This window comes from Photinus pyralis, unplaced genomic scaffold, assembly GCF_008802855.1.
Source record: "Photinus pyralis isolate 1611_PpyrPB1 unplaced genomic scaffold, Ppyr1.3 Ppyr1.4_LG6, whole genome shotgun sequence".
NCBI classification, from domain to species: Eukaryota; Metazoa; Arthropoda; class Insecta; order Coleoptera; family Lampyridae; genus Photinus; species Photinus pyralis.
Window position 1 is genome coordinate 14974066 of NW_022170663.1, and position 135519 is coordinate 15109584.

Sequence of the window (135519 nt, forward strand, 5' to 3'; positions counted from 1 at the left end):
ACTTACCACAGTGCGAAATCACAGAAGGTTACCCATATTAAAAATCTACCATGCATAAATAACATATATAAAACCCCTTAAGTGTTATGACAATTACCAGCAGCTATCACTGGTCCCCACCCTAATAAAGGAAACAAATAATTTCCAACAAGAAAAATATGTGACACACAAATAAATGTACTTGATTATGCCAGTGACGCTATTCAATAGGTATGTTAATTAAGTGAACTCAAAATCGTTACATTTAACCGGCTATGCCAGGTTCCAATATTAATTACACAACCAACAATCTCCCAGTATCTTACTTGAGATACGAAGGACTTCAACTAATTACTAACAAGTCGGGTTAAGCCAACAGCTAAATAGAATCTATCAGATTCTCTGCTAGTAATAATTTACGTGAAATTCCAAACCTCGCATCAAAAGTAACGTTTTCCAGAGGTGTCACCAGCATGTACACGAAACAACCAACAATCCACTTATCTGTGCGGGTCCTCGCCTATCGGTAAACTCGAAGGGATCGCAATGGGACGGTAACGGTGAACAGCAAAATCGGCAACGATGTCTCGGAGCTGTCTCCGACCAGAACGATCAAGTTCTCGGACAGGTGTCGCGGTCGAACTTGGTACACGACGATTCCACCCAGTTAACGGCTTCCCTCAATTACAGCCATGCATAACATTCCTCCGACGTTACGACAAATAACCCTCCATGCGGTACAGACAATCACAGTTAAACAGGTCTCCCCGGAACTCGAACTCGAACAGTTTTACATATCCTTCGCAGCTCACATCCAATACCCAAATCTCCAGTCTGATTACACGAGACCCACGACTGTTCCCACGCCGATAAGTGACAAAACAAATACTAGATTCACGTGGTAATGTAGATCCGTCACCAAATCCGCTGCAAATATACCCCGTATGAAATAACGAAATGACCACAAAAGAGTAAGGAATGACTCTTACCTTCGACCTGAAGCGGATGATCAAAATAAATGCCGATAAACGCCTTGTTGCATAAAACCCGGCCAAGCCGCGTGCTAGACCAAAGCACCAATTAAGTGGATATCAATTAAATCCCGCTAAACGGCATCGAGACAACTCCCCAAATATCCAATTCCAATATCCAAACGGATGCCTCAATGAACACAATTAATTCCAACTTTTAAATGCGCAACATTACTTTTCGGCGTGCTAACACAAAATGCACTCAGATCGCCATTTCCTTGTCCCACCACCGGCTTTTTAATCGTAAACAAACCCCATGGTAACGGAATAGGGACTCCAAGCGGTAAAAAGAGAAATTACCTCACGGTGGCCAAATCTATACACGACACAATCCATACTGCCTAAAGATATAACTGGCCGTTACAATACCACTGAACCTACTTCTAGCTCATGGGGGATCTTGTAATGCTTTGGAATCTGTTACGTTCCCTATTTCTATTAAACGTAACACTTTTGAAATTGATATATTAGTCATGCCCGATGTACATGACGTATCGATATTCGCGATCGCTTTTTGGAAATTGATTGACTTTGTTTCTGATTTTGGAACCGGATAATGGAAATATGATAACTCTACATTCATCTTCAATCAACTGAAATTCAGTCTTTTTAATCATGTTTTAAGTTCGTCTTATTTGGGTTGTATTAATCTTGTGGAACATTACATTTGTACATCGACTGAGTCTATTAGTAGCGATATTACCTTTTTTCTCCTGTACTTCGTCAAGTAGCTAATGGTGAATTAAATTCGATGCTTAAATTAGAGACGCGGAACCGTCTAATATCCCATGGTCGTATCCGACGGTCCTTGTAAAATATAAGGATAACAGCTATAGACTTTGTGTTGACTATCGCAAGGTTAATGCAGTGACAGGAAAGACGCATACCTGTTGCCTTACATTAGTGCAATTTTAGACCGCTTAAAGTCTAACTGTTGCACGGAATGGATTAGGAGGACTCCACAATTTCCACTGCAAGCAGCAGATTTGCCAAGACCGTTCAATCGTAAAATAAAAATTCTAAGTAGAAAAGTTTTATACCTTGATCAGGCGCTTAGATTGCTTAATTTAATAAAAGAAAATGAAAGCAAATTTGAACATCTATATCCCCATAGATAAATTTTTATGAGATGTACCCCAAAGTGAAAGTTCGATTAGGTCGAATTTGGTTTTTGAAGTTGGGCAATCCGCGACGCTTTTCCAATGAAAACTTGCATGTAAAGGCTGATCGGCTAACTTTATTTTAAACTGTGTGCATAAACTTCCTTTTAAATTCAACACCGAAAAGAAATTTACGACCGGAGTCACCGATACGTTTACTTCAAATATTTGTATTTCAAAGGCTTTTCAGTTTTCAGTATCGAGAATGGTCGCTCTAAATTAAATAAACGATTTTCTCTTGTAGCGGTTCAGTGAGAAGTTCGAATTGCTTCGGGCTTCGCAATTTTTCAAATACAGAATGTGGGAAAACGCAATTCAGAAAATTCAATTTGTCAGAACTCGAATAGCCGATTTGCTGCTTTTAATATAAAGCAGAAGAAACATTAGCTGCAGATGTTTTTTGTGCTTCATTGCAACTTGCTTTTAAATTACTAAATTTATCGTATGTTTCAAGGCTTCAGGAACCGTAGATTTTGTATATGCGGCGCCATTTGCAGCTTGCTTGAAATTCAGCTGATTTAATTTTCTTCGAAATTTCTCTGTTTACAAACCCCATCATACCAATCCGATTGGAAATATTCTCTACGTTGGCTATTCCAACCGAAAGCGTAGGTGGCTTCTCTGCATCTATTATCTCTATTTTACATTATTTACACGTTTTAGGATAATGCTTTGAATTTTATTTATTTAGTACTTACGCGTGTTCTGTATTGTACCTCTTTCTCCCTGAGTGCTAACTTAAATTTAGTTACAAATTCCATAAGTGGATCCCATGTATCGTCGTAAAGTCTATTATACTGTGCTGTGCCCAAAATAAGGATCTCCGAAACCATAGAAGATACGGATACGGTCGCCAAATTAGAGAAAAGGTGCACGATTAAACTATCATTCTTTGAAGAAAACGAGAAAGTTCCGATTATTTCCGAAGATATGTCAGAAAAACCGCAATTTGTCGATTTGTTTTTTTTTGTTCTGGTGTTATTTGAACAGATATACAACTAAATAAAGATACATTGTCACTTTTTGAGCTCTACAAGGCACAGTTGAGAGACTTTCAATACCAACTTTTAGTTTCGGAGAAATCATCTTCAACTTTATTCGTTTACATATACCATCAACCTGCATTACTTCGCTGTGTCGCTTAATAATGTAATAAACCCCAAAAGGTGATCCAAAAAAGTGGCAGAACACCTCGGTTGGGTGTCCGGGGTCATTGGAGGCAAAAAGAAGCAATAAAGTGTTTTTTAATATTTTTTGTATCTGTTCGAATAAATTCAGAAACAAATAATAACGAAATCGGTAAATTTCGGTTTTTCTGAAATAACTTCGGAAGTAATCGGAATTTTATGTTTTTTTCAAGTATGATAAAAACTTTTTAATTGCGCATATTTTCTCTAATATACCCATCGTCGTATCTTCTATGGATCCCCATGATAGGATAGGATACCACTTTTTGAAACTTTTTGAACAATACCGGACGGACATTTCTGTCGTTCCTACTCGTAGTTTCAATCAGTCAGTAACGCCGATTGTGACCAACTTAATTAACCATAACTGTGAATGTTACCTTTTAATTATTGAATATAAAACGTTGTGTTAGGGTCACCCCTGTAACGCCAACTTGATTTTATTTTAAAACTGCACTTGCTCTATATATACAGGGTGTCCCTAAAAGGTCTGTACAACGCGCTACCAGGGGTTCTTGGTATCAAAATAGGACGATTTAACCCAACTTACCTCTATCCAAAAGTGCTTCGGTAAGACGCTATCTACCGCCAAAGATTTAAAAAAAAAATCGTTATTTTTATTTTATCGGAAAATGGTTTTGCCGATTAAAATGAAATTCGGGATGTGAATGTCTAATGTAAAAACAATCGCATGTATGGTGCATGCCATTCATCATGCCTAAATTTTTTTTTTCGTAAACCATCACAGATAGCGATATTCATCAAGAGACAAAAAATGCTTGCAAGTAAACTGTCTATCAGTGTCTAAAAATTCAATACCGTCAAAATAGTAGTTAAAAAGTTTTAGACCTCTTCAGATGTGGATGGTCAGTATTTTACCACCTACATAGCAACTTCAATCAAAACGATGATATCACAAAGACCCTTTTTACATTAGACATTCACATCCCGAATTTCATTTTAATCGGCAAAACCATTTTCCGATCAAATAAAAATAACGATTTTTTTTTAATCTTTGGCGGTAGATAGCGCCTTACCGAGGCACTTTTGGATAGAGGTAAGTTGGGTTAAATCGTCCTATTTTGATACCAAGAACCCCTGGTAGCGCGTTGTACAGACCTTTTAGGGACACCTTGTATACAAGCTAATAATATCTCGCATATAGGATTCTTTGCAAATATCTCGCCAGGTGTCTGTCATTAACACGGAATCAGTTAAATAATTATGAATTGTGGGGACTTTTATAGAAGGGCATACAAACGAGCCAACAGGTACATAGGGTAAGAACTACATTATCCGTGCTTAACAAATTATATTCTTTTAATGCACTGACAGGGAAAAAGGCATTTACATCGTAATTAATTTTTAATTGTAATTTTTGGATTGTGCCTCATCCAACAGTAATGGTCTTGGAATTACTTAGTAAGTTTCTTTGTCAAGCACACGAAACTATAGGTAATAAGTAAATGTGAAAAACTAATTACTTAATTACTTTTAACAATCAGCACCAATTTACAATAACAGTCGCTTTATTTCGAAGTGATTGTGAAAAAGGTCAATAAGCATAATAAAAGGTCAATTTACTCAATGGACTTTTTATTAAACAAATAATTTACTTAAGCGACGCTACGTTTACCGTTTGAAGGCAAAATTTATTTTTATGATTACATTAATGCATTTTTTTTGCCGTCGGTTTTGCCCTTTTGCTAAATGAGTTTCCCAGTGGCGGTGACAGCGGTGTGTCACGGTCGGTAAATTACCATACATTGCCATTGTGTTTACGGTAACCAGCACGCAACTATGGCGACGCCACGGGTCGTTGCCTACCCCTGTCCATGTATTATCCTACACGCCTCTTTCGTAGATGTTCAACCACAGGACATTTATATAGACATTGCTTGTGTATATTTACAACTCCAATAATTAAGCACGGTTACAATTTCCCCCCAATTCAAATTAATCATCAATTCCAAAGCTAATTTATTTCAAACGCACGCAACATGCTTCTATTCTAAGGAAATTTCCGCAAAAAATGGAACGATAAGGTTAGTGGTATAAAATAAATAGTTTGAGATTTAGCAATTTTAAAGGAAATTATTCATGCACTTCGTGTAAAATGTCTCAAAACGAGCAGTAACCTCTTGAAAAGTTTAAAACCTCATGACGAGCATTTTTAACTTTCGAACTTCTCTCCTTCATACATATGAAACACCAACGTTAAAACTTTATTCTTTTTCTAAAAGCGTCAGAATTCAAAACAAAGTTTCAATGGAATTATTGGTTCGCTACTGTTTTTCTTGTCCATAAAACTCAAAACAAAATATTTGTTAGCGCTTCGTGATGTATTTTAAAGGAGTAGTTTTTCAGATTCTACTTCTTGTAACGTTCCTAAAGTTTCGAGAACTATTCTTCGGTTCGCCATATTCTTGTTTATTAATCTAATGTTGTTTACAGCACCTGTCGTTCAATAATTCAAATATTAAAATGCTAGTATCACTTATATTTAGTATGTGGTGGTAGGTACACGATAAATTCAGTGATCATACTAATTTGATAGGTTTTGCATTATACAATTATAGAATGAAACCCATGATTAGCTGAACTTATAATTAAATAAATGACATAAAGGGAATGTCGTCAACAAATACATAGCGTTCAAAAATGAGTGACCGTCGAGTCCACTTCCAAAGGCAACTCGACAGTCACTCATTCTTGATCGCCCAATACGCGTGTGTGCGCCTTTCTAAAGTATAGGTTACCATGACTCTATGTCAAACCATTGACGTACAATCTCCTAAAATTCTTTCGTTTCATAATAACAGACAGTAAGAAGTGTTATTATCGGACGAAATTTAATTAACGCACGTGTTCTTATCGCTGTTATAAGGGATAACCGTTACGGTGTGCCCGGTTTGGTGTTCCTTCGAAGTTGATGTTATCATTTTTTATTGTGATTGGCGGTTGATTCGAAAAATCTCGAGCAAAGAGATTATCTTATGGTGTAGTGGAAGTGATTTTTTCTTAAATATTGAAATCGACGTAAAATCGAAGCTGCTGCTGCTGCTAGCTATTAGCTTCCGCGACGTCTTTTTCGAAATAAAGTGTGCACAAGAAATTAAACAATCTTAGGTAATAAAAAAATTAAGTTAACGTCAAATGAAGTAAGTACTAAAAGTTTGTGGAAAGCTTTTAAAACGGTTTGTTCGTTTTCAGAAAGAGATCGAGTAAGTAAACAAATCAGTTGTCTGCTTAGTGAAAGTTTTATTATCGATTACCTTCGTGCAGAGTAAGCTTTTCTTTCATGCAGGGATTTTGTTTTAATTGTTCCATGTGTTTCGAAATAAATTTTTGTTACTGTTTATTCGAATCCTTTATGCGACCTGAATAGAGTTTTCACGTACAGATTTTTTTATTGGTGCCCAAGTTACTTTGGATGTGAATCAAAATTTCTGTAAAAAATTCTTTGGAATTTTCGGAAGTTGATCGAAGCCACCGACTCCCTTAAATTGAGAAGTTTCAAGTCAGTATTACTATTTTTTTATAGCAGATGCCGGATATGTACGAGAAGAGATTATAAAATTCTAAATTCCAATTTATTTGATCATATTAATTATTTGGTTTCGTATTGACTAATTGACAGTTAGTGTAGTGGAGGAACTGTGGTCAAAGAAAGGAATATAACGAAACTGTCATTGGTCTTAATCGAGTCCGGAGTTTATTGCAACAAAGCATTGAGCGAAATTCATTCCCAAGAGACCAAGAATGACGTTATGAATAGTACAGACGAGTATGATGGGTAATAAAACCAAAACTATATAACAATTAATAGATCCTGATGATCATACCGTTGAGTAGGTCATGGTGTCAACCTAATACGAAATATCTAAGGTCTCGTTGCTGCAGTCAGACCGAATGCTGCCATGCCACCCCTTAAGATCGTACGCGTAGATTACAGACGGATGTTTTTATACTGATTTAGGAAAAGAAATCATGTGATTGACAGCTAAAAATGAATTCCATTGGATGTTGGTGGGGGGGGGGGGGGGTTAATTGGTAGAAAACTTCGCATCGTCAGGAGTTGATAATTTTTTTTGTACATTCTTGTAAGAGGGTGTTGTAAAGTTCCTCCGTTAGATGTCACCTGCTGCCGTCTCCATCCTTTGTCAGTCAGTGAAACCCCTTCTTTGTCTCCTATAAAAGCATGAATCAAACAAAATCATAGTACCATACGAATGTGTAGAATGCAAAAAGTAGAAAGAATTCGAAAAATATTAAGAATTTCAAGAGTTCCGTGTATACTGTTTCATTTTCCAACTATGTATACTGATTAAATCTAGTTATTAGATTGTAAATTGTGTAAATGTGTAAATTTGTTGTGTATAGAATTGTTATTTACAAATAAAAATGATATATGATATTGGTTATCGCTATCGTGTCGGCAAAATTCAATTGTGCTACAACCTTAGTTGTTTGTCTATTACTATTACTATCCTTAAAACTCCCGAATTGAAATTCTTCAACCATTGATACCTTACGGGGCACTTTCGATGACATATTGTTCTCGAACTTCCAATTCTTAAATATTTTTAAGTTATCTATACGCTTTATTGCATGTCTCTTTATTCGCACGTTTACCTGTGGCAAAACAGAGAATCCACCTTGACTCTCTATATTTTGAATGCATATTTCAAAGCAAACATTTCAATATATACATTCTTTTATTCTGTCAAGATATATTCTATCCATTTTAAGGAAACGTCTAACAAAAGAAACAAAGAAACTTTCCGTCCATCAAATCATTTGGTATTAATGTTGACTCGGAGCAGAAAAGACGTATACGTTACATAATGCCTTTATTGTGGCATCTAAACGTTCAAAATGAGTTGCAACTTCGGTTCAATACCTTCCGTGACTTGAGCATTTTCACTTAATTATATGTTTACGCCGTTTATCATTACGTTATTGTGCAGGGCAGATGACTTCACGAATTTCGAACATCCGCCGGTTACACGAATTAATTAAAATTATAGTACGTCTGAGACCGTGCTTTTTTTGTAAGATATGTTCAAGTATTGCACTTGGATCTTATTTAACTATCGCCTGGAAACCCTTTTAAACTGAAATAAATTTCGGTTGCCTTAAAGTACACTATTGGGAGTTTCTTTAATCCAAACCTTAACTAAGTAGCTCAGCAAACGTATTAGTTATGCACATACAAATTTGCAAACTAATTTAGCACCTTTGGCTTATAAGAAACTTAGTCTGTGTTAAGTACCTGCTGGGTTAAGAACGAGACCGCGACCTAAGTCCTTTATCGTAGCATAATTTTTTCGTCAGTTTTTCGTTTTTTTTTTTATTAAGTTATACGGAAATGTAAGCTCGGAAACGTAAGCTTTTAAAACAGTGTAGCGAATAGATTTATTTGAAAGCATTAAGTAGGTATTTCGGGGTCATGAGTTTATTTATGGCAATGAGGGATAACTCGCACAAACATAGTCTAGTGAGTTATGGTGCACCTGGTTTAATCCCTGATATCATCTCTGTTCTAGTAAGAGACGCCTGTGGGTAGACAACTAACATAGCTTTAAACAAGGGATGGTAAAACTTTCGATTTCTGTGTGGGAAGCACCTGATGCACACAAGTTAAACTTTTTGAGTTTTATTAACAGTCGCAGGTTATCAAAATTTATTAAAGTCCAATTTGTTTCTTGTCAACACTGGATTTTACACTAAAAAATAAAGTCCATTTGTAGTTATTTATCATGGACAGTTTTTGTAGAAAATAGAACAAAACGAAAAGTTCTGCAGCTATTCATTTAACTAGTAGCATAGAGGAAATACAAGTAGTTAGATTTGATTTGGGTAGAAAGAAAATGCTGTTATGCTATAAAATAACACGGTGTAAAACAAGAAAGGTGTATGGACTCTAAAGACAAGGTGAAACCATTTTATGGTTGATGCAATATACAGGATGCGTTTTCTAAAGTGTTACAAGACGATATTTCGAGTTTTCTAATTTTTTCTTTTCTTAAATTTAGGGGTGGAATAGTAACTTTGAACATTTTAAATGAAATCATGCACTTTTGTCTTTAAAATTCGAATCTACCTACATCAAAAACCCAGTATGTGCTAGTATTTTTAGCGTATTTTTGGACAAAAACACACTATTATATTCGTTATGGCTGGCTGGCTGTCTGATGTAGTGTAGATGTGCAGGCTCTAGTCTATTTTGAGTTAGATTACTTGTGAGATCGATAATTTAAGAAATTAATTTCGATATGGTTTTTGTAGGTGCTATAATTTTACCTTTAGATAGCGCTACCAGTATAACAACTTAATTATTAGTGCATTTTTTTAAAGAAATAGTTAGACTTCAAAACGCTGTTATATTCGTTATGGCTGGCTGGCTGGCTGACCGGCTGAGATCTCAGTAATTACAATTACTAAAGACTTTAAATTTTCATTCGTAAACAGGCACGCGACAAACAAACAAACTATCCCAGAATTACCTACTACTAAATTAAATTAACCTTGAAAAAACTCAATGTTTATCAAACAACACAAAGATAAATATTACAATTTTTACATTATAGAAGTATATAGAACTATATGCGTGTGTGTAGAGCTCCCTGGTCACCTCCATTATACAGGTCCCATTTTTTATGGTATGGAGTTGGTTGGTACATGGTGTACAGACAGTTATTGCCCCTGTCCGAAGATGCCTTTAAACGGAAAATTAAAAAATTATTAATCAGAGATCGAAATTTAACATAATTTAACATTATTCTATTATTGTTTTGTTTTTTTTTCTTTCCTTTGTTGGTAGGTAGTTACTTAGTAGATTTGTGCTTGTTTTCAATCAAAATTGAACTCTACTAATTGTTTTATTTCGTAGAATCTATGTGTACAAATATATTCTTTATGTGTCTAGGGGTACAGGGGGAAGAACAGGTAACCTACTGGTTTATCTGACCCTGAACCTATTGGTTATGGCGTAGGAACCATTTTTTTTTTCCTAATCAATAAAATCCATTATTATTATTATATTTAATATTTTTTTTTTTTTTTAGGTATGGCTTCGACTACTTGGGTCTTCTCGCCATTCATACACATACCTTCCAAGTAAAAAGTAAGTATTTTAGAACTTTATATTTTTATACATTGCTGTATATCCCTATTGCTTTCAGGAACTTTAGCACATTCTTCAAGTTTGGTATTTCGTTAAGGTTGCTTCTAACATCTTCCTTTAGGTTAAACCTATCACGCTGATTTACATACTTAACACAATCACAGCTTACATGCTTCACAGAGAGATCAACATTACACGCATTGCATCGCGGCCTGGGATCACCCGTCAAAAGATATTGGTGCGTGACATTTGTGTGGCCTATTCTTAACCGATGTATCTTTATTTGTTCATCTCTACGAAAATCTTTCAGGTATAGTTTTTCCTTCACCGATAGTTTAACATGTGATAGGGATGTACTTTGTCTTTCCCATTTACCTTGCCAGATTTCTATTATTTTTTGTTTAAGGTGACATTGTACGTCCGTCATTTTGACATGCTCCTCATCAATTCGTGGACCTGTTATTGCAATTTTCGCTGCTCTATCAACCATTTCATTTCCATTAATGCCAGAATGTCCAGGTACCCAAACAAAAACAGGTCTGGCATTATGCTCACTCAGGTCCACCAAACAACCTTGGCATAAACGAACCAGAGGATCTCTCGTGTATATATCTTTTACAGCATTTATGGCATTTAAGGAGTCGCTAACAATCAAATATGTTTTATTTGTAGGTTCTACGGGAATGTGTACCAGAGCCTTCCATAATGCAAACTGTTCCGCAGTATACACCGAGGTTATAGGGTTTTATTTGTGTAGTTGTTAGCGATCTTCTCAAATAGACGTAAGTATTGTGGCTTTGTTGCTAAATTTCTGTTTAGATTCTTAAGGTCTAATTTTACTTTAATTTTAGGTATCAACCACGGGTAGCAATTGTACTGGTTTTTCTGCACTAGGTGAGGTATTGTTTCGTGTAGTTCCCCCAGGAGCTCTTTAAACCGTATCCCGAGCGGTCGTGGGATAGTTGGCCTGGCGTCAAAAACATTTCCGTCTGGAAATAGGAAAACATTGTTCGGGTGAGTGGGATCTGATTTTATTTAAACCATATAATTGATCATCAGCTGTTGTCTTCGCGTATCCAATGGAGGCAAGTTCGATTCACAATAAAGACTGTGTATAGGAGTGGTAGGAAACGCGCCTAAACAATACTTTATTCCAGTATTATGCACCCTATCTAATAGTAATAGCGACGATTTACGGGCTGATGCATATACAATCGCTCCATAGTCGATTTGCGACATAACTAAGGCCCGGTATACGTTTATTAGCATTTGCACCTCAGCACCCCATTTGGTACGCGATAATACCTTGATGATATTCATGGTTTTCATACATTTTGTTTTCAGGTGTTCAATATGCGCGTTCCACGTTAGTTTGCTATCAAACGTCAATCCCAGAAATTTTGTCGCTGTCACACACGCAACTGGTCTATTTCCGATATAGAGTGACGGATCATAATGTGGTCTGCGCAATTTACAAAAATGAACGCATTTAGTTTTTTCCCTGGAAAATTGGTATCCGATTTCACTTCCATTGCGCACAATGTTGTTGATCGCATTTTGCAGTTTAACGTTTATCTGGCCTACAGTGGCCCCGGAGCAATATATCGCCAAGTCATCAACATATAGAGCCCGAGAAACACCAGGCTCCACTCCGTACGCAATCTCGTTAATTGCAATCAAAAACAGTGTACAGCTCAGCGTGGAGCCTTGCGGTACACCGTTTTCCAGTCGTTGAACTTTTGACAAAGTGTTTCCTATCCGCACCCGGAAATATCTATCGGTCATAAACGATTTAATAAATTTAGGTAAGTTACCCCTCGCACCGTATTTGTGCAATTTATTTAATATTCCATGCCTCCAGGTCATATCGTAGGCTCCCTTTATATCAAAAAATACCGCTACGAGGTGTTGTCGTTTCCTGTGAGCTTCCCTTATCGAGTTCTCTAATTCGACTAGATGGTCTATTGTCGATCGGCCTTTTCTAAAACCTGCTTGGTAAGGCGCTATCAAGTTGTTCTTCTCAAGGTAAAATTGAAGCCTTTTGTTTACGATTTTTTCCAAAAGTTTACCTAAGCAGCAAGTCAAACTTATTGGTCGATAACTTGCGGCGTGTAATGGATTCTTTCCGGGTTTATGTATTGGAATTATAGTAGCCATCTTCCATTGTTCCGGATATACGCTGTGGCGCCATACGTCATTAAATAGCTCTAGTATAGATGACCTTATTTGAGTTGTGAGATGGACTAACATTTCGTTACTTACTTCATCAGGACCTGGAGCAGTGTTCTTAAGTTCTCCAATGGCTGAGTTTAACTCATCCATGGTAAAAGGAACATTATACTCGAGATCATGATCCGTATCAAAGTCGAGAAGCACTTCACGTTCCGTTTTGTGTAGTGCAAATTGCAGGCTATAATTATCGTTGCTACTTGTGCTAGCAAAATGGCACGCAAGTAGGTCAGAAATCTCAGTTTCATCGTCAAGAACATCGCCGTTTTCTCTTTTAAGAAAACTTATTTGCTGATAACCAGCACCTCCCGATATAGCTTTTATCTTGCGCCACACCTGCTGTGTATCTTGTGCTGATGTTATTGTTGATGTGTACTGATTCCAGCTATTTCTTTTGCTCTCCAACACAATACGTCTGCTCACTGCTCTGGCTCTTTTAAACTCGATATGATTAGCGATAGACGGTTCCCTCTGGTAGCGTCTGAAAGCCACTTTTTTATTTTTTATTGCATTTTTTACTTCGGGACTCCACCATGGTAATGGTCGTTTAATCTGTTTATCACCTGTTTTGGGAATGCTAACTTCGGCTGCTTGTTTTATACATGTTGTTATTGTCTCGACGTTTACAGGATCGGGTGCAACAAGACGACTGGAGAATAGGTTCCAGTTTGCCCTACTCATTATCCATTTCTTATATGTAGTCTTTTCCATTTCCGGAACATCCGTTTGAATTAGAATCGGGAAATGGTCGCTATTATGTAGATCGCTTATTACCTCCCACTTGAGATGAGGACTTAGACTGGTAGTGACTAGAGTAAGGTCAATCGCCGAAAAGTTATTTGACCTAGCAATGTGATGTGTAGGTGACCCAGTGTTGAGTATAATCACATCATTTCTAGTTATCCAACCTTCCAGAATTCGCCCTTTACTACTCGTATATTCGGATCCCCACATCGGGTTATGGGCATTGAAGTCTCCCGTAATCATAAAAGGTTTTGGTAGTTGATTCACTAGCTGGTTGAATTCTTCAATTGTCCAATTAGCATCCGGTAGATAAACATTACAAATAGTTATTCGCCATGGTAGAATTAACTTTACAGCAACAGCCTGAAGACTTGTATTAAGTTGAACATTTTCATATATAACATTGTTGCGCAAGACTATTAACACTCCCCCACTACTTCTTTGTTCATTAATACCATCTCGCCGTTCTACTTTGAAACCATTCAACGTATAGGGCTGATTGTGACCGAGATGGGTTTCTTGAACGCAAAAACACATCGGGTTATGTTCGTGCAATAGCATTTTGAGATCACTGTAGCGAGTTATTATACCTCTGCAGTTCCATTGTATGATTTTGTTATTATCCATTGTTAAGATAGTTTATATAACAAAAATATCACAGATGTTAATAATAATCACTAAAATGCTCACAAACACATAAAATAATTTTTTTTTTTTTATCACAGATTTTTATATCACAGTCACTGTACAATTTAGATTATCACGAATTGATTTATTTTACGATATCACAGTTTGAATCACTACTTATTTCCGTTTCGTTAGTCACCGATTGCTTACTGGCTTCCGGTTGACTACTGACTACCAACTGGCTATTGGCCTTCCTTGGTCGGCCCTTTTGCCACCCTTTTTTCTTCTTTGGGTTTTTAGCATTTTCTAAAGTCTTATATAGTAAATATTGAATGTGTACAAATATTTTATATATGAAAGTTGTTTAACATTTGATTTCCCATAAGGCAGCATCCAGTTATTTTTATTTCAGAAAACAAATGAGTAATGAATAACAATTGATTTTTTTTAAATGGTAGTGCACCTTTTCATTAGGCTCATCTCATTTGATAGAGATTTTTTTTCTCTTTTATTATTATTATTATTATTATTATCCCTCTCTTGTTTTGGGCCCTCAACAGGCATGCGCCCAATTACAGAGTGACCCGTATAATGCTATTTAGAGGTGCCTCTGCAGAAGGTCTTAAAGTTGGTCTATACTACTCCGGTATTTACCTTACGAATTAGGAAAACTGCAGGAAAACCTAATTCGGAGTAGCCGGTAGAATGCTCGGAACTGGTCTAAGGTAATTTCCATCTCCGCCACAGATGAAAAATTCACCTCACCCAGGTTCGAACACTCGACCTCCGGATTTATAACCCAATGCTCTACCACTGAGCCATAAATCCGATGATGTAACATGTTAGTATCTTGGTTAGTACCCTAATATAAGAAAATTTTTCAAAAAAACTTATTATAATTACATCAATAACATTAATCTAGACAAATTACATTTTGATCGCTCATAATAAGGCAGCATTCAGTTGTTATTATTTCAGAAACCAAATGAGTAACAATTGAATTTTTTTAAATAGCAGTGCACCTTTTCATTGGACTCTTTTCGACGATGTAACATGTTAGTACCCTAATACAAGAACATTAAAAAAAAAAGTATTATAATCACATTAATAACATTATTCTAGATATCCTACATCAACATAAAACAAATGATATTTACCGAGATTTATACTATTTCCATACATAATGTATAATGTGTTTCAACAGCAAGGCTGTCCCGTATCACTGACATCCTCCAACCATTGTCTTCAACATATAAACAATTAATTTTCTAATTCAAATGTGTCTGTACTACTCGTATAATATATTGTTGGGTAAAGTTATGTAATATCATTGAATAATAAATCTGAAACCATTGAATAATAACTCTGAATTATTATTCAATGTTAATATGGACGATCGATGGTTAATTTTTCTTATAGTAGCCGCATTCTAATTTGGTCATTTTCTTGAAAAAAAGAAAAGATAAGGGACAATTCTTAAAATTGTATTAAAGGGACTGCAAATTTCATGTTTTCGTCTAAAGATAGATTAAAAATATCTAAGAGTAACGGTGAAAACCGCAAGTCGCTACCCCGTTTCGTTATTAAATGGCAAGGTGTCGAATGTAAAAAACGGTCGTTGTGACGTCATCCCGACAAATGGGTCGGTGGCGCGCTATAGCAATATATGAATTCGATGACGTTTGACGTGTTAATTTGAGACTAGTAGTCAGTGATCTGCATTATTTTCAAAAATGCTTAACTTTGTGTTTTCCGCTGCAACAATAATTTGAAAAATGCCAATGTTACATTGCAAATTTTCCCCGAGAAAAGAAGGAGCCGTGTCGAAATAACGTCTGGAAAAGTAGAAAAAACCGCTGAATCATAATATAGTCACGTCGTTTGCAGTGTCCACTTTAAAGATGATAATTTTTTTTGGAAGATACAAGAAGAAAAGGACCCTGTGCCTCAGCATAAAGTTTTGAGAAGCTTGACAATACTGCAATCCCTTCTTTACATCTCACAGGAAACAAAGGTCCTAATAAAGCTATAAAATAAAATGATTGCTTATTGTGGGTAAACGATCAACTTCGTAGTGGAGAAACCGCAGTTCAACATCAAACATATGCCACAATCAAACAGAAGAACTGAATCAAATGGAACCAATACAGCTTACTGAAAGCATAGGTATCCAATCTGAGCTGGGTACAGAAATTTATTACAAATATTCAAATTTATCTGAGGATATATGTTCGGATGATACTTCAGTAAGGTTTTCTTGATTTTTTCAAAGGAAAGCGAACTAGAATATGAAAGAACTGACGCGTTTGGACTGCTTGGATCCGTGCCGCCGCACCCATGATGTCGGGATGACGTCACATGTTCTGTCTTTCAAACTTTCATCGTTAATAATTTGAAAACTACTCATCGTAGAAAACTCCGGTTTGAAATTTTGTTCTTAGATTTTCTTCTACAATTTTTTCAAAGGATTGAAAGCGAACACTCTGTAGTTTAATCTGGGTAGGATATTCTGACGAAAATACATAACGTAATAAAAAATTTTGCAAATAATTGAAATTGGTTTGATTGAAAACGGTCATCTTTTAGGAGGACTGAAAAATAAAATAATAAAATCTTTGATAAACGTCTGTAACCGATAACAAATAGAAACGGCGCAAAACATTAAATCTGAATCGACAGTCAGCACATCGGAATTATTAACAAAATGATAATGAATGTAACTTCAGGCATCAATTCCACTGAATTATTTTCATTCATAACTTTTAAATAATTAAAAGTTTACTACACTAATAATAATTCCAACCAGTAAAACAATTTTCCTTAATCCTTCGAGATCTGCAATGAAAACCCGTTCATTGTTTTACACCTTTATAATTATGCCCTACCGATGCGTCTCCCTTTAAGTTATATCGAAAAATATGTATAAGAGAACGTATTAATATGCATAACATGCATACAGGTGGTCTATATGCAATTGAATTGTAAAGTCGACGGTATTTTACTGTAGTTTAGCGGATTTAATTGTAAGAATGATTTATAGTCAGACTGTGACATCCCCATCGCCGTTCCATTGTGAACCAGCGGTAGATTCATGAATTACACCCCTATTCTCCACAACCGTGTAATGGTATATATGGTATATAAAGGTTCTAGCGGCAGGGTTGAGGTTATTTATTGTATTTATTATTATAATATCTGTATAATAACCTAAAACGCAAGAAATATTGCCGCGCCTGAGCGCGCGCGTGCAGTAGCTGTCATTTATTATTTTCGATTATCTTTTACGATTACGACAACCTTTCCTATTTTGATTTCTTTTTCCTTGTTTCGTCTGCTGTGTCTGAGCAGATGTTTCTCTAATTAAATATGGGTTATAAATGGCGGCCGACGTCTTCTTTCTCTTGTGTACAAGCATTAGCGTTTATCACTCGGTATTAAGCTAATCCTTATAAATTAGAAAAACATGTGTAAATATTGTGGGGATTAAATAATGATTACACATTCTGTGACATTCCAACACATGCCCGAATAGATAACTGGTTATATTTCTCACGGATTTGTACAGTATTCTGAAAAAAAATTTTAAGGGTTATGCGCACCGGTTTGCCTTTAGTCGCTTTAATTATAAAATGTGTCATCGTCGAGCACGTAGCAATGACATACCCTTTTCCCTTGTCATACTTATCAGAGCTATACTATGACTTCGTGGAAGTATTTTGACTCTAGGGGTAGGCGTGGAAGTGAAAAGAGCAATGAAATTTTTACATAGAAGATTTTAAGCAAACACGGATACCACTTAGGTACAAATAATAACAAGTTAAAAGTCATTATGCAAACATATATGACGAGAGAGTATTTTCCTCCTAATAATATTAATGTTAGGTATCTCTTTCAAATGAGCCGCCTATCGTCGAAGTCTATACAGTTTAATGAAAAATAGTGGAGCGTATAGAAAAAGAAACAAATTTTGAAATGAGCATTAGTTTTACTTTTATTGGAAGTGTCTACATAATATGAAACTTTTTTTAATGCTTTCGTAAATAGCATTGAACATTGTCTAGATTAGAAATTTGATTGAATACCTTCATAAATAAAAAATACAGCATGCGTAGACGGTAATTTTGAAACCGGTATTAGTTTCAGTTTAATTCAAAGTGCCTACATGTGATATTTCATTTAACTGCTTTAATAAATAAGAAAGTTGCCATTGCGCATGCGCAAAACCAAATTTTAAAATTGGTGTTATATTTGCTTGTAGTGCAAGTGCGTATGTATTAAATTTCATTTAAATGTTTCCGTAAATAAGAAAGTTGGCATTGCGCATGCCCAAAACCTAATGTTGCAACTGGTGGTAGGTTTGTCTTTATTCCAAATGGCTATGTATAACATTTCATTTAAATGCTTTCATAAATAAGAAAGTTGGCATTGCGCATGCGCAAAACATTTTCAAAATGTCGTTAATTTTACTTATATTCGTTGTTGAGTTGTAATTTTATATGCATATTTTGTAACTAGGTATTAAGTATTTAGGGATAAATCACTTTGTTAGTCACGTAAGGAGTAGATGAAACGTCATGTTATCTTAGCACCTTCCGCGAATTCTGTCAGACAATCTCAATAGTTTCAGGAATGGCCTTTCTGAGAAGGTTCTCAGTAGGGATTTCAGTTTACTCAGTTCTTCAGAATTCAGTAATCCTGATGGACTTATTCAATAAGAAAGAACCCATTAACTTTAAGTCATTTTCTTTGTAGCACAGTTCGTAGTATTATTTATTGAGGTGCATATCAGTCACTTCAATTGTTAACAGTCTTTTTAAGCAAGTTTTGTCATATTAACGAGCAGTCGTGTTTCAACTCTAATGTAAGAAACTTCAATAAAGGTTAACCAGTTCATCAATTTGGTTTTAACTAACTTAAAAAATCTTAAGTTACAACGTTCGTAGTGTTTACGTATAAAGTTTCATTTAAATATCTTCATAAATAAAAAAGTTAGCATTGCACATGTGTTAAACCAAATTTTTAACACTGCGCATGCGCAAAACCAAAAAATATCAGTACACACGGAATCCATGTATATTTCTTGATATGTGAGTTTTCTTCCACGTATTTGATGGTGTACCCTCTACCTGACGAGAATGCTAGGACTGTAGAAAGCACCATCCGTCAGAATTACCTCACTGCTCAGGAATCATCTTACATATTCATCTACACCTCTGCAATCATGTCTTGGGTGCAATCGCCAGTATGTTTTAATTCGAATATAAGTCCAAATGAAGTGGGTTTTCAGCGAGCGATCGAGTACGGTCTTATTTACGAGCGCGTTCGCAGTTGGATTCATTTTTGAGAGTTGCCCAATTTCTTTGTAAATATTTCCAAGAGAATGGAATAATTTTGGTTATTATTATAGCGTCGTAGTTTGCCTCATCGTAGCCTACAACGTAGTTAATATTTGTATGAATAGTTGTCGTGTACATTAATTTGTTTTGAAGACCAAGGCCGCACTATATTTTACCTACGGAGGAATAGTAGTGTAGCCGATTTTTGCTAATAGTTATGATTTGTGCAAAAGGGCGTTTTTTAAGGCGCCTCCAGATCGTCTATTTCCAACCAACAATTCACTAGTAACGTTTTAGAAACTAAGTGTACGGCGACAAGTTGAATTTGTCGAAAATCTTTTCTGCTGTCCTCGTTTTGGAAATCATCTTGTCACAAATCGGCCATAACAACTAATTTTTAGCGCATTTTTGAAAAAAATACGCTATTATATTCGTTATGGCTGGCAAGCCGGCTGTCCGCGTGAGATCTCCACAACTACAATAGCTAGAGAATTCAAAATTTCACTAAAAGCTTTCTGCTATAGTGTAGATGTGCAGGCACTAGTTTATTTTAAGTTAGATTACTTGTGAGATCGATAATTGAAGAAAATAATTTCGATATGGGTTTCGGAGGTGCTATAATTTTACCGTTAGATAGCGCTACCAGTATAAAAACATTATTTACTTTCTGATTTGTTTTACAAAATGAAGACGTACCTACCGTCAATTGAAATTAAATAAAATTAATTATTTAACGCAGCCAAAATTACTCGTGAGGTCGATAATTTTAAACTTCGCTAATAAAATACTGACCTGCATTACCAAAAATGCGCTTTAATCATGCATATGCTGATTTACAGCTTGTTTAAATTAAAATTGCGAATGCGTTTAAAACAAGTTTAATAATTAACTAGAATAATTTGAGCGTTTTCTGTTTATGAAGCTAAGGTTACGTGGGGTGGAGAATTATAGAAACCCCACACATTGTACCATTTTCGTTTGGAAATTGCTATCCATATACACTATGTCCAAGACAAGGATATCTCTCATGGGGACTTCGGAAACCATAGAAGAGGCGGCGATGGTTAAATTAGAGAAAAAATGACCAGCTAAAGTGTTATTATCATAATTTAAAGAAAACTCCCATGTTTCCCAGAAGAATCGAAATTTGCTGATTTCTTTATTATCAGATACAACAGAAACTGCCTTATTGCCACCTTTTGAGCTCTACAAGATACCGTTGAGAGATTTTAAATACAATGTTTCGTTTCAGAGAAATCATCAACTTTATTCTTTTATATGGCCCGTAAAAAACATTCTGTATTGAGTGACATTTTTTATTACGAATACAACGATGTAGGGCACATACAAAAAAAAAGTGGAAACTGTTGATTTCAACATGATGGCGCACCCGTGCACAACGCCCTAATCGTGCAAGAATAGCATCGCAACAAATTTCCTGGAAAGTGGACAATACTCCTCATTCTCCTTCATCAAATTAGTCGTAATGTTGATCAACAAAAAATCCCGTTATCGGACGTCCATTGTAATACCTCATAGCTTTGGGGTCACTGTCTAGGGTTGCAATGCGGCGGCTTTGGGTGCGAATGACGTTTGCCACTTTTCCGCATTTATTTTGCTTGTCATGTGGGTTTGATGTTAACAGAAATTTTTCTTCCGGTTCGCTCTTGCCATTCGGCAATATTGGGAAACAAATAATACCCTATTTCCACAGTAGGGAGAATACCTCCTTCTCAAGCGTTTTGTCAGAAGTAAAAATTGTCCAGTTCAAGCATTGTACCGAAATGAACCCTCCTCATGAAGATCGTATAGTAAATACTTGATATCTTCTTCGAAGGATTCCATTGTTTTTTATTTCGACCACAAAGTTGTAGATAAAATTTCTTATTTTGGGATAACTGGCTTTTCCAGAATGGTTATTTATCAAATCATCGGATTTTAAATACGAAAAGGTAAAAAGTGGTTTGTGTTACTATTAGGAACATAGTAGAAAAAAGTTTCTTCACCAAACATTTTGTTAAGTATTCTTTGGGTACACACCTGCCGTGACATTCCATCGCTCTTTATATGCAAAACTGTTCCCAAACTCAAGTGCCTTCCCACGCCAACCGGTGCTGCTTACACTAGGGTTGACCCAGTGGCGTCTGGCACTGCATCCATGTTGGTGTCGCAACCTCTTCTTGTCTATCGGTAAGAATACTAGGATTCTGTAACCGGTCCGTGCATAATGAAGCAGGAGACCAAATTTCATTATCACAGTACAGCCGATTCTGATTGAAAGCCGTGACCAGAACGCCTCGCTATGGAATTGAAATAGCGTCGTAGTGTATTTAAATGTATGCTCATATCCACTCTAGTCAACTCACCCATCTACTTGCAATTTATATCAAATCGGCGTTAGTGGACACCGAGTGCCAGTAGAATTTAGACTGCCTTAAACTTCTTAACATATTAAGGTATTTCATTACGCAGTCGCTTTGTTTTTTTAGGAAATAGTTACAATTAATCAAGGTCTTAACTTGTTTACTGGAAGCGTAGCTGAGGCAGGAATTTCGATTCTGATTTGATGCATTGCGATTTGTTGTTACATTAAAATATCGATCACTTGATATGACAGTAGTTTGACAAATATCAATGCATACCAGTATGAATGTCTGGTAAGATGAGTTCTGCGACCTGACGATGACTGTCGTTAACCCATTTGCTTTCCAGGGTCCTTCCGCTTCAAACCCGTATAAGTATGAATATTTCCTATGAATGCGAAGTGTATTTCTGCGAATGACTGTCGTTAACCCATTTGCTTTCCAGGGTCCTTCCGCTTCAAACCCGTATAAGTATGTATACGGGTTATTTATGAAACTCGGTGATGATGCGATAACTGTAATAAAGGATAAGGAAGTTACTGAATGCAGTTCCAAAATTTCAGAATCTATGTAACATGACAATCAAACTTCATCAAAAGTAAAGGTAATATGGATTAGAGCCACTGTTGAGCACTATTGTCAACACAATAACGGCGAAGCGAAGTGGTATCATTAAGAATTACATTCATGATTCAAACGGTTTATATAAATTGTTGTGTAAAGCAACCCTGCACTAGCCACGTCTTTAGATCCACACTTAATTAACAATATACGCATGACCAGCAAATAATTCTTCGCTTGCCGATTTTCTCAGAAATGCAAATGGTGGTTTTTAAGAAAAATTTCTTGTTGACGATTTAAAAGCTGACAGTTCCTGAACAGAAAAAGACATTTTATTGTGAAACTGGGGCACTATTTGGACTTTTTAATTATATTCTCACTTGATTCACAATACGCCGAATTTATTATATTTGTTTCATCATTCGTGTTGCTGCAATGCTAAACGTTAAGGAAAGTAATTACTTTGCAAGCGCGACGATTTTAAAAGGACCTTTCAACCTGATTCATTTCGGGCTGCAGAACGGTAAATATTGAATTCCTGACATTCTGTGTTTATAATTTATACCTACTTAAAAATTGTTTTATGGGGGCGAGCTTTTGCATATTTTATCTAACGATTATTTAGGTTTTTGTCGGCGAAGGTACTTATCAGTTTCGCGTTTGATGCTGAAAGTTATTGTAAAGTTTAACACCAACAGCTGTCTCTAGGTATCTGTAGGTTGTTTATACACCGTTTCCGTAATTGGAAAAACAGGCATCAAGACTGTAGTGTAACTTTCCCACTTTGCATAAGGAGTATTCGAGTAGTGGTAAAGTTTAGTCATTAGCGTTTCTTCAAATAACAGTTTTCCTTTCATAGTTCTACAGCAACATTAGAGGTCTTTGGAGTCGTGGTAATAATTACAGAGCTTGAAGTAGACGTTCGCCAAATATTTATTACTCGCCATAAATAGTCACAAGTGGATTCTGTCACTGAAGTGAGAAAGTCATTATCCGAGGTGTACTACCTAATCTTACCCAAATTGTCAATACATGGCACATAAAAAACGAGTCATTTATTGGAAATGTAAGAGACCTTATAAACAACTGGCAAAAGTTATATAACGCTTTGTCCTTCCAAAAGTGTACTACTGTATTGTATGCGATGTCGTTAGTTTTCCTTTTTCAGATTGCGTTAGTGGCGGAAACAAGCATCCTCGTTCCAGTCACCTAATAACCAGTACTGCTATAAACTTGTCACGGTCTGCAACCCCAGTTTCTGGAGACATTCGAGCTTAAAGATGATATTTCACTACGAGCTTAGCGGATGCGATTTAACCATACGCTTGTGATTTCGGTACAGGGTAACATAAGCCGCACAAAGTTGCAAAACAAAAACACCGAAGTGTCCTTTTCTGGACGATTGACACACGCATAGTTGTCAACAACGAATTGCTGAAACTAAATCTATTAGTTAGAAAGATTCAAATCTTCAACTTCATATTGGATAGGACAATTGTAAATGTAGCAATTTAGGGCCATTAAGGGATTTCAACTCAATCCAAGTGAGCTGTGAAGGTAGACCCAAGTGGCTAGATTTACTGATTTATCGCTTTAGATAGCTTCATAGTAACGCAGAGGTCGAATTCGCGTTGTAACGTACTAGGACGTTTGTAATACATACTAACAATTCGGAAAGAGTATTAGCAATTGCGCCCTTTGCAATTGCAACGTTACACTTTGAAGCAGGTGTCACCCACGTCGATACTTTAAATTTTCGATAAGCTTGAAAACTTTATCAATTTTACTCATTCTGGCACAAGTATGATGTGCATACAAATTAGCGTATTATTGTGTTGCCGCAGTTCGCAAGAAAACATAAACTTGGTAGTACAGTGCCACGTTGCTGTGTTCCCAGCATTATCGTCGTAAACGGGGGTATTATGCAACATTTGCATCTATGTTTCGTAGAGCGAAAACAAGAGCAATCAAAGCAGATGAAGTAACACTGGCACGTCGTTAAAGGCGAATGGAATCGATTAATTAAAAAAATCAAAAAATCAAACTTCATTAAGCATTGCTCCTTTTTAAAGCGAACAGTAGTTTCTTTTGTAACTTATCAGTTTAACTTTCCATAAGAATAATAAATAGAGCAATTTTATACAAACACACCTTATACATAACAAAATTGAACTCATATAGGAAATACCTTTATTTTAAAAGATAAGACAATCCAAAAGAAATTTAAGATTCCTTTTGAATGAGTTCAAACATAATTCTTTTAGAAATGGATCTACAGTGTGGGCGTAAATTGTCATCGATAATACAAAATCGAAACAGTTCGATGTATCTGGGGTACCCCAAGGAACTTATGTTGGTCCTCCACTTTGTTTGACATTCATCAATGATAATATGATATCTCATCAATTCTATCGCCAGATCACTTCCTTTTTACTAAAGATCTAAAACTCGGAGGCCAATTGAGAACGTTCATGATGCTTCAACATGATCTGGTACAACTGGAAAAATTAGTAGCTGCAATAATGATCTGCAATTAAATCGATATCATCAAGTGTTAAGTTATTTGCCGTTGATAACAAATTACTATTTGTGTGGTGAACGACTGTTATCATAATACAATTCGGTTTCTTAAACCTCCTTTCTCTTCTGATTTGTGCTTGGGGATAGTTCCAAGGTGGAGAGTTCTCTTCGGCTGCATATTTACCAACAGGTTTCCTTTTATTATGTTTGCACGTTGAGCGTTGTCTTACGAGTATTGTGTTGGGAAACCCAAGGATACTATATAATATAATGATTGCTCGATCCCTATACTTGTAATGTTGCCCGAATTTAAGTCATATGTGACGTCACCAACGGACCTGGCTGTCAGAATTGACAGTTATAATTTGTTAAGTTGTCAACGTTTTTGCATTAGCGTTATAACTGTGTATATGTGTTCCCTATATTGCAACAAAAATGCATGAACGCCGGCGTGCAGTATTGGACTGTAATAACAATTTGGGGTAGTATTCACATTTTACACTCAACTGGCGCTCATTTTAGCCAGTGTCAAGAAGAACGTCGAGAAATCGTTATTTTAAGATGGACAAAGTTGAAATAAACTTATTTAGCTGCAATTTCCATGGATGATGAAGAGTAAAAAAACCAAAAACGCAGGATGAAATGGGTTCACGATATTTTGAAAACCGAAGGAGAATTTGTAGATGATGAATGACAAGTGTTTCTAATATAAATACCTACCTATAACATCCATTTGGACGTATTAGACCCCTTCTTAGCAGGCGTTTTTTGAAGCGGCTGGTAGCTTGACCCCTTCACACGGTGCGATTTGCAGCGCCACAAGTAGCACGAAGCGCTTTTCAGAAGCGCCTTCACGCAACAAAAGCGCACGTACCAAGAAGGTACGTCGTTTTTTAAAAAATGGTGTCTGGTTTGAGGAGAGTTGATTTACTTGTGCCTTAGTAAAGAGCGTAGGTACATATTTTTGTACTGATATTTTGTATATAAAGCTAAGTTTGTTATTACTGATATGTGGGGGTTGTAGTTCGACCGTTGAAGGAAGGCGAAGCTCTATTAGACTAAACATTTCATATTGTGTGGTAAAAACCATTGTAGCACGGTGTGGCAAACTCCAAAATTATAACAGAAATTGTACAGAAGAGACTTATAAATTTCAGTTCTTACTCATCTGACATTTCCGCATAACCGTATCTTTTTTTCGAAGAAAATTTCCACTCCTCGCAGCGTTTCAAAAACGCCTCGTGAGAAGGAGCTCTTAGAATCTTACATAATATAAAATACAAATGACAGTGGTGCACAAATCTAAAAATCAAAGCATGCAGTGCGTCTGGGTCCGCCAGTGACGTCACTACACGCGGCGAAAAAATTCAGTGATCGAGCAATCCTTATATTATATAGTATCCTTGGGGAAACCATTGTGCATTCTGTCCGGTAATTTTTATGCGATCATTGTTGAATTGGGGGGTTTTAATTGGGCGTTTAATTCGCTAAGAGTTTTGAGTCAAGCTTAATCAACACTTTGGAATATCGGGGAGTAAGTATCTATATAGTTGTGTGGATTCGTTATTTACTTTTGAAGAAAATTTTATTTGATATTCACGAAAATAAACCAATATTTCTTTCGTTAATTTGATTTCACTGTTATTTCCCTTGTATCTTCTCGGTTTATACAGGGAAAGTAAAGTATTTAAAGAAGTTGGGTGGCGCTCAACTCGATGGTAAGTGTAACGAGGTACCGACGATTATATACCCTCAACAAATCGATCGCTGTGGAAGATCTCAAGCGTTAAAGTTTTCCATCTCTGAGGTAGTTGGCCGTTTATGCGCTCAACCTAATCCTACCGTTACCTATACATCATCAAAATTCGCCGTATGTTCCAAAGTGCGTTTATCTACGACCGGATATGATTCAGCTGTGCCGTACGTCTATATCTCATGAATCTCAGCTAAATGACAGCCACCTAACCACATCACACAATTGAAAAAATCGCATGACCCGTCCTGTTACTTTCAACTTACGGAAATAAAAGCACTTAATTAATTTGGATAATTAGAAAACCGATTGCAATTCTAAGGTCTCGAATAATGAATGGCATCTTTGATTGGCAATTCAAATTACGGTCACTCATTCATCTAGAGTTATTAGGACCGCAGAATTTAATTTCGCGTATTTAAAGCTACCACTATTCTTCTTATGTACCTCTATAGTTTTGTAAATTATGGCTATCAAAACTTTCATTCGCGCGTTTAAAACTTTCAGTATTGTTTGTATTTACCGTAATATTTTTAAGTGGCAAATTATCCTTTGTAAATGAGGGTCGCCAAAACTTTAATTAGCGTGTTTAAACTTTTTTCATTTGTTTTACACGTACTTCGCTACTGTATTAATACAACATTTCAAAAGTAATACATGCTCTCGATTATTAGGGTGTCACACTAATATATAAAACCACCCTGCACTAATTTACAGGTATTTACGGAACCCATCCTTTGACGCAATCACGGCTCTAAAACAACCCCGCGTTGCGTAGCTTTCTCTCTATTCTGCAAAGCAAACAAGATGTTTCCTTTAACCTGAGACAATCAGACCGTATCCCATGACTCACCGGCGCCTTAAGTTTTTATACGCATTTGAAAAGTGAGGGCCGTATTTCAGGACTAAGTACTTGCCCACGTAAAATCACCAGAAATATTGAAGAAATCCTGCCAAATAACGAAACAACTTTTTATATAGGTTAAGTAGTATACTCGTTAGATTCGTTGAAAGCACCTTTTTTTTAATATACGCCATAACCGACTATGTCAACACCCGTGGTTCATGAACTAGGTGCCCACTTGCTCTCTAACCTGAATACCATGTGTTAGAACGGCAAAGATGTATAACCTCATACGCCATATTAATATAAGGCCTAAGTCAATATGCGAACTTGCTAATTTTACCGACTGGACTACTACTTTCTTGTGTACTTTGTAGCGTGTGGTTGGTTTAGGATTAAAAAAGTAAATTTTCTGATTTATGTATTGGGATATAGGGAAAATCCACATTTGTACCAATTCCTTTTGGTTTAAAGGAGTATGCGAGTCAAGTTCAGAAAAAGGGGTCCCTTTTCAGAGATGCTAATGGGCGAGAGATTCTTGTTTGGGTTCACGAGTCGTGGGTGCGTTAAAAATTAGATTTCGAAGAGGAATCCTACTGTTTTTAATCAGTTTTTCATCTCCTCACCAGCATACTTCGGAGGGCATGTAAAGCTGGCGGTCCCGGCAGTCATACCACGACTGTCGTTAAGTCACGCAGACTGCTGTTGACCCATAGGTACGATACGACACAATACTGTTTTATTACAAATTGTTTTTCATGAACCATTTGAAACGTTGAAATTGAATGTTTAGCGAAGTTATAAGGGCAGGTGCGTAGTAGCGAGGACTCCTAAAATTCGTGTTCGTGACAAATTGCAAGTTACCCGGAATATTATGCGTGTACAGATAGTTCATATTAATATTCGTAAGCGACAGTAAAAATCAATTTATTGGGGGTGACGGCTTTACACCTCAAGAATTAGAAATAAATCTTTGTGTTTACCGGCATACGATGAAGATTAATTTATGCATCTTGCTCGTAACAAAACTTGGTGATAAAATAGGCAAGAATACAATGGAAAAGTGGCATTTTATCTCTGTCCATAAGTAACCACGATCTTTAGCATTACGTTCTCGAACTTTGAAGGTAGTTTGATTGTATTCGGCATTCATATGAATTTTGCTTCCGTCAAAATTGATATTCATCACGATGATAACGTACAGGGACGGTGCAGGAGGTTTTCCTGTACCGTACAGGAGCGATCTGTTGCCATATTTAAAAAAAAACTACATTTTTTCCAATTCGTAGCAGAAAAGAATTTTACCCACGTCAATAACTGTAAGTTATTCTAGGTTTTTTTAATTGTATAGAATAGTGGTCGATTATTTTTAGGATTTTGCATATTGGTTTTGTTTGACGTAATTTTAATTTTTCCTGAAGGAATCGGCCCATGGGAATGATTTGACCATTTCATAAATGTCCACTAAATGACTGTGGTCTTAACAATGTTTTACTTTAAAAAGAACAAGGAGGTAGTTTTATAGCAGATTAGCCTGCACCAATAAAATTTTGTTAAATTAAAATTAAATCGAAGAAGCTAAGTCAAGAGGTAGTTATCACAGAATGTTGATTATTATGAAGGGATGTATTTTTTTAAATTACGGCAATCGTCGTGCAAATCCTAAATGAAAATACGATGTTAAGTACCTAGGTACGTTGACGTTCTAATGGAGAGAACATGCAAAGTGAATGTCATTGGAATTTCTGTGTTAGCTCTTGTAATTTGCGGGAAATAGTGACATTTCGAGATCACAATACCATAAAGAAAGTAATGAAAGAACATTGAAAGTGTCTCCAATGGACAACAATAAGCAGCTTATTATTGAAAATGGATACTTTTACGAGTCACTGAATTGTTTAATTCATCGCACAGATTGCCACACATCAGTTGGTATTGTTTGTTAACTCATCCACGAATTTAAAACATAAACACGAAGGTGCTTAATTAGAGAAGGGAATTACCGAACGTTTTGTATATTTTCAGAAGTGTACTTAAAACGAAATTACAGCTCGCACACAAAGAAATGAGATACCATTCAATTTAATGTTAATTTAAGCGCTGGTACAACATTGAATGGACCTGCCACGTCACGTTTTTGTTGTTCAATGTTGATCATTATATAAGCAGCGAAAAGTTAGTTCGCGATCATTTTAATTACCCGTATTCTGTGGGTGTAGTAAAAAGTTACGTTTAAATTCTCGGTTTGTCTTACTAATTAGTTTCAGAACTCTTCGTAATCATTACTTCCACATCTCATTAAGGGCAATTATTAATACGATCTCCGCATCGTTCACTACTTGAATGGATTTCCATCAAACGCACATCGTTTGATAAAAGGCGACCCCAAACTGTTCACAATTTTCTTCTAACAGAAAATTAAGGTCTTTTCATCAGTTCCGTTGTAGTTAGGGAAAAGAAATAAAACAGCATAATCACAACACCTAAACGTCTTTGAAGTACGGCATGTGTAACAAAAAGTTAACTTGTCTACACCAACTTTGAACGAAATTGTAAATGGGTGTTTAGTTGTGGAATATTCCGAGCAGGAAAGCACGTGTCAAAGTAGAATTTTTACTTGAACAGCTCAAAGGTTTTCGTTTTGTACGCCTTTTCGCTGCACCGATCACGGTGAAATTGAATAAATGACAGCGGCGATATCGGCGCACATATATTTCATCGTTAAGTTTCTAGCTTCGATACTGATAAATACTACTTAGTTTGCAAAGTTGAATAAAATGGATAACTTTTCTACTTCCACAGAATTCAGTACATCGCCTTGCCACAATTCAGGCTTGTTTTAAAATGTGATCCGAAAATAATAGATTTTCTATTAGGTATAACTACAACCTTTATATTATGTAATGTGCTGACGTCGGTCACCTAAATAATTATGCAGTTTTGAATTTGAGAGACACAGTAAGGTTTAAAAAAAACCTATAATGGTTTCATACTTGAAAACAATAGGTTTTAGAAATTCGATTGTTCCTGTATTAAAATGTTAAACAGGGGCTGCCGTCGCCTACTGCGTCTTAATGTGAACCGATTTTTTTTAAAGAACCGTATTCATGTTGTACAGTTTTAATGCTAATAGATCTTAATTATGGCCACAGGTCATGCCTCCACACAACTAAAGATTCGTAAAGAAAGCACAGTTATTCCGGATTCAAACTTGATGATCGATAGGACATTTAAGCGTTTATAGTAGTAAAAAGTAAAATCATCAATGAAGTTTACAAGTCTTGGTGCAAGGTTATTTCTTTTCATTTAGCACTGATTAATTAAATAAAAGATATAATGCTTTGATTCTATGATTTAGAAAATTTGCGAAAGTATGAATATGTATCGTTTATACGGTAACGCCACAGAATCTTACGATTAACCGGCTGACGCGAAACGTTCGAAGCCTTTAACTAAGATGTGCGCAACGCAATAGTAGCAGGTCACGCAGTCCACAAGTGTCAGGCACCGTTCAAAAAAGAGTCAGGGAAACGATTAGGTCTGGCGTTAACGGCGGTAGACAATATGGACATCAAGCCCCGCCGAGTCTACGTAACAGACCGATCTTCCAAAATACAAACAGCCTACAGGGTGCCCAACTTTCGAGCTAAATCTAGGAAAATACGAGTGTTGTCCAGAAAGTAGCAGACGTTTTGAAATAAAAAATGTTGAACTTGTAAAGAGAATCTATTATTGTATACATTTGGGGACTACACTCTTGGGCTATTTATCAACACAAGCGCCATTCAAATGGAGGCACTTATCATAGCGTGGCGCAAGTCTTTTGATTCCAACTTTTATAAATCCGCCGCCTAATAAAGTCTATATAAAAGATTTTTTACAGTGATATGAGATCTCATTATGCGCGTTGTTTTTACTTCCTGTCAAACTGAAAAATTTATTAAATGCTTTGTATACCACCCACAGATTTTTCTAAATAAGTCAACATTTTCTATTAGATATAATCTTGTAACGGAAACCCGCTGCGGGTTTAAATTATTGTTAGATTTTTTAGTTGGATTATAGTACGAGTGTGTAAAATTGCATGTGTACCGCTTTATACAAATAGTGGACGCGAGTCGGTTTAATTGCGATAAGCAAGCTTGTTTAGAATGGGCGGGTTTTCAGCAGAGACAGCAGTGAACCGACCAGCTTTGTTGCTTCCCTTCTCCATAGCCAAGTGAAGAGAAATAGATAAGAATGGGCTCGCGATTGGTAGGAAAGGCACCCCGGGCGCGAACTTTGTGTGTGTTCCGTTTTAAGCTCGCGCGACAAGATAAAGGAAAAGGAGGTGACAGTCACGCATCGAATACTTGAGAGGTACAGGTTTGTTTCTACTCGAAAATTTTGGAGAAAGAAACGTTTAGGAAAAACGCGAAAAAACGAATTTAAATTCAATGGGGGGGGGGGGGGAGCGTGGTTAATCGACTACCATTGAAGCCGCGGAAATCATTAATTAATAAGTAAATTATTAATAGGAACTAGAAACCCTGGTTGAATGCAGTCGAAATAAATAAAAAGTTCATTTCTCGATGATTTCTATACAACAAAACGTAATCGTATGAGCGAGGTTCGAAAAATTAATTTTCAAGAAGGTAGTGATATCTTTTTGATTTGTATAAAAAATTGTCATTGGTTCTTTTTTAGAAATTGCATTAAGTTCTTTTTTTGAAGTACTCTTGATGTTCTTCTATTGCTTTAAATTACTTCCTCTTTTTTGGTTAGCCATAAGGTATATTTTTGTGTAAATACTTACGACACGAGGTCGGAAAATGTTGCAAATCCCTCGAGGCGTCATAATAGCCGTCGAGCTAAATACGGTATTTTAACCACGACAAAAATGGATCAAATAAATTAGTGTGCTACGACGTCATCTTTGCAGTAAATGAATCGATCGAAAATTGGAACTGTTGTTTTTAATTTTGATAATATATTAGTCAACCGGAAAGAATACGTAATAAAAACAATAAGAATGATAGATCTAATCACAAAAATAAAAATAAAAAATTAAAGTTAACTTTGCACTAGAGCCCTTGAATTGCTGTTCAAATTGACCTATAATACGAAATGTACTAAAAAATATCCCTGTCAAATATATTGATGGAGTTATATTATGTAATAAAAAAAGATGGTACTTGATTCGTATGAAGCACTTTAATGTTGGTCAAAGAATAGGTAATCATTAGGTGCATTTGCATATTCGAAATGTATTATTTGGAACAATGAAAAATAAAATTTTGTATGTACCTCAGGCATTACTCCATATTTAACCCTCGGGCGACTTACAATCCCTCGGGCTCTGTCGCCCTCGACATAAATATCGCCTTAATGCCCTTGATGCATAAATATCAATTATAAACGCTGTTTATCAGGGACTGTCTCTGGCTGTTTATTGACCAAAAATACATTGAATCACCTATTCATTTCATTAATGTCAGAATTTCTCAGGAACTGCTTTTCATTGCTCAATAATTACTTTCGTTAGTAAAATGTTCGTTGTAACAACGAATCTGAAGGGGGAACTCCTTGCAAAACATTCATAATGACAAAACTTCGTCCGTAGGCACCAGTGAACCCATTAGATACACTAACAACGTATTTAATTGTTAGTACAATTCGTTTTACATACATTTTTCTTTCTAATGACGAAAACAACTACTTATTGAATAAAATTATAATTATACGCTCATTGATATAGGCAAGTACAGTGAAAACAACAATAAATAATTTATTTTCCTTGTTGGCTATCGATTTCGACATCTAGGTCATCAACGGGCCTTGCCACAAATTTATATATTAATATTGGCTTAAAGAATGAATCTAAATATGTTACTGTAAATAATGATGTCTATTCCCCCCCAAGGGAAGCACCTTGTCGTGGTGGGGGGGCTCAGTAGCCACTGTTGCCAGCAGTGGTGAAGCGAAGCTGTCCCAGGTCGTTTGTATCGTTTTTTTTGGTGGTTCTGGTCCCTCTGTCTTTTGTTTCATGTAAAAATCCCAGTAGCGTCTGTTCCATAGTGGGCGGCTGCTGGGTCGGCGTCTGTTCTCCATGTTAGGAGCGGCCGAATTAGTTGCTGGCAGTAGCATAAAAATGCAATCCTTTTTTTTGTAAAATGGAAAAACTTTTAAGCCCTTCAGGGCGACCACATTTTACTGCTCAGGGGTTCGGATTGTCCCCAGAGCCGGCAGGGAGCGAGGCGGAGCGGGCAGGCCTCACCCGGTCGATATTAAGCGGCTGCTCGGCGTCGTTGGCAGGCGACCAGGCCTCGACGCATGTAAATGCTCCTGGAAGAGAATACATGGCCAATGAGAAGGTGGATGAAGTGCCCCGGTTCTTGGTCATTAAAAGAAAGGAAGGCGATTTTACATCTGTAAGTCCCTTCCTGATAAGTAAGGTTTTGTATGGCATTGTTGGTCAAGTAAAAGACGTTAAGAAGATGAAAGGAGATCTTTTGGTTGAAACTGTATCACAGAAGCAGTCGAGATTACTTTGTAACTGTACGCGATTTAGCGATTTTGAAGTTGAGGTAGTACCCCATGGGATGCTTAACTCGTCAAAGGGAGTGGTTTTCTGTCGCGATCTTTTGAATTGCTCTATTGAGGAAATAAAAGATAATCTAAGTAGTCAAGGTGTAGTGGACGTTAGGAGGATTAGGACAAGGAGGGATGGAGTGTTTATAGACACTGCAAACCATATACTTACCTTCAATACCCCGAGATTACCATGGACAATCCAAGCGGCGTTTTACCCCTTGCAGGTGCGTCCGTATATACCAAATCCACTTAGATGTTTTAATTGCCAAAGATTCGGACATTCTGCTGTAAATTGTAAGCATGATAAGAGATGCGTATGCGGAAAACCTGTACACGAAGGATCTACCTGCGGAGAACCCATCGAATGTCCAAACTGCAAAGGGCCGCATAAAGCGGTCACTAAAACATGTCCAGTGTTCAAGATGGAAATGAAAATACAGGAGGTGAAGGTGATACAAAAGCTGTCGTACTCGGAAGCAAAAAAGAAAGTTGGGACAGTGAATCCCAGCACATCTTTTGCACAGGTTGCTTCAGTACCAACGTCAGTTCCCGTACAACCTGTCGGTCCTGAAATTAGAAAAATAATTAAGGAAGAAATGGAGGCATTAATGAGAATACTCACCACAAACCGATTAATTGTACAACCTCCCCCAAATGTTGTAGAAGTTCCCATATCAATTCCCGGGAACAGCGTTAATGTTTTCTCGGACCCTACTACGGCGTCAGAGGTAGAGGGTATGGACGCAGAGACGCGGGGGTCTAAACGTAAGACGTCTCCCGCTTTGTCTCGATCTAGGGAATCGAGTGTCACATCCGTAGATGATGATAAAGTTACTGAGGCAAAGCAACAGAGGAAGAGGAAAGGGTGGCCGAAAGGCAAACCCAGGAAACCCCGCAATTCGGGGCCAAGAGGGTCTTGTAGCAATTAATTTGTGATACAATCTGTGATATCCTAGTTATCTGTTCATTTTATTTGTAATAGTCCCATATACATTGTTATTTGTTATTTATTTATGTTATTTATCTCACCGTGATTGTCTTTTTATACAAAAATCTTCGAAAGGGGTACAAAAATTATACAATGGAATTGTAGAGGACTATCCAACAACTTAAATGAACTAAAACTACTTATACAAAGGCACACACCATTGTGTGTTGCCATTCAGGAAACACATTTAAAACCTGGAACAAAGTACAATGTTAAAAATTTCAGTTTAATTAGAAAGGATTTCTACTCACCTGCAAGAGCCTGTGGAGGAGTAGCATTTCTCATTCACAAAGGAACACCTTATAAACAAGTTAAATTAGATACAACTTACCAGGCTGTAGCCGTTAAACTTGAAATTAGTAGATCGTGTACACTTTGTAATATTTACACTCCCAATACAAATTATGATGTCGAAGAAATTCGAAAAATTATTGGGCAGCTTCCACCACCATTTATTCTTGTTGGGGATTTTAATTCCCACAACACCGTTTGGGGCTCCAGATCAAATGATGCTAGAGGGAAAGAACTGTTGGACCTGATTGAAAATAGTAACTTAAGCTTACTAAATGATGGCTCCGCTACATTTTTCAATGCAGGATCAGGCACATTTGACTCCATCGATGTATCAGTATGTTCACCAGGTATACATACTAGCCTGAAATGGGAGGTGGAAGATGATCTACATCATAGTGACCATTTTCCCATTATTATCACAGTCAGGGGTCACAATCTTCCAATAAAAACGATAGCTAAATATAAAATCCAAGTAGCAAATTGGGAACTCTTCACACAAGTCCTCGTCCCTCCTAATCAAGACAATCTAAATGTTAAAACCATTACCTCTTCCATCATAAACGCTGCTGACGCCAGCATACCTAAATCTAAACCTGGCAATAGGCGAAAGATGGTAATAGTTACCGGAAAATTCTAAGTGAACAAAAGCTTAACATAGGATGGGACCGTTGCAGAATTTATGATGCTGTGACAACTAGAAGATGCTACAAATGCAATGGGTTCGGACATAAGGCAACTGACTGTAGCAAAACTACTACCTGCCCCAAATGTGCGGGAGACCATGACCTAGCGAGCTGTAAAGCTTCGGACGCGGAAATCAAATGCAGTAACTGTGCCAACGCCGTTGAGAAACTAAAAATGAAACTGGATGTACAGCACCCGGCCTGGAGTGTTGATTGCCCAGTCTACAAAAAACGACTCGATCAAGAAAGAAGCAGAATTGATTTTTTAGGCCATCCCCAACACTAATCAAGCAAGGAAATAGGTACGGATCAACGCTCTCAATCTATTATCAGAACGTAAGTGGAATGCGAACGAAAGCGCAATCTTTCAAAAATAAATTGGCAATTACAAATTACGACATTATTCTACTGACTGAGACCTGGTTAACGGAAAATTTTCATGACGCTGAGTATTTAAACAATCAATATGCGGTCTTTCGCAATGACCGTAATTACGAAGAAATGAAGTGCACCATGGGAGGCGGAGTTTTAATCGCAGTCAAGACCGATTTGAATGCTGAAAAATTGGAATTTCAAAGTGATCTAAATGAAATATGGGTCAAACTTAAAATTAATAATACTTCATACATTATTGGTGTTGTCTACTTTCAACCGAAATCTGGTATTGATAAGTACGTGAGTTTTACCAAAAGTTTAGAAACAATTGAAAACATGTTGCATTCATCGGAAGTGTTAATAGCAGGCGATTTTAACCTACCACAAATTGTTGACGCCACGTATAATTTCGAAAACGCGAGTGCTAAATGCAAAGTAATTAAAAATATAGCTTCGATGTACAACTTAAAACTCATTAATACGGTTAAACTTAAAAACTGCAATAATAGAACCCTTGACCTAATTTTAACTAACTTAAACGCGGAAATTAAATCTGCTGTCGACTCACTGGATAAAATTAATCCACTTCATCCTGCACTAGAAATAGTCTACAAAGTCCATAGACCAGCTAAGCGAATTACCAAATTAACCAACTTCAATTTCAAAAAAGCAGATTTTCTTAAAATGTACGTCCTTTTTCGCGATATCAATTGGAAGGAGTCTCTTATCCTGAAGAATTTCAAATCGGTAGATGATGCAGTAACTAGCTTTAATCAAACGGTAATGAACATTTTCGATGAATGTGTCCCCAAAGTGACAATTAGGAGTGCCAATAAGTATCCTAGCTGGTTTAATATAGACATTATTAAGAAAATCAAACAGAAAAATAAGTTTCGGTTACAGGGCCCATCGGAAGACTTCATTGAAGCCAGAAAAGAACTCAAAAGAATGATCCACATTGCTCATAAGAGGTACATTAATCAAATTGAAATGGATCTGCGGAAGAATTCCAATAAATTCTGGAACTACATCAAGTCGTTGAGGAAGAATAGTCAACTACTTGGAGTTTTTGAGTACAAAGACACCTCGTTAACGGACGCCAGAAGCATTGCGGACGCCTTTGCATCCTTCTTCGAGTCAGTCTACACTATGGAGAGGAACGATGACCGGAAGATGACGTGGAATCGGACCTGGTGCTATCCAAATTGCACTTGACTCAGTTACATGAATCCGAGATACTGGAAGCAATTAAAAAATTGAAACAGAGGTCGGCTATAGGCGAAGATGGAATCCCACCCTACATCGTGAAAGCATGTGCATCTTTATTGCTAACCCCCTTACTACATCTATTTAATTTAGCTTTGCAAACATGTACATTCCCTGAAGCTTGGAAATGCACCAGAATAACACCAATTCACAAAAGTGGAAGCCGAAAATTAGTTGAGAATTATCGCCCAATTGCAATTATACCAGCAATAGCGAAAATTTTCGAAAGAGTGATCTATACTAGACTTTATTCCCATCTCAGCAGTATAATTGCAGATCAGCAGCACGGTTTCACGCGGAACAGATCAACGATTACAAATTTAATGCAGTTTACGCATTTCTCAGCAGGAGCCTTGGATGAGAGAGCCCAGGTGGACTGTGTTTATACAGATTTTGCGAAGGCATTTGATACAGTATCCCATCAAGTCTTGCTCCGTAAACTTGTTTTAAATTGCGTAAGTAATCCGACCGTCAAATTCTTAAAATCATATTTATCTCTCCGTAAAACAAGAGTGAAATTCAATGGTGTGAATTCAGCCGAATTTTATCCCTCATCAGGCGTTCCCCAGGGAACACTTCTTGGTCCTTTTCTGTTTCTCTTATACATAAATGATTTACCGCGAGTGATAAAAAACTCGAAAGCACTACTATTTGCGGACGACCTAAAACTTTTTAATAAAGTCCAATCCCCAAGTGACTGTTTAAATATTCAAGAGGACATTAACTCAGTAATTAAGTGGTGTATCAAAAATAAACTAAAACTAAATATCAATAAGTGTAAAGTCCTTACTTTTACTAGATCGAAAAATCCCTTACTTTTTGACTATAAGATGAATGGAAAGGTCTTACTACGAGTCACCTCCGTTAAGGACCTGGGCGTGTTTTTCAATACCAACCTTAACTTTAACTTACACATTGAATACCTAACAAATTAGTGTTACAAACTTCTTGGTTTCGTTATCAGGCATACACTCAATTTCACGAATATACAGACAATGCTAACCTTATATAATGCGTTTATTAGATCCAAGCTTGAGTATGCTGCATATATCTGGTCTCCTCAAACTCTCAAATACTCAGACATGATCGAAAAAGTGCAGAAAAAGTTCATCCGAGTAATGTTTTTTAGGTCAACCCAAAATTATCCACATTTGATCTCTTACGATACCCAGCTTAATTACTTAAATAGTACTTTCGGCTTAGATATAACGAGGTTAGAAACCCGACGGTACATTGCCTCCACAATTTTTGTCTTCAAAATTTTACACAACTTGTTATACTCTTCCGAATTACTTCAAGAAATTAAGCTTAAGGTACCATTTGTTAAGCTAAGGCAAATTAATACTATTTTTGTAGTTAACAACACAACTTCCCCACTTATTAAGATCTTGATCGCTTTAAATAAGTTATCCTCAGTTAATGATATCGACTTTTTTCACGATCCCCGAAATTCAATAATAAATAAAATTAGATCCTAGTCCTAATATTTGTTCAGAGCCCCAGTGCCATGTAATTGGAATTTTTATTCTGTATGGTTTCTGGTTAAATAAATAAATAAATAAATAAATAAATAAATAAATAAAGAAACGTCGTGGAACATCATCCGAGAGTTCTTCAACCGACCAAATGTTCCTACATGCTTGAGCCCGCTACCGCCATCACCGGCCAGGGCGCACCAGATCATCCGCCGGGTGCACATTCCGATAACTGACATGTCAGTTCCCTACCATTACATCAATCCATCAATGGTGCATACTAACGACCCCAGAAGATACGCCGTTGCCGTTCGCCAGCAATACTGCCGAGTAAACAACGCTCAATGTACATCTGTAAATATGTATATATATTATATTGTAAATAAATCATTGCAACATCGCAACCAGCGCAAAAATATTAATAAATAAATAATAATGGCCATTTTGTTTTGTTATGGCAACTGTGATTTGGTCAAACAATTTGATAATATATTATAAATGCAAATATTAAAAAAAAGGCCAAAACAAATGTTAACATAAATTTTTGCAATCAGAAAGAAAAGATTATTCAATTTTTTAAAAATATACTGTGTGTTTTATTAAAAATGTGCATCTTTTTACTATGCGATATTCATTGGTTTTTTTACTTTACATTTTCTGACGATTTATGACAAACCCCACAACTTTTGTGTTTAAAGTTTTTTTTTTTTTTCTATCTCTTATAACCGAGGCACGTGGCGCAGTGGTCGCGCTCACCGATGCTATTCGGGAGGTTGTGGGTTCGAATCCCGCTGCCGATTGCTCTGTCTGGGGTTTTGTCAGGGGGTTTTCCTCAGACATACGTAGCTTCGCATAATGCTAGCATTATGTTGAAATCTACGAGGCAAATGCTGGAGCAGTACTCTCCCCCTCAGCACCCTAACTCCGTTCCTTCCGTTCCCATTTACCCATCCTTACAATCCCGTTCTCTGGCTGAAGAGGGCCAGGAAGCCCTGAGCAGCCCGCCTCCGGTATCCCTGTAGTCAGGGGTGCCGGAGGAATGAAACACGTTGGCCTTTTTCCTTATCTCTTATAAGAAATGCGCTACCCTGTACAATTGGTAAAAATTTCCGAGCATTTCCAAATTTCTAGCATTTTCAAAGTGGTGTACCCCGGTTAATACATTTGAAGGTCTAAATTACTAGAAACGACTTTTAGAATAAAAACAATTTGGTAACTCCAAGAAACGGGGAACTTCTCATAGCAGCCACCCAAGATTTCCTGACGGGCGCCTACATTCTAACCAAAAAGGATACGTTTCTCGATTTCGTACACGCGTCCCAACTGGCTGCGACAATTCTAGCAGGGGAGGACGCAAACCTCATCATCAATCTTCCACCTCCCGCCATTTTAAAGGTTTTTATCATATTACTCAATTGACGAGCACTAATCCACAGTTAGCCTAGACGTTTATGGACCGGCAAGCAAATTTTTGGCATCATACTGAAGCCCAACAGGGAAAGTACGATAAAAGCGAACCTGGAGGCGAAAGGCAAGGCCTACACGAAGGACAAGGAGCTGTGCGTTAAGGACTCGTACGTGTTGATCCGTAATTCGGAGCTACTCGCCGGCACGCTCGACAAAGGTCACTTAGGTTCGGGCGGAAAAGGTAGCAATATATTTTACGTGATCCTGAGGGACTTCGGGCAGGCGTTTGCGATTAAATCGATGTGGCGGTTGGGTAAATTGGCTTCCTATCTCTTGATGAATAGCGGATTTTCGATTGGTATTGGCGACGTCACGCCCGGGGAGAACTTAATTCGTAAAAAGAACGCCTTACTGGATGGAGGGTAAGATGTGTTGTGTAGCGAACGGTACTCACTTGTGGTTAGGTATTCCAAGTGCGATGAGTACATTAAAGCCATGGCCGAAGGCAAGCTGCCTTGTCAACCGGGATGTAGTGAGGAAGAGACGTTGGAAGCTGTCATTTTAAAAGAACTATCCGTTATTCGTGAACACGCGGGACAGGCTTGCGTATCCGAGTTGCATCCTACAAACAGTCCGTTAATTATGGCATTGTCTGGATCGAAAGGTAACGTTTGACAGATTCAGTTCATTAAAAATTAAAAAGTGAGGACGATGGTTCCTCCGTCACATCCGCTTGTGCGCTGATGACTAATCTTTCATGGCGCCTCGATGTCTATTGAAATTTCTGGAATGTTTGCCACTTGCCAGAGCTGGGCAGAATACTTTCAAAAAGTATTTTAGCTCCAAGATTGGGCTGCTAGTTCAAAAGTTACAGCCCTTTGAATTTTCTTTCGAAATTGGTTTCTAGTCTATAACTTTTGATTGAGAAGTCTGATCGAAAAAGTACGAATTGTTTTTGATTCTACGCACCAAAATTAATAAGAAAAAGTGTTTTCCCGAGAAATTTTGGTGTAGTCGATTTTTGGTAAAAAAGGAAGGTTATACACTGCCTTTTTTTGAGGCCCGCAAAAAAAATTGTCTCAGATCGACCCGGAAAAAAATTTTCTTATAGAATGTGGCCTGTAGAATCCATAATTTCAAACAGTTTGAAGATTGGGCTACTACTTCAAAAGTTACAGCCCTTTGAATTTTCTTTCGAAGTTGGTTTCTAGTCTATAACTTTTGATTGAGAAGTCTGATCGAAAAAGTACGAATTGTTTTGGATTCTACGGACCAAAATTAATAAGAAAAAGTTTTTTTCCGAGAAATTTTGGTGCAGTCGTTTTTTGGGAAAAAGGAAGGTAATACACTGCCTTTTTTTTGCCCCGAAAAAAAAATTGTCTCAGAACGACCCGGAAAAAAAATTTTCTTATAGAACGTGGCCTGTAGAATCCATAATTTCAAACAATTCCAAGATTGGGCTACTAGTTCAAAAGTTACAGCCCTTTGAATTTTTTTTGGAAATTGCTTTCTAGTCTATAGCTCTTGATTGAGAAGTCTCATCGAAAAAGTACGAATTGTTTTGGATTCTACGCACCAAAATTAACAAGAAAAAGTGTTTTCCCGAGAAATTTTAGTGCAGTCGATTTTTGGTAAAAAACTGCTTCCATAAAAGTATTTAATTACAAAGTATTTGAATACTTTAAAGGATTTGAATACTAAAAAGTATTTACAAAATGGAATACTGCCCAGCTCTGCCACTTGCCTAATAAAGGGTTCAATTTTAGGTTCATTTATCAACATTTCCCAGATGATAGCGTGCGTAGGGCAGCAAGCGTTAAACGGCAAACGCGTGCCCAACGGATTTAACGATCGATCTTTGCCGCACTTCGAACACAACTGTAAGTATCGGGGCGTTTCCGTTTGCCACTTTAACCGGCGCCTTACAGCGAAGACCCCTGCGGCGAAGGGCTTTGTCGAGAATAGCTTCTATTCGGGCTTAACGCCGACCGAGTTTTTCTTTCACACCATGGGCGGCAGAGAGGGGCTGGTGGATACCGCCGTTAAAACTGCAGAGACCGGCTACATGCAGCGACGTTTAGTTAAGGTAAATTGGACGCGAGCAAACGGTGGAAATTAATTTTGTACGTTTAGTCACTAGAAGACTTGGTGGTGCATTACGACGGGTCGGTGCGTAACGCCGAAGGCGATATCATTCAGATTTCGTACGGATGTGACGGCTTAGATCCCTCTTGTATGGAAGGTAATTGCTAAGTCTGGCGGTAGTGTGTTTGTGTAAACCGTTTTTGAAATAGGAAAAGATTGTCCGGTGGATTTCGATCGTGTCTTGGCCCACATACGCGCGAAGTGTCCTTATAGGGACGAAATTGCTTTAGATGCTGATCAAATTCGTCGAGCAACAAAGGCGTTTTTAGCAACAAACTCTTTGAACGAGTGCAGTGAAGACTTTAAGAGCGAGTTAAGGTACGTAGATTCTTGTGATGTGAAAACCAATACTGGTACTGTCATGTTGTTTTATTAGAGAAGCATAATTATGTAGAAAGTGTATGCGGTAGCGGGTGCTCCAAAGGAACTCAAGAGTTCGAATTCTTCCTTGTGTGTTTTACTCAATTGGAGCCATGCGCTTCGTCAATTTCAGTCGCCTGTTAGGTTTATAGGCCCGGAATCCATCTGACAGCATTATTCATGCTGACACGGGTGGTAAAACTGAAATGGATGCGTGTCCGCTCATTCCATTGTTTCTTCAGCCATGAGTAGTTGGGTTAAGTGTGTCGTCATGCGACACCGTGGCAGGTTGATGGCGGGACATAAGGAAATTACTTGGGAAAATTTTCGGCAATTCCTGCTTCCCATTTCAACCTAAAGAAAAATTAAAAACACCCTCGGAGAGATAATTAAATTAGATGTCACCAAAAAAGCGTGCCTAACCGATTTTTTAAAAGGATAAAAGTTAAATAAATAAATCTAAAAAGGTAGTAAAAAATTGGTTGGCCATGATTTACCTACAGCATTTGTCACCTAATTCTTTGATTTAACTGTCATCTCTAATAAACACGCCAACTAGAATAATAATTACAGTACAGAAAAAAAGGTCTTTATTGTAAAATCGTTTTGTACTGGGAATAATACACGGCGAAGTTCGTGATTTATTTTCAGTCAAGTTTGATGACAGGTCAATCTTTTACAGTATAATTATTATATCCAAAATATTTAACTATATTATTTATAATAGAATATTGAACTTTGTAAAAGAATCTCAAATATTACCAGAAGATCAGTGTGGTTTTAGAAGAGGAAGGGACTGTCAAGACAATATTTTTATACTTAATGCAATTATTTTTAATAATATTCGTTTAAAAAAGCAAAGGATGTACGTTCTATTTGTAGATTTCAAAAAGGCATTTGATTCAATTCAACACGATCTTTTATGGTAAAACGGGAATAAGTGCTAAACTCATAAGATTAATAAAAGGTTTTTACTCTAAAGCGACATTGCAGATCGAGCAAGAGGGGCGTCAATCAGAGGCAATTAATATCACCAAAGGTGTGCTACAGGGTGATGTTCTAAGTCCCTTACTCTTTTCTTTCTTCACAGCAGACATGGAAGCGTTTTTGAAAAATTAAGGAGTAAGTGGAGCTCCTTTAGATGCCGGAACTGATATAACGCTTTTAATGTACGCTGATGATTTGGTCATATTTGCTAAGTCTGCGCCAAACATGAGAAAAGCATTACGGGCACTAGAAAGTTACCGTTCTGTTAACAGCCTAACTGTTGACGTGGATAAAACAAAAATTATTGTATTTCGGTACACACAAATCAAAAAGTTCATAGAGAGCATTCGCGAAGATTAGGTACCTTAACCTAGAATGGGTAGATAACAATTACATTTTAGACACCCTTGATAAATACACTAACAAAAACTAACGATGATTGGGATAAAGTACTTTTGAGTGTATATTGTAACACTCTGAAACAAAACCCTCTCGCAAACACATCAGACTCCATCATAAGATTGCCGATTCCCTTGAAACATAAAAGAATCTTAATGCAAATTAAAACTCACAATAAAGATATGGTAGTAATGTACAGGGTGGCCAATTAAGAATGCGAGGTATTGTATCTGAGAATCTATCCATCGTAGAGGCTTGCGGTAAAAAAATTTATTACTGAAACGGCCACGAGCAAAACCTGGAAAATATTTTTAAGTTTCTGAAATGGCCGCTAGAGGGCGTAACTGCAATCTGGAAGCTAAAAAAGTGATGTTTCTGTGAATTCCGCTATATTAACCTAGCAAAAAAATGTCCGGTCTTTGAAGTTGACGATAATCTGAACAATTTTTGTTTGACAATTTTTCCTGTATCTCTAAAAATGCAGTGGTGGGGGGTATTCAAAGGTTTCTGTAAAGAACACCCTGTATCTTCGAAATAGCTGAGCCGATTTAAACAAAGTCGGGTTAGTTCAAAAGAGCCTTCACCTACAAATATTATACTATTTGAAGTTTTGTTAGTTTCACATATCACCGCTTGAGCGCTTTTTTCGACATTCCGACAGAAATGGTTAATTTTTTCAAAAAAATTAAATGCATTGGTCCGATTTTTTTTTTCATGAAAAAGTTGTTAAATGATGCCTAAACAAGTTCGCAAAAACAGCATCTCGATATCTAGAGGCATTTCCTTTTTTAAATCGATGCACCTTAGGACCACAAATTATATAATAAAAATAATTCCGGAAAAATTAGCTTAAAAAAAATAAAATTTTGAGAGTACAAAATTATCTTTGGCCTAAATTTTAGGTTAGGAACAAGATATCGAGATGCGGTTTTCGCGAGCTTGTTTAGACATCATTTAGCTACTTTTTTATGAAAAAAAATCAAACCAACGCATTTAATTTTTTTGAGAAAATTAACCATTTTTGTCGGAATGTCTAAAAAAACCCTCAAGCGGCGATATGTGAAACTAACAAAACCTCAAATATTATAATATTTGTAGCCGAAGAATAACTCTTTTCAATTAACCCGAGTTTGTTAAAATCGGCTCAATCGTTTCGAAGATACAGGGTGTTCTTTACGGAAACCTTTGAATACCCCCCACCACTTCATTTTTAGAGATACAGGAAAAATTGTCAAACAAAAATTGTTCAGATTATCGTCAACTTCAAAGACCGGACATTTTTTTGTTAGGTTAATATAGCGAAATTCACAGATTCCAGATTGCAGTTACGCCCCTAGCGGCCGTTGCAGAAACTTAAAAATATTTTCCAGGTTTTTCTTGTGGCCGTTTTAGTAATAAATTTTTTTACCGCAAGCCTCTACGATGGACAGGTTCCCAGATACAGTACCTCGCATTCTTATTTGGCCACCCTGTACGTCAATAAAATCAACTATAAAATAAAACTCACAGATATATGTACTACATGCAACACACATCAATGCGAAACTCTCCAACATTTCTTCTTTGAGTGCCCACTATACCAACCTCTCAGAAAAGAGCTTGTTACTATTTTTCCAGATCGTGTTATATTTACAATATTACAAAATTTAAACAGAAACAATTTTTCTGATGGAGACTATGAAGTTGAGATCATTTCTGTTGAATGAGTGACAGAATATCAATAATTACAAAAGTAAATAAATTAAGAAATTTGCTCTCTTTCGTATGGAGTACCTACAGCCGAAGAATAGATATTGATTTTGCTATACCTTTTTTTTTATGTTGTGCTTTTCTTTTAAATTCGAATGTTATGTTTGATGGTTTTCTTTTTCTTGCTAGTGAAGATTAATTTGTTCATGATATAAATGTCAACGGAACAATAAAGATTATTATTATTATTATTATCCGATGGATATTTTAATTATCTATCCGATAATGTTTTTATTTTTCCTGTAAGTTAAAATGGCGAGCAGGAATTGCCGAAAATGTATTTTCCTCCCTATGTTCCGTTGCCAACCTCCCACACTGTATATTTGTCATAGTGTGTCCAAATAAAGTCATTATTATTATTTATTATTATGATGTGTGATGCGCTGGCGTCGTCGATGGAGGTTGCTGTTGCAAATTTCTTAGAGCGGATTGGGTGGAGAGTTGAAAGTTATTGGTGGGGGCGCGGTTAAATTAGGTGAGTGCAACGTGTTATAATAATAATATTTTTTCACTACTAGCGTCTGATGACATGATTATTAACCTTTTTTCCACTTGTAAAGTAGGCTTTCTCGGCATTTGTTCAAAGTGGTTAATAATTTTTTATTATTAACTAGTAGTCAATAATGAGAACTGTCACGCTGTCACTTTTAGAAAACACAACCCGAAATTTCGCTCAATGAACGTTTAGACAAGTTCTCTAAAACGAATAATTGCCACCATTCGCAATTTCCAGAGAAATTACATACCTAAAATTATCACATTTTGAAAAAATTCGAACGAAATTACTCTTTGAAAAATCTCAATGACAGAACAAAATACGGCCTGTTTGACTTGTACTTCCACGTACTTGATTGACATGTTAAATTAATAAACAAAAATTCTGTCCAACCGTTAACTCTCTTATCAATATAATATGTTAATTTAGAGGATTTCAAGTGCTAGTAGTGAAAAAAATAGTATATATACCACGGTAGAGAAGTCTCTTATTGCCTTCGCACCTTACACCCCTCGGCGCAAGCGCCTCGAGATGTAATCTTGGTGCTCAGGCAATAATACTGGACTTCTCTACCTTGATATATAATGTACTATTAATTGCCCAACAGAACAAAAAATTATCCCAATTACAGGACAATGGTGTGTAATACGTCGTGTTGGTCGGTGGCTATTGTTGAGTAGTTGTGAGAGCGCCTTTCTTTTCCTTTTTTAGATTTTTAGATCTTTGCGATATAACTATAAATTGTGTAAAACGCGCCATTTTCTTTCAGTAAATTCATGGAGGCGATAGCCTGTAAGCTGGAGAGGATCTGCGAAAAGTTCGGAAACGGCGCCGCCGTAAAGGAAATCGAGAGACTCACCTGCAGTCAGCTTGTCACGTTCCTCGAGACCTGCGGCCAAAAATTCGCGAGATCCGTGATCGAACCGGGCACCGCCGTGGGCGCGTTGGCCGCGCAAAGTATCGGCGAACCCGGCACCCAGATGACGCTGAAAACTTTCCATTTTGCCGGCGTCGCCAGTATGAACATTACGCAGGGCGTTCCAAGGTGAGATTATATGCGGTGGATGGGTAGGTATACTGTAAGCTTTTTGCAGAATAAAGGAAATCATTAACGCGTCCAAAAGCATTAGTACTCCTATAATTAGAGCGTCTTTAGTCGACCCACACAATCCTGAATTCGCAAGGCGAGTAAAAGGAAGAGTGGAACGAACAAGGTTAGGCGAGGTATGGGAACCTTCCAGTGTAGATATTTGTTCCACTTTTGGTCTTTGTAGATCACATCGTACATCGATGATGTGTATATGAAAAGTGACTGTTTTCTGATGATAAAAATAGATTGTGAAAGGATTAATCTGCTGCAACTGGAAGTGAATACAGAAACAATTCGTTACAGGTACCTACACTTTTAGTACGATAACTTTTCTCTATTACCCCCATTGCAGTTTGTGCACGTCTCGATTAAAGTTGAAACCAAATGATGTGGAGGTAGTGTCCGATACTGTAATCCTCGTGCGAGCAAATCATTCGAAACATTCGCAGAGACTCAATTTTGCACTGCAAGAGTTGAAACAGGTCATCCCCGACGTTGTAATAAAGGGTCTACCAACTGTTAACAGAGCGGTAATAGCTAGAGAAGACAAACAGGGCGTTTCCCACTACAATCTCTGTGTGGAGGGTGACAATCTGCGAGAGGTAATGGCGACATACGGTGTAGACGGCCACAGGACCATTTCGAATAATATAATCGAAGTGTTCCACACTTTGGGAATAGAAGCGGCGAGGTAAAGTGTGCTTACTTCGGCGTTTGGTGATTTTCATTCTTTAGGCAAACCATTATGCACGAAATCAAAATGGTAATGGAAAATCACGGAATGAGCGTCGATTATCGGCACATAATGCTACTCGCCGCGCAGATGACGCATACGGGCGAGGTTTTGGGGATCACTCGTGACGGATTGGCGAAAATGAAGCAGTCGGTTTTCAACTTGGCCTCGGTAATCCACCTTTCCTAGCTAAATTGCCATCCAAAGTGAAAAAGACATATCTCTTTTAGTACATTTGCATGAATTAGTAGCTAGACCTAGGATTGCATGTGTTTTCGTGTCCTGACCAAAAGCTCTCGGAATTCCAATAATTTGTGAGGGAGATTCACGGAATATTTCTTTCCTGTATGTATACCTGTGTCTGCTGGGGAGTATTGCATAACCCCCAGACCCCTCGGACTTGACCTCCTGAATTGTTAAACTTTCAGCACTCTTGTGATCATTTTCAAAGAAGGCTCTGGAACATTCCCTGTTGCTGTGTTGTTTTCCAAAACATTTAAAAAAAGAGTAAAGATTCCATGGCCTCCTTGAAAAATAACCACAAGAATACTAATGTTCTAAAAATTTGAGGGGATGTGTAACACGAGGCCCAGCCACACACAGGTATATTCCAAGAAAGAAGAGATCTCGGAATTTCAACATAAATTCTTGTGGGAAATTCATGAAATATCTCTTTCCTGGTATCAAATACCATCCAGCCCCACACAGATAAATGAATTAAAGTTTGGGGGCTACAACGAAATACTTTAAACTATTTTAAAAAGGAAAAAGTGGATAAAAACAGCTTCAGATATTCATTCAAATTTTCTCATAAATGAAATGTCTTTTTTGCCTAGGACTTCAGTAAATACAGCAGCTAATAAAATGTTTCAGTTTGAGAAAACCGCCGATCACCTCTTCGATGCAGCGTATTACGGACAAACGGATAAAATAAATGGCGTTTCAGAAAACATCATAATGGGAATGCCCGCCGCTATCGGTACTGGTATATTTAAACTACTACACAAGCCGCTGTACTCCGACGAAAAACCCGCAGCACTGCCCCTACTATTCGAAACGGCATTAGAATCACAAGCTTAACACTTTAATTTAATAGTAAATAGCATTATTGTAATTTTAATACAAATAAATCATTCGAGCGCGTCTTTTCTCTGTTGCACCATCTCTCGCAGGTTATTCTCTGAATCTTTCAAACTCCTCTCGAGGTATGCTTTATTGTTTTCTAAAGTTTTAATCTTCTCCTCTGCCGTTGCCTGTTTCTTTTTGAGATTCTCCTTGATCTCGCTTAACGGCGACAGCATAAACATACGACCTATACTGTCGTAGGTATTTGTGCTGGAATTCAAATTCGAAATCTCTCTAAAACAGCAAACTGTTAAGATTGACAAAATTGGAATACACTCGAGACCTTTCCGTAAGTGCGGCGTGCTGTTTGTTCCGCTTTAAATTCTCGATTTGAATGTCGGACAGTTTTAATTGTTGGGCGGTTTCGATGGCCTTCTGTTGCAGCTCTGTAAAGGCCTAAGGTTAATGTAAGCGTTTTGTACGTTTTTATCTTGGTTTACGTACCTTTTTGAGCTCTAAATCGACTTTTGCCATTATGTTTTCTTTGAAGCAGAAATACCTTAAAAGGTTAGGGGACCTTGAAAAGAAAATTGGTACCAATTACAATAAAAAAGACCCTGTGATCAGGTATACCAACTATGTGCCTAATATATTTAAAATTAATGGCGGAACAACCCCCTTAACCATTTTTTTTACAATATCGTCTCCACTCCCCAAGGTGAATCGTCTCTTTCCACAATTTTCCAAGAAAAATGATCTCCACAGCACCCCCTACTCTTTGGTAACCCGGGGGTTCTGTGTGCTACACCCCCAGCACAAGTATAGATAGGTAGTATGTACATGATAGTACTTTGAGACTATTCGTTATAATGAATCTGGCCATCTCCTCCGCCACGAATATAATAAATATATGTTAAAAAAGTCATTTATTTATACAAAAACGTAACAACTTTAATAAAAGCACCTAACTACTAGAATGTGCAGTCCTACATTTTTCCGTAACTTGTTGCACTAGCGAGCTAAGATTATCAACATCAAGGGGTTCGTTAAACTGCTGTTTTTTAATTGCAGATAAAGATGAGGTCAGGCTTAGCCTCGCGTTACTAACAATTAAATCTGACGATTTAATCTCGTTATTTAAAGCACACTCCCCTAATTTATCACATAATCGTAACACTTCCTTGCATTGGCCAATATCCTTTTCCCATCCCGTTTGCGTGTATCCCCTGTGAGCACGTTGCAGCCTCTGAGCTACTGTAGTGACATCTGTTGCCAAATCGGCGTACAATTCCCAAAGAATCCCGTGTAAAGGACAAATGCTGGTCAGTCGGCCAAACAATTCCTGTGTCCTCCTCAACAGTAAATTAGGTTCTTTTGTACTGCAAGTGACGTGGGAGACTAGCGCTTGTAAAACTTCAGGATCTACGTGACTTCCTTTTAGGTCCAGAATTCGGTGATAGGCGTTGATAACGTCAGAAAATGCGTTAACATCGACACTAACAACCATTAAATTATCCCAAACCTTCCAGTTGTCAAAGTTGCACTTGATGGCGTCGTGTAAAGCTTGATGGGCGGCACGTTTGTGGCCCAATTTAATGTAAGTTTTCGCGAGATTATTCCACGCCTGGAAATTTCCCGGTTCTAACGTCGTGTAGCGTTTGTAAGCGGTAGCGGCGCACTGCCAATTTTCCATTTCCAAGGCGGCAAATCCATAGTGAAGCCACACTTCGACTTGCAAGGGATTAATTCTTAGAGATTCCTCAAAGTGCGGAATCGCAGCCATGTATTGCTTGCGGTAGTAGAGATACTCGCCCCAGTGACGCTGAGCTCTACTACTACGGTGCCGGGACATCTCCCAGGCAGTTTGGTAGCAATCAACATCGTCGGTTGAATCGCCTAGTAAACACCAAAGCTTTACGGTGGGGTTCACTTCCAATTGTTCCTTGATGATCTCGGTAGCTTTGTGTCGCAATTTTAACAGAGTATAGCACACGATTACTTCCTCCCACAGTTTTAGTCGAAGGTAAATGTCTAAGCTCGCTTTAATCAGTCCAGTGTTCAGCATAAGCTCGGCCAGCTGTTCCTCAATTTTCCAAATTGGAAGAAAATGAGTGCAAAACACTCCGGTTAAACGGTTGTAAAACTGCGGCTCCTCCCGGCCCACACATTGCATAACCTCCTCGCACTGCAGCAGGCAACGCTCTATTGTGCGTTTATGCGACGATTCGAGTTTACAACGTATCAACAGTACAACAGCACGTACCGCCCACGTGTTTCTTTGGTGCAACAAGTAATCGAGATATGGCTTGATTTCCTCGTAGTATAAATTATCCCGAGGCTGCGAGATGATCAGTTGTCTCACAGATAGAACTAAAAACTTCTGTTCCAAATCCGTTAGCATGGGTAAATTAGGTGCCGCCTTAAATTGTACGGTATCCAATCGAACATCGTCTTCTAACGCTAAATTTTTGGCAACCGTAAATTCGCGAACATCACATCGGGTCGTATTCTCGCCGATACTAACAATCAGCTGTAATTGAGCAACGTCGTTCTGTTGGTACTTTGTTCGTCTTCCCAAAGCCCCCACCAGGTCGTGCTTAACACCCAACAATTCCCTGGCATTTTTAAGATGCAGCTCCGATTTTGGAATGTCCCTGTAAATTTGATAGAGCTGCACCTGCTCCAGCTCCAATAAAGCTTGGAAATGCGACTCTAAGTTTAGGTCTAGCAATTTTTTGTGTAATTCCTCTACTTCGGCCAGCAACTTAGGGCTCAAATCGTCCAGAATCTGTTGGTGAATCATTAAAGCTCGCCATTGCCACCAACAATTGAGGCTAGTATACTCGCAGTGTTTAAAAATAGCCGATGCGGCACAGAGTAAAACGGCATGCTTTGTGTTGACATTAATGTCTTCGTTATCTACTGAGAGACGGCTCTTGTAATCGAAATCTGCACATGTCTTATTGAGAAATTCGTCGAGCTGTTGTACAATTGTGGGGCCGGTAAAGTTAATTTGAATAAAGTTCAGTATGCACTCGATACCAAACTTAAAATACAACTCGCGCTCCTCTTCGGGTAGCCCTTTAAAGAAACCCTCCAGAGTTTCGTGTTGAAAGTTGTGCTGGAGGTTTTTCCATAGCGATTCTGTGAAGATTAATTCTTGATTTAATTTTTCGTTCTTCGAAAATGGACTATCATTGTCAAAATCAAATAGAAACTCCTTTAGTTGCTGCGTTTTCATTTCCATTTCTATTCGGGAACTAAAAAAATTTCAAATCAAAACATGAGGCTTTCATAACCTAACTTACGCTCGTGCCTAAACTAACAGTGTCGCCAACTTTAAAAATATCATTTTGTTACGGTTGGTTACGATTTCACCCCTAGTAAATTATCTGTTTTTATTTATATTGATTAATAAACGGTTTATTTACAATTTATTTATCAGTTGTTGCAAATAGTTAAATTTGAATAACAAGCCGCTTCACCATGAATGATGGAAATCCTCCGGTAACTTTTAGGTTATGACTTGCTCCATTGTAAAGCTTCCTTTTGTAGATGAATATAATGCAGCCACCCCCGATACTACTAAATCCAACAGGAGTATTGGAGCCACCCGAGCTATCTGGGATTCCTCCAGAAGCTTTACTTCAACCTCCAGTGTACGGAGGAGCACCCGGTACCCAAGGATGGGCTACTAGCGAGGATTTTGGTAACTCATTTGTATCTCCCCATTCGTCGACTTGTCATTGTACTTTTTTAGAAGGTCAGAACTTGGCACTACAAGGAATGGCGTTAATGCCAGGCGAGCAACCCTTACCTTCACTACTGTCCCTTAAGGTCGACCCACCGGATCAACTGATCGAAGGTAACGGTACCACTGAGGTTGTGCTGCCACAAGTAATCGAGCAAGTATTGGCACTTAAAAATAGGAGGGCTTTAGAGTTGGGCACCGAGGAAAACGCGGCGGTTTCAGGTGAAGTCGTTGCATCTACACCAGTATGGGAACGGGATGAAAATGTACGTTGTTGCTATTCACAGCGCTCTTTTATTACATAGCTGTAATTGTAGGAAGCACCAGAGTCGGAAAATATACCAAAGGCTTCAAAGGATGTGGCGAAAACCACCAAAAACAAAAAAAAGAAGAAAAGAAAGAAGAATAAAAAGCTTCAGAATGGTGAGGTTGCCAGTTCGGGAACTACAAAAGACATCCCCGACCTCGATGTTGAGTAAGTACCATTAAAGTAATCCGGGACTCATCTACGCTTTTCTAGGTATATACAAGAAAGTTTGGGTTTACACGAGCTAGCCCCGCAATATCGACAGTTTTTCCACATCTTCGAGGCATTTAAAATCGCGGACACAAAGCCTTTAATTCCACCTCCTCAACTGGCCACTCCTACGACTTTGTCAAACAAAACCTTGCCACTGCTCGGCGATCAGTTTCAAGAAGAAATGGAGGAGGCGGACGAGGTTTGTTTATCTGCCTTTCAATGTTAAATCTAACCTCTGCTTTCAGAAAATCAAAGAGGACAAGTCTAAGATGTCCAAGAGGAAGCTAAAGAAATTAACACGACTGAGCGTCGCCGAGCTGAAGCAGTTGGTGAATCGGCCAGACGTTGTCGAAATGCACGATGTTACGGCGAGAGATCCCAAGCTTTTGGTCCAACTTAAAGCGCACAGAAACACAGTTCAGGTGAGTCTCAATTCGTGACATCCGAGCGGATTATATCGCTGTAATTAGGTGCCCCGGCATTGGTGTTTCAAGCGCAAGTACCTACAGGGAAAACGGGGCATAGAAAAACCTCCGTTCAATTTGCCGGATTTTATAAAAAGGACGGGCATTATGGAAATGCGCGCCTCGTTGCAGGATAAGGATGAGACGAAAACTCTCAAGGCGAAAATGAGGGAGAGAGCTCGGCCGAAACTTGGCAAGATTGACATTGATTATCAAAAGTTACACGATGCGTTTTTCAAGTAAGTCACAGGTCATGTGATAAATGTTTACTTTGGGCACAGATGTCATACGTGTATTGTGTGTTGCCTACCCCTTGTTTGAATTTTCGCTGCAACATAGCGGCTGGGCTTCTGCACTGTCTATAAAGTTTCCATAATGCTCCATGTCGGCCATGTTTTTTCCAATTTGTCATTGATTTACAATGGTTACAATAATGCTGTCGACTATAATTATAGTTCAGTGATGTTGAGCAAGATAAATTCATTTTGGTTTACAGGTTAATTTTTACCAATCGTATATGCCCAAAACATAGCGGATCTCCCCTCTACCAATAGAAAATAACATCCACTGTCTGTATAGAGTTACTGTAATTTAGGTATACAGTGATTTTATAGACAACAGTGGCGTTAATAGTGTCTAATTTTTGATTGGTTGTTGAGATCGGCGGCCATGTTGCATCGCAGCGGCATCTAATGCATAAATACATAGGCTTTATTTTAAACTTTTAAAGGATGCATATACCAGTTACAAACTATCTGTTCAGTTCCCGGCATTAAAACACCCTTAAGGTACATATTTTTAGAATGTTGGAAACCTTCCGTAATATTAAACAGTTTGTACCTTGATTTCCATTCTCTTATGTTAGATGGCAAACAAAACCGAAGATGACGATCCACGGGGACCTTTACTACGAGGGCAAGGAGTTCGAAACGCGTCTAAAAGAGAAGAAACCGGGGGACCTCTCTGAAGAGTTACGTACCGCATTGGGAATGCCCGTCGGACCAAATGCGCACAAGGTGCCACCGCCTTGGCTGATTGCCATGCAACGTTACGGGCCGCCTCCCAGTTACCCAAATTTGAAAATCCCCGGCTTAAACGCGCCAATTCCGGACGGATGTTCGTTCGGTTACCACGCCGGCGGCTGGGGTAAACCGCCGGTCGACGAAACCGGTAAACCGCTTTACGGCGACGTATTCGGTACACATCAAGCCAACATAGATGTGAGTTTTAACGGTTTTGTTACTGATTATATAGTGTGATTGTTTAGGATGTCGGGGAAGATATAAATATCGATCGGTCCTTGTGGGGAGAACTTGAATCGGAATCGGAGGAAGAGAGCGAAGAAGAAGAGGAGGATGACGATAAGGATAAACCTGGTCTCACAGATGAGACAGGTTTAATCACCCCGGCCGAAGGCCTGGTCACTCCGAGTGGACTGACGAGCATTCCTGCCGGAATGGAAACACCTGAAGCTATTGAACTAAGGAAGAAGAAGATTGAAAGCGAGATGGAAGGGTAAATATCTAACATCAAAGAGTATAATTATGCAATTTATCTATTATCGTGGTCCAGTACAGTGGTGTTTCAGACACAATGCCATGTTGCCAAAGTATATGAAAATTATTGTTATTGGAATGAAAATATATATTGACAACACAGCATAGTACTCGAAATCCATTGTAGAAATTTGCCCCCAAATAGAAAAAAAATTTCTTTGCTAACACTAACATTAAATTCAGAGGGGAAACTCCCGTGTTGTACCACATCCTCCCCGAAAAACGCAACGAACGTCTCGGTGCGGCCATGATGGCGAGCGCTCACGTATATGACATGACTGGTCTGGGAGCGCCACCTCCCATGACTTCCAAACGTGGAATTTCCTCTGGCGACCAGCGAGAGGGAATGGTCGAATTGGCGTTAGATCCGTCAGAACTTGATATGGACAGTGACGCTATGGCGGTACGATACGAGCAGCAGATGCGGGAGAATCAATCACAGTTGCAAAAGGAAGATCTCAGTGATATGTTAGCTGAGCACGTCGCCAAGCAGAAAGTACGTTCACATTTTCATCGTATACTTGTGATTAATTTTAAATTTTCAGAATAAAAGAAAGCGACAGCAAAATTTGGATACAAAACAGACGAAAAAGTATAAAGAGTTTAAGTTTTAATTATAATGTAAGTGTTTTCAATTATATCATAGCGTAATGCAATTTCTGTAATTAATTGGTGAAGATTTGTAATAAACAGGTCTGTCAGTGACATTTTCGTGTGACAAAATTCCAATGGTATTAAAAATGGGACGCGGAGCACGAAATAAAATTAAGTTCAGAACAGAATACACGAGAGAATACACATTATTACAGCCACTTTTTTCCCCTTTACAAGATGCTAGTTTTAAATTTTAATTCTGACGTTTCGTCTCCGGTTAATCATCATCAACTTTGTTTTTTCTTATGGAAGTCATTTTGACTTTTCGTGTCATTTGATAGAACAATTTTTTCTGATATTTTTTCTTAAATATTGTTAAAGTATCTTCTTTTTTGCCTGGCAAACTTTACAAATTAATAGCGCCATTTCTTTCACATCGCAGATTATTGAAAAAGATACGGGTTTTATTTTTCCAATTTTCCGTCATATGAAAAAAATTGAAAACGAATACGGTTGATTCTACAAAAAACTTTAATACATTTTTGCTCTAAAATAATTTGGGGAACCAATAATCGCATGTTATAAATGTTACATTGAAATCCCTATGATGCGTTACGCAAGTCACCACCCTGTATAACAAAAGAAACATAAAAAAACCTGAACTTTGGGGACAGGGACTACATTCAGTGTACAAAACGCTGTTCTTCCATGTATGAACAATGAATAACGTTAAATTTTGTGAATGTGAAAGGTTTTTAAATAACTGTGAGCATAAATATACAGGGTGGTGCCTAGCGCAACGCAGCATAGGGATTTCAATGGTAATTTCTTTATAGTCAATTACTAGCTCCCCTAATTATTATAGAGCAAAAGTCTAAATACGTTTTTTTTAGAGAAAAAAATACTGCATCTGTTCATACTTTTAGTTATAATTTTCCATTTTTCAAAACCGTAGAAATCGAGAAAATAAAAAATTACATTTTTATAAATCAGTGATGCTTTGGAATCTTTTAACAAACTACAAGCGCATCGTATCTAAGTTATCGTTGTTTGACGTTGAACGATTTTCATATTTAATTCTGTTACAACTATCCGATGCAAGAAAAGGCATCAGGGTAATGTTTTTTTAGAGAATGTATGCTGCATCTGTATCAGATACTATTTGTTTATCATTTTCCGGAATCAGAGTACCTACATAATCGAATAAAAAAAACGGATTTGAAGAAGATTCGTTCCTAAACTTATATTCGGATTTTCCGCTACTGCAGCCAAAACGTTGAATGTATTGTCGTTTTCCTGATGGTTTTGACGGACATTTTGAACGTTATTGCACTTGCAGTTCTTTAACTAATTTATAAACAAATATAAATTTAATATCCGTCAAAGGCAAATAATGAAACGTGATCGCTGTTTTTTTTTAGGTAATTCCAAGGCATATTTGATTTATTGTAAAATGAACCTTTTTATTTTGTCGATTTCTACGGTTTTGAAAAACGGAAAATTATGAGTAATAGTATGAACAGATGCAGTATTTTTTTCTCTAAAAAAAAAACGTATTTAAACTTTTGCTCTAAAATAATTAGGGAAGCTAGTAATTGACTGTAAAGAAATTACCATTGAAATCCCTATGCTGCGTCGCACTAGGCACCACCCGGTGTAAAATCATAGATCATTGTAACGTCAAAATTTTTTATCAAAGCAGTATGGTAGTCATTCCTAAAACCAGAGCCTACTACATATAACTATGAGCTGTAGTCTGCGATTGCTCACGTCACAAAAGCAGACTGATACTTTCTGTAGTTATATGCAGGCGGGTATTTTACAAGTATTTTGTTATTTATTTTTTAAATTTATTCAATTTTCTCATTTTATTTGTACTTACCTTTGACCATGACCATAGTTCCAGAGATCATGTTACGTTCACCTTTTATGGCTACTCAGTTTTGTAATGTTTGTTGCATGGATCAATTTTAACCATCTCCAATCCATTTTTACCACCCGCAAATAACAGGATACTTGCAAAGTACGTTAATAATAATATTGCCTTTATTTAAACATAAAAGTCCAGAAAGTTTACAAAAAGTGCAAGGGAAAGTTCAGATTAAAACAGCGCCATCTGTTCTACCACTAACTTGATAGGTATATTCACTATTCAGAACAAGGAACAAATCATAAGCTTAGACATTATAAGTGCATGACAATGAAGGGCAAACAAAAATATTTTCAGTTATCTGGTATGTACACCACGTCACCCACGCAAATTCTTCCCGGATGCTCCACGCTCATATAAACCCCTAAATTTGGATAGCTCAACCCCGAATTGTACTTGGTCAATTTTCTATACCTGAAGCAAAGATCTCGTTAAAGATAACACGGTGACCGACGGCGCTTACTTTTTCATTGTGGTAATAGGTTCGAAGCCCTCATTGTGCAATCCGCTTTCAGGGTCGATTGTAGTTATCGAGCATCGAGGGCATGGCATGACACTTTTAAGAACGACATCTCCAACTTTAATTCGATCCCAGTTATCCTCCGAGTATGGTTCTATATTTGCACCTCCGATCACGATATTTGGCCGAAAATTATGCTTTGATACGTTAGTAACTCTACTAATCACGTCATTCACGGATGAGTCGGTCAATAATAAAATCGTAGACAAATCGCTATACTTGCCCTGGAAAAGAAAAGTAGGTTTATTTTGTATGGTAGTGTAAGACATACAGAAGTAGCACGTTTTAATTTGGGATACATTTCTATGTATCTACTGTGGAATTTGCGTATATCTCTCTTACGGGATCCATCGTGGTAACCCAACCGTAAACCGTAACAATACCCTAAGAGAGTTTTCGAAATCCATTCTGCCGCTTCATCCCCACAGTCTATGGTGAACACTTTTTCACCATTCCACATCCTGGAAGTACATCAAGTGAGGCAAGTAACAATGTGAGGGGACGCACACAACGTAATCTTCGCGACTATTCCCTAATTTCGGAATTGTAATTCCAAGCGGAACAGTACCGGGGCTGATTAAAGTAAAACCACCCTTATTGGTCTTTGTTTCGATCAGCAGCAACCTGGGGAAGTTTCTCGCTGTCTGAAACGCTTTCGTCTCTTCATTGTACACTACAAGACACCTGCGTAAATACCAAGGTCAACTATTACTCCCTTACAACGCTTCACTACCTGTCCTTCAGCATCCCGGCTTCCAATCCGAACTGTGTACAAACTGCACTTTTAATTGAAACCCGCCGTCCACTTTTCAACGGGTAGATTAACAGATCACCTACAGTTCCAATCGGTTTCCAACAAATCTTACGTGATCTTCTGTAAAAGTAGCATACCACGCCAACTGCACTACCAATCAAAGTAATTGCAGAAACAATCGATTTATTAATCATATTACAATAGACCTTACGAATCAAGGCCAAAACCTTTCAGTAAACCGATCGCTTCGGTATGAGAAAGCGGACGTAGACCAATTCCTTCGATTTTGGGCTCGTGTTCGATATCCCTCTTCTTAGATAACTTGTCCTTCAATTCTTTGGAGGTGACCTCGTACTGTTCTTTCACGTTTTCGATTTCTGCAACATGCGCTCATTACGTAATATAAACGGACGCAAACTACCTTTTCGGACTAACTGCTCGCAGTGGCCGGTAGGATATTCTATGAAAATTGAGCCCACTTTTATGAATGATTTTTTCTCTTGCGAAGCTTGAAAGGCTCGCAGGGATTCTTGCAACTTGGATAACGTGTGGGCTAGTTCTAGCTTTGTGTCTTTCAATGTGAGAATGTCTTGGGCGACCGTTTCTACTTCTAATAGGTAGGTTAATGTTTTGGTAACATCCGGAGGTGGAGAAGTCATTACCGAATGGCTTTTGATGCCGAACTTAAAATACTCACTGCGGGTAGCAATGATCAAGGGAGTCCTCTCTAATTTTTTATTTCTGGCAGAGAATACTGAAAAAAGGGTTTTCCTGAAGACTATTTAATAAAAATTCAAAAAATTATTTTGAGGTTAAGCTTAAGAAGGTGACTGCTGGGTTGCGTTCCACCGAAACCGCTTTAACGTAAAATCATTGATTATACACACTGTGTATAGCTAGGTTTTTAGAATACATTTTTTCTTATGAACCGCGGGGGCGTACGTAGAAATTTATTCTGGGGGGGGGGGGTTAAACAAGTTCGTGGCACATACAGTCACCCAGTGCGTACTAGTAGGGGAAGGGGGGGGGGTAAGAAATAGACATTGGGTTGCAGCCTGCAGGTTGCTGATGCTGGTAGTCATTTATCTATTTATTATTGTACAGGCGAAAAAGATTAGATTCAAACGGTATTCTAACTGCTGACAGGCCCCTTTATTGCTTTTGCTTTAATTAGCCAACGAAAACTTTGAATAATAGGTATATTTATGGGTAAAAAACCAATTTCGACAAAAAATTCAAAGGGCTGTAACTTTTGATCTAGTAGTCCGATCTTGGAACTGTTTGGAATTACGGATTCTACAGGCCACATTCTATAAGAAAAATTTTTTTCCGGGTCGATCTGAGACAATTTTTTTTCGGGGCAAAAAAAGGCAGTGTATAACCTTCCTTTTTTTACCAAAAATCAACTGCACCAAAATTTCTCGGGAAAAAACTTTTTCTTATTAATTTGGGTGCGTAGAATCCAAAACGATTCGTACTTTTTCGATTAGATGTCTCAATCAAAAGTTATGGGCAAAAAAAATTCCTGTTTTTAAAATTTAAAATTCTTATTTTCGTCATTTCGTGAAAGGCAGGACGCAGGTACCTCACCTCAGTAGCAGTACTAAGTACCTAGATACCTATTTGTTATTCTGGGCATCAATGTAGCGAATTGCCGATCGATGCCGAATAGCCAAATCGTTGACTGCCAACACTGATCACTCACTGAATAGTGAATACTGAATACTACAGAATATTTAGATTTTAGTGACTTTAGACTTTAACCAAAACCAAAATTGCTCTCTATATATACCTATATATATATGCCTTTATTTTAAAGTGGGCGGAGCGGATAGCGGAGTATTACCTAAATACCTAATAGCTATGATGATAACTCAATTCTTCTGGGGGGGGGGGATATATCCCCTTCCTCCCCCCCCCCCCCCCCGTAAATACGCCACAGTGAATCTCTAAATATCTTTCTGAGAACATCTCTAACAAGCATACCAAACACTCTAAAAATTAGTCAAAAGGAGTCACAAAAAAACCGATAAGAATTTGGGAATCTACATTATCTATGAGAAAATCCTAAGAACCTAGTGATTGCAAAGGATTTTTTTAATAAGACCTAAATAATATAGCATTTGATTTAGAATTTCTTTTTAATTCTTCAAATTTATACTTGAAAAGCAATTCAGTGCTTGAGGAATTACCGACAAAATTTTGAAGAAGTCATTAGGGAAAGTAAAACAAATACCTTTCATGATTGGTAATTGACATATAATTATAAACTGCAATTAACCTTCCAAAGTTTGCGATAATTATAATTAACGTGCACTTTTACACAAGCTTTGATTACACACTAATGACACAAGTAATGAAAGTGGCAATTAATTCGAATCACACCGTATACGTAGAGAAAGTGACGTGAACTTTGCCACAGCGGTGACGTCTTATGAGAAATAAAAACATTTGTCCAACACCGCATTTCTTCAATTTCCAAGCAGACGTGTCAACTTCTTGCACGCAAATTTGCTTTAATTTTTATAAAGACGTTTTTTAATTATTTCAAATAATGGCACCCAAACAACGAATGCGCATTGCAAACGAGAAGGCGAGCAAAAACGTCGTAAACCGTGGAAACGTACCAAAATCATCTGTAAGTAAATACCATATTGTTAACCCATTTCGACTAGTTCTCATTTCAGAGGCCACAAGAAGACAGTTACCCAGTCGGTCCATGGCTGCTCGCCCTTTTCATTTTCGTCGTCTGCGGATCGGCCGTATTTCAAATAATCCAATCGATCCGTATGTCGTAAAAGCTGTTACCTTCCAAGGAGTTAGCGATTGTTGTTTTACTTTAATTGAATTACCTCTCTCTTAAGTCAATTTTTGACGCTAACTCCCCACAACATTCGTTGTTATTATTATACTCGTAAAGATAATGTAGTTTTACATTTTTTTAAAACGCGAATTTAAGTGAAAACGTCTCACAGATTGCATTTACATCATCTTTCAAATGATACACATTCCAGTCATTGTAATAATTTTGTGTAACATTTGTACAAATTAATAATATATTATTTGTTTGCACATTTCCTCTTTATTTTAGATAACATATTAGTTGCGCGTAATAGATAAGATAACTAATACTGAATGTAAAACACTTCAGGCTTGTTTGTAAATTTGGCACGCTTCCTTCTGATATACAACGATAAACGAGCCACACTTTGTCTTAATATACTTGTTCGTTTAAAAGAAACTTGTTTGAGAATAGCTGCACTTTGCATGTCATTTAATATTCCAATACATGCCTCGGGAATCATTTCAACTGGTGAAAATGGGTTGTTGTTAAACCACTTTATCATCAGGTCCAAAACGGTCACCTTCTCACGCGTGCTCATCTACAACATACACGTTACTTATAGTAAATTCATCAAAAAAGAAACCTCGCAAGTCATTTTCCTAATTTCGCATTCTTGTCTTGTTAACAATATCGGGCGGGCTTTTCTTTGACTTAACCAGGAGTATTGCCCGCATCTCTTTTCTTGTCGAAATTTCATTAACTCTTCCAGCTGTAAGTGAACTTATTGTAAATGGCTAGAAGGGGAAATTCTTTACTTGCTTGCTGCAGGAACTGCGAGCTGTTCATTTTGAATGCCCGAATGGTATAAATTCTCGCTTAGAATATTTAAGTGGTGCGCAAACAAGTGATAGCGAGCTCATAAATAATCGTATCCCAATAACAAGCATTTTTGTTTTACGCTGATGAGTTTTGTGCATTATTTGATTAAGATAAATCAGGATTCATTTTAGTTTATTGTTTGATTATGATATTTTCAACATGTGCATGCATGATTTTTGCTAAGATTAGCCAGAAGTACTTTTGGTCTGTAGGTAGGTATTTGAGATACACATTTTTAAGGCAGAAACTGGCATTTTTTACGGTAAATAAAGTCAATTTTTGGGAAATAGAAAGAGATGCTTTTTAAAACTTATTCTTTTTCTAGGTGCTTTCAAGAGCTATAGACATCCAATACTATAAAGGGCACATAATGGTCTGGACACCATTTGTGAAGTTATGGATCGGAAACATTGTTATTTATTATTGAGCCATATTATACACCTAATCATCCCAGAATTTTTCTTTTTCTCTGGCTGGTTTCTAGAGTATCTTACAGGGCCTAAACAGTTTCTGAAACCACTTAAAGGATTCTGATGGAAAACGTTATCAAGTTTTATTTTACCATAGTCCTTTTGGAACTCTGTCAAAGATATAGAAAGCTCATACAAGCCCGGTACTTCTTAAACTAAACTTATAGTGGGATACAATCGTTATGTAGGTACTTTAACTTAAGGAATGTTTATGTAGGAATTGTTTAATTTATAAGAAATCTACATTTATCATCCTTTTTCTATTTTGCATTTCAAATAACTGCACAAAAAATTTATTATTTATTATATATTTTAAATACCTTTTCTCATTTGATCTCTATTTTAAATTTAATTTTTAAACGTATTTCACCCACCTCTGGATGTGATACATATCTACTGTAAGATACGATTATAGGCTATCTATGATAAAAAAAAATGTCATAATCTTGTATAATTGCGTTTTTTTAAAATTTGATAATCATAGCAAGGTTATCCAAGATCACAGTTATGCAAAGCTTATTTAATATGAAAGCCAATTATTTCCTCAGGATTAATAATTATGTCCTTTGTGGTAACGCTATATTGCGTATACTTAGGTATATATGCCTTGTACTATTTTGAGTTCAAGGTGTTTTGCTTAGGTGATTGGAAAATGATCTAGGGAGCTTCTAGGAAATACTCTAAACGTTCATGGAAGCTCGTCAAGTTATTCTGGGCGCTTTATCGTGCCTTCAATCGCTCTACCAGCGTTATTGACGCCTGTACCAAAATGTTCCAGAGCCTTTTTTTGCAAATAACATAAAAAGCTCTTAAAAAGGCAACGGCTTTCACAAAAAAAAACCTTTTAAAGAGTGGTATGATAATTGGTAAAAAATTGAAATTGATCATAGAGGCACCTCTAAAAAGCATTATGCGGGTCACTCTGTAATTGGGCGCAAGCCTGTTGAGGGCCCAGAACAAGAGAGGGATAATAAATAAATATATGGTAGTTACGCCACTGGCATCGAGGCCACTTGTCGTTCGTTTGGCAACAGTATAGCAATTGGCAACACTGCAATCTAAAAGTCTAACCTCAATTTTGTTAAATGTACACAAAAATGAGTTCGTCAGCTTGCAGCGAAATTATAGACGACATTGAAGATTTAATATCTTCGCAAGACATAACGCCAAAAGAAAGGTATAGCAGCCGAAAATCAGTTAAAGTGAAAGCTAAAAAGAAACAGGTAAAGTTTGTGCATGGCCGAATCTTTCCTACAACTTCCTCTTCCAGGATGATGTGGTGCTTGACCCTGTGATCGGCGATGTTCCAGGCACGCAAACCATCTACGTCAAAACATGGGGTTGCGCTCACAACAGCTCAGATTCCGAGTACATGGCCGGCCAACTGGCCGCCTACGGTTACAAGCTTACGCAAGATAAAAGCAAAGCCGATCTTTGGTTGTTGAATAGCTGTACTGTGAAGAATCCGGCCGAAGATCACTTTAGGTAAGCACACTTCCAAGGTGTATTTCCTGACGATTACTTGCAGAAATGAAATTGGTTCGGCTCGTAAGGAAGGAAAACACATTGTTTTAGCCGGATGCGTTCCACAAGGTGCGCCAAAGGCTTCCTACATGAACGGTTTGAGCATGATAGGCGTGCAACAAATAGACCGTGTTGTTGAGGTCGTCGAAGAAACACTCAAAGGCAATACAGTAAAGCTGATGGGCATGAAGAAGGAAAATGGAAAAAAGATAGGGGGAGCCTCGCTTCTCCTGCCGAAAATCCGCAGAAATCCCCTAATCGAAATCATTGCAATTAATACGGGTTGCTTAAATCAGTGCACTTATTGCAAAACTAAACACGCCAGAGGAGACCTGGGAAGCTATCCGCCCGAGGAGATTGTTGCGAGAGCTAGGCAGGCGTTCGAAGAGGGTGTCGTCGAAATTTGGCTTACGTCCGAAGATACGGGCACCTACGGTAGAGATATCGGAACGTCGTTACCGGAGTTGTTGTGGCAGTTAGTCGAAATTATACCGGAAGGTTGCCGTTTACGGCTCGGCATGACTAATCCGCCCTATATACTCGAACATTTAGGGGAGATGGCGAAAATTCTCGCGCATCCACGCGTTTACAGTTTCTTGCACGTTCCTGTGCAGTCTGGTAGCGATCAGGTGCTTGCGGACATGAAACGCGAGTACTGCCGAGCTGACTTTGAACATGTTGTAACGTTTTTAAAGGAGAGGTAAGCACATTTGACGGTGAGTTAAGTGGGAAACTGTTTAAGATTTGAGTATTATTTGAATTCGGCAAGTTTCGTAACTTTTGACAATTCACAGCACCCATGATTTTAAAAACTCAGATTGCAATTATTTTTTTATATTTTAAAATTTGCTACTATACAGGGTGATCATTTTTCACCATGGAGTCTCTGTTATTTTAAGAGCTATGACTCAAGCCACAAAATTGGGGCAAATATATGTTATAATGAAAACCGCCTATTTCTACTAGTTTGTATTCCAAAAATGGAAAAATTGAGTTTTATCATTGAATAAAAACACTATAAGAAGCCTAACCCCGTGGAAATAAAGCGCGACAGAGATTGAACTGAGAATATAATGGGAACACTGTCAATAGTGTCGATTCTTGAACTGAGAAGAATGAGAATTTGCTTTCCTCCTATTTACCGCAAAGAGAGTTCGGTGGTCACAACCAATGCGGGTGCAAGGGGATTTGTCGCGCTTTCTTCCATAAGCGTTAGGCTTCTTATAGTGTTTTTATTCAATGGTTTTATTTAACTCTCCCCCCTATTTAACCAACATTGTAGCTCTTAAGGTAACCGAAATCTCAGATCAGTTCAGAGATCTGTTGATCATAATTTCTTACTTCCTAGGATACCTGGTATGACGATAGCCACAGATATAATATGCGGATTTCCAACAGAAACAGAGCAGGATTTCGAAGACACCCTGTCCCTCTGTGCGCAGCACAAATTCCCCAGCTTGTTCATAAACCAATTTTATCCACGGTCCGGAACCCCAGCAGCTTTAATGCCGCGTATTCCCGCTCAAGATGTGAAAGTAAGAACGAAAAAATTGACCGATCTATTTTACACTTACGAGCCGTACCAACACAAAGAAAATGAAGTGCACGAGGTGTTGGTAACCGAGGTGTCGCACGATAAGCAACATTACGTCGGGCACAATAAGTATTACGAGCAAGTTTTGGTACCGTTAAATGAGAAATACATGGGGAAGCTGGTGAAAGTGAAAATTGTGAAGGCGACCAAGTTTTCTATGATTGGTGAACCTTTAGATCAGATTGTGATGCCGGGTTTGAGTAAGCCGCTACAAAGTGGAGAAATATCGGGCATACAACGTCCTGTATGCATTGACAACACAAAACTATATGCAAGTATTTGCATACTGTTAGTGTCATTATTGTTGCGAATTTTGTGGATGCTGTTTTAGTAGCGTTTGTATTTGTAAATATAAATGCCTCTGTGTGTTTTTCTTGGTATTTGTTTATATGCCGCCTGCAAGATGAGAAAATACAAAATGCATTGAGGGAAAATATTGAAAATGTAAAATGATTTTTGTATATATATTTAAAATGCAATACGAAAAATAGGTACTTTAAATAAAGTCTCGAATACAAAGGGTTGTTTTTCAAATGACTACAGATCACATGACCGTTTCATGGCTTAATAAGCTCTGAGCAGGCACGCCTTGAAAGCTTGAGAGACCATTCAATTGTAAAAGGCCATTGAACACTGGCTAGTCGAGCCTAGTCCAGAAAACCAAGGGAAGGACTTGAATCGCGCTCCACCAGGACAAAACTTTAAAACGATTTTCAATTGCCTTTCAGGTTTTTTACAGCTTTCAGTGAACCCAAGCATTGATTATACACACAACATAATCAATGACCCAAGTATTGTTTGCAGTTTCCTAGCTGATGCTTTTTGAGAATTTCATAAACTTTACAATGCTGTGAAAATTCCTATTATTGAGAGCGTTTGTCCAAGTCTTTCACCAGCTTACCGTAAATTTATAAGGGATTTTGGCAAATTGTTATAAAATAAATCAATTTACGCCACTGAAATGATTCGACTACTTCATACTTCAGTAGGTACGCCACTGCCGTAGAGTTAGGGACTTTGTTGATGTTGGTGACGCTAGCTTGGAGCTATAAATACAATTGCATCGTTAAAATGGCCGTCTTTTCCTTTAGAAATCACGGAGTTAGTAGGTGGTGTGCGCGTGTATTTAGTTATTTACTTTTTACTGTAACGGCAAACAATGGTTTATTGCAAAACGAAATTGTTTATAGAGGAAAAAAAGAAATATGTTACAAGAGGTAAGCCACATTGAACTTGGTACATGCTTTGCGTGTGATGCTACCCGAAAATGGTGCACGTGAAAAAATTGTAATTATCCTAAATTATTTCACAAATCCTTTCACTTTCGGTTCATTTGATAATTGCAATAGTAGGATGATACATTTGTCTCGTTCGTATGATAAGATTAAAATGATTTTAGTCAAATGACTGATTGATAACACGCACTTTAGCACATCGCCCCCTTTTGCTATTTTTAACGGTAATTGTTATTACAGGATCACCCGGCTACAATGCAGTTATTCCATGAACTTCGGTAAGTTTCCTAGTCGTTTACGAACACTCGCCTAAAATGATGAAATTTCTTCCTAATCACGATGGTCTTCTGATACCGATATGTAGATTGAATGCATTCTGACCATGTTTTCACTCTTACTATTTACAAAGTTAACGTGCCCGTACTAAATTGTACATTTTTAGGATGTCGTCTTGTGCAAATCGTGTAATTCCAACAGCGAGCTGTTGTTACCGAGGTAAGTTAGGTTATGTTCATCCAGCGGTTTGTTTGTTGAGGTCGGTTTAAGGCAGTTTTGTCACCACTTTTCAAAACGTATACTTGAAGTAACTCTCCAGCTTGTTAAAACCAGCAAACAAATCTCATATATCCCCGGTTTAATTATGATGATAATAATTACCGTTTGAAACTTATGAAATTAACCCATGGCTGTAATTTTTACTGATTAGTTTATCTCAAACTTAGTCCCCAAATTCTTTTCATTCATTAGTTGATTAATGTTGTAATCTTTACAGGTTGAGCATGTGAACGACACGGAAAACTCTCAAGGTAAGCTATAAATTAGTTAAAGCTACATAAATGTATTGAATCTTGTGTTAAACGTGATGATTTTAATTTGACAAGCATATGTCAGACGATTTCTGTTGATAATTTCTCCTGATCGATCATCATTGACTTAATCTTCTTTGTTTCGTTGATATGCTTTTCTTCAACTTTGTTTTCTGTTTCAGGACGAGTGTGAAACTGTGGTGAGTGCTCCTTCCTCTGTAATAAAATATCTACACATGATGATTTTATAGTTATCCCTGTCATACACACAGCTGGTGATAAATTTTTGTCTGAGTTTTATCATCTTATAATTTTATCAAATATTTTTGACCCTTTTGAATATCATTTTTTTAAATTTAGGTGTACAATTGGCAACACTTCCAACACATCTGAATACTTGCTTTGCAGAATGGAGGATTTGAGGACGATGGTATGTATATTTGTCACTGTAGTGAGTATTTTTTACCGAACATGATGATTATTTTAATTATACGCTATTATGACTTATTATGAAATCACACTTGCCCTCTCTGAACTGTAAAATTCTCCGACAATGTGTCTTTTTAGTGCTCTCCTGTTAATATTAATTTCATTTTGCAGTGGGGAAGAAGCTTGTCGATGACTGAAGTTTGACCCGATGCTAGGACCATGGGAGGTTAATATGTGGACAAGCGCATAAGCAATTTCGTCATCAGCATGTGGCGATTAAGGAAATTTCTCGACATAACACAGGATGTCTGTTTGCTAGGGCTATTGCTGAACATAAGGATTTTGTGGGCATATTTGTATTAAATAAAATGTTTATTTAAGAGTGCCATATTTTTAATATACCCACACATTCTCAAATGCAAAACCTATTATGTCAATACACATGATGCTTAAATTTGTGCATTAATAAGTTTAGTTTATTTTAAATGTTATACTGTAATGTCCTATTTGGAAAACTGCTTTTTGCCAATTCAATGTTATCTTTAAACATTAATTCCTCATTTAAATATCTTGACTGACAATAATAGTAGTCGGGAGACATTTCTGAAAAGTGCATGTCTTAACGGCGTTTTGTGCTACAAACTGACAACAGGCGGTTCTAGACTAATTGGCCCCCGTTGAAAACGATGCGCCCTGTTGCCAGACCCGATTTTGGCATTTCAGCCCTTAAATCCAAAATGGGCGGGTTTTTTTTTGGTTATTTCAAGCCCACAAGGCAGCCACTGCACGTTTGGGTAAAATAACATCTAGTACACACGACGACACCGTTTAGGCACACTTTCGTATTCATATTAAGGGCGTAAATGCCTAAACTCCGCTTAAAAATGCAAAAATTCATCTTTTTTTTTTCTTTCTGACCGGTTGTCGCGTCCAATATGCATTCATATGGTAAAGTTAACATTTAAGTATGTGGGGACCTCCAGCAGCGCCATATGCCTGGGGCATAAATACGACTTTTTCACTGTTTTTTGGACTTTCCAGGCGCCATTTTGATATTAAGGCCCCAGGCATATGGCGCTGCTGGAGGTCCCCACATACTTAAATGTTAACTTTACCATATGAATACATATTGGACGCCGACAACCGGCCAGAAAAAAAAATGACGAATTTTTGCATTTTTGACGTTTTTAAACGGAGTTTTGGCATTTAGGCCCCTAATACGAATACGAAAGTGTGCTTAAACGGTGTGGACTAGATGATATTCTACCCTTAAACCACCCAAAACGGTCAGTGGCGTGCCCTGGGCTCGAAATAACCGAAAAACGGTAATTTCGCCCGCCATCTTGGATTTAAGAGCTTAAATGCCAAAATCGGGTCTGGCAACAGGGCGCATCGTTTTCAGAGGTGGCAAATTAGTCTAGAACCGCCTGTTGCCAGTTTGTACACAAAACGCCGTTAGACATGATTTAGAGAGCCTTTTTCAGAAATGTCTCCCTGACTATAGTGTGCATTGATTACTGTAATGTACAGTGTGGTCCATTTTATTGGTCTTTTAAATAATTTTTTGAACGATTAGCGCATTACAAGTGGTACCATCTTGCTGAAAAATAACCGTTCGCCTCTCTTCTAAAAAAATATTGGGTAAATCTTTCAGATTGTGCTCTAATGTTTAGTGGATGTAAGTGCCTCTGAAAATATATTTTAAATGTCGTTTCGGGCAACACCACACATTAAACCCAAATTTTCCTTGGGCTCGTATAGAATAGTTAGATGCGGGCTGTCATTTGCCCAATAGCGGTTCTTTGGTCTATTAAAAATAATGCGAGTTCTGGTGCGTTGTATTGCCATTGAATTTGTTATAAATTCAATGGTATTGCTTACCAATTACAATACAATTCAGTTAATTTGATCTGATTAAAGTTAAAAAATATTGTGCGTCTTGAATTTGAACTATAGTACTGCTTCAATTTTGAGTAGAAAGAACCCTTTAAAGTCCGCACAAGTACTTAATTAATACCATTGTATGAATAAACAAAGTTAATACCATGTATTTGTTAATTGTGAAATATGAGCACGCGTATTTATTCAAATATTTGTAGTTCAATAAGTCGTAGTTCAAATGCTCTTCGTTTTTAGTTCAATGTAACAACCATATCATAATTGCCAACTATGCGGACTTCAATGTGTATAGATTTTCTAGTCACTTTTCCAAGAGCAAAACACCAACAATAAATTTGCATTCTTTTTTCCTTTTACGCCCTTGTGCAGTCCTTTTAATGTGAAGGAAGAAAGTGATGTACGATTCTGAGTGGGCCGCTTTGGCAGTGTTTCACTTTAACAAGAAACATTTGGCGGAAGAAATTTATTGTTTATGTAGCAGGGTTTTTACATGGTAAGTCAAAAATACATACGCAGTCTGTCAAATGTTTTGTTTTTGCGACCGTTAATGTTTTTTTAATTTTTAAATAATGTACGGTAGAGAGCCTTTGTTTGCGTAAGATTAGTGTAAAATGAACGAGGAGGAAGAAGTAACGGTAAAGGCACCTAAAATAGAGGACTTTGTGATTGTGAAACCGATCAGTAGAGGTGCTTTCGGGAAGGTGTTCTTGGGGTATAAGAAGAGTAACGCGCAAGTGATGTATGCAATAAAAGTGATGAAAAAGTCGGACATGGTGAATAAAAACATGGTTTCGCAAGTTGTTAACGAACGTAACGCTTTAGCGTTGACCAACTGCAAGTTCTGCGTCCATTTGTATTATTCCCTACAGACTGCTTCGTCGATTTACCTCGTCATGGAGTACATGGTGGGTGGTGATTTGAAGTCGTTACTAAGCGTCTACGGCTTTTTCGAGGAGAACATGGCCGCCTTCTACATAGCGGAAGTGTGCTTAGCATTGCAGTACCTACACAAGCATAGCATTATTCATCGCGACATCAAACCGGATAACCTGCTACTGTCTCGCGAGGGACACGTTAAACTAACCGACTTCGGCCTATCGCAAGTTCACATACATCGCGATTTAGAAGTGAGCGATTTTCAAAATTGGACGCCGAATTTGTGTTTGCGGACGCCGGGGCAATTGCTCAGTTTAACCTCGCATTTTAGTTTCGGCTCGGCGGGGAACAGTATTAACAGTAGTTTAGAGGATAGCGCCGCACTACAAACGTTATTGCACGAAAACTCCTCCCTATCAGGTATAATCCCTTTTTTATCCGCCGAAGTTCTACCGGAAGAATCGAGCAGCTCCTACCACACTTGCTCGAATTGCGAGAGTCACGATCATACTGTCGACGCAGAGGTATCCTGCACGAATTCGCCGATAAGTCGAAAGAAGAACCGCTGCTGTGTTCTGACTTTTCGAGAGGACCGCAAGCGGAAGTACAAGTCGAGCTCGCCCAACAGTCGTAAAACTTATATTCGGACGGGTTTAACTGGCGAAATACAGGTACTTCGGATGCAGTCGGATACGCCCCTTAAAGGTGTCACGTTTAGTACTCCGGTTTCGGATGAGAAAATCAAAAGTAAGGTCACAAGATTTGAGCTACCAGAAAATATTAAAGAAAACGTGATTAGCCCCGTTCAGAGTACCCCCAAGACGCCTATCACTCCGTATCGAACGCCGAAATCGGTAAGGCGTGGTCAGTGTCATTCCGATCAGCGGATTTTGGGCACTCCCGACTACTTAGCCCCGGAGCTGCTGTTGAAAAACGGTCACGATTGCGCCGTGGACTGGTGGGCGTTGGGTGTGTGTTTTTACGAGTTTGTGACCGGAATTCCGCCGTTTAACGATGACACTCCCCAGCAGGTTTTCACTAACATCTTGGAGCGGAACATAGAATGGCCCACGGGTGACGAGGCTCTAAGTGAGAATGTCGTCGGTGCCATCGAGCAGTTACTTACGTCCGATCCACAAAGTAGACCGGCAGCCGCCGAAGTAATGGCAATGAAAGTGTTTGACGGTTATGATTGGAATAATCTTCTGTCGGCAAAACCACCGTTTGTACCCGATCCTGATGATCTGACTGATACGGGTTATTTTCAAGCCAGAAACGACTTATTAAATTTTAACATTTCAAAACTCGATTTCTAGGTTGTAGTGAAATCTGTGATGTCCCCATATGTTACCTATTGTAGAAAAATATATACATTTTTGAATTAAAATTGATTTTATTTCTAGTATCTCAAAAGTATGTACAGTCTGTTTCAAATTAAGTCGGCACTATTGCCAACTTTCTTAGTTGTAGAGTTAGAAGGACGGTTAAATTAGCAAAATTGTGTATTTTTTTCTAAGTCTGTAATTAAAAAAACAAGACAATATCGCCTTTTTCAGATGATAACATGTGACTTTTGTTTGGAACACCATGTATATTAAACCTTATGGCAGTGGTTCTTAGTGCATCATACACAAAATACTTCAAATAACTAAGATCTTTCAATTATTTTCATCTTAATCTAGTTATCCATGAAAATCTCGATGAAAATGATAAAAAAATACATAATAGTAAACAGGCTAAATTAAGTAAAGGGGCTTGCTTTAAGTTTAAATAACAATCGGTTGGTCGGGATTAATCCTTCATCGGCATCCTTTGCGCCCCCCACTCATTCCATGGGTTTGATAAAAGCTCCTGAGCTTGGCAAAATCCATGGCAACCATTGTCTTATTAATAATGAACTTGACACATGCGCAGATCTTATCTACTAAAATAAAACAAAGGGAGACAGAGAACTTGATGACATGACTGTTAAAATATATACAGGGTGGTGCCTAGCGCGACGCAGCATAGAGATTTCAATGGTAATTTCTTTATAGTCAATTACTAGCTCCCCTAATTATTTTGGAGCAAAAGTCTAAAGAAGTTTTTGTAGAGAAAAAAATACTGCATCTGTTCATACTATTACTCATAATTTTCCGTTTTTCAAAACCGTAGAAATCGACAAAATAAAAAGCTTCATTTTACAATAAATCAGATATGCCTTGGAATTACCTAAAAAACAGCGATTTATCATTCATTACGGGATGATTTAAGATTATTAAAAAAAATTAGTATACAGGGTGTTTACATAATTTAGAGTAGGTAAATTTTGGGTACATAGCTAGAGTAGAATTTTTCCACTTTGTAGCGTTTTATAATTTTAACAATTCGTAGGAAGGGGACTTTGAACTCGTTAAATTAACTATGATTTTAGTTATCGGCTTGTGGGATGGGTCGGAGGGTGTTTGTTTCTTTTACATGGGGGCGCAATACACTTGTTGAATTTTGTTATCATCTACATGTTTATTTTAAAAAATAACAATTTAAACATTTTCGTCAAATAACAAATAAATAATCACTTTTATTTTAGGAATTGCAAATACGATCTTCAGGATAATCCCAGTGAGGAGTGCGCTAACGAAAATGTGAGTCATTTGATTCGCGTAAAAAAATGATTGGTCACTTTGATACATTTCTAGATAGAAGAGCTCGATTACGAGATCGTTCCATCGCAGTTAATAGAGCAAGGCGACAACTGCGACCTAAACTGGCACGATTACTGGGCGCTTAATGGCGAAAGGTTAATTTGGGAATCGTGGATTGCCAAGTATAGCTCTTACATAAATCCGGAATTCACTCAGACGTTGTGCGATCAATCCTCGGTTTCGAAGCAGTCATCCCTAGATAAACCGGAGAGCGCTTGCAGCCTGAAGTTATCTTTCGATTCGGCAAGTCCCCATCTGGACAGCAGCGATTACAGTGCTACCTTAGTAAGTCGCATTCAAAACTACCGATTTTTCTTCTTTACTTATTTCTGAGTATACTGTTCTGCTACCTCTTAAGCTGTTAAAGGGGGCGTGATTTGGAATGAGGGAGAATGTACGTTTTCTTTTGGTCAGTGATAAGGTGAAGGTGGGAGGAGTTTTTGCCAACAAATTGTTGGAAATTTTGCGCACAATCTCCCCTTACATTGAAGGATGTCGCTAGCTTTTGGTTTTTACTGACTTTTGGACTTATTTTTGCAGGAATGCAGCATCTCCAACGAACCAAAGCATGAGGTGATCGAAAAAAATCGCATGCTCGTCAGAAATCTGTCCGGCAGTGAGTCATACGATAAATTAAACAGAGAGGGGGAAGGTTGGAACCCGCTCTCGCCGTTAAGTAACGATTACGAAACCGAAATCGAAAGGCTGATCACATCCAGATGCGACTCGCATACCGGCAGCTCATCGCGGACCGTCGACTCCATGACCAACGTTACTCGCATGACCGTGTCGTCCATTGATCTAAGCGAAAGCTCCAAAAGTTCGGAGAGTTTTTCGTCTGTGAGTTCGGTGCAGAGTTCTTTGACGTCGACCAGTTCGGAGGAAGTCGACGACACGGCGACACATGAGCACGAATGGAATGACTTGTGGGCGCATCATTACGAGCAGGAGTATTACGAGCATTACAAGAAATTTGCGCAAAATTCTGTGCAAAATCACAAGTCAGGTATTAAAATTCAATGCTGCGTTAAGGGCTCTTCAGAAGTATATATTCTTTAACGATTCTTTAAATACTCTTTAATTATTAAAGATTTTTGAGTGATTTTCTAAAGATTTTACAAAAATTCTTCACATATGCAGCAATATTTATTAAGAAGTAGACATACGGATTTACGTGTATTCTTTTTCCTTTTGTCTACTTTTAAATGACAAAATCTCGCATAATTTTATGCAACCAAAATAACACCTTAACGCAAATTGCTGTCATCTTATTCAATTTATATATTGTTGCTTTGGTTTCACAGAAAATAAATGTGTTACGCTCCTTAAACTGTTACCTGCACTATACTAATTGACAATATCAACTTTTTCTTCAGTTGAATACATCGCACACAAATGAAAATACAAATACGAAAGCCAAAGCAATTCAATTCAATTAAATGACAGCCAGACCTTTTTTTGTTTTAAGAAGTTATTTTGGTTGCATAAAATCAGGCGCCCTTCAGAGAGATCTTCTCTTTTAAAAGTAGACAGACTTCTTAATAAATATTACTGTATATAAATTTTTAAAAGCATGTAATGATGTGAAAACCTCTTTGTATTTTTGAATACTGAACGGAAAGCTACTCCACACTTTTTCTCAAACAATTGTTTGTATTCAAATAAATTTATTCTCTCCAATTAAATTTACCGTGCAATAAATTGATCGAGTTCTGTTTAGTAACTGAAGATAAATCGCACGACGAGGATACAAACTTGCTCTCATCAATTTTGAGCTTGATGAGAATGGACGAGACCAACGAGGACGACTGTTCCGTACCGAATCAAATGAATCTCATGGGTCTACCCACAAGTTTCGGTAGCAGAAAGTTGAAAAAGGCGGTGCACACGCCCAGGTTCTTACAAGCGGCCTAGCGTTCGTTTTTCTTTAGCGCGTTTTTTAGGTCCAACGTTAAAAAAGGAGAGCAGTCTAGTAGAGATCAAATTCGAGCGGCTTTCAATTTGATCGGAATGCGGATACAGGAGAGTAATAGCGAGGCGCTTGTCGGTTCCTTCGATTATAAAATGAAAAATATACAGAGACAGAATGATATGTTGAAGATGAATAAACATATCAGGTTCGATGATGACGGGTTAATCATTCCGGAAGAGGACGAGGTGATGATTTTCATGTTACAAATAGGGGTGGGCGATTTACTGACCACTAAAGAGCGCGTATTTTCCTCTTAATATTAATGCAAAACCAAATTTTGAAACTGGTGCTAATTCCAAGTGCCTATGTATCAAATTTTTTTACATTGCGCATGCGCAAAACCTAAAATATCGGGACGCACGGGATCCTTGTCCTTTCAAATGAGCTCCAATCGGTTCAGTAACGTAGAACTAGTACGTGTGACGGACGGACGGAGGGACACACGGACGACAAAGTGCGGCCATTTTTAGAGAAATACGTTAAAAAGTCACTGGAATGAGGTTCTTGCTAACTCTTAATGATTCCAGTTCGCATAAGGCAAATAAAACCCTGTATGTAAAATATGGTTAATCATAACATTTTAGTTTCCATATTGCATTACATAGGTTTAGGAAAAAATTCTATATTATTACTATCAAGCTATTTACATGGCCGAGCCCAAACAGTTGTCAATAATGAATTAGCCTCTAGTCGCAAATCGATCCACTGTGGGGTTCCTCAAGGTTCAATACTTGGGCCTCTTTTGTTTTCTATTTATACTTCCCAGATCTTAATTCAATAAAACACGTAAACTATCATGCCTACGCGGATGACACCCAATTATATTATGGGTTTGAAGAGTGCAACATCGATACCGCTAATGCGATTATTAACACGGATCTAAGCAACTTTATTAAATCTGCCACAGATCACTCTCTGCATATAAATGCGGAGAAAAGTAAAATTCTTTTATTTGGCTCAACACATAATTTATTCAATCGGGAACAGATAATATCTAAGTTAAATATTCAAATCAACAATCAGTCTTTATCATTTGTTAATAATGTTAAAAACCTTGGTTTAATTCTTGACTCTACTTTAAGATTTGAGCAACATATCAAGGTGTGTATACAACGTACCTACGTGGGATTGAGGTATGTTTATGGGATTAAGCACCTTCTAAATTCAAATTCGAAAATTCTATTATGTAATTCTTTGGTTCTTTCGCATTTCAGCCACTGTTCTACAGTGTATGGCCCTTGTCTCACTGACCGTAATTCTAGAAGGATAGAGGTTGTACAAAAATCGTGCCTAAAGACTAATTTTTGGTATCAGGAGAAGGCTACCCATTTCACATAAATTATCAGAAATTAAATGGTTAAACATGGAGAAAAGGCGCTTACTTCGTGCTTCCGTTCTTTTTCACAAAATCATAACCTTTCAGTCACCCCCTTATCTTTATAACAAAATAACTTTTCGCACAGATGTGCATAACATTAACATTCGCCGTAAAGACCACATAACCATTCCGCAGCATAAAAAAGGAATATTTCAGAGGTCATATTCGTACGCGATTGCTCATATATATAATGCTTTGCCAGCAGATGTAAAATGTTATGTACCAGATAAATTCAAAATTAGTGTTCGTCGACTCCTCCTAAAAACATCCTAAAAACATAATAAATATGTAAAATATTTCCGTGTTAAAAACAATTAACAGCTTACTTTGTAAACCACATCTTGATTGTCAAATTCTTGTTTCTTGAGTTTTAAATGTACTACTCCATTTTTTGTTTCACTTTTTGTATGTATCATGACCTGTCTAGTTAAATACACTAACATAAAATAAATTAAAGGTTGAGTGGAAGAGCAGACACGGATGATATCCCTGTCTGAACTCCGCCATTTAGACAGGCTCTGTATAGAAATTGTCTATTAAAGTCATTTATTATTATTATTATTATATGTTGCCCGCCCCTATCCTTAGAGTAATTTTTAACTCATTGCTCGCTGATTTTTTTATTAATCAAAATAGTATTTAGCATAGCGTAATAGAATTCTAAACTTGTATGTAGGTGACAGTACAAAATTCCCACCAAGATGAACTTTTAGGAATTATTCCAAGTTCTAGTACGGAAGACGAAGCGGAAACGGGCGGTAACGATCTGAACAACGAGACGAATAGGCGCAATCGCAAAAGGCGGAAAAAGCGAAAGCGCAAACTGGATCTTCCACTCGAAATAGCGGAAAATCCGAAATTGCGCAAGTTTTGGCAGCGCCGCTACACGCTATTTAGTAAATTCGACGAGGGGATTCGGCTCGACGAAGGTATAATCCGGCGATTACTTGTAAGATCTCAGTCTCGCTTTTCAGAGAGCTGGTTTTCTGTCACCCCCGAGCTGATCGCGAAGAATACGGCTCGGCGATTGCGTTGCGACGTCGTAATCGATGCATTTTGTGGAGCCGGTGGAAATACGATCCAACTGGCGCAAACGTGCAACAGAGGTAAAGGCGTAGATCGGCGTGCTCGAATAATTCCACTACTTGCAGTTATTGCTATCGACATTGACGTAAACAAAATTAATTTCGCAAAGCACAACGCGGAAATCTACAAAGTGGCGGATCGCATCGAGTTTATAGTGGGCGACTTTTTCCAGCTCGCCAAAAGTTTAAAGGGCGACGTCGTGTTTCTAAGCCCCCCTTGGGGAGGGCCGGAATATTTAAATCGGTCCACATACGATTTGGAATACTTACAACCGCGCCCTCTAACAGCACTGATGGAAGCTGTAAGAAAAGTTACACAAAATGTGTGCCTGTTCCTTCCAAGGAACTGCAACACTTACCAGGTGATTTTGTTATCTACCAGTTTGTGTTCTAATAGCGCGTTTGCAGCTAATTACCGCGGCAGGACCTGGCGGTCGTGTCGAGCTAGAACAAAATTTCCTAAATAAAAAATTGGTCGCTTTAACTGCTTACTTCGGAAACTTGATTAAGGAAGTTTAATTTTAGTATTTGACGACATTCATTTTGAAGTATGTGTCCATTGCATCTCACATTGTAATTATTTTTGTGTCTTATGTGGCGTTCATACCTTTTGAAGTTTTTTAAAATAAATATTTGCATACTTTTTACTTATATAATGTATAGTTTATTCAATTGTTGCTATCTTAAGACTAGACTAGAAAGTGCCATCGTGATCACTTCAATTTTTATAATTTTTGAATGTGGGGCCCACTAAATACCTTACTAATATCCAAAGAGTGGTACTCTTTGCTAATATCGTTATTTCTTGAAAAATGGATAAGAGTTAATAACCAAATAAGAAACTTCAAATTTACTCTTAACCAGACTGTAATATAAAAGGTTATTACATGTAGAAAGCGAAGTTATTCTAGATTTTTGTGATTATGGGAAACATTGTTTAGTAATAATAATAATATATTTGCTGTCAGGAGATCAATCACATTGATAATGACAAAGTCCCATTAACACGAACGTAAACTAACAAATAAACAATCAAATTGCTCACTTTATATAGCGTTTTCTACATGTAACAGTGTTTACTGTCACAACAAGCAGAGCCCCCTCTTTTTTGACAATTTTTTCAAAATTCCCTACGCCCCCCTCTTCCGCTTTTCTATTCACAGGGGAACCCGACCAGGCAGCACTTATGCACACCAAAGGCCCATTGCCCCTATCCCCTTTCTTTGGCATTGAAGTTAAGCTTTTTTAAATACAGGGTTAGGACCCTGTTTAGCCTAAGTTGCTTCACCCTCCCCAGTTTCAAACGACTGTCGCTAAGGAGCTGATGTCTGTTTCTGAGCAAAGGTGGCACAGTGACCGACCACATGTTTGGTAATTGCCACAATACCTGCACTTGGGCTCTCCTACAAGCCCAATGTGTATAGGTGATAGCTGACCATTTAGGGCCCCGTTGGGAAACCGGTGATATAGCAAAACAAGCTTAGAAGACACAGATGTGTCAAGAAGCTCTGTTAAAACGACCCTGGACTGCCTGAGTCCGCCCTTTCGGCAGTGCGCTGGCACCGGGATCCTATGCCCCTCTGCTGATAGGGCCCTTAGCGCCGCTTACATTGATAAGAGGATAGAAAGAAGGGTAGTAGTTGGTAGAAAACGGTTCCTTTCATTCATCATTGAGGCCTTTAATTAGAATACAATGAGCGATAAAATTAATGTTTACCCCTCCCCTCAGGCCCCGTTGCTCATTAGAATACCAAGAAGGGTAAAACATGTCCCCCATTCGCTAAAGTTTCACTTAGCACCACTAAAGGCATGCGTATGCAAAATCTGAGACCAATTGGTTGTCATATGTAAAAGTTATGCACGTTTTACTTTCAAAAATAGCATCTCAGGAAATAGTTCGTGGGGGGAGGGGGCCAGAGCTGGGCAGTATTCGATTTTGTAAATACTTTTTAGTATTCAAATCCTTTAAAGTATTCACATCCTTTAAAGTATTCAAATACTTTGTAATTAAATACTTTTATGGAAATATTTAGTATTTGGATACTTCGTAAAGTATTCGAATACTTCGCATAGTATTTGAATACTTAACCTTCCTTTTTTACCAAAAATCGACTGCATCTTGGAACTGTTTGAAATTATGGATTCTACAGGCCACATTCTATAAGAAAATTTTTTTTCCGGGTCGATCTGAAACAACTTTTTTTTCTGGCCAAAAAAAAGGCAGTGTATAACCTTCCTTTTTTACCAAAAATCGACTGCACCAAAATTTCTCGGGAAAACACTTTTTCTTATTAATTTTGGTGTGTAGAATCCATAACAATTCGTACGTTTTCGATTTGACCTCTCAATAAAAAGTTATGGACAAAAAACAAATTTCGAAAAAAAATTCAAAGGGCTGTAACTTTTGATCTAGTAGCCCAATCTTCAAACTGTTTGAAATTATGGACTCTCGATCGATCTCGATCTCAGACAATTTTTTTCCGGCCTCAAAAAAAGGCACTACTTTTAAGTTATTCAAATATTTGAGAACAATTTAGAAATGTGTAGGGAAAGTTTCCATTGTCACAAAATCAAATATAAAAATCCGATACATCTGAATACCGAACTCGATAGTCTACGTAACTTAAAAACAATAGGGACCTTTCTTATATCCTTAAGACCATGTGTACCAATTTTCAAAGCGATCGCACGTTTCTAAACAAGTTATCATGCACATGGACAAACGGATGGTCAAAAATGGATCTGTTCCAAAATCGCTAGGATTAATTTCAGAAAGGCGTAGGTATCATGTGCACGACGTACGATCGCTTTGAAAACTGGTACACGTATTCTTAAGGATATAACTGGTATAAGAAAGGTTCTGGTAGGTATCTCCTATATAATAATAATACGCTTTTACTCCCCTTAAATTTGTATATAACAATTTAGAAATATAAAAAAAGCTAACCCCATACAAAGTATAACTTGATTTTTTAAGTAGTATTAAGCCTTTTATCTAGTATACTATTTTAAATTTTTAATGTATTTGAGTGACAAGTATTCGAATACTTTTCAAAGTATTTGAATACTTTTTATAGTATTCGAATACCTTTGATAGTATTAGAAGAGGAGTTAGTTATACTTTTCTGTTGCTAGATCAGTAAAGTCCCTGGTAGTTTAGTTGGATATCATCATCAGTTTGAACAAAGATCATACTACAAGATCTTTCATTCCAATAACAGTAGAGTAAATTTGTCAGTCAGTATAGGTATATTACATATAGATTACAATGAAACTTTTAAAAACAAGGTTTGAAACCGTTCTGGAAAATTTGAGATTCAAGCTGCTTTTCTGGACCACATTTATTTATAATTCCCATTACGCATATCCCTTACTTACAATATTTAATAATATTCGTACTCGAATATTCCTGGTATATAATACAGAAATGTTTAATGTTATCTGGGATAATAGATTAATCATATGAGGGATCCAATAAGAGTAGAACTAGATTAACTCAATTGTATTTGCTAAAAACATGTTAAAAATAAACAGCGAACATTTCAAATTTTTTTTTCATTTCTAGCCCGTTCTGCACATCGTCGTAACCATTTATTAACAGACAATTCTGCATCCATGGCGGTGCAATTACTCGTTTTCATCGCGGCCTCTAAAACAAAAGAAAGCCAGTAAACTACGTTCGACAAATAACGCGTTCAATTACTGGTTAATAGCGACGCTAAATGCAAATTTTTGAAGACCCGCTTTCCCTTTCTGCCCAACCAACTAAAGTCCGCCGAGAACCTGTTGGTAATTATCCTTTGAGTTGCGCGATAAATAAAATCATAGGTATTTCGGCCACCAAAAGTTGAAATTTCGGTAAGCTGAAACATAAATGGTCACAATGTCTGAAAAGGCACTACCGGTACGCACAATTTTATTAAAATCGGCGACATTCTGTAAGGCATCCTCGAAATTCTGCAAGTCAGCCTCGCAGTCAATGGGCAATCGATACTTTGCGAATATTGAATCGGCGTCACCCTCGATAACACTTGTGTCTATGCCGCCGACAGTTTTAATTTTAATTTGCGATACATCCCGTATTACCCTCGAGACCATGTTTAGCAGAAGGTTTTGCTTTTTTACGATTAATTGCAGGTAACCTGTAATAAGAGCACTAGTAATTTTGCAGTTACCCAACTATCGATTTTGTTTTTTTTTTTCTTAATAAATTATATTTATGAATTTAACAAAAGGATACAACATTAACATATTGCAAATAAAATTGTTTAAAAACATAAAAAAAAACTACTGTATACTTAAAATATAAAAAATTTCATTAAATGCTGTCTGTGGCGGTAGAGTGCCTAAAATACAAGCCTGAATCTGTTTAAAAAATTCAATATTATATATATTAAATAATATTCTGACTATAATAATCAATTCATTAAAAAAAAAACTCATATACACATCAATTATGCGATCAAATATTATGGGGTATCCTTTTTTAGTTCGCGTTTCAGACGCAAACTACACAAGCGAAACCACTCACTCCCGTACTTATCGAACAGCATGTCACTGCAGTGGTACGTATCATACGCGACGTCTACAACAACAGTCAGGTAAGCAAGTACAAGGTGGTGAAACGTTACCCTTTATCAGCTTCATAAATTTGTAGTGGCAAACTTTGATATTGTTACGTAAACCTAACCAACTGCATTTGGTGCCGAATGCGTACGAGATCGTATGCTTGAGAGATCGACTGATGAATTCCTGATATGTGTTTCCGCCCAACTTCTTTAAGTAGTCGACCTGCAAGCTGAAGATGTAACGGAATAAGTTGCAGTAGTATATACGGCATACATAGGCTGAAGCGGTACATTCGTCAGCCGTCAGAAACTCCTCAAATTCGTGTAGCATCTCCTCAGTTTGTATCGGTAGTCTGTTGTGGAATATTTCGGTCAATTGATTGGCCGCACCCCGGTTGTCCGTGCGGCTTTCTAATGTTTTGAGGCGCTTGTCTATACGTTTTACATAAATAAGTATTTGACTGCACAACGTGTGAGTACGAATTTTTCCGACCGGGGCACCTACAATAAATTCAGAATGAAAATGACACAAGATGTACTCATCATTAGTGGTCAAGTTTTAGGTAAAACCTGCACCTTTTGTTAGTGAGGATGCTAATCTACAAGGGGGTTAATCGTTTTGTTTGTTATTATATCAAAAGTTCTTCGGAGTCTTCAAAAAGACGCACTTCTTTTCCAAAGCTAAAATCAGAATTTGTACCCTGTAGCTGCAGTAATGAGTTTTCTGGAAGTTTTCTATAAAGAAGTTAAATGTCCAAGCGATTATGTGTACCTAGTTTTAAGAATTCTTCACCTGCCCAAGAATTGCAAGTGGAATCCTACAAGTGTTTAAAACATCAATCAATAAGTGGAAGAGCAAATGTAGTATCTCTTGATAGTACATCGAACTTCATCCAATAAGATACCTTGCACATAATATTTAGTTTTATTTTTTATATATGCATGTACTCAGTTAGTGTAGCCAATAAAATACCTACATTGTTATTAAACATGCCTCTCGCCTTGAACATCAAGCAGTGTTTAATTAACAAATTATTCAGTAAGAGGTAAGTAATAAAAATTAAATAATTACACATACAGTAAGCAGCAACAAAAATACAACTTAATAATGTTCACACAAATACCGTAATACATAAAATGATTCTACTTTTTTTTTCGTTACTGGCACATTCTCACAGGCTTCAATCTACTTCATCATCAGGTTCGGATAATTGGCATAATCTGTTGACAACACAATCGCAGTCGCTGTTGGTGGATTAATTGTTCTCCTACTCCTACCACATCCTCACTTGGGTGGATGGCGAATTTTAGTACCATTGGACCAACTTGAAGATTCTTTTTTCATTTCAAGAACTATAATAGCTACACGGTCGGTTAATGGATGTTGTACTAGATAAGTAAGGGATTTTATAAACCTTTTCCTTTCAAAAATCAATGGGGGCCTTTTTTTGAAATTTTGGTTAATCGTCATTTTGTTATTTGAAAAAATAACAACTTCCTAGCTTAAAGAAAATATTTTTAAAAAAAGTTTTTGACAGTCTTACATCATTCATGCCTAATATACACTGCCAAAAGTCATATTAATTTGCTGAATGTGCAGTTTTTTAAAAACGTTTTTGAAAAAAATGCTCGAACACGTCAATTTTTATCTTAAATGAGACATATTTTACTGTAATTGTAACTTAAGGATCGTCATTTGTTTTTGGGATATGACGTAAGCGATAATTATAATCAATTATTAATGTTTTCACAGCAATTATCTCGAATATTTCAAAATACACTACCATACTTTTTTTTTTTTAGCGTATTTGGTCTTAGAATTTCAAATTAAGCATAAAAAATAGAGTTGCCACTATTGCGTCATATCTCAAACAAAAACGATCTTTAAATGACAATTACAGTAAAATATGTTTCATTTAAAATAAAAAATGACGTGTTTGAGGATTTTTAAAAGAAACTTTTTGGACACTTTGTGTATTTGGAATCAACATTTGGTTTGGACAAAATAAGAATGGGAATGCCCAAAACCTAGATAAAGCTATTAGTTCGAAGGAAGAAGCAAACTTTTTTCACTATATTTTCGTAAAAAAATTGCCTCTTTTGAAGTAAAAAAATTGCAAAACATTTCAGGTTTCTAGAACAACCATTCAATTTTTTGAATTTTTCATTGGCCAGAGGGATTGCGAATATAATACTCACATATTTACTAAATATATAAGCCATCTGAGATTTCCCAAGCATTAGCAGAATTACCAAAAATGTCTGAAATTACTGAAAACTTACTAAAATTACAAAAACAATTACTAAACTTAACAAAAAATGTTGATGAGTAAATTTGTAGATTAAACGTAGGTACTTCTTGCGATATAGTCTTTCAGAAATATAATAATTTATGAATGCAATAGGGGAGGCCGCAGAAGAATGAATCGTAAATTAACTTTAATCATAAGAATTATACGATAAGAAAATTTGTTGATAATGGTAATTAAGAAAGATAACATACTGCACCATATTTGTTTGCAAATAATTTCAGACTGTCACAGCACCTGTAAAATTTCAACACTTAGTAACAAAATATGATATCAATATGCTACTTTACCTTCTCACTTTCAAAAGGCGAATTTTTAGGCAAATTGAGCATCTCCCTTAACTTTTCGTGGGTGCATTGTTCTGGAAATAAATCATAAACTGCTTGCAACAATGACATTCTACTTAATTCACTTACCATCAAGAAAATAAATAGCAAATTTGTATTAAATGTGCAGAAATATTTTAAATGACATACATATACTCCATTTGCTTATCTTTATTTCGTCCGTAGCCATTTGTAAGTATTGCGTGGCAATAATAATAACAATAAAACATAAGAAATTAATTGGTAAAAAGCGCTGTAGTAAAAGGCGTAAATATTAAAAAACCCCAAAATTGAAAAGAAAAATGCTAAAGTGACATAAGCAATATAATTTTTAAAAATCAATGACAACTCATTAAAAGAAAAACTATAGGAATACAATACAAATCTACAATAAATTTGTAACCATTATCATAAACGATAAAAAATATTTGTTATACGCAAATAGAAACACGTAGAAGATAAACATACATAGAAAACACAATTGTATCAACTAGATTTCTAGGAATTCTACTCCCAAATTAAAACAGATTTTGTTGTCTCGCATGCCTTTTGTGCAACTTTAACATACTTAATCTAATAAATCGTCAGGGATTTATTTATATAAAGCATAATATTTTTACAATACATTTGCACAAAAAATAACCAATACATTTGTACTCTTTTTCTCTAATCGTACAGAATTCAAACAGTTTTATCCGTAACTGCGTACTCTGTAATCCAAAAGTAAAAACAAAAATTGAAAAATCTCCAAAGTTATACAAAATAAGACAAAGTAATCCTTACAGAATATGTTACTCCGCATCGTGATACTGCACCCTGTAAAAGACACGGGTTAATCGAATGACCAAATTGTCACGGCACCGACCTTTGTTTTTTGCCAAGACGACGACTTAATCTACGATTACCGTCGGCCATATTTAAAGTGAAACGTTCCGTGGGCGTACGCTGTATGCGTAGCTCCTTAGGAAGGGTCCCTTTGGCCTTGTCGACCTTGCTCATGTATTTCTCGATGAGATCGGTACAGTCCAGATTATCCTCCGGCTCCCAGCTGTCCTGCGAGGACGGGTAGCCCTTCCACGAGACCAGGAATTCCCGTTTGCCGTTTTTCTTAAAGTAAACGTCCAAAATACGATCGACCTCGAACTCGTCGTCCGACTCCCAGTCGACTTGCGTGTCCTCCTTTGCCTTCTTTTTGCTTTTATCTGATTTATTGTCGCGTTTCGCGGCACGTTTCGGCGTTTGACCATTCTGGGAGCTCTTCCCTTTTTTGCCCCTCTTGGACGAGACGGGCGTCTCTTCTATGTTCTTCCTGCCCCTCCTGGGAGATTCGTTTTCGTCGTTCGATCTTTCGTTCTTGAATTTTTTTATGAGATCGGGACACTCCAAGGTGTTTTCGGGTTCCCAAGTGTCACTTTCTGGATCGTAACCTTTCCAACGGATCAAGTAGTGAATGACGCCTCGAACAACTTTCTCATCGATAATTTCCTCCACCTACAAGTTGATATGGTGATAGTCAATATGATGAGTCATGGTAAAATAGTAAACAAACCTCATATTGCTCCTCTTCCTCATCACTTCTTTCCTCTTCTTCCTTTTCTTTAGGTGGCTCCTTTTTTGACTTTTTGGGAGAGGCACTCTTGCGCCCTCTTTTCTTTTTCGTTTCGGCGGGAGCGTCGGCATCTGAAGCGTTGTCCTCCTCACTCAAATTTTTTTCACTCTTGCGCTTATCGCCCTTCTTCTTTTTGGGTTCCGGCGGGTTATCGGTGTCCGAGGCCTGTTCTTCGTCGCTAGCGTTTTTTTCACTTTTACGCTTATCCCCCTTCTTCTTTTTAGGCTCTGGTGGCGAGTCGTCTTCGGACATACGCTCTTCATCACTGGCTTCGACATCTTGGATTTCATTTGCTGTTTCCGCGCCGTTTTCTTGTTCACCAGAAGTGTCCTGTGCCTTCTCTTTACGCCCACTTTTTCTCTTCATTTTTACAAACTATGAACAACACCGCAAAATGGAATCGGCAAAGTAAATTTATTGCGAAAACAAACACCCGATTACGCGCACTATACACAAAACTACACCAGTCAGGAGTTTACTTGTTAGTAGACGCCAACATATTACGTACACACGTGTTGCCAACCTAAATCTCCCAAAGGAACCAGCCGTTTGAAAATTGAAACTACAAACGCAATATTTACAAAAATATGACGGTTATTACAAAAAATATTCAAAAAAGGGGAGAAAAAAAAAATTTCCTTCAAATGCCAACTTATGTTTATGCATGGGGGTTGTTTTAACATTATTAGGGTACATGTACCTGCAAGTGTGCGTTATTTCTTTGAGGGAAAATTTGATCAAAGATAAACAGAGTGCACAAGGGCAATTATCGCATTTTTGTACAGTGACGTAACAGACGTTGCTTTCTATTTGTATTCATTCTTCGAATGTAAGCATTTCTGGAAACTAGAAAGTGCTAGTATATAACTTAAAACGACGTTCAAAATTGAAGCAAACATATCTATAGGAGAGAAATATATCTCTGTCCTTTTGAAGTGGGTTTCTTACATAATAAACATTGAAATAAACGCCAATAAATAAACACAGTTACCGAAATGCGCCAGCGCAGATGCGTATCACAAATATCAACGTATGATAAAGAAATGAGATATGTTTGCACCGTAGACGTTTGCTCAATTTTCCACTTGTAGGATCTAGGAATGAAAAGAAAGCTTTTCAGTAAATTCTCACTTCTCAGAGCTTTTTGGAGCTTAATAGCCCATAGCGCGAAGCCGCTAAAGCCAATTATAATTATGGTTAATAAAATGAGTTACGTGGGATTTCAGGATTTGTTTGTTACGCCCAAAACCGCTGAAATGAAATTCTTTGAATATTGTATAATCAAAGATGGAAATGATCAGTTTGACGAGAAATTCGAAAAGGGTGGAAGGTTTTAGATGGCCCCGGTAGGATAAAGTCGAAGCTAATTTTTCTTATATAATATGAAATTCATTCTGGGCAACAAAATTTACATACTTAAATGTATTGATTCGCTGCCATAATGTTATAATTGGAATTTCCAACGTTTATTGCTAACAACGAGATTTCCCCCAACCCCCCTCCAATCCACACACCCAATCGATAATTCGATCGTAATATAGCACTTAGTTTTACAAATTAATTGCCCCAAGCCCTTGGAAATACCCTTATGTCTTGATAAATTACTTAATTAGGCGATGTTTGCTAATTGCTTTGTCTATACTGCCCTCACCCTGCATTACCAACGAAATTTGACAAAACAAACTCATTAATTGCAGATACCATGCAATAAATGTAAAGGGAAGCGTGATTGAGACATGAAAGAGACGCAAAGAATGCGTGAAAGGTTGTATTACTCGGTAAATGGAATAAAGCATCATTATTCATTAAATATATTTTTAGCGCATTTTTTAAGAATAAAAAAAATGTGCTATTGTTTGCGTTTTGTTCGTCCGACCGTCCGTCCGGACCCACTTCTGCCGTTTTGAGCTACTTCTAGGGGAATAGTCCTATCCTAGAGTCCTGGAATTTTTTGCAGTAGGCAGCCTATACCTTGCAGGTGTGCCAGACGGCCATCAAATTTCGCTGTCTAAAAGGATGCCCCCTCCAGAGCTGGGCAGAATACTTTCAAAAAGTATTTGAATACTATAAATACTTTTACGTCCAGCACAAGCGAATACTAGATACAGATACATTGAAAAGTATTCAAATACTTAAAAAAATAAGTATTCAAATACTTTAGAATGTATTCTAATACTCTCAAAGGTAATAAAACTTGAATGTTGTTGTATACTTATAATTGTAAATGTTTTCTTTAGGTAATCGATTTCGGCCCTAGGCCATCTTCAGACCTTGTGTCATATCGAAATCGATTACCTAAAGAAAACATTTACAATTATAAGTATACAACAACATTCAAGTTTTATTATTGCATCCTTATAATTACAATAATGGAGCAATTCATCGATACTTTCAAAGGTATTCGAATACTTTCAAAAGTATCTATACTCCGTAAAATAATGGGAAGAGTAGCAAAGAGTTCCCTCTATTGATCCACCAGGTTGGAGGCATGTAAAGGTAGATCTGCAGCAGCTTCTTGTACGCATCCAGCGAGGGCTCTTCATTGTTTGTTGAATTTCAAAAGTGGTCCGATTAATTCTTTGGGAATTTCAGCTCAAACCGCACTATTTTAGTATAATGCACATAGGGCTGCAATAGTCATTTTGCGGCATACCCTTTGAATTCCACCACAACCTTTTGGGGCATGTGCGTGTGAAGTACACAGAAACCGACACCAGGTCCACAAAGGGATGTGAATATATAAACGTAGCCCTATCAAAGGACAAAGATGATGTTTGGAAATATCATCTCGGGTTTCTGATTACTTCTCGGTGATAACTCAAAAAATCATTATGCAGGTCACTCTGTAATTGGGCACAAGCCTGTTGAGGGCCCAGAACAAGAAAGGGAACATCCTGAAGGGCTCCTTCAGAAAAATTTGGCAAGCTGACTACCCTGTATGCATTGGTGCATGGGAGGTTGCATAACCTTCAGTGTGGTTGTGTTATTGTTATTATATTTTATGGAATGGTCTTTAGCTTCCTTACCCGCATAAAAAGCATTAACGTAGTAAGTACTTAATTTTTATATTCGCATTAAATTTATCCATAAAAAAAATTAACATCTCAGTTGTGCTCGCAGAAGATGACGACAATGATCCCTCACGAAATAACGCTACCATTTGACAAAGCGACCTTTGGCATGGGTTGCTTTTGGGCCAACGACGCTTTGTTCGGTGCCACCCAAGGCGTGCTACGGACTCGAGTCGGTTACTCCGGTGGCAAGATGCTCAACCCGACCTATCGCAATATGTCCGTGTTGTAAGTAGAGCAACCTTGCGCCTTACTAACATCGCACTTTAGAATGGATCACACGGAAGTAATCGAGATACATTACGATCCCACCGCAATAACTTACCAGCAGCTCTTGGAACTATTCTGGAACAACCACGAGTACGGATTAACAACCAAAATAAAGAGACAGGTAAATTCGCTTACGTACAATTATCGCATGTGTTTAACACGGCAACATTAAGTATGCCTCTCTAATTCTTTACCATAACAACGGGCAAAGGTCGACCGCCGAGGACTCGCTGGAACAAGAAAGGCTGAAGCACAAAGAGGAAATGTGCACGGAAATTAAACCGGCTGCGATCTTTTACCCGGCCGAGGAGTAAGTTATCGGGTAAGGCGCCAATTACACGACCTCCCTGTTTTCAGTTACCATCAGAAATATCGCTTGCAACAGCATCCTCAGCTTTGCAAGGCTTTAATGTTAAATTCGCAGCTGCTGCAGGACTCGCACGTGGCTGCGCGCCTAAACGGTTACGTCGCCGGCGTCGGTTCGGTGGTAAGGCTCAATGAGGATTTGAAAACGTTCGGTTTGCCCGATAATTTAGTGGAGTATGTGAGGAAGGTTCATCAAGTTAACAAGGAGTCTGGGTTATACTGTTAGTTATAGTTAATGGGTTTTTTTTATTGTTAATTTTTTATTAGTCGTGTATATGGGAAATTTTATATGGCCTCTGATTTATGTTTATTAAATGCGTAAAAGAGAAAGCTAAGGTCAATGGCAACTACGTGTTTATTGTTCCATTTTCAAAGAATCATGTAGATCCAGTGGCGTGTTTACGGGGGGGGGGGGGAAGGGGATATCCCCCCCCCCCCCCCCGAAGAATTGAGTTAACATCTTAGGTATTTAGGTAATACTCCGCTCCGCCCACTTTAAAATAAAGGCAATTATATATAGAGAGCAATTTTGGTTTTGGTTAAAGTCTAAAAGTCACTAAAATCTAAATATTCTGTAGTATTCACTATTCAGTGAGTGATCAGTGTTGGCAGAAAAAAAATTGTCTCAGATCGACCAGAAAAAAATATTTTCTTATAGAATGTGGCCTGTAGAATCCATAATTCCAAACTGTTCCAAGATCGGACTACTAGATCAAAAGTTACAGCCCTTTGAATTTTTTGTCGAAATTGGTTTTTTGCCCATAACTTTTGATGGAGACGTCTAATCGAAAAAGTACGAATCGTTTTGGATTCTACGCACCCAAATTAATAAGAAAAAGTTTTTTCTCGAGAAATTTTGGTGCAGTCGATTTTTGGGAAAAAAGGATGAAGGTTACACTGCCTTTTTTTTGCCCAGAAAAAAAATTCTCAAATCGACCATAAGTCTTCCCGAAAATTTTGGTACCCCGCGCACCTCTGTACGATGAAAAAAAATAATTTTTCAGCCCCTGGAAAAAGAGGTGGTTTTTTTCAGAAATCGTGAGATCTTGGAAACGGTTCAACTTTATGGGCCCAAACAATTATCTTCTGTTGTATCATAAAACTGGCTATGTTACCTCCAAATTTCAAACCACTATGACATTTTTTCGCAAAAATAAGAATAAAAAACGAAAAAAACAGTTTTTTCGGTTTTTCTAGGAAAATTTGAGGTTATGTGAAAATAGTGCAGATACAAAAGTTGCTCATTTTTTTAATTTCTATAACTTTTACACTTAACATTTGGGTCTAAAATCAATAGTTTTACCACAATTTGCAAAATACCACTTTCCACCCCTTTCAACCCCCGTGATTTCACCCGCGGAAAAATTCAGCTGTTTTAATTATTTTTTCCCAAATTCTTTCCACCTGCCTGAAAAACCCGGTTTCGCCCGGTAACTAATTTTTTTCATACAAAAATTTATACTTATAGCCTGGACCAATTTAGAATAAGGCGCCTTTTAAACCCTTGCATATTTCTCCCTACAAACCCAATTCCATAGTTTTTAGTTGAGGAATAGTCAAATACAACAGAATTAAGATTGAGAAGGAAAATTTTATTTGCAAAATTTACAAATTAGGCACCGTCATGAACAAAAGAATTATATACTTCCCTTCTAGAATAATTATACTAAGTACATTAACAAAAATTAAAAAGCAAAATTGAATCTTAGAATGTAACTAATGAAGTAGAGAATTAAAAACTATTTCTGTATCTCGCAATTTGTAATGTTGTGCTTCTGTATATATCGTTTCCTAGCAGTCTCGAGAAGTTGCCTTTTTCGTTCTTGGAATGGCACCATACGCTCCTGCGGACTCTTTCCGAAAGACGGCGCCGCCGGTGTTCTACTCTGTTCAGTCTGATGATGTCGTTGCTCTTGACTCGTGCTCGGCTGTGCCGGTTCGGGCGTGTACTCCACGTTCCCCTCGAAAATGTTCGAAATCGTCTGATCCACGTTTCGCGTTTTCACTGAAAAAAGACGCCGATTAGCGTTTGTTTTCGAATTTTGGAGTAACAAACATAAATCAGTATAGATTACGTTGTACGGAACCATGGGCAGCACCTCCCGAACTTGGGCGACCATTAAGTGAATGGTCGGATGTCCGCTTGAAAGTGAGCTTGAGGTCGGTCGTTGTCTTGCTTCCATTTCTCTACGAACTACGTCTTCCATAAGTCTTTTTTCCCAGTGCATTAAATCGGTTGCAGAATATTCTGATAATTCAACCTACAATCGATTATTGTCATTAAATGATTGATATTAGTTGTTTGGGGGCGTCTCCCAAGTGGTATCTCCATAAAGGTGTGAGAGATAGAGTGATGGTTAAATGGGGGCAAAGTTGCTCCTTTTGTGACTTAAAAAAACGAATTTTTGTAAATAACTGAAAATGTCAAATTTTATTTTCCCTAGCTTCAGCGGTTGGAAATGGACGGTTCCCGTTAGCACCTTCTATGGGCACTTTTTTCGGAGAATCCATAGCACGCTAGATGTGTAAGGTAGAGGCTACTACTTTCTTATGGACGTTATATTGGATTTTTACAGAATGAGATCGAGGTCAAAAAAAGAAATTCATTTGAATGCATGGCCATCATAGCCATATGTTGATTTAGAAAGATCTAGATACCTGTGGATGTCGAGACATGAATGTAAAAATGTCTCTTTGTCTTTTGTTTCTTTATTTCAAAATCAATATGGCGCCCATATAAGAAATAAGAAAGTAGTAGCCTTGTAGCCTATAGCTTTTACATCTAGAGTCTTATGTAAATTCTGATAACAGATTCAGATTCTACAAAAGTGTCCATAGGAGCTAAATAACAGATTTCACTGTTATTAATAGACAGAGCAACAAAAAATGCACGATTTCAAAATATTGCCTGAAACTTGAAATAAAATACAATACCTGTAACGCATGTGCGATATCCTCACGAACCTTATCCGCAAATTTCGTTTCACTGAAATCCATTTGATCGACTACAGGTAAAAACCGTAGCTTATAACTTGTATACGGTGAAAATAAATACATCAACGTATCGGTCCAATACACACTATCAAACGTGGAAATCTTAATATCTAAAAACGGTCGGCTCACTTCAATACAGACGGGCTGGATTCGTTTGCAAAGTTGGAACGGCCACGTGGTAAATTTCAGCACAGCTTTACCATTAGTCTGTTTCAGTTCGGGTTGAAAGTGGACCGGCGTGCCGCTCTCTATCGTTTTCGCTATGTTTTTCTTAAAAATGGGAAACTCGACGGACTGCGAGCCGAAATGACGTAAACCGAACGAGGTCGAGAGGAGAGTATTGAACACATCTTTACCTGACTGAGACAAATCGTTAATTTAGTGAAGACCGAACCCCGACACTTACCATAACTGAGCCAGTTTGAGAATGTATCACCAGATGGTCGAAGGGCGACACGAAATTCGTAACATACACCGCTACGTTTTTCCTTTCAGCCGGATTTTCGCTATGTATAACAATTCCCAACGTCGCGCAAAATAGTTTGCATAGTAATTTTTGAATGACAGGTACATCTGGTAGTAGGAAGCCGAAGACGAACACTTGAATACCAAGTATTCCTCTTAGTAACAGCAGGAGAATGCCAAAGGGAAGATATAAGATAAAGGTAAATAAACCAACTGTATTCTGCGGGTATCTAAAAACGATCGGATTAATGCGTTTCGGTGATTCCTCGACGTTATACCTCTTCAGTAGGTATAATTCGCTTATATTTTTGCTTGGCATTCTAAATAATAATCAATTTTTCGCAAAATTTTGCTGATTACATATCATATGATAAAAAGGTTAGTGACAAGTTGTGACGTAGTTGTAACCACAGTGTACAGGAAAACTTAACCAAAAAAAAACCATATACAGAGCGGTGCCTCAAGATTCTTCCTAGTGAGTAGTGGCTTGGGTTCTTATGTATCAACCTTACATAACCCCCTCAAATGACAGACGAGACCTGATAAATTTAAAGTTGAACCAACCCCTGGAGGGTGGGTTTAATACGCGGATGACCATCTCCAAACATTTCTTGATGGGTCCGCACCCGCATTGTTTTCAGACTATCATATGGCTTTCGTAAGTATTGTGAACATATGTAAAAACAATGAATTATGAATAGTCTGGGTGAACTATCCCTTCGTATGATGATGTTTATGGCGCGATGTGGAGGATATACCGTGCACAAATATTGTTCCTCAATCAGAGAGTAAGAGACATTCTAGTAAGCAGGGATGGCCAAGAGAAACACTTTTTGGCATAACGCAAAAAAAATGAGAAGGAAGGTGAAGAAAAGACATGAAAACTAATCTTACGGCGCGGATTGTACCGGGTGATTCATTAGAAGTGATGATCGCTTGAATTTCGCGCGTAAGGTTTTAGTATTTTTTGCATTATTAGATTGACGGTTTGAATTTCGTTAGTAATTTTTTTCTGTCATGACTGTCATTTAAGAAACCAGTGTCGCCGTTAATTGTTGTGTGCTATTTGCGGTTTATTACTTTTTCCATTTTGAACAATTTTTAGAGTTGATGCACTAAAATATGTAACAAACATGACTGTGTCTAGTGTTGTTTAGTGGTAAAACAGAAGCAGTATTTGTAGATTATAAATAAGTAAACGATTTCCTGAGAGCATGACGATACACCACTGCAATTAAATAAATGATCATCAGTTAGTACCAACTTCATAATTTTTTTGATTTGCGGGAAATTCAAATTTTCCTCACTTCTAATGAATCACCCGGTATATAAAGATGGTATTTCTTATAGTTATTTTTTCGTATGGTTGGTATTGGCTGCATTGTTGCTGCACAGCTGATGAGCTGACGCCTGGGGGCGGATTATCATCAACTGTCATGGCGATTGTGTTGTCTTTTTCTTATCTTATCACAACAACCACAATATAAATATTATTAATTATTATCATGGGTTTATAAACAATTTATTCAAGCAATTATAGGAAAAGTAAACTGAAGATGGAGTCTTTTCGCCTTTCATCGCAACGGAAATGACTAATGGTGAACACTTGGGGTGGGGCCTATGAAGAATCCTTGTCATTCACAAGCTAAAAAATGCCAGGGATGAAAGACACAAATATAGTAAAGATAGCGGTGGAGATGACCGACCAGGTTCCTCAGCTAATCGAGTTTAACCAAAAACAGCCGTTGGCCGGAATAATTCAAGAGTTGTGCAACGGTTGGAGCTTAACCGATCCGGAACAGTACGCGTTGCAGTTCAGCGAGAACAACAATCGTAATTACATAACGGAAAAGAATCGTAACGAAATAAAGAACGGATCCGTCCTACGACTGCAGTATTCCCCCTCGAAGACCGCGCAAGATATTCTGCACAAATTAAATTTAGGATCTCAGGAGGAGAAATCTCAGGCCTTGCAGAAGTTAACGAATTTAAGCGCGGATATGACGTTTGCCCTCGATTTCATCAACAAGCAGGGTTTGGCTTTGATAATACGACAGATCGAGGGAGGCAAATGTAAAGGAAGTATTCTGGCACATACGCTATTGTCGTTTGTCGAGTTAATGGAGCACGGTATCGTGTCATGGGACATTTTGGAGGGAAATTTTATCAGTCGCGTAGCCGGTTTAGTTAACACCGCGCAAGAATCTCAGGTCACGCAGGCGGCGTTGTCAATTTTGGAAAACGTAGTATTAAATAGTAGCGAGGGCTATGGGCAAGTCGAGCGCGAAGTTCCCGTTCCCTCGCTAATTACTCATCTGCAAGCAGCTCCGGTTGTTCAACAGAATGCGGTCGCTTTAATTAATGCTCTTCTACTCAAGGCGGATGTTGCCAAACGTCGCGTTTTGGCTACAACACTGGCATCTAAACAAGTCAGAAGTGTTATACAGCACAACATCCTGCAGACCGGTGCTGCCGAAGGTGCGGAAATGGCTCATCAATTATACGTGCTGCAGACACTCATGCTGGGACTGCTGGAGCAGCGAATGATGACAAAAATGGACCCCCAGGTAAAATGGCTTAATGATCTTATTTTAAAAACGGATTTATTTCTGCTCTTTATGAAGTAACTCAAAACAATACAACTTTCTGTTCTCCTAAATCAATGCCTTTTGTCCCAATGAATGCTCCTTTTTTGTGTCCATTTTTCGAGTGCCACTATGGGGATCTCACTTATCTTAAGAGATATAAAGTTGGTTAAATGAGGGCAACGTTGCCAATTTTCGTGCCGAATAAGAATCTGAAAAGAAATTTGAAATATCTCCAATAGTTTTGAAGATATCGCACAAAAACGAAAATTTCTGATTTTCGTGTTTATGATAAACTAATCGTAGTAGACATTTCTAATTAACACATTATTCGGACACTTTTTAATGGAGGTTTCAAATATGGCATCCTGTTTTTAATAACTTTCACGATGACTGAGAAACGCGTGGAAACTTTAGTTTTTCTTATGGGCGCCATTTTGAATTTTCACATTTTGAGATTACGTCTTTTTTTCTCTTTACAACAATATATCACACATGGTGGTTCAGTATCACATTTTTCCTAAAAATACAATTTTTAATTTTGTGAGAAGAGTGCTTTGGAAAAACAAAACGTTCTTTTGTTGTAAATAAAAGTTTGACAAGTTCCAAAGCACTCTTCTCAAATAATTAAAAATTGTATTTTTAGGAAAAATGTGATACTGAACCACCATGTGTGATATATTGTTGTAAAGAGAAAAAAAGACGTAATCTCAAAATGTGAAAATTCAAAATGGCGCCCATAAGAAAAACTAAAGTTTCCACGCGTTTCTCCGTCATCTTGAAAGTTATTAAAAACACGATGCCATATTTGAAACCTCCATTAAAAAGTGTCCGAATAATGTGTTAATTAGAAATGTCTACTACGATTAGTTTATCATAAAAAAATTAAAAACGAAAATCAGAAATTTTCGTTTTTTTGCGATATCTTCAAAACTATCGAAGATATTTCAAATTTCTTTTCAGATTCTTATTCGGCACGAAAATTGGCAACTTTGCCCCCATTTAACCAACCTTCTATCTCTTAAGATAAGTGAGATCCCCATAGTGGCACTCGAAAAATGGACACCGTGTATACATAGCATTGATTCAATAATAATAATAATCTTTACTGTGTACTGAGGTTTACCAAATATTCTGTCCGCGTCCGTTTATAGGATAGTCCGCGTATAAGAATATATTTTACATGCTGAACCCTATTAAAGACACGGTTCCAAGAGATTTGTCCGCTTAACAGATATGTCCGTTTATTAGAGCTGTCTGTTAGGAGAATAACAGTTTCAGGGGATGATTTTTCGGGGTTCAACTGCACCTGCCTAAGAAAGACGAATTAGGGTGTAGCGGTCATTTCCTTTATGATTTGCGGTAAACTTTGCATATACTTATATTTGAATGTCACTTAATTTCTATACAGGGTGTCCCTTTTATGTTGAGACAGTCGATTATTGGGGAAACTATAGAAAAATGATTTTTTAAAAGTGTTGTTATCTGCATTCGTAATTTTAGGATCAAGATGGTCATGAGAAAATCAAAGAATTACGCCGCATCGCGTTTGACGGCGAGGGCCCGGGCGGTGCAAGAGGACCCAGCGGTTTTACGCGCGATTATAAGAAGCTCGGATTTAAAAACGATATTAATCCGGCTCTGGACTTTATCGAGACTCCCCCCGGCCTGCTGGCGTTAGACTGCATGATTTACTTCGCGCGAACTTACCCGGACGGCTATACCAAGTTGGTTCTCGAAAATAGTTGTCGAGCCGACGAGCACGAATGTCCCTTTGGACGCGCGAGCGTCGAGTTGGTGCGTATATTATGCGATTTATTGGCGATCGGCGAGGCGCCTTCGGAGCAAGGACAGGCGTTTCAGCCTTTGTTTTTTACGCACGACCATCCCTTCGAGGAGTGCTTCTATATTTGTATAATGCTGTTGAATAAAACCTGGAAGGAAATGCGAGCGACTGCCGAAGACTTTGGTAAAGTCGCCAGTGTGGTTAGGGAGCAAATTGTTCGCGCCCTTACCCTGTCGCCTGCGTCATTGGATCAGTTGAAGGCACGACTACAGGTATTGACCTATAGCGAAATTACAGCTTTGTGGCAGCAAGAACGGACGTCCCGGGAGGAGTGGGAGTCGCATGCCAGACCAATTGTTGAGCTTCGTGAGCAAATCACCCCCGAAATATTGGGGTTGATTAAGCAGCAACGATTAGCCTTCTTAGTGGAGGGAACCCGTTTCACCAAATATTCGGCTCGAGGGCAAAGGATTAAAGACAAGTTTTGGTACATGCGCCTCTCGCCAAATCATAAAGTGCTACATTATGGCGACTGCGATGAGAAAAGTGCACCTACCATCGAAGAGTTGGGATCGAAATTAACCGTTTCAGATGTACGTGCCTTACTTGTTGGGCGAGATTGCCCTCACATGCGAGGACGTAAATCTTCTCATCACCTCGCCTTTTCTTTGGCATTGGAAGGTGTCGATCTGCAATCGTTAGACTGTGTGGCGCCCGACGAGCTAACGTTAGCATACTGGACGGACGGCATAAATACTTTATTGGGGCAGCGAATGCAGAGCCGTGAGACTGACAAGGATCTGGATACGTTATTATCTATGGAAATTAAGTTACGATTACTCGATGCAGAGGGCGTTACCATACCACAAGATCCTCCGCCTATTCCACCGGATCCTCCTAATTATCAATTTTGCTACGACTTAAAATGATCTTTTGTAGGAAAATATATAGAACTGTCATTTTAACCTTTTAAAAATACTCATATTTGTATTCTTCTTATTATACACCCACTAGTTAACTTTTTTTATTTATACCATAAACATCTTTCAAAACCACTACTTTGTATTATATATTACAGTGCCCTTTTTGAAATGACATTCTTCATAAAATGGAATTTCATAGATTACTTAACGGCCTCGCTATGAAATTATGCTTTAGGCTCCTGTCATATCTCTTCATGTTTTTGTTCGCGCTCCTGGCTCATTTTCTCATCGCTTCAATTCCTCATGTTTATCTCCATGCTTCTTTTAAACCTAATTCAGAAGTTCTTTACTCTTTTGTTTTTCCTTACATATATCTTATATATCGTTTCTTGTTACATAACTTACCTGCAGGAACTCATTGACGTACATCCATGCAGAGTTGGACTGGGTCAAGCATAGAGTGACCCGGTGACCCAGTTGACCCGGCGACCCAGCTTGACTCGGTGACCCATCTTGACCCAGCTTTACTCAGTGACCCGTCTTGACCCGGTGGCCCAGTAATTAAATTATTGTTAGGTATCATCCAAAACAATTTCAAGTAACTTTTCATTAAAAAAAAAACTTACTCAATAATATTCGGCAACAAGCACGTAGCCCAATTTCATTCAAGAGAACCAATACCTAAAAAAATCAAATGCATTTGTTTATAGTTTGTAGTCAAGTAGTCAATGAAAGTATTTAGAGAAAAGATTTATTTGGATTAAGCTAACTAGTAGAAAAAAATTAAATGTGAATGAACACCTGTAAGCAAACTGGTAAGCCCTGAAGCAAAGAAATAACATTATTCTAATACAAATCGGGACATGGAAAGTTTTTTATGGCAGTATTAAAGCAAACATCACAGAAATGGTAGTTGTCAAGCAATCTAGTATTATTTTCAACAAACCAGCATTCCATTTATTTCATAATCTGTACACTTGAACCGAGGGCACTGACTTAACAGCGTTATTCGATCAAACTAGGTGACTGGGTCGAATTGGGTCCCCGGGTCAAATTGGGTCAAACTGGGTCACTGAGTCTAACTGAAAAGAGTATGACGTGACCCAGTGACCCAGTTTAATTTAGTGACCCAGCCCAACTCTGCATCCATGTCCTTTTTGCAGTCTTCCAAAACTCCTTCAAGCTTTCTTCACCCCTCTCAGCGCATTTCGTTATCACCTTCGCGCTTGATCCTCCATTATAACACTACTGTTCCAGTTTTCTCACGCTTTCTTTTAATCATTCATCATTAATTTAATCAGTTCTTCTTTGGGTGATATAAACATAATACATACTGAAAACAGAATTGAAAAATTCGAAACCGTTCGTGAGTTATCATGTACACAGACAGACGGACAGAAAGAATAAAATCATGAACTTGCTTTTAGGGGTCCCCATTAATAAATTTGAGCCTAAAAGCCCATGCAAGGGTAGTAAAAGCATCGCGTAATCGCCCTAGTAGTTCGTGTACGCAGTAGTTCCACCGCTCCGTAGGTCAAAATGCCTCATCTTCAAATGACGCTAAATTCTAATTTCTAACCTCAAATAACTATGATCCAAGAACCGGAAACCTTGCTCTGAGACTATGACTATACCAAGTACGAAAAAAGAAATATAAAATGTTACGGCAATTACGTTCATTCGTTAACTATTTCCTCGGCGGTAGTACCGTAGAAGAAGAAGACTCGGCCGATACTTACGACAAAATTTGTAAGATATTGGAGTCCAACGATGAACCTTCAAATGAACCAGCAGCAGCAGTTGAAGAGGAGATCAGTCAATACAGTTGCTTCGAAAAGACGGGCAAGATTACTTCGGCCGATGGGAATTCATACACCGTAGACGAAACCTATCACTTTACGAGCGATTCCCAAACTTTCAAAATTGGCGCTACCGTTTTCTTCACGTGCTACAAATCCGAAAGCGGGCTAAGAGTTTGCGATGTAGCGCTCCACGATGAATGGTCCGGCGAAGCGATTACCGGAGAACGTTCCTGGTGCAGAAGAACGCTTCCTCGTAAAGTGTCAAAGCGCGAAGGTCGACAGATATTTCTAGTGCCGGATAATATCAATTTTGACTTAAACGAGGTATTATTACTATTGATAACAGTAAACTTACGCACTTCTAGGTATGCATCGAATTCGTTCCCATGGCGGGTGACTGGGTGGAATTGCACGTGAAAGTCGAGATCGACGAAACCGTATCGAATTTGTGCGGCAAGATTTTGGAAATCGAACAGGTGCGTCCTCTCGGATCTTATTTGTCCGAAGGTCAGATTAAACGGTGGAATAGTGAGAGACAGGAAGGTGTAATCAATAAGACGATCTTTTTTAATAGCGAAGCTTTAATGTGTGGTTACGTTCCGTTTGTCGGTGACAAGATTACCGCGGAAATTATGGAGAGTGAGCAGGGGGATTACAGTAAGCGCGCGTTGAAGATTGTACCGCAAGATTTAGCCGATAATAAGGTGGGATTGGGTCGTGACATTTTACCAAAGTTTGACGTTCGCAGTGATAAAGTTTTGGCACCGAATGACATTGTTATTAAGAGTACGAAGTTGGGCGTGAAAGAGAAATTTCAATTGCCCTTAAAGAATAAAACTTTGAACGATTTGGTTATACTGAACGTATCGTATCCGTCTTCGAATTCGCAATGTGTCTTGGTAAAACCAGAGGATTTGACGAATATTACGATGCAAAGGTCCAAAACTGTAGTGTTTGAAGGCGTCTGTAAAACGAAGTATGTAGGTGTCTCGAAGGAGCTTATTTTATTTACGTTTTCCAACTTTAAAATTGGTTGTTGGGTGACTGTTAATGTTGAGTTGAATACTTACACTGAACAAGCGATGGTGTATAGATTTCCTTCTACTGCATGTGCACAGTTTGGACAGGGACCTTTAATTAAAGGTCGAAGAAGTACACCTGCAGCTCGTTTTATCGGTATGTGGTATAATCGTTTGTTGAGGAATACCGATCTTGTACAATATTTTCCATGATCGATTCTTCAATTTTAAAAAATCAGAAAACCATGCTCAAAAGTCTTTCAAAACATCCCATAATTAAAACAGAAATCTCCAAACACTCAAATACTTTGGCGCCGTTTTTTGTTTTCAAAAATTTCAATATTTTGAAATAAAGCCAAACCTTTCTTTAGATTATCAAGAGGTCTGCTATTGTAAACTGACAAAGGACACCTTCAAGGGTTATTTTATGCCTCAAATCTACGGCTTACGAGTCGAAAGGACTTAAGCCTCTAAAATCAATTCAATTGAATCTGTTTAGAAATATATAGTGTTGTTACAACGCGCGATTAACTCATCGTGGACTTCGGTAGCTGCGCCGCCTCACCTCTACTTGACAAACTTATTAGGTTCTTAGGTTAATCATAAAAACGGAACCATATTTTGACTCTCCTCCTATTGTACCTAAGTCAACATATCCTTCTAACACATCTTCTACTTGGTTATACCGCACGTGTTTTTTTAAAACAATTTCACATACATAGAGACTTGTCGGATACAGCATAGGGATTACAATTATTATTTTCCAAATTTCCCAAACAACTATTGCCTCTAAAATATTTGGGAAGCAAATAATCGAACTATTGTAATCCCTACGCTGTGTCCCACATGTTAACACCCTGATGATGCTTGATGGGCACTTCTAACAGTTTGCCTCAAGGGATAATGAGCTCAGCCTTTTCTAGTAAGAATTCCTAACTCTCCAACCGCAAAGCTAAGCTGAGTCTGTTATATACGTTTACCTTTAAATGTAATTGGGATTTTATAAATGCAGTGCCTCCCCCCCTGATTATTTGATCGTTTCTTGTAAAAGACAACATTTCAAAGTCTTAGGCCTACTTAGATTTTTTTTATTTTTAACCAGAAATCCAAAAAATGTTATATCGGCTTCAAATTTGCTACATGTTCATTACATTCTATTTTCAACAGGTTTTTTAAGTAACATTCTTCCGGGGTCCTAAACAAATAAAAACAAAAAAAATCAAAGTAGGCCTACTTAGGACTTTTTAGTAGGCAAAGCTACGCTGAATCTGTTATATACGTTTACCTTTAAATGTAATTGGAATTTTATGAATACAGTGCCCCCCTCCCCCCCCTGATTATTTGATCGTTTCTTGTAAAAGACAACATTTCAAAGTCTTAGGCCTACTTAGATTTTTTTTATTTTTAATCAGAAATCCAAAAAATGTTACTATCGGCTTCAAATTTGCTACATGGTCATTACATTCTGTTTTCAACAGGTTTTTTAAGTAACATTTTTCCGAGGTCCTAAAAAAATAAAAACAAAGAAAATCAAAGTAGGCCTGGGACTTTTTTGCACGTTTACTCAGTTTTCATTAATAATATTTGTGCGTATCGCTCCCAAAGAGTGCTGTCTGTTTCTGCTGCTGGATCGCCAAGTTGGTTGGTACTGTAGGGATCTGAGATCACTACGCTTTTACATAAATAAACATTACATCTCTACAGAGATCCTTCACTCAACGCTCTAAAAGCGCACTGCAGATGGAGCGCATACACATTACTTTTTCCTTTACACAATTGCCAGAAGAGGCGCGCAATAACATAAGATAACGGGCGTTAAAAAACTGACGTCAAGTCGCCTTTGGAAGTTAAGCAATTAAATATGAATTCCCATGTAAACAAAAATTCCAAAGGTGACTCGACAGCAGTTTACTCATTCGTAAAAAACCGCAGCAGTGCTGCTCTCAAGTTATTGTGACATGCACGCTCAGTCTATTTTATCATTACAGTTAGACAACTACACCACTACCCGGTTCCACAGCGGTTAATTGAAATCGTATCAACAACCGAGAAGAAAGAAGCAATGCGAGCCGTTCGCGCTGTTAAGCAATGCTTAACTTCCACACTTCAATTTAGTACCTACGAAGATTATTTTCATACATTGCTGCATTTGGACGAAATTTTCCAATTGGAATCCGTCAAACAGTACGCTCAGGACTACGTCTGTTTTATAAAGAATGGGGAATATCTCATGCTCCCGATTGAAAATTTGGCGGAACGACGACCTTCGCTGATAGTCGGCGATAGAATTGTGGCGAAAGATGCGTACGCTTTGGACGCGCAAGAATATGAGGGTTTCATACACAAAACGGACGCGAAACACGTTTATGTCAAATTTGCGGACTCCTTCCATAGGAACTATGACAAAGAGGAGATGTCTGTGATGGTTCTACTTTCGAGAACGATATACAAGCGAATGCATCACGCCATCTCAATGGCTGCGCGAGATTTGAGATCGGCGTTTCTATTTCCATCGAAGTTAACAGCGAAAGATCCACAAGTTATGGTCACCGTGGACGATGATAAAAATTTGTGGATCACTAACGAAGAGAGCAAGGATAAGCCGAACAAAACGCGGTTGAAATGGCACAATCAAAGCCTAAACCATTATCAGAAAGAAGCCGTTCGTAACATTCTGTTAGGAGTCGCGCGCCCTCTGCCTTACCTAATCTACGGGCCTCCTGGCACCGGAAAAACGGTTACTTTAGTTGAAACCGTCCTACAAATTCTACGATTCATTCCGCAATCGCGAATAATCGTAGCTACACCATCCAATAGTGCCGCTAATCTTATAGCACTTCGTCTGATAGATTCCGGCGTATTAAAACCGGGGGATTTAACTCGATTGGTTGGTTACCATTACGCCACCGAAAACTTGCTGCCTGTTGAACTGGTGCCGTATTCTGCGCATGTCGATATTGCCAAGGAGGGTACGCGCGAAAATCATCGAGGTTTGCGAAGGGATTATTTCTGAACGGGTAGTAATTAGTACGTGTTGTAGGATACAATCTGTCGGTCATCGGAAAACATCGAATAATTATCGGCACCTGCTCCACTTTGGGTTGTTTGTATTCTATCGGTATCACGAAGGGACAGTTCACGCATGTTGTTGTCGATGAGGCCGGCCAGTGCACGGAGCCGGAAATTATGATACCGTTATCGCTTTTGGATTTATCCGGGCAAGTCATTTTAGCAGGTAAGCATTTTGCTGGTGCAACATTCCATAATGTTCATATACAGTGCGTTCGAGATAAGAAGGGCATCTCTATAATACTTTTATTTGGTGAGATACGAAAAATTTGTCATATATTGTATACAGGGTGGTGACTTGCGTAACGCATCAGGGATTTCAATGTAAAATTCATAACAAGCGATTATTGGCTCCCCAAATTATTTTAGAGCAACAATGTATTAAGGTTTTTTGTAAAAAAAATTTTTTTACGTCAATCAACCGTATTGGTTTTCAATTTTTTGCAGAATAAAGACGGAAAATTGGAAAAATAAAACCCCCATCTTTTTCAATAATCTGTGATGCCATGGAATGTCGGCTATAAAACAAATCAAATTCTATCAAAAAGTATTATATTTAGAACAGCGAATTCAAAAGGGCCGTAAATTTAGTTTTAATTATATTTCACTGCACCCTGTATTCGTCTTTAGCAAACTATTAGAATTTAACCGCCGTTCTTGTCTTTTATGACTGGCCTATACGGTACACCGCGATGTCCATCCCGACCTAGTGCCCTCGGTGCTTCAGCGCCTCCGGCGCGCCCTCCCCCATTCAGAGCGCGGTGCCGCGGCATCTTTGGCACCTACCTAGTTACGCCACTGGTTCTGAGCTAACCTAACTAACACGCTAACCTAACCGCACTAAAATTTTATTTTAACCTTCGATCTCCTCGCACATTATATTCTCCTGATACCAGATTTCTGAGCTAACCATAGGCTGCATTTACTCTCAAGATTCACTCGGAACAGAATATGCGCTTATTCTGTTTGTACAGTTTTCAATATAAAAATTATTTACAGAAGTTGTACTTTATTTTCCTCCCCAATAACAAAACTGAAGATTAGAGTACAATAAGCACCTGGTCCTTCGCACTTTGCCGAAAACACTTACAAATTTGGTAGGTATCAGGAAGATATAACGTGAAAGGAGGTCTTTCAGTCCCAAATACACCTGTTCTTTGTAGGCAAACTTACGTAAAAGGTGTCTTGCTACTAGGAGAACAGAATTCACGAAAAGGTCTTTTTCTATCACTATGAGAGTTATTTCAAAGCTTAATTTCGATTTAAAAATTTGCCATTCTGTATCGGGATCATATGATGTGCGAGGAGGTGTTTCTTTTCCTAATACTACACCTGTTACTTGTCGACCAGTTACGTAGAAGGTGTCGGGCTACTAGGAGAACATTAATATAAGAAGAGATCGTTTTCTATCTCTGTCAGAATTATTTCAAAGCTTTAATTCGATTTAAAAACTTGCAAATTCTATATCAGGACCATAATGTGTGTGAGGAGGTGTTTTTTTTTCTAATACTACACCTGTTACTTGTCGACAAACTTATGGAAAAGGTTACAAAAGTTACAGCCCTTTGAATTTTCTATCGAAATTGGTTCTAGTCTATAACCTTTGGTTGAGAAGTCTGATCGAAAAAGTACGAATTGTTTTGGATTCTACGCACCAAAATTAATAAGAAAAAGTGTTTTCCCGAGAAATTTTGGTGCAGTCGATTTTTGGTAAAAAAGGAAGGTTACACTGCCTTTTTTTGAGCCCCGAAAAGAAAATTGTCTCAGATCGACCCGGAAAAAAATTTTCTTATAGAATGTGGCCTGTAGAATCCATAATTTCAAACAGTTCCAAGATTGGGCTACTAGTTTAAAAGTTACAGCCCTTTGAATTTTTTTTCGAAATTGGTTTCTAGTCTATAACTTTTGATTGAGAAGTCTGATCGAAAAAGTACGAATTGTTTTGGATTCTACGCACCAGGCATCTCAGATTATTGAAAAAGATGCGGGTTTTATTTTTCCAATTTTCCGTCTTTATATGAAAAAAATGAATGGCACAAAAAAATTTTTTCTACAAAAAACTTTAATACATTTTTGCTCTAAAATAATTTGGAGAGCCAATAAGTGCATGTTACGAATTTTACATTGAAATCCCTATGATGCGTTACGCAAGTCACCACCCTGTATGTGACATCATCTTGGAACTTCCGGAAATCGATGCAAAACAAAAGGGGGAGGGGTTGCATTTTTGGAAAAGTCGCGGAAAGGACTTGCTTATCTCAATTCTTTTAATAGGAGATCCCTGCCAACTGGGCCCTGTTATCCTATCAAACTTGGCATCCGAAGGCGGTTTGACCCACACGTTCCTCGATCGCATGCTGACCACATTTCCATACATCAGAGATGCGGAGGGCTTTCAGGACACCGACGGCTACGATCCTCGACTTGTCACCAAGCTAATTTACAACTATCGCTCCCTACCGACCATACTAAACATGTTCAATCAGTTGTTTTACATGGGACAGTTACAGCCTACAGTCAGTTGGCCGAAATGTACGAGAAGTGCAATTTGAACGCATTTTTTTTCTAGATTTCCGAAGTGGACAGCAAAGAGGCGAAGTTACTGGAAAGCTTAAAAGAAATGTTGCCTGAATCTACCGATTCTAAGGTACCGGCGGTGATATTTCACGGTGTGACTGGTGATAATACACAATCGACGGACTGCCCATCTTGGTTTAATCCAAACGAAGCTAGTCAAATATTCTTTTATGTTCACGAGTTGTACCGCTTAGGGTTGAAAAGTACAGACATTGGAATCATATCACCCTATATAAAACAGGTAGGGGGCTGTTAATGATTTCTAATACTGGAAGCACTGGAGCTCTTGTGGCTGTTGAAATAATAAAAACTGAAACAATGAGTAGATAGTAGATGTAAAAGCTACGGGCTACTACTTTCTTATTTCTTATAGACGCCATATTGGATTTTTACTGAATGAGATTGTTGATTCACCAAGATCTAGTTGCCTGTGGATGTTTTGTTGGGACATGAATGTAAAACATTTGATTGAAGTAGGACGTGCGACACGTCATTGTTATTCTTTTTTGTCCTCTCTCATTTCGTAAAAATCCAATATGGCGGCCATAAGAAATAAGAAAATAATTTTTTTTATTTGATTTACCGCCACAACTGCAAATTTTAGGTCAGAATAATCCGCAGCCTGCTGATGGAGGCCGAATTTGACGTGCCCAAAGTAGGAACCGTCGAAGATTTCCAGGGCCACGAGTGCAACGTAATCCTACTGAGTACCGTAAGATCGTCCACAAACCTTTTGGGGCACGATCAACAATACCGGCTAGGTTTTCTCGCTAATCCGAAACGATTAAACGTCGCGATAAGTAGGGCGCAAGTTTTGCTAATTATCGTCGGAAATCCGCACTTGTTAGGTAAGGATCCTCATTGGCGCGGCGTTATAAAGTATTGTATTGAAAATGGTGCTTACTGTGGCTGTGAATTGCCGAAAATTTGAATATTTTTATGTTAAAAGTGACGTGTATTTTTGTGTATTCTATTGTTTTGATTCTTTATGCATAAGACTTACTATTTTCATATTAACATGTGAAATTTTTTTTCTTTTTGACATTTGGTGACAAATTTTCCTTATTTTTTATACCCATTGACTTATGTTCCTCCTTTCTGTCGTCTGTCTATCCACATAATACCATGAGGCGGTCTTGAACAGTTACGTATTATGGTGTGCATTGTGCAACTGTCTTTTGTTATGTAATCACGGCCGTTTACGACTGCAAAAATTTAAATGCAATGTATACAAAAGAACAATTTAAAAAATTACCTCAAGACCTGTTCAGGGTGTCCTATAAAGAAAGGCCCCAGGTCAGATCTATGGAATTGTTAATTGTACACCTGGGTGAAAAAAAATTTGTTAACAAATCACGCTGGAAATTACTTTCAAGTTTTTAAGTTTGCCGCTCGAGGGCGTAGGTACTATACATGAATAATTTTTTCCTAAAATATACCCAACAAACATCCATAAAAAAATACATGCATTGCAATCTTGTATGAATGTTGCAGCGAAGTAGGGAAGGGGAACATCTCTTTAAGGAGTCATTGAATGTAACTCACATAATTGATCTTATTGGAAAGAGCAGGTTTTCTTGAAAATTTCAAATAGAAGGATATGATGTTATCAAAGAATGTGAAAGAGTGGAAATGTCGGTGAAAACCGCATTTTGATATCTGTTTACTGAGCATAGATTGGCGAAAATATGCGCATTCATAAATTTAAATGGCAATATTCATCCAGGTTGGCTGTGAAACCAAAGAAATACATTGCCACGCAAACAAAAACTTATCTGCAGAGATTTCGTCTTTGTATTCAAAATTATGGCAGATAGTTTGAACATTTACTTTAGATTATAATTATTGTTTCTTCTATCATTTAATATATTTCTCTGATTTAAAGTTTTAATAATTTATTTGTTGCTCACAATTTAAAAACTTATAGTGAGTGTTAATTTTAATTATCGTTTGTTATGTGTTCTTTTGTTTCAAAGCTAACTTGGATGAATATTGCAATCTAAATTTGTGAATGCGCATATTTTCGCCATATCCATAATCGGCAGATATCAATGCGTTTTTCACTGTTTCATCTTATTTGATAATATCATATAATAATTATATCGTTTTATTTGACATTTTCAAGAAAACCTGCAGTGGTTAATGTCAAACGTCTACCACTCATCAGTGGCGTATTTACGGGGGGGGGGGGAGGTTGTGAAGGGGATATATTCCCCCCCCCCCCCAGAAGAATTGAGTTATCATCATAGCTATTAGGTAATACTCCGCTATCCGCTCCGCCCACTTTAAAATAAAGGCAATAATATATAGGTATATATAGAGAGCAATTTGGGTTTTGGTTAAAGTCTAAAGTCACTAAAATCTAAATATTCTGTAGTATTCAGTATTCACTATTCAGTGAGTGATCAGTGTTGGCAGTCAACGATTTGGCTATTCGGCATCGATCGGCAATTCGCTACATTGATGCCCAAAATAACAAATAGGTATCAGCATTGTTTAAATACTTTATAAACAATGGTATCAGGTACTTAGTACTGCTACTGAGGTGAGGTACCTGCGTCCTGCCTTTCACGAATGACGAAAATAAGAATTTTAAAAACAGGAATTTTTTTGCCCATAACTTTTGATTGAGACGTCTAATCGAAAAAGTACGAATCGTTTTGGATTCTACGCACCCAAATTAATTAGAAAAAGTTTTTTCCCGAGAAATTTTGGTGCAGTCGATTTTTTGTAAAAAAGGAAGGTTTATACCTACACTGCCTTTTTTTTGCCCAGAAAAAAAATTGTCTCAGATCGATCGGAAATATTTTCTTATAGAATGTGGCATGTAGAATCCATAATTTCAAACAGTTCCAAGATCGGACTACTAGATCAAAAGTTACAGCCCTTTGAATTTTGTGTCGAAATTGGTTTTTTGCCCATAACTTTTGATGGAGACGTCTAATCGAAAAAGTACGAATCGTTTTGGATTCTACGCACCCAAATTAATAAGAAAAAGTTTTTTCCCGAGAAATTTTGGTGCAGTCGATTTTTGGTAAAAAAGGAAGGTAATAACTGCCTTTTTTTTGCCCAGAAAAAAAAATTGTCTCAGATCGACCGGAAAAAAATATTTTCTTATAGAATGTGGCCTGTAGAATCCATAATTTCAAACAGTTCCAAGATCGGACTACTAGATCAAAAGTTACAGCCCTTTGAATTTTTTGTCGAAATTGGTTTTTTGCCCATAAATATACCTATTATTCAAAGTTTTCGTTGACTAATTAAAGCAATAAAGGGGCCTGTCAGCAGTAAAATATGAGTACACTAAGAGAACTCTTTCGAATAAGACCAATTATGTGAAAAGCGATAAACCTAAACCGAAGTTACATTTAACTACTTGGTTGGTTCGTAAAAAAATCAATTTTTTTCGTGTACCATAATTTTACACTTTGTACTTATAAATTCTATAATTATGCGCAGTGCTAACGTATTGTTGCATTTTACAAATGGAAAATGAATACACATGTCAAAAAATGGATTACTTTTATGCCCAGATCTAACTTTCTTATTTGTGTACCACTGTTTTGTGAAGATGCTTCTTCGCGGTTGCCCAGAGTCAGACGGATTTTTCGAACATTTTAACAGACGGCGGTACTTACAAAACTAAATTGAGCGCATATACAAAAAAAAAGAAGTTACGCATGCGCAGGTTCAACTTTTTTATTTGTGCACCAATTTTTCTGAAATTTGAACAGAATCTTTTTATAAGAGAAAATTGAAAACGTGTGTGAGAGAATGGATTGCGCGTACGCATAGCCAAGATCTTGGCGCATTTCCACAAAAATGTGCTATTTTGACAACTTTTCGTGGTTCCGTCTCTACCGACTGTGTCGCTTTCAGATCTTTATCTTAAGAGCTACTTTTTTTTCTATTTGGTGCGTCATGATTTCGACGCTTTCACTAAAGAAAGAATTTTTCTATCTCTTACAAAGACAGCAAAAAATCTATTTTTTCGCTTCTCACAATGTAACCTCAATCGCTGCTAGATTCCACTGGCAATATCAACACTTATTTGAAAAACACACTGTCTCCTGAAACTTCCTTCTTTCTAGCACCCGTCACACCCGTAACGAAGTGATCGATATAGTTAAAAAGCTATCTCAATCAAGCAGCTGTGATTACTACGACCTAAACAGTAAAATTCTAAAAAATTGTATCGATATAATATGTAAATATTTCACAGACTTAGTTAATGACTGCTTTCTTGAAGGTACATTTCCGCTGTGCTTTAAAACAAGTAGGGTTGTTCCTCTGTTTAAAAAAGGTGACAAAAATTGCTTAGATAACTATCGCCCGATTTCTATTGTGTCTGTTCTCGGAAAAGTAATAGAAATATTGATAAAAAATAGACTTATCGATTTTCTTACTTCAACACGAATCCTTAGGGATTGTCAATACGGATTTCGAGCTAACCACTCAACAACTAAAGCAGTTTCTCAACTTATTGATCTCATTGTTGATGCTCTGGAAGATCGTTGTAACGCTACTGCCCTTCTATGTGATCTGACAAAAGCTTTTGACTGCGTGGTACCCTCAATACTACTGCAGAAGTTGCATTATTACGGAATACGTGGAAAACCACTAGATCTTTTTCAGTCTTATTTAACCGACCGCATGCAGTGCGTTTCTTTTAATAACAAAAATTCCGATCTAGAAGCGGTAACTCTTGGCGTCCCACAAGGCTCCGTATTGGGTCCAATTTTATTTCTCTATGTCAATGATTTACCAAAATCAATTAGTGCAGGTAAATGTGTGCAATTTGCAGATGATACCACTGTGTTTTGTAAGGCCAAAGATACGCTTACACAAAATGAATGTATCGCCATTGCTGATAGACAAATAAACGACTGGCTTCAATGCAATAAATTAAAACATAACGTCAGCAAAACTCAAAAAATTAATTTTACCGCCACCAGATCTATTTGTACTAGAAACTCGGTCAAATTGCTAGGTATTACATTAGACAATGAACTCAATTGGGAGACTCACGTGGACAGATTATGCACGACATTATCTTCCAACATTTATTTGTTATTAAAATTACGACAATCTGTAAATGTTCATGTACCTACTCATATCAAGCTACTACGCTTTCATTCACTCCAGAATTAGCTACGGGATAACTGTATGGGGCAGATCTCCTCATTCTGAAAGAGTCTTTAGAATTCAAAAAAAAAGCTGTGCGGATTATTGCCAGTATTGGAAATAGAGATCATTGCAGAGATGTGTTTAAACATTTTAAAATAATGCCATTACCATGCATATATATTTATAACACATTAGTTGATATCCATAAATTAACAATCTCTAAAGGAGAAGTATCAGATAGGAGCCATCCACAATTACAACACTCGCCATTGTCAATTGTTATTGCCCCCAAAATTTAAGCTATGTGTGTCCGACAGAAACTCACTGAATGTAAAACTCTACAACAAATTGGATAGTCAATTAAAACTAATATCATTGCCGAAATTTAAAATTAATGTTAAAAAACTCTTGTTGCAAAATTGTTTTTACAGTATCGCAGAATATTTCAATACTCCTTAATGCACGCGAATCTAGTCTTGTAGTTCCTAACATACTGTGATATTTTTAATGTGTGAAATATATAATACCTATACTCGTTTATGTCTCATATACCATTTGGACGTGACAAACAATGTAAATTGAATAGGTCCAATAAACATTATTATTATTATTATAACCCATTTGCCGTTTATTGTGCTTATAAACTTTATGTGTGCGTTTTTTACATTGTGATTTTTGAGTAACCAAAGCTTAATAATAATAATAATGCACTTGCACATTTTAGCGATCATTTTGGATCAAATAAACCCAAAATTTGATTGAGGAAACAAGTCAACAGCATTTTTATATAGAAAAAAATAAAATTGGCTCTTCGCCATTTTACTAAATCAGACATCTTCGCGGGCATATGTCCCAACATTCCCCAAAGTTTCATCGCAATCGAATGAACGGTTTAGACAGGTATAAAAGACATCTACATTCATTTTTAGGTATACCGGGTGGTGCCTAGCGCAACGCAGCATAGGGATTTCAATGGTAATTTCTTGATAGTCAATTACTAGCTCCCCTAATTATTTTAGAGCAAAAGTCTAAATACGTTTTTTTAGAGAAAAAAAATACTGCATCTGTTCATACTATTACTCATAATTTTCCGTTTTTCAAAACCGTAGAAATCGACAAAACAAAAAGGTTCATTTTACAATAAATCAAATATGCCTTGGAATTACCTAAAAAAAAACAGCGATCACGTTTCATTATTCGCCTTTGACATATTAAATTTATACTTGTTTATAAATTAGTTAAAGAACTGCAAGTGCAATAACGTTCAAAATGTCCGTCAAAACCATCAGGAAAACGACAATATACATTCAACGTTTTGGCTGCAGTAGCGGAAAATCCGAATATAAGTTTAGGAACAAATCTTCTTCAAATCATTTTTTTTCTTCGATTTAGGTACTCTGATTCCGGAAAATGATAAACAAATAGTATCTGATGCAGATGCAGCATACATTCTCTAAAAAAACATTACCCTAAGATGCCTTTTATTGCGTCGGTTAGTTCAAACAGTATTAAATATGAAAATCGTTCGACTACAAACAAGTAGGTGCGATGCGCTTGTAGTTTGTTAAAAGATTCCAAAGCATCACTGATTTATAAAAATGTAATTTTTTATTTTGTCAATTTCTACGGTTTTGAAAAATGGAAAATTATAACTAAAAGTATGAACAGATGCAGTATTTTTTTCTCTAAAAAAAAAAACGTATTTAGACTTTTGCTCTAAATTAATTAGGGGAGCTAGTAATTGACTATAAAGAAATTACCATTGAAATCCCTATGCTGCGTTGCGCTAGGCACCACCCTGTATAGATTGCAATTGTTTTGGACCAAACCTCAATTTCATTAAATCAAGATATTTTTGATCTATTTTGTACACTCCAATCGAACCATTTTCAGTCCAAGCTCTGTATAAACTTGCCTCCTTATGTAAGACGGTAGTAAAATTCCTATAGTGAAAGTGGTGTTCTTCGAGCTCCTCAAAATAGGTGTCAATGCGCTCTTTATCACTTTATCAGTCAGATAAACTGTTAGTTTTGCGAACAGACGGAAGTATGACACGCAGCCAAATGAGGCGAAAATGGGAAATCAATTGAAATTGGCCAATTTCTGAGACGAATACGCGGACGCATTGTCGTGGTGACACTAGATTTTTTTCTTCGCCAACCCTAGCCGTCTCTTCGCGATTTCGGCCTGCAAACGGTTCAAAAGTGCTGAATTGTACCCTTTTCAAAGTAGGCGACTTTTAGAACACCCCTTTGAATATCAGAAAACAAATGCCGACCGACGCAACCCGCCTACTCCCTCTACGTCGGGCGCGGTTCGATCACCTCTTATAGTCCACCGTCTTTTGCTTCAAGAGTGTAGTGGCGAGTCCAGGTTTCGTCCAGCGAGTAACAAATCAACTAATAAAGTCCACTCCATTGTTTCGCAACAGGGTCAAATCGGACTTCAGCGCCCGAACCCGCTTTTGACCCGTGGGCATCGTCTGCAAGCGCGCCACCCATCACGAGCAAATTTTTCATGTGCAATTTTAATTTTTGAAAATGGGGAAGTGTTGGTATCGCGTGTTTTTTTACCTCTACATGAAAAATAAGATTTTTGAAATCCATTTAGAGCTATAGTGCAAAATTTAAATTTTTGAAATTAAACGCGACACAGTACTTTACCCAAACTGTCTGATAAAGTGAAATTTTCCACTCAATACCTTTGCACCAATAGGCGTGATTTTATAGAGCAATTTTAGTATCCCTTTTCTGGGCTAGAACTGTACATGTGCAATTTGGGAACGATTAACAAAAATTGAGAAATGAGGTGCCCTGACAAGTTGCACCTCTTTTCTTGGCTCTTTAATTATTGCGAGTAAATAAATTGACCTAATCTAGAAATATGGGCACGCAAATACCTACAACTTTCCAATGTTCAATAATCATTTCAGGGGAAGTTTAATTGCATACTTAAATTGACAATTATGCTCATTTAACTACTTAATTACGGTAATTAGAGCGTATGGGAAAATCATTAACCTTCCCAAGATATTAGTTTCTTAACCCATATGCAGCAAAGGTCCATTTCGGTATCTAGTGGTATTTTAAATACAATTTAAAGTAAATATGATAACAAATTATCTTTGGCGCCATTTACGTAAACGGATATTGAAAAGTGTTTTATTTAAATAAATAACAAAAATAGTACAAATATTGGTAACTTTGATGTATAACTAGACTGGAATGCCCGTTGATGTAGGATTGTTTCTTAGAGACACTCTAGAACTGCTTAACGACGAATAAGACTTGTGCAGTTTTTTGCAACAGCAGCACAAATCTTGTAACAGACCATCCAAACTTCCACTCGAGTCGGACCTATAGAGACCACCGGATAATTGTTCCCACGAAGTATCTCCAATAAATGCTTGTAAATCGCTTTTTGGAAAACCCTGGTTGTAATATACCTTAATGGTGTCATAGGCGTCCATGATTACCGCTATGAATAAACTTAATACTACGTAAATGTAAACACTTATGAATGAGTAGAGGTACATCCGACTGAACCACCACAGCATTGGAGATTTGTCGTCCATAATTGAGAAAGTTGCGAACATGTCGTCACCATTTACAAGTGAGAAGAGACATTCTGATGTTGTAGATAACGACCTAAACTTCATATGGTAGGGCCCCAAAACTAACCATCCGCAAAATGTGTAACCGGCATAAATAATCAGAGCGCATAGGGAAAATCGAGCCACTTTCGGGGCAGCTTTTTTCAATGTTAGTATGACCGCATTGTATGTTTTAAAGAAGCCCAAATATCTCAACACCCCGAACCATACCAACATATTTCCCGTGCCCAAGAAAACACTACCGATATTCCACTGATTCGCTGTGAAGTGGCTGTGTTCGATTTGTTCCTTAATTCCAGACCCAATGATAATCAAGACATCGTTGACGATAATCATGAAGTACCACATGTTCAGAAACTCCATCTTGTCACTATCGTTCAGTTCCCGGCGATAATTTACTTTGAAAAAGTTGTTAGTGATCACCTTCAACTGTTGAGCTCGCCAAAGCGCACGACTACAAAGCACAAATGACACGGTGCATATTATAATCACCAACACGTTCAGCAAACTGGTCAGGATGCGATCGATCGTATTCTCCAATACGTAGTGGATATTACCCTTACATATCAACCGTATCGGTTCAGCATCCAGCGACAGCAACATCTGACCGTCGTGGTCTCGATTATCAAAGTAAATCGTTATATCAAACCTGTAACAATCAGGCGGGGTCATCGGACCGGCCCCCCTAAAGTTGACAGTTTTCACCGAAAAACTCAGAGTTGCCCGTATTATCGCCGTAAAACTAAACTCGGCATCCTCAAAGAGCTGTGCCGAACGTAATTCGTTCGTAATATTAAAGCACTCCTCGACAATTGTCGCGTCGAACACATACGATTCGTTAAAACCGTAAATAATACCCTTCTTATACTTGTAGAGGCAAAGCACTAAAGGTACAATCTCATTGTTCTCACTTGGGTACGAATAAGGTCCGATGGTGTCGTTTAAATTAACATACGCGTCTAAGGCATAGTCAATGGTCTCAAAGAATTCCGCCACCTTATAGATCGCCAGTGGTCCCGCCGACGGAGGATACGAGTTGATTTCACGCGATGAATCCCAACCGTTGAGAAACAAATGGGAGAACGTAACGCGATTATCCCACGTATAGTTAATGTGCGTGTATCGATTATTCGCAAACAAACAAAGCTGTAGCGTTACCAGAATGATCTTGATCACTTGTATCATGAATTTGTAAGGAAACCTCTTCTTCGCCTGCCACTTCTCGATCGGATTCATAAAGAAGAATTGCAATTTTCTTCGCATTTTATCTTCGGTTAATAAAGGCATTGTTAGATCTATTAGTTCTTCCTCTTTTAAATCGTTCAGATTGTGGTCCTCTTCGGTATCGGAACTACATCCGTCTGGTGCCTCACATCTACTTTGTTCCATTACTGATAATTTTTACATCAAATCGTATTTAAATAGCAATAAAACACGCGCGTGATAACTATGAAACTACTTGAATTTATTATCTATACATTTTTCAATAAATAATCATGTTTTTGACAGTGTTTGTAAGTCAAGGTTATAATATGACAGTTTCCTTTTTTATCAAAAGATCTACAAGTAGTTCAACTGCAACATTATGAATGCATTGTACCTACTGTGGTGTAATGGAATATAATAACGCAATTTGGACCCAATCTTACACACAGTTTGTGTAAAGTATAATCTTCAAAAAGATTGTGCATGTATTTTTGTGTGGAGGTGGGGTCCATATCTCCCAGAGCCCCCTCCCCCTACATTCTCCACAAAAATATTTGGTGCTTTTAACACATACAGGGTGATTCCTATAGTACCTGCCACCGTTTGGGAGCGTGTAGGTGGTGCGTAGGGGAGTATTTTGATATAGGACACTTGGGGTCGGAAATCTAAAATAAGGGTGCCAGAGCCAAATTTACCTTCTGGAATTTCGCGCCTGTAGGTAGGCAACCCAACCGGCCGGCGGTGCACACGGAGCGATCTCAGGTGAGGGAACACTTGGACCAAACCTATCCGGACAGATGGATCGGCCGTGGAGGTGCGGTGGAGTGGCCTGCCCGCTCGCCCGACATCACCCCATTAGATTTTTACTTGTGGGGTGTGATGGAAGCGCACGTCTACGAGACTCCCGTCGAATCCGAAGAGGACTTAACTGCGCGCGTCGTCATGGCCGGAGAGGCTGTTCGCCAGGACATAGGAGTCTTCACGCGAGTTCGAGGGGAGTGGTTGGCTAGATGTAGGAAGTGCATTGAGAACAACGGTGGCCACGTTGAACACTTGTAAACGTTATTGCTTTTGACTGTCGTTTTCCCTCCTCCCTCCCATGTCGCTTCCTCGCGCTAACTCGCTCTGCATCGCTCCGCGCGAAACGTCGGTCGGTTGGGTTGCCTAAATACAGGTGTGAAATTCCAGAAGATAAATTTGGTTCTGGCGCCCTTATTTTGGATTTCCGACCCCAAGTGTCCTATATGAAAAGACTTCCCCTAGGCACCCCCTATACGCTCCCAAACGGTGGCAGGTACTATAGGAATCACCCTGTATACTGATGCTACTACTACTTCAGCTTTACCCTGTGTGTCACAGCTTAACTGTATAGTCAAGATATCACGGCCAGACATTGGAGTGATCGTAGATTTATTTAATAATTTTATCCCAAACGTGAGCAACGAATCTTCTCATCAAAATATCTTGGTAATTGTAGGAACAGAAACGCTTAAGGCACCTCTAAAAAGCATTATGCGGGTCACTCTGTAATTGGGCGCAAGCCTGTTGAGGGCCCAGAACAAGAGAGAGATAATAAATAAATAATATTTCATTCTCTAGGTTTTAGCATTTTTACGGGAAGATTCGAGGGCCACTATCACGTAGGGTTGCCATCTCAAAACTCTACCAACTAAGACAGTTAGCGTGAAAACCCCGGATTTAGGGATTATAAACCCAGACATATCAACTGTAATTGGGTGCAAGCCTGTTGAGGGCCCAGAACAAGAGAGAGATAATAAATAAATAAACTGAATTTAGTAAAGAATATTTTCTAAAGAAATAAAACAAACAATTAATTTTCTAAATAAAACAAGTACTCTAAATCACGAAACAAAATCTTCTTTAACTGTTAGGAATCAGCAACGGCTTATCCACATTTTTAAATTCTTTAAATGAAGCAATTTTTTAACAAATTAAAATACAAGTTATAAGAAGATAATAATAATAATTTTTAAATGGAACAAAAATTTGGTCTTTTAGTAAAATAAAATGTTTAGGGAACTATAGGGTTTACCAATAGGGACGATAGGATTTTAAACGTTTAAGGCGGCTATGTTGGATGCCAAACATTTGACATATGCTGTCAGTTGTCATCAGTAAGGCTTGCCATTTCATCATGAACAAGTTCACGTTGCCTCAACGCTTAGAAATTATCCAACAACATGCCACACAGCGAACGCTACAATGGACTTATTGCGTCAACAGTTTGGTGAATCGTTGATTTCTCAAAATGGCCCCCACAATTGGCCGCCAAGATCATGCGATTTAACACCATTGGACTTCTTTTTGTGGGGCTATGTGAAGTCAAAGGTTTATGCGAATAAACCCAAGACTCTTGACGAGCTCGAGGCCAACATTCGAGCGACCATAGCTGCCATTCCACCCGATATGATCCACCGAGTCATCGAAAATTGGTCCGATCGGATGAGCCAGTGCAAAAAGAGCCGCGGTGGCCATTTGAACGATATTTTGTTTAAATCATAAATGGCATGAAATACAGCATCTAATAAAACCAATCAAACCTAAATTTGACCAAATTGACTGTGTTTTATTTCAATTTAAAATCCTATCGTTCTTATTGGTAAACCCGTTATTTACTTTTCAGGTCTTCGGTACTTATCCGTTTTTCCAATAGCTTTTAGAATATCTTCCTTACTTAAAAGAAATTTATAAAAATCTACACAATTATAATCTTTGAAATTGAACTTCATTTTTATCACTGACGAGACTATTTCAATATACAATAAATTCCTTTATTTTGTCCACTGTTGTGCCACTAGTGAAAATATTCTTTCAGCGTTGTCATTATGAGCAGGAATGCAAAAAAAGTAGTACGCAATTTTCAATAACTCCGAGTACCTATAAATGAGCATTCGGTGTTTTAAAAAATTGTTACCAAAGCTGATTTGCGCTTGAAAGTTTATCTTGTTGGCTTAAATTTTGACAGAAAGATTTTTAATTCACCCACTCAGTACCTCAAAACCCGGACTACCATTGGAAACTGCCGGGACAAATCCGGACGGATGGCAACCCTATACTATCACGGGAGTCCTTACGACTGAACGTTTTTAGAGAGAATTTAACACCGGGGGGTCTGAGCCATCCCCTCTAGCGTACGAAAATGAAAATGTTATGATAGTTGTAGGAAAAGAAACACTATGAATTTTCATTTCCTGGGGAGATTTTCCAGACACCCTGCTTCTGCATTCACCCCCAGCTTTTAGCACTTACACCAGATTTGATGGTTCTTTACGAAAAATTGTCACAGGAGTTCTTAGGGCGGAACGTTTTTAAAGAAGAACGCAGCACCAGGAGTTACAGTGCAAAAAAATCTTACAAGAGGGGGGGGGGGGTCCTTTCATCTGGACCTAACGGGACTATAGGGAGGGGTTCCATACGTCTGGACCTCATGGTACTATGGGAAAGTTCCACATTTCAAGATTTAGGACAACTTTTGTTTGTTTGTTTGGGTCGTATTTTGGTTCCATGAAACTGCTTTGTTTACGTTTTGCATTAAAAGACAGGGATATTCGCCCACGTATGATGGATGTATATACCAATAAAGGGGAAGCAGAGAAGTGATTTTCGCCATTTCTGTGTGAAAATGTTTTGCAATAGCAATAGGGAAGTAAATTTGCCGTTGCTTTAGAATTCCGGGAATAATATGTAAACAGAAAGTCTGATGCATTTGATTGGACCATTTTTTGAAATGGGCCAATCGTAGCGAGTCTTGCTGTTGTGACGTCATGATCGCAATCTTCTTCACTATGTCGTTGGTGTAGTTTCGTTCCAAGCGTGGTGTATTTTTTCGGTTGTCTGCTAATTTACGCAGTGCGATATTAAAATAAACTTTAAAAAAGTCAATTAAAAGACGGGGACAATTGTGGTACATAGTTCGTTTCGGTGCATCATGCGTAAATCGGTGTTAAAAACGAAATCTTTTACTACGAAAAGTTATGGGGACCCTTCTCTTTCTCGTTCGAATTTAAATCGGCGTTTGCGTGTAGGATCTCGGGACGCGAGCACGTAAATTTTGATTTTGTTGTTAAATTCAACCCTTAAAGTAACAAAAACCGGCGGGGAAGTGTTCCCAAATCGGGTTTTTTAGTGTCATGTTAAATGTTATCAGAAGCTAAAGAAGATGGCGTCCTATTTTAAATTCGTAACTTAACGTTTTTTTGTGCACTTTTTTCGTGTGTGGAATCAAGAGGCCTAAGATTTCATGGATATGTTGATGTGGGGTAAGTTTGTAGACCTCTAAAAGTTTTGTGGTAATGGTTACGATAATGCTTACGTTCACCAGACGAAGTGCTTCATTAGCGTTACCTAAAGACAGGAATACTCTTAACAAGGTTTCCTGCTCGAGTTGCTGTCTGATAACACTGTTGTGAGGTGTACACACCACAGTGAGTCGACGTACTGTGATATTTACACCTCCACAGTGCTCACACACAGCAACTCGCGAGAAGCACCTTGTTAGAGTATTTCCGTCTTTGAGTAGCACTCATGAAGAGCTTCGTGTGGTAAACGTAAGCACTGCTTGCGCTAGCTTTAACATATGACGTACCTTAGTGTCGACGGTTTACCATAAAACAACTCGCTGAGTTATTATTAGTTTTTGATGTATCTATCAGGCACGGTAAGGCTCCGTCATTTTGCTACCCTTTATATTAATCCGCTGAAGTCGGTTATGTCACGTGTGTTCAAGTTGTAACTTTTAACTTGTCCTTTCTGTACAGTCCCATTACAGACCGTTAAAAAACGTTCAACATAAAGATATTGAATTAAACGTGCCTGCCTGTTTCGTCACGACTTAAAAGTGTGTGTTAGCACAAACCGTTGCTGGTCGTCACCGTGATGGAACCCAACGGACAAATGTGCAACAACCTTAATACAGCGGTGTGATCACAGACTTGGCGAACACTGCGCTACAATCGTGACAACTTCATTGAAATCCTGGTACTCACAATCGAAAGTCTGCGTTACTTCGTTAAACTTCATTCAGATGTCCACTCCAGTTCGACGGAATCTTTACCCCGGGCAGCACTAGCATTCAATGTCAGATGATAAATTTCTAATTACCAGTTTTACCTACTACGTTTATTCGACTTGCTGCTAAGTAACCAGACCCATAAATATCGATGTCGTTCACATCTTAATTCCTCTCCGATATCTGCAGTTTTTACAAATTACTAAGTGGAAGAGGATACTTTGGTCACGTTTCGCATCCCAATTCGTTCATTCATTGGGGCATACTTTAAGTTCCTGTTCATTTCATCAATCAATACTTCACAGGTGTTTTATTTATGTAAACTTTCATGAGAGTTATAGTATAAGTAATGAACTGTATGATAGACGTAACTGAAATGCAATGATTTTAACATTTACAGTGTGTGTTCAAAAAGCACAAAAAAAAAAGATCATTTTCATATATTTTTGAAATTTAAACCACAGATGTTTCTAATAAAAGCAAACGTATTGCATATACAGGCTGATTCAAATTCGAGGGCCACCTTGGGGATTTCGAGAACCGTAAAAGATAGGTAGGTAGTTGAAATTTGGCAAAGTTTCGTATTTCGATGCTTCAAATATCCCTTGCTCAAAAAAAGGCAACTTGCTTTTCATTATCATTTATTAGAGTGACCAAAACTGAGCGTGTCATCGCGCGACCATTGTTTAAATACTTTATATTTAAACAATGGCGCGACCCAACATGTAAAGTCAGTAAATATAGAAAGTACCGCAATCCATTGGGCTCGTGTGTTAGAGAGAGAACGCATGATTTTTGCCCAAAAATGGAGGAAGTTACCAGATTCTAGTAACTTTAATCATAATCATAATCATAATCTTTATTTTCTCCCCTTACTGTACAAAGTTATGTTATTTTTAAATTACAATTTTTGGAGAAGGTACACTTATTCTAATTATAAGCGCCCCATCTTAATTAAAAATAAAAACAAGTTAAATAATTCAAAATAAAGCTAAGTTTCTAGTTTACCTACATACAAATTTCTAATTAAAACACATAGCCGCAATGAATGTTGAATTAGGAATTACATTAAGTGCTATCGAATTATTGATAGAGCTTTGTGTATATTTTCTTTATCTTTTAACAGCCACAATTTTATCTCTTTTTGCCTTTGCTTAGATGTTAAGTTAATGGGAATTTGGTCTAATATGAAGTTATGTAATTTGGGACCGAGGTACATAAATGTTTTCTGAAAGGTGGTAGAGTTAGCTTTAGGTAGTAAGAGCTTATTTTTACAGTTGCCTCTAGTGCCTATATCACGTTTTTTGAATCTAAAACTCTCCGACCTTTTATAAAATTTTTTCAGTACCTTGAAGACAAACAGGTTTTTTATTGGTAGAATGTTGAATTTTTGAAATAGGGGAAATGATCGCGTTGTCACGCTAGCGGAAGCAACTATTCGTATGACGTGCTTTTGTGCATTTGTTATTGGCTTTAATGTAGTGTCATACGCTGCACCCCAACAGACCAGTCCATACTCCATTTTGGAGTGGAAAAGAGTGTGATATAATTTCTTGAGTACGATACTGTCAACGTTCTGTTTTGTGTAGTACAACTTTTTTATTTTATGTGTACAAGTCACATTTTAATTTACGTATATGAGGTCCCCATTTGAGTTTAGAGTCAACGATTACTCCTAGGTACTTTTAATATTAGGGATTGTTCCACCTGTTTGGAGGTATCTGTATATATTTTTATAAAACATGACAGTACGTTGAAGTTAGGTTATAAAAAATGACAGCTATTCAGATTTTATTTGTCAATTTTTTTAAGTTGGCAGCAAATTTGCCCAAAAATGGCGGATGATTGCGGTACTTTCTATATCTAGTGACTTTACCAACATGCATACAGTATCGCCATCTACCAATTACAATACATAGGTAACAAAATGCAAATTTTAAACTGAAAAAAATCCGACTACTTTCGGAGACATCCGGATAAACCGAAATTTTGCAAAGTCAGTTTTATTTTTTACTGAAGGTATTTAAAAAGATATTTCGAAATAAATAACACATTATTATGGCCACTTTTTCCCCCCTTCAAGATGCAATTACTTTTTCTCGAAAACTACCTACCATAACAGTTGTCTGTTGTCATGAAATCTCCATTTACTAGGTATTCTTTAGGGCTTTTTTTAGAGAGGACAGAGGATGTAACACCAGGGAATATTTGGTGCTTTTGGCAGATATACTGATACTAATACTACTTCAGCTATACCCTGTATATCACAGACTGTATAGTTGAGATATCACGGCCACACAGATGTGCCAGCAGAGGCGCTTTAACGTGGCTAGGAACACAAAAACCCTCGCAAAATACCTAAGTATATGTTCTAGGTTTTTCTTGCCATGTATCAAAATAACGGTTTTGTGCCCCCAAAACCAGAAACCCTTGATTTAACAACCCAAGGTTCTTGAATGAGGGCAATGTCCTGCTTTACAGTGCGACGTCTGCCTAAAGGTCTATACAGTTTATCCAGCGTTGCTGGGATCCTAGCTAGACTCAGGTTCCATATTCGCAAACGCCTTCCAGTTTGAGATCGGCGCCGGTGAACTGGCCACAAGTTGCCTCAGCGGTGATGCTTCCGTAGCGTCTTGCAGTTGCTCCTGTAGCAGCTGCTGGTGCTGTTGTGGTGGTTGTATTTCAGGTTCGGAAGATTTATTTTGGAGGTGTGGAAGTACCTCCACCTTCCTCCATGGCTTGAGAAGTTGCCTCCCATATGAGGACATAACTGCAGCCCTGCTCCCTTTTCTGGTCTTCTCGCTTTGAGCTTGCCGGCGCTCCTGAGGGTGCTGTTTGATTTTTCAGCTTCATTTGGATTATACCCAGCAGCCATTAGTTTTTTGAACCCCTTACAAGCGGTTCCACAAAGATTTACTTGCGAGGTGGGCCCTCGCCACACCATTGTTTAGTTCACTTGTCTTCCCTGAAACTTTGTTAACCGAGAATTAGGAGTTCTCGGGTAGAGAGGGATGCGGTAACACAGTCTAGACTAGTGAGACAATCCCTGGTCAGTGGTAATTGGAGCTAGCGAGTCCTCTGTTACAACTTGAGGGGTTTTTGATGTCCATTAACCTAGCAGAGTAACGTCAGCAGAACACAATCAAACATATTGCATAATTAGGTGCTAATTAAGTGCCCTATTCCCGAATTAAATGCTCCTTTTTTTTTAAATTATGAACCTGGCAGAACATGTAATAATTTAAAAAAAAGGATAATTTAATTCGGGAATACGGCACTTACCTAATTAGCACTAATTATGCAATATGTTTGATTGTGTTCTGCTGACCTTGCTTTGCTAGGTTCATGGACATGGGTTTTTGTATTAAGTCCAAAACCACGCTCCCACAAGTATTAGGCTTTTAAACGGTCCCTGGCAGCTTGCCTTTACCATAAGAAGGAGCGTTGAGATCGTTACCAGGGGGCACCACTAGGACGTTGACAGACGGCTAGTCAGGTTACGCTATAAAAAATGAGGAAAGAAGGCAAGTTCAAAATTTTATTCACCAGCTGTTTGGGTTGCAGGAAATCAGAAGATGCGTTTATCCATTCTTAAAATTTCTAAAAGGTCATGGGAAACGGGATCAAATTTTGTCCAACGTTTCCCATGACCTTTTAGAAATTTGAAGAATGGATAAACGCATCTCCTGATTTCCCGCAACCCAAACAGCTGGTGAATAAAATTTTGAATTTTGAAAGCTATCAACAAAAAAATATGTTACACACCGCATATGGTGGTCGGGCCCATCGATACCGAGCTATTCGCTCTAAGCTACTGGGAGCACCATAACTACTTCTTCCAGAACTTATGTCGCTTTCCCCTGACCTTTACCCCCCAAAATACTTGCATTACAAAAGGAAAATTCAACTTTTTGAGGGAGAGCAAGAACGTAGCACTGGGGGTCACAGCGCACAAACATCTTATGATTATTATTAATTAATAAATACAGGATCTTTCCCATCTATGTAAAAATATTGGAGAGATCGTAGATTTATTTATTAATAATTTTATCCCGAGGGGTAAACCGCTGGTTTAAAACGTGTACACCATTACTCATACATAATGTTGTATTACCCACTATTACTCGACATTACTCTCAATTATTACTCCTATTACTCAAACCGTGTACACCAAACTACTCCAGCGGTTTACCCCTCGTTATATCCCAAACGTGAGCAACAAATCTTGTCATCAAAATATCTTATGGTAATTGTAGGAACAGAGGAACGCTTAATATTTTATTTCCTGGTTTTAGCATTTTTTCGGGAAGACTATCACGGGAATCCTTAGGACTGAACGTTTTTAGAGGGAACGTAACCCCGAGCTGGGGTCTGAGCCATCCCCTCTAGCGTACAAAAATGTTATGATAGGTGTAGGAAAAGGAACACTGAATTTTCATTTCCTGTAGAGGTATTCCGGACACCCCGGTTCTGCATTCTCCCCCAAAATATTTAATGGTTTTAACACTTCCACCGTAACGGGTAGGAAAGGACCATTGAACCATAACACCGCAAGTCTGTCGGGTAGGGAAAGAAAGGTTTAATGGTTTTATAAAAAATTGTCATGGGAGCCCTTAGGACTGAATGTTTTTAAACAAGAATGCAGTACCGGGAGTCACAAAAGTGAACAAAACCCTAATGACTGATGTACAAAAAGAAAAATTGAATTTCTTTCAAAGGGAGGGGGGTGTTCCTTACGCCCGGACCTCACGGGAATATGGAGAAGTTCCACATTTGACGATTTAGGGCAACTTTTGTTTGTTTGGGTCGTATTTTGGTTCCATGAAATTGCTTTGTTTACGTTTTGGATTAAAAGACACGGATATTCGCCCACGTACGATGTATGTATAAACCAATAAAGGGGAAGCAGAGAAGTGATTTTCGCCATTTCTGTGTGAAAATGTTTTGCAATAGCAATAGGGAAGTAAATTTGCCGTTGCTTTAGAATTCCGGGAATAATAAGTAAACAGAAAGCCGGATGCATTTGATTGGACCATTTTTTGAAACGGGCGAATCGTAGCGAGTCTTGCCGTTGTGACGTCACGATCACTATCTTCGTCACGTGATCAAGATGTCGTTGGTGTCGTTCCAAGCGTGTTGCATTTTACCGGTTTTCTGCTAATTTACGAAGTGCGATATTAAAATAAACTTAAAAAAAGTCAATTAAAAGACGGGGACAATTGTGGTACATAGTTCGTTTCGGTGCATCATGCGTAAATCGGTGTTAAAAACGAAATCTTTTACTACGAAAAGTTATGGGGGACCCTTCTCCTTTTCCTTCGAATTTAAATCGGCGTTTGCGTGTAGGATCTCGGGACGCGACTACGTAAATTTTTGTTTTGTTGTTAAATTCAACCCTTAAAGTAACAAAAACCGGCGGGAAAGGGTTCCCAAATCGGTTATTTTAGTGTCATGTTAAATGTTATCAGAAGCTCAACAAAATGGCGTCCAATTTTAAATTCGTAACTTAACGTTTTTTTGTGCACTTTTTTCGTGTGTGGAATCAAGAGGCCTAAGATTTCATGGATATGTTGATGTGGGGTAAGTTTGTAGACCTCTAAAAGTTTTGTGGTAACGGTTATGATAATGCTTACGTTCACCAGACGAAGTGCTTCGTTAGCGTTACCTAAAGACAGCAATACTCTTAACAAGGTTTCCTGCGCGAGTTGCTGTCTGATAACACTGTTGAGGTGTACACACCACTGTGAGTCGACGTACGGTGGTATTTAGTTTGTTAGAGTATTGCCGTCTTTGAGTAGCGCTCATGAAGAGCTTCGTTTGGTGAACGTAAGCACTGCTTGCGCTAGTTTTAACATATGACGTACCTTAGTATCGACTGTTTATCATAAAACAACTTGCTGCTGTATATTTAGTTTCCGATTTATTTATCAGGGAAGATAGGGCTCCATCATTTTGCTACCGTTAATCCGTTGAAGTAGCTTATGTCAGCTGCATTCAATTCGACGTTTAATACAGCGAAATGTTCACAGACTTGCAGAACATTCATACTACGATTGTGACAATTTCATTGTAATCCTGGTACTTCCGGGAAGACTGTCAATCCTGCGTCACTTCGTTAAACTTCATTCTGTGCGCTTGACCTACACTTAGCTGTACAAACAATTCCACTGCGTCAGTTTGACGAAACCTTTACCCGTGGTAGCACTACCTACACAATTCCAATATCAAATTGTAAATTTCAAATTAAAACGAATCTTACCAACTTTATCACTTCCATTTGGCTTGCTGCCAAGTAATGGGAACGGATCTCCACTGTAAATACCCTCGTTGTTGATATCTCTTCTCTGATACCTGCCATCTTTACGAACAAGGATAGCTAGTCATAATCAAACCAAGTAAAAAGGCACTCTTCTGGTAAACATTTTACAAAATGCGACAGGGGGGGCTCTTATCGGGTACCAGGATTCGCATCCCAATTCGTTCAGCCATTGCGGCACTTCTTCCACAATCTCTCTTGATTTCCTTATCACTTGCACTTCAACAGGTGATTTTTTCAAAGTAAACTCATGCATTAAGAATCAGATTTATAGTATAAACAATGAATTGTATGTTAAAGAAGTTACTGAAATTTTTCCATTGGCGCACGATACAGTGAGTGTATGGGGTGTATCGTGCAGTGGCGTACCTGTTCAATTTAATTTTTGTTTTCTACATCTTTGGATCATATACTTATATAATAATAATAATATATATTTGCTTGTTATTATACAAGGTGTACTTACAATGATTAATTTCGCTATTGAGAATTGAATGTTTACAGTGTGTTTTCAAAAAGCACAAAACAAAAATGATCATTTTCTCATATTGCTATTGATTTTATTTGATTATATTTTACTTTTCAGTTCTTGACGAACGAGGAGTGCCAGGGAGCTGTGCAGTGGTTCATCTCTATTTTGGTTGATGGTTCTTCCCAGGAGAGACTGAATTATTGAGGCTAAAGGGTAAGTGTCCATTCCTTTTTATTGCCAGTGTTCATTGCTCAATTTCTTTAAGAAAACGGTCAAACAAACAAATGCTTGATTACTGTCCCAGTCAAAATTTACAATCATTTTAAACTATACATATTTTAATATCATTTCTAACGTAAATCTTCTCTTTGTTACAGGTTGCAGAAAGACGGCCTCATAAGGTAGGATTTTTCCTTTTATGCATGGTGTATTGCATGTCATTTTTTGTACGGGGGGGCAAAAGTGAACAGTGAATATCAACCAGAAGGAAGACCAATAATTGTTCTGAGCATGAGTTTCGTGTGTATAGCTATGAAAATTGAAACAGTTTTCCCTGTCTGTCATGTTAATGACGTACGATTGGCTGCAATGATTCTTAGGATAGACTTTTTCGCAGCGTCCATCAGTTTCCTTCATATTGGCGAGTGTGACTGTGAATTCACAGCCATATCAGCTCTGTGGAGCAAACAGATTTGCTCTGCGAATAAGCTTAAAGAATCATTGGTGCCATTTTTTCCGTTCCCAAGCTGAGGATTATTACACTTTCATTTTTATTGCACGAAGTTCATCTTAGAGAAAGGTAAGTGCGTGGTTATAATATATTAATGAACATCACCTAAAAACTTTATGCGTTTACCTACATACTAATCTCATCATTTGTTGCAGGCGCCATCGACGTCGCCCAACCTGCTGGTGAGGATTATTCCGACCGCCAGTGCCGGATTAAGTATTTCTGAGGCAGGGGTTACCTACGAACTATTGTAACAGTTTAAGTTTAATGTTTATTAGTCGAGTACACACAACAGAAATTGTATATTACAAAACGAACATACAAAACTCAAAACTACATGAATATCACAACGACATCTATGATATAACCATAACGTCAATGTTATAAATGTACTTTATAGTAACGGGCGATCAAAAATGAGTTGCTGTCGAGTCGCCCTTGGGAGTTCAAGTTAAGTACGATTTACCATGTAAACAAAGGTTCCAAAGGTGACTCGACAGCAACTCATTTTTGATCGCACAGTATATGGGCCAACTATAATTTGGGGGTACCAATTTTCCTTTATACCACGGTTAGACACATATTAGGATGTAAAAAACCATGATTGCCATTTCACAGTGGTAGCTCATAGAAAATGGCAACCAATCTAAGATGGCGGATGTTGAGTTTTATAGAATCAACTATATCTCTAGAACTATTGGTCCGACTTCATCGCATTTTCTTAAATGGAAGCTTTTTTGTGTGCTACAATATTTTCATAACTACCTTTTCCATAAAATCAACGATTAATAACTAATGCATAATATTGTTCAACTTGTTTTTTTAATATCGACTCTTGTTAATTTTCCTTCTTCCTCTTCAAAATTTTCTAAATTTTTATGTGCTTTTGCCGGATGTCCAAAGTTAATTTTTGTTTTATTTTCTATATAAGTGTTATAATTTATTATGTTTTCTCCTAAAGTAATGTTTTGATCCTTTCTCAAATTATAATTTTGAATTTTTAAATTTATCTTTAATGTAATAGGCATTATTCGGTCCAGATATAATTGTTATTGAATTTGTTGCAGTTTTATCATATATATTAAAAAATTCTTCTTAGAATATAAGATTGAATACTTGTCATTTTTCTTTCTTGTAATTTTTTAATCCTATTTCCCCATATTACAGCTCCATATAACAATGCTCCCTTATAAATAGTTATTAACATCTTCTTATTTAGTCCCCAATTATCCTTACAAGTCCAAATATATTTTTGAAATAATTGTTTTATTTTACTCAGAATTTTGTCAATGTTCATGTTAAGTTTTAATTTTTCCTGAATTGTTATTCCTAAATATTTTGTTGTTTACCATTGTTATTTGTTTGTTGTAAATTTTGATTGTAGGTCTTTTAATGTCCAAACTTCCTTTAAAAAGTATCATTTATTTATTTATAGCACATATAAAGAGCTTTCTTTACAAAAAAAGAATAATGAAATTGGATCAATAATTCCAGAGATATAGTTGTTTTTATAAAACTCAACATCCGTCATCCTTTGATTGACTGCCATTTCTATTAGCTACCGCTACCGGGTTTTAGGTGGGCCCTTGGGCCTCCACGGCGCCCTTATCCTCCGCGTGCAAAACTCACTCAATTTTAATAAATCAATTTTGAATTGCAACTTGCATTATTCGTATATCGCGCCATTGACCAAACAAAAGAGAATTTTTCGAACTGTGGGGCACTTTTCGAAAAACGACAGTTAGGGCGTTTTATGTGTCCCAGGCGCCCTTATCCTCCGCGTGCAAAACTTAGTCACTCACTCACACACTTGCACAATTTGTCAACTTCGGGGACGAATTTGTCGGGGTTTGGGGCTATTTTCCAAAAAGGGGATGAGAATTGGTCACGGTGCTATCACTTTCGAAGGCCGTTGATATAAAACAAAAAAAACGAATGTAACTTCAGCCCGGTCCTAGTTACTTTTTGTTTTCTCGTTTACGTTGGTACTACCCCACAAGCGAATGTCCTTAAAAAAACGAATGTAACTTCAGGCTGGTCCTACATCAAATATACAAAAAAGACAAGACTCATAACTACGATAAACATTAAAGTCACTAAATATAGAAAGTACCGCAATCCATTGGGCTCGTGTGTTAGAGAGAGAACGCATGATATTTGCCCAAAAATGGCGGAAGCTACCAGATTCTAGTAACTTTAATGTTAGGGATTGTTCCACCTGTTTGGAGTTATCTGTATATATTTTTATAAAACATGACAGTACTATGAAGTTATAAAAAATTACAGCTATTCAGATTTTATTTGTCAATTTTTTTAAGTTGGCAGCAAATTTGCCCAAAAATGGCGGATGATTGCGGTACTTTCTATATCTAGTGACTTTAATAAAAATCACACACAAGCGACATCTATGATATAACCATAACGTCAATGTTATAAATCTACTTATACATGATGCTTCAACACGAACGCCCTCCTCCCCTTGCCAAAAATTTCAGTTCCATCTTTTACCTTTTAAGACTGTCAACAAACAATTGAATAAGAAACTAAATTGTTTGGTCCTCTGATTGATTATTGAGATTATTGTTTGTAGCATCCAATTATTAACGAGCTCCTAGCGACTTTATAATTTTGCGGTGTCTGTCCGTGCGTCCGTTAGCACGATATCTCATAAACGAATGGACCGATTACGATAAAATTTTGCAGGTGGATTCTTTATCAAATTTGTAGATCGGTGTTCGTGAATTGGCAATGTAGGCCAAAAAATAACGAAGGTCCTTTTAACATATCCGTTTATTATGAACCGAATTGCATAAAATTCAATATGCGCATAGCTTTAGCCATATAAAACACAAATCCAAAAGTTGAACCTAATCGATCATCATTCACAGTGCCCTATTCGCATCTCATAGCCACTTGGAATAAATGCAAAACTAACACCAGGTTCAAAATTTTGTTTTGTACATGCTATAGCCATACACAGGAATTCCAAATTTTCAAAACACCAGATTTACGGGAATAGTAAAACATTCCAATTTCATGTAATACCGAACGTTCGTTTTACTTGGAGCCCCCAATTGTCTTCCTCTTAATCTAGCGCTGCCAACGACCTCTGCGATGGATCAGCTCGAATTCAAGCCTGCTTTCGACCCAGTTCAACGATTATATTGTCATGGTTCACGTAAACGAGGTGAGTTTTTCACTGTCCATAACAGAAACACAAAACTTCATATAATTTTTTTCCAGTTATTGGTAATGGCGTTCGAGGTGAATCCATGCTAGTAGCTCGAGGTGATCGTGAACTCCTACGGTGATGGTGCTTCCTAAGCCAGACTGTATTAATAAGGTTAAGGTAAATTTTCACATCTTTATTAAGACGTAATAGGAAACGTAACGCAAAAGTGCCTCACCTCTAGGGTGTCTCTTTCAATAAAGAAACCCCTCCCCCTCTCCAACATTACTTTTTTTGATTACCTAATTTTAGATAAATTTCTATTATTTTATTTATTAACTTATTTTTCTTCTTGTTTCAGATTGTAGAAGTGCAGCCTTATAATGGTAGGATTTTTCTTTTCTATGCATGGTTGTATTATTTTGCAGCAGTGGGGGAAAAGTGAAGTGTGTAGTGCAACTAAAAGTGATCTTTAGCGACTTATGGAAATCGGCTCAGTTTTTCAACTGGGTTGGTTCTTCCTAAGGTCTCTCTCGCGGCATCAATCAGTTTGTATCGACGGCATGACTATGACTTCATAGCCATACCGATTTTACGAAGCGAAGTGATTTTTTTCTGCGAATCTCACTGTGATAAAAGATATAAGACATACCTGTGCGCCTTCGTCAACTAGTTTCTATTAACAGCATCCTGTAGATAGCGCGACTTTTCTAAGACTTGCGGTAAAGAATTAATATTCTCTCATAGTGTTCGTTTGCGGAAAATTCTCCCTCTTTTCTTCGTAAAAGGATTCAATGCAGGAAACTTATTCTTCTATAAATAATGCCATGCGGCATTTTAACGGTAATTTATTGAATTGTAACAG

General features: G+C 37.7%; 15 protein-coding genes and 3 long non-coding RNA genes across 21 annotated transcripts; 10 read left to right on the top strand and 8 right to left on the bottom strand.

Moving 5' to 3' along the window:
* The first annotated feature begins 11268 nt into the window (after positions 1–11268).
* On the top strand, positions 11269–12661 carry LOC116174780. The gene is made up of 4 exons (XR_004146163.1): positions 11269–11500; positions 11546–11777; positions 11831–11998; positions 12050–12661. It is a non-coding gene; the product is annotated as an uncharacterized LOC116174780 (long non-coding RNA).
* A 22409-nt stretch (positions 12662–35070) lies between these two features.
* On the bottom strand, positions 35071–35791 carry LOC116174148. The gene is made up of 3 exons (XR_004146041.1): positions 35588–35791; positions 35276–35536; positions 35071–35218 (listed from the first exon to the last, which is right to left on the bottom strand). It is a non-coding gene; the product is annotated as an uncharacterized LOC116174148 (long non-coding RNA).
* A 3563-nt stretch (positions 35792–39354) lies between these two features.
* LOC116174499 (DNA-directed RNA polymerase III subunit RPC1-like) lies at positions 39355–49583 on the top strand. Its single transcript, XM_031492433.1, has 14 exons — positions 39355–39447; positions 40315–40512; positions 40558–40946; positions 40989–41188; positions 42291–42404; positions 42453–42610; positions 42658–42766; positions 42819–42987; positions 47430–47705; positions 47755–47884; positions 47935–48053; positions 48103–48441; positions 48486–48654; positions 49357–49583. Exons 1-14 carry the CDS (start codon positions 39355–39357, stop codon positions 49561–49563), a joined length of 2670 nt encoding a protein of 889 aa, XP_031348293.1. The 3' UTR covers positions 49564–49583.
* On the bottom strand, positions 49546–50186 carry LOC116175009 (prefoldin subunit 1-like). Its single transcript, XM_031493050.1, has 3 exons — positions 50053–50186; positions 49892–50004; positions 49546–49842 (listed from the first exon to the last, which is right to left on the bottom strand). Exons 1-3 carry the CDS (start codon positions 50080–50082, stop codon positions 49614–49616), a joined length of 372 nt encoding a protein of 123 aa, XP_031348910.1. The 5' UTR covers positions 50083–50186; the 3' UTR covers positions 49546–49613.
* A 273-nt stretch (positions 50187–50459) lies between these two features.
* Positions 50460–52878, bottom strand: LOC116175007 (tetratricopeptide repeat protein 27). Its single transcript, XM_031493046.1, has 2 exons — positions 52857–52878; positions 50460–52808 (listed from the first exon to the last, which is right to left on the bottom strand). Exon 2 carries the CDS (start codon positions 52793–52795, stop codon positions 50513–50515), a length of 2283 nt encoding a protein of 760 aa, XP_031348906.1. The 5' UTR covers positions 52796–52808; positions 52857–52878; the 3' UTR covers positions 50460–50512.
* Positions 52879–52893: 15 nt separating this feature from the next.
* Positions 52894–56546, top strand: LOC116175008 (splicing factor 3B subunit 2). 2 transcript variants are annotated; one of them, XM_031493049.1, is made up of 11 exons: positions 52894–53055; positions 53104–53257; positions 53312–53565; positions 53617–53774; positions 53820–54018; positions 54065–54241; positions 54290–54522; positions 55149–55503; positions 55551–55798; positions 56023–56335; positions 56385–56546. In XM_031493049.1, exons 1-11 carry the CDS (start codon positions 53035–53037, stop codon positions 56451–56453), a joined length of 2181 nt encoding a protein of 726 aa, XP_031348909.1. In that variant the 5' UTR covers positions 52894–53034; the 3' UTR covers positions 56454–56546. The 2 variants fall into 2 exon arrangements, with proteins under 2 accessions (XP_031348909.1, XP_031348908.1); XM_031493048.1 differs by having other exon boundaries at positions 52895–53055; positions 53309–53565.
* Positions 56547–58457: 1911 nt separating this feature from the next.
* Positions 58458–59979, bottom strand: LOC116175010 (mitochondrial amidoxime-reducing component 1-like). The gene is made up of 5 exons (XM_031493051.1): positions 59617–59979; positions 59391–59567; positions 59155–59344; positions 58827–59107; positions 58458–58777 (listed from the first exon to the last, which is right to left on the bottom strand). Exons 1-5 carry the CDS (start codon positions 59829–59831, stop codon positions 58657–58659), a joined length of 984 nt encoding a protein of 327 aa, XP_031348911.1. The 5' UTR covers positions 59832–59979; the 3' UTR covers positions 58458–58656.
* A 2137-nt stretch (positions 59980–62116) lies between these two features.
* LOC116173502 lies at positions 62117–63641 on the top strand. Its single transcript, XR_004145948.1, has 3 exons — positions 62117–62275; positions 62325–63513; positions 63627–63641. It is a non-coding gene; the product is annotated as an uncharacterized LOC116173502 (long non-coding RNA).
* A 1087-nt stretch (positions 63642–64728) lies between these two features.
* Positions 64729–67408, top strand: LOC116173501 (threonylcarbamoyladenosine tRNA methylthiotransferase). Its single transcript, XM_031491005.1, has 4 exons — positions 64729–64994; positions 65042–65256; positions 65300–65995; positions 66644–67408. Exons 1-4 carry the CDS (start codon positions 64857–64859, stop codon positions 67218–67220), a joined length of 1626 nt encoding a protein of 541 aa, XP_031346865.1. The 5' UTR covers positions 64729–64856; the 3' UTR covers positions 67221–67408.
* Positions 67409–71525: 4117 nt separating this feature from the next.
* Positions 71526–79904, top strand: LOC116173664 (trimethylguanosine synthase). The gene is made up of 10 exons (XM_031491298.1): positions 71526–71751; positions 74704–74758; positions 74813–75103; positions 75359–75824; positions 76539–76713; positions 76762–76975; positions 78845–79097; positions 79143–79274; positions 79320–79615; positions 79662–79904. Exons 1-10 carry the CDS (start codon positions 71654–71656, stop codon positions 79770–79772), a joined length of 2091 nt encoding a protein of 696 aa, XP_031347158.1. The 5' UTR covers positions 71526–71653; the 3' UTR covers positions 79773–79904.
* Positions 71764–73537, top strand: LOC116173666 (serine/threonine-protein kinase greatwall). The gene has a single exon (XM_031491299.1). It carries the CDS (start codon positions 71870–71872, stop codon positions 73448–73450), a length of 1581 nt encoding a protein of 526 aa, XP_031347159.1. The 5' UTR covers positions 71764–71869; the 3' UTR covers positions 73451–73537.
* Positions 79905–82740: 2836 nt separating the features above from the next.
* Positions 82741–86889, bottom strand: LOC116173730. 2 transcript variants are annotated; one of them, XM_031491400.1, is made up of 7 exons: positions 86421–86889; positions 84096–86367; positions 83885–84044; positions 83785–83838; positions 83166–83395; positions 82957–83116; positions 82741–82902 (listed from the first exon to the last, which is right to left on the bottom strand). In XM_031491400.1, exons 2-7 carry the CDS (start codon positions 84150–84152, stop codon positions 82796–82798), a joined length of 768 nt encoding a protein of 255 aa, XP_031347260.1. In that variant the 5' UTR covers positions 84153–86367; positions 86421–86889; the 3' UTR covers positions 82741–82795. The 2 variants fall into 2 exon arrangements, with proteins under 2 accessions (XP_031347260.1, XP_031347261.1); XM_031491401.1 differs by lacking the exon at positions 83785–83838.
* A 139-nt stretch (positions 86890–87028) lies between these two features.
* On the bottom strand, positions 87029–88579 carry LOC116173729 (chromodomain-helicase-DNA-binding protein 2-like). Its single transcript, XM_031491399.1, has 3 exons — positions 88006–88579; positions 87322–87947; positions 87029–87272 (listed from the first exon to the last, which is right to left on the bottom strand). The coding sequence occupies exons 1-3, from the start codon at positions 88429–88431 to the stop codon at positions 87248–87250; spliced, it is 1077 nt and encodes a 358-aa protein (XP_031347259.1). The 5' UTR covers positions 88432–88579; the 3' UTR covers positions 87029–87247.
* A 2386-nt stretch (positions 88580–90965) lies between these two features.
* On the top strand, positions 90966–92119 carry LOC116174912 (peptide methionine sulfoxide reductase). 2 transcript variants are annotated; one of them, XM_031492940.1, is made up of 5 exons: positions 90966–91113; positions 91186–91355; positions 91407–91527; positions 91580–91716; positions 91764–92119. In XM_031492940.1, exons 1-5 carry the CDS (start codon positions 91072–91074, stop codon positions 91996–91998), a joined length of 705 nt encoding a protein of 234 aa, XP_031348800.1. In that variant the 5' UTR covers positions 90966–91071; the 3' UTR covers positions 91999–92119. The 2 variants fall into 2 exon arrangements, with proteins under 2 accessions (XP_031348800.1, XP_031348799.1); XM_031492939.1 differs by having other exon boundaries at positions 91010–91113; positions 91174–91355.
* A 1224-nt stretch (positions 92120–93343) lies between these two features.
* LOC116172985 (ancient ubiquitous protein 1-like) lies at positions 93344–95652 on the bottom strand. Its single transcript, XM_031490267.1, has 5 exons — positions 95510–95652; positions 95173–95461; positions 94707–95126; positions 93829–94033; positions 93344–93777 (listed from the first exon to the last, which is right to left on the bottom strand). Exons 1-5 carry the CDS (start codon positions 95548–95550, stop codon positions 93512–93514), a joined length of 1221 nt encoding a protein of 406 aa, XP_031346127.1. The 5' UTR covers positions 95551–95652; the 3' UTR covers positions 93344–93511.
* A 974-nt stretch (positions 95653–96626) lies between these two features.
* LOC116172984 (engulfment and cell motility protein 1) lies at positions 96627–100620 on the top strand. Its single transcript, XM_031490266.1, has 2 exons — positions 96627–97798; positions 99320–100620. The coding sequence occupies exons 1-2, from the start codon at positions 96884–96886 to the stop codon at positions 100529–100531; spliced, it is 2127 nt and encodes a 708-aa protein (XP_031346126.1). The 5' UTR covers positions 96627–96883; the 3' UTR covers positions 100532–100620.
* A 1467-nt stretch (positions 100621–102087) lies between these two features.
* LOC116172986 (probable RNA helicase armi) lies at positions 102088–110034 on the top strand. The gene is made up of 7 exons (XM_031490268.1): positions 102088–102651; positions 102693–103503; positions 105335–106336; positions 106387–106581; positions 108690–108931; positions 108985–109233; positions 109597–110034. The coding sequence occupies exons 1-7, from the start codon at positions 102184–102186 to the stop codon at positions 109921–109923; spliced, it is 3294 nt and encodes a 1097-aa protein (XP_031346128.1). The 5' UTR covers positions 102088–102183; the 3' UTR covers positions 109924–110034.
* A 7232-nt stretch (positions 110035–117266) lies between these two features.
* On the bottom strand, positions 117267–119265 carry LOC116174010 (mucolipin-3-like). The gene has a single exon (XM_031491787.1). It carries the CDS (start codon positions 119119–119121, stop codon positions 117334–117336), a length of 1788 nt encoding a protein of 595 aa, XP_031347647.1. The 5' UTR covers positions 119122–119265; the 3' UTR covers positions 117267–117333.
* Positions 119266–135519: the final 16254 nt, after the last annotated feature.

Bases quoted from the DNA above. Each gene is read 5' to 3' on its own strand.
- LOC116174499 (XM_031492433.1), top strand. From the start codon at position 39,355: ATGTCAGTTCCCTACCATTACATCAATCCATCAATGGTGCATACTAAC. The intron at 42,767-42,818 runs GTAATTGCTAAG...TTTTTGAAATAG, and splicing joins AGATCCCTCTTGTATGGAAG to GAAAAGATTGTCCGGTGGAT. The intron at 48,054-48,102 runs GTACCTACACTT...CCCCCATTGCAG, and splicing joins ACAGAAACAATTCGTTACAG to TTTGTGCACGTCTCGATTAA.
- LOC116175009 (XM_031493050.1), bottom strand. From the start codon at position 50,082: ATGGCAAAAGTCGATTTAGAGCTCAAAAAG. The intron at 50,005-50,052 runs GTACGTAAACCA...CATTAACCTTAG, and splicing joins TCGATTTAGAGCTCAAAAAG to GCCTTTACAGAGCTGCAACA. The intron at 49,843-49,891 runs GTCTCGAGTGTA...TTGCTGTTTTAG, and splicing joins CACGCCGCACTTACGGAAAG to AGAGATTTCGAATTTGAATT.
- LOC116175007 (XM_031493046.1), bottom strand. From the start codon at position 52,795: ATGGAAATGAAAACGCAGCAACTAAAGGAGTTTCTATTTGATTTTGAC.
- LOC116175008 (XM_031493048.1), top strand. From the start codon at position 53,035: ATGAATGATGGAAATCCTCCG. The intron at 53,056-53,103 runs GTAACTTTTAGG...TTCCTTTTGTAG, and splicing joins TGAATGATGGAAATCCTCCG to ATGAATATAATGCAGCCACC. The intron at 53,775-53,819 runs GTAAGTACCATT...ACGCTTTTCTAG, and splicing joins ATCCCCGACCTCGATGTTGA to GTATATACAAGAAAGTTTGG.
- LOC116175010 (XM_031493051.1), bottom strand. From the start codon at position 59,831: ATGATTAATAAATCGATTGTTTCTGCAATTACTTTGATTGGTAGTGCA. The intron at 59,568-59,616 runs GTAGTGAAGCGT...GTATTTACGCAG, and splicing joins GCCGGGATGCTGAAGGACAG to GTGTCTTGTAGTGTACAATG. The intron at 58,778-58,826 runs GTAAGCGCCGTC...TCTTTGCTTCAG, and splicing joins CCTATTACCACAATGAAAAA to GTATAGAAAATTGACCAAGT.
- LOC116173501 (XM_031491005.1), top strand. From the start codon at position 64,857: ATGTACACAAAAATGAGTTCGTCAGCTTGCAGCGAAATTATAGACGAC. The intron at 64,995-65,041 runs GTAAAGTTTGTG...TTCCTCTTCCAG, and splicing joins TGAAAGCTAAAAAGAAACAG to GATGATGTGGTGCTTGACCC. The intron at 65,996-66,643 runs GTAAGCACATTT...CTTACTTCCTAG, and splicing joins GTAACGTTTTTAAAGGAGAG to GATACCTGGTATGACGATAG.
- LOC116173664 (XM_031491298.1), top strand. From the start codon at position 71,654: ATGTACGATTCTGAGTGGGCCGCTTTGGCAGTGTTTCACTTTAACAAG. The intron at 79,098-79,142 runs GTATAATCCGGC...CTCGCTTTTCAG, and splicing joins GGGGATTCGGCTCGACGAAG to AGAGCTGGTTTTCTGTCACC. The intron at 79,616-79,661 runs GTGATTTTGTTA...GCGCGTTTGCAG, and splicing joins GGAACTGCAACACTTACCAG to CTAATTACCGCGGCAGGACC.
- LOC116173666 (XM_031491299.1), top strand. From the start codon at position 71,870: ATGAACGAGGAGGAAGAAGTAACGGTAAAGGCACCTAAAATAGAGGAC.
- LOC116173730 (XM_031491400.1), bottom strand. From the start codon at position 84,152: ATGCTACACGAATTTGAGGAGTTTCTGACGGCTGACGAATGTACCGCT. The intron at 84,045-84,095 runs GTATGCCGTATA...TTCAGCTTGCAG, and splicing joins AATGTACCGCTTCAGCCTAT to GTCGACTACTTAAAGAAGTT. The intron at 83,839-83,884 runs GTAACGTTTCAC...CTGTTGTTGTAG, and splicing joins ATTTATGAAGCTGATAAAGG to ACGTCGCGTATGATACGTAC.
- LOC116173729 (XM_031491399.1), bottom strand. From the start codon at position 88,431: ATGAAGAGAAAAAGTGGGCGTAAAGAGAAGGCACAGGACACTTCTGGT. The intron at 87,948-88,005 runs GTTTGTTTACTA...ATCAACTTGTAG, and splicing joins AGGAAGAGGAGCAATATGAG to GTGGAGGAAATTATCGATGA. The intron at 87,273-87,321 runs GTCGGTGCCGTG...TGTCTTTTACAG, and splicing joins CGTCTTGGCAAAAAACAAAG to GGTGCAGTATCACGATGCGG.
- LOC116174912 (XM_031492939.1), top strand. From the start codon at position 91,072: ATGGTCTTTAGCTTCCTTACCCGCATAAAAAGCATTAACGTA. The intron at 91,356-91,406 runs GTCCGTGTTGTA...ATCGCACTTTAG, and splicing joins AACCCGACCTATCGCAATAT to AATGGATCACACGGAAGTAA. The intron at 91,528-91,579 runs GTAAATTCGCTT...GGCAACATTAAG, and splicing joins CAACCAAAATAAAGAGACAG to TATGCCTCTCTAATTCTTTA.
- LOC116172985 (XM_031490267.1), bottom strand. From the start codon at position 95,550: ATGCCAAGCAAAAATATAAGCGAATTATACCTACTGAAGAG. The intron at 94,034-94,706 runs GTATTGTATTTT...AATCGATTGTAG, and splicing joins ATATCGCACATGCGTTACAG to GTTGAATTATCAGAATATTC. The intron at 93,778-93,828 runs GTTTGTTACTCC...GTCTTTTTTCAG, and splicing joins CGTAATCTATACTGATTTAT to TGAAAACGCGAAACGTGGAT.
- LOC116172984 (XM_031490266.1), top strand. From the start codon at position 96,884: ATGCCAGGGATGAAAGACACAAATATAGTAAAGATAGCGGTGGAGATG. The intron at 97,799-99,319 runs GTAAAATGGCTT...TCGTAATTTTAG, and splicing joins TGACAAAAATGGACCCCCAG to GATCAAGATGGTCATGAGAA.
- LOC116172986 (XM_031490268.1), top strand. From the start codon at position 102,184: ATGTTACGGCAATTACGTTCATTCGTTAACTATTTCCTCGGCGGTAGT. The intron at 103,504-105,334 runs GTATGTGGTATA...TTATCATTACAG, and splicing joins ACCTGCAGCTCGTTTTATCG to TTAGACAACTACACCACTAC. The intron at 109,234-109,596 runs GTAGGGGGCTGT...TGCAAATTTTAG, and splicing joins TATCACCCTATATAAAACAG to GTCAGAATAATCCGCAGCCT.
- LOC116174010 (XM_031491787.1), bottom strand. From the start codon at position 119,121: ATGGAACAAAGTAGATGTGAGGCACCAGACGGATGTAGTTCCGATACC.